This window comes from Suncus etruscus, chromosome 15 (assembly GCF_024139225.1).
Source record: "Suncus etruscus isolate mSunEtr1 chromosome 15, mSunEtr1.pri.cur, whole genome shotgun sequence".
Taxonomy (NCBI): Eukaryota; Metazoa; Chordata; class Mammalia; order Eulipotyphla; family Soricidae; genus Suncus; species Suncus etruscus.
The window spans coordinates 73,536,510-73,658,402 of record NC_064862.1 but is presented as its reverse complement, the minus strand read 5'-3'; the positions used below and the strand labels follow the sequence as shown (position 1 = coordinate 73,658,402).

General features: G+C 51.4%; 4 protein-coding genes across 6 annotated transcripts; 2 read left to right on the top strand and 2 right to left on the bottom strand.

Annotated features, from left to right (window-relative positions):
- Window positions 1–12,179: 12,179 nt before the first annotated feature.
- MDH2 (malate dehydrogenase 2) lies at window positions 12,180–22,569 on the bottom strand. 2 transcript variants are annotated; one of them, XM_049787868.1, is made up of 9 exons: window positions 22,370–22,569; window positions 16,554–16,722; window positions 15,601–15,684; window positions 15,291–15,400; window positions 14,605–14,730; window positions 13,743–13,820; window positions 13,052–13,151; window positions 12,674–12,825; window positions 12,180–12,430 (listed from the first exon to the last, which is right to left on the bottom strand). In XM_049787868.1, exons 1-9 carry the CDS (start codon window positions 22,433–22,435, stop codon window positions 12,299–12,301), a joined length of 1,017 nt encoding a protein of 338 aa, XP_049643825.1. In that variant the 5' UTR covers window positions 22,436–22,569; the 3' UTR covers window positions 12,180–12,298. The 2 variants fall into 2 exon arrangements, with proteins under 2 accessions (XP_049643825.1, XP_049643826.1); XM_049787869.1 differs by lacking the exon at window positions 22,370–22,569 and adding an exon at window positions 16,811–16,824.
- Window positions 22,570–30,980: 8,411 nt separating this feature from the next.
- Window positions 30,981–54,383, top strand: STYXL1 (serine/threonine/tyrosine interacting like 1). 2 transcript variants are annotated; one of them, XM_049787874.1, is made up of 9 exons: window positions 30,981–31,083; window positions 32,958–33,019; window positions 33,332–33,480; window positions 37,759–37,772; window positions 38,489–38,622; window positions 44,981–45,126; window positions 51,832–51,929; window positions 53,233–53,345; window positions 54,222–54,383. In XM_049787874.1, the coding sequence occupies exons 1-9, from the start codon at window positions 30,981–30,983 to the stop codon at window positions 54,351–54,353; spliced, it is 951 nt and encodes a 316-aa protein (XP_049643831.1). In that variant the 3' UTR covers window positions 54,354–54,383. The 2 variants fall into 2 exon arrangements, with proteins under 2 accessions (XP_049643831.1, XP_049643832.1); XM_049787875.1 differs by lacking the exons at window positions 33,332–33,480; window positions 37,759–37,772; window positions 38,489–38,622.
- Window positions 54,384–55,368: 985 nt separating this feature from the next.
- Window positions 55,369–59,747, top strand: TMEM120A (transmembrane protein 120A). Its single transcript, XM_049787867.1, has 12 exons — window positions 55,369–55,522; window positions 56,561–56,679; window positions 56,828–56,944; window positions 58,026–58,085; window positions 58,212–58,307; window positions 58,391–58,480; window positions 58,725–58,790; window positions 58,894–58,955; window positions 59,030–59,122; window positions 59,207–59,271; window positions 59,349–59,417; window positions 59,492–59,747. Exons 1-12 carry the CDS (start codon window positions 55,442–55,444, stop codon window positions 59,603–59,605), a joined length of 1,032 nt encoding a protein of 343 aa, XP_049643824.1. The 5' UTR covers window positions 55,369–55,441; the 3' UTR covers window positions 59,606–59,747.
- A 585-nt stretch (window positions 59,748–60,332) lies between these two features.
- Window positions 60,333–104,647, bottom strand: LOC126029565 (NADPH--cytochrome P450 reductase). Its single transcript, XM_049787854.1, has 16 exons — window positions 104,607–104,647; window positions 77,874–78,059; window positions 67,393–67,441; window positions 65,054–65,182; window positions 64,608–64,757; window positions 64,183–64,307; window positions 63,915–64,004; window positions 63,716–63,814; window positions 63,098–63,214; window positions 62,879–62,997; window positions 61,958–62,139; window positions 61,720–61,869; window positions 61,348–61,618; window positions 61,104–61,249; window positions 60,874–60,959; window positions 60,333–60,774 (listed from the first exon to the last, which is right to left on the bottom strand). The coding sequence occupies exons 2-16, from the start codon at window positions 78,044–78,046 to the stop codon at window positions 60,630–60,632; spliced, it is 2,031 nt and encodes a 676-aa protein (XP_049643811.1). The 5' UTR covers window positions 78,047–78,059; window positions 104,607–104,647; the 3' UTR covers window positions 60,333–60,629.
- Window positions 104,648–121,893: the final 17,246 nt, after the last annotated feature.

Below are 121,893 nucleotides of genomic sequence, written 5' to 3'. Positions count from 1 at the left end.
CCTTTCCTTCCTTCCTTCCTTCCTTCCTTCCTGTCTTCCTTCCTTCCATCCTTCCTTCCTCCTTCCCTCCTTCCTTCCTTCTTTCCTTCCTTCCTTCCTTCCTTCCTTCCTTCCTTCCTTCCTTCCTTCCTGTCTTCCTTCCTTCCATCCTTCCTTCCTCCTTCCTTCCTTCCTTCCTTCCCTCCCTTCCTCCCTCCTTCTCTCAGGCCCCTTGATGGTATGTTCTAAGCTTTCTCTGTACCTGGGCATTTTAAGAAAAGCATGTAATGCCCAGGTTCATGTAAAAAGAGGAATGGGTGAGTGGGTGGAAAAAAGGAGAGAAAATATAAAGGGATGTGAGCAGGGCAGAGAGCAGAAGGGAGCTGGCCTTTCAGCTGTCAAGTGACTAGTACATGTGTCCCTTGTCCAGCTATCACTCCTCATGCTTTGCCCTTCTGGTCCCACTGGGGATGGATGTCCTTGGTCTAGATCCCAGAAGCCTCCAAGCCATCCCACTGGGCAATGCTACCCTTGCACTCCCACCTTTGGGGGGTTGTGAGCAACTCTCTTTAGAGACCTGGATTTCTGTGGGGGGTGATCACAGGTCCAGCCAGGACAGGCTCATCCAGAAGACAGAGAGCCTCGGAGGTGACAGCAAGGCTGTGTAGCAGATGTGACCCAGTTTCACTGCAAGCAGCTTGGGCGTGGGACAGATTCTGGGCATTTAAATACACTGCACACACACACATACCAGATAAACACATACCAGATACATACTACAGACACGCACACCACTCTCACACACAAATGACACACACACCAGATTTACACCACACTTTCACACATATACTTCACAATCACCAGGCTTCTACACACACAGACACACACAAACACACACCAGACTCACATACAGCTCGAATCCTGCCACTAAATGCCTCCACATCATCCATTCCCACAGTCACCCCAGTGCCCCAAATGTGTGTCTGTGCCCAGAGCTCCACACCCCTAAGTCCAATAGTGTCCCTTTGGTCAAGTTAGAGTGATTGTGGGCAGCACCCCCAGACTCCTAGGTTTTTGAGGATCCTTCTGGGGATCCCTCTCTTGAGTCTTCTGCCAGGGTCCCATGGAAGCACAGATGACCCATGTCCTCCCCCTCTGGGGGAGCTTCCAGAAGCCTCCACTTCCTGAGCCCTGCCCAGCAGTGTGGACTGGGGGCATGAGGACCTCAGATTCGATCTGGCAGCCTCGTTTTTGAAGGTCAGGATGCAGAGAGGAACAGAGGCAGGTTTGAGCCCCCAGATCAGCCTACCTGATTAGCCACACAAGTCCTGTACAAGGGATGTAAGGGGTGTTTGAGGTACCTCCAGGAACCTCCCAGGACCCTAAATCCTCTGAAGATCCTATCCTGAGTTGGGCTTGCCTTCAGGGCAAAACGAACTCAGGTCTGAGCAGGCTCAACTCACTTCTGGCCAGGCCCTCCTCCCAGCAGCCTCTCACCCTCAGCCTCTGGGCCTCTGTCCCCAAACCCAGGAAAATTCTGACAGCCAAGTGAGGGAATCACCAGGAAGTCCACAGGCCTGTAACAGACATTCTCTTCCTGGCAGCCAGAGATGGCAGAGTCCCCCATGCTGAAGCAGCTCAGGGACTCCTAAGGATATAAGACCCCCCCAAGTTTTGCATTTGCAGCCTGGAGGTGGTGAGGAGGCCAGGACTGTTGTGAGAGAACCCCTCATTATAAAAATAATTTATTTATGTTTTGGGGCCATACCCAAAGTTCTCAGGGGTCACTCCTGGCTCTGTGCTCAGAAATCGCTCCTGGCAGGCTTGGGGGACCGTGTGGGATGCTGGGAATCAAACCCGGTCTGTCCTGGGTCTGCCACATGCAAGGCAAATGCCCCACCGCTGCACCATCGCTTCAGCCCAGAGAACACCTCACTGGCCTGAAACAGCCTCCTCTTTCAGACTGTCTTTCCAGACTCCTCGAGCGCTGTAGGCCAATTTCTTCTGGAACATTCCATGGCATTAGGAAACTGGGAGTCAGATTCCCAATGTGGCAGCAGGGAATTGAGATAGCTCCATCTCTACAGCTTCTTGCCCCCAGGACCTTCCTTGCTGGTGCTTCCTCAGTCACTTTCTTTCTAGAAACTTCTGCTGCTTCCCGCTTCCCATCTCAGCCTACCCAGCTGAGCTGCCAGCAGCCTGGCAGCCTCTTGAGAAGGCAGTTTTTGACATTTTGGCTCAGGTGTTGGTTAGGGAAACGTGCCTCCTGGGGAGTCCTGGTTGTGGCCCAGCCTGTATGTCAGGATTCTTCTGGGGTCAGGGTTCCCACAGAGGGCATGGGGGTCTCCCCTGCAAGTCTCAGTGGATGTACTATCCCCAAGTACCTCCGGACCTGGCACAGGGCAGCTATCAGCTCTACTGCTCTGCCTATCCCAAGTCAGACATGAGCGTGGCTGAGGGGCTGACGAAAGGTTCTGGAAGTTTCTGGTTTTGGGCCACATCCTTTCCCCCAATCTTCTCTGAAAACAACCAGGAGCATTGGAACCCAATATCCTTTTGAAAACTCTAAGATCTGCCCCTCAACACACACTACATGCACCCCCATACACAGCATAATATACTTCCAACACCCACATATGTATATATCATACCTTCAGGCTACACAGCACACAAATCACAATCCATACTAAACACACACCACACATGTTACACCACACAACCTTACTACCAATGAAGTAGCACAAGCCATACTAACACCATACACTAATGTTACATGCATTCAACGTCCAGACACATACATGCTATTCCCATTATGTGCACAATTCACATCTATATACCATTCACCATGCAGCTCACACACAGCACTTGCCACACACTGTACAGTCCTGCCACACAATACAACACACAAGCTCTGTACTGTTCATTCATGTTACAATCATGCAATCACCACATAGTGCTATACTGCACATGAGGGGCCGGAGAGATAGCACAGCAGTAGGGTGTTTGCCTTGCATGCAGCTGATCCAGGATGGACAGTGGTTTGAATGCCAACATCCCATATGGTCCCCCGTGCCTGCCAGGAGCAATTTCTGAGTGCAGAGTATGGGTGTGACCCAAACACACACACACACACACACACACACACACACACACAAAACTTCACATGAATTCTGCTTGCAGCATCTATAAACCTTTATAAACCTATAAACAGCCCCTATAAACATGGCACACACAGCACACAGATGCATGTATTGTATACACCATACACATATGCCTTAAGTGTGTAATAACCACCCCAAACAAATCTCACAGATACACAACTACATATCTTTTTTTTTTTTTTTTTTTTGGTTTTTGGGTCACACCCAGCGGTGCTCAGAGGTTACTCCTGGCTGTCTGCTCAGAAATAGCTCCTGGCAGGCAGGGGGACCATATGGGACACTGGGATTCGAACCAACCACCTTTGGTCCTGGATCGGCTGCTTGCAAGGCAAATGCTGCTGTGCTATCTCTCCAGGCCCACAACTACATATCTTACCCACACACCATGCAGGATCCCACACAATCATCACACACCACATACTGTATACCCCCATACCCCGCAAATACCACACACTGTACACTTCCAGATGCCACAAACATCACACCCCAAACACCCCCTACACCCCATACGTGCCTCCTGGCCCCTCGAAACACAGCACATACCAACACCATGCAGAGCCCCTTGACGCTTGTGCTGTGACAGGAGCATTTTCAGCCCCTCCTCTGCCCTCCCAGGGGTCCCCTCGGTTGCAGGAAGTTAACCTAATTACTGGCCTGGGTCTGCCTGGCACCCGGTGCCGTGAGAATATTAAACCAGCAGGAGCAGAGCGGGTGGAGGGAGTTATTTTTAGGCACAGAGGTGGGGCTGGGTTTGCAACTGAGGTGGCCACACTGGGGAGGAGGGGTGCGGAGGCCCAGTGAGAGGGTCTGGATACTGCAACTTGCAGGTGTTGCTCTTCAAGGGACCAGGCAGACCTGGGGCGACCAAAAATGGGGTGCAATGGGGAAAGGAAAATGGGAGCTGCAGGGATGTTCCACCAGGGTGCTCCCTAGGAAAGGAGAGCACAGAGGAGACCATTACCTGTGAGAGCTCGTGACACGCATGCGTAGACCCCCCCCATAAACACAACATGTAAAACACCTATGTACATACAAACACACGTGCATAATCACACATTATACAGATAAACAAGAGGCATAAAGGCACAATACACACCACACACTACACAATCACATGCACACATGTGTACAAACATGCATACACACAAACACAATTCAATGCTATATACATACATGCAACACACAGCACATACATAGTGTGCACAAATAAAAATGTACACGTATTTACATATAGATACTCGTGTTCATGTGCACACAGATGCACATGGTATGGTTCTCACAGGACTTGGTGACTAGCTAGCAGTAGCTGCCGTGACTTTCGGAGGCACCCCAAGAACCTGTGAAAGCTGATCCCTTTCACTCCAGATTTGGAGTTCACACCCCCATGCTCTCTAACTTCCAGGCTCAAGAGCATAGAACTGTTGGGCAGACAGACAGACAGAAGGACTCACACAGAATCTCTAGACAGAGAGAGAGAGAGAGAGAGAGAGAGAGAGAGAGAGAGAGAGAGACCCATTTGGAACCATTAGATAGACAGACAGAAGGACCAATGTGTGCTCTAAGCACTGCCCTGCATCAGGGTGTGGGGACCATCTGGAGCAGAAAACTACATGTAGTGCCCCTCCCTGGAGCATCAGGGAGCTGTGACCCCCAACCAAGTTAATCCTCATAGACTAAGGGAGGATGGTCGTGGCCCTTGGACCTGTCTGCTCTATGACCCCCACAATGGCTTGAGGCACACCATTTCCCTGGAGTCCTGTAGGCTGCAGCCTGGGACATTCCTTTTGGGTGGTCTGTTTCCTTGTCTGCCTCATTTTGGGGGTTAAGGGGGAGACACATCCAGAGGGCTCCTCTCAGCTTGGTCCTCCTAGCAATGCTCAGGGGACCCTGTGGTGTAGGGTGTAGGTGTCAAACTCTAGCTCCTGCCCACAAAGCCTGTGATCAATCCTTGGGGCTCCCCCTGGACCTGTCTTTCCAGAGGCCCTTGCGCCCTAGCCCTCTGTCATGGGTGAAGCCCTCTTGACTCCATCCATAGAATCTCCCAAATCTACCCAGGTTCTGGGATCCTTATTTTGCTCCTCTGGCCCCTCTTGCTGGAGACTTGGGAAGCAGCAGGTGCTTAACAGCATATTGAGGAAGGGGGACTGAGGTGGTTGGTGGCCTCAGACCCTTTGCTTAGTCACAAAAAAGGTCTCTGAGGGGCTGGGGAGGATGCTTGCTTTCAAGGAGCCAACCAGGGTTTGATCCTCAGCATTTCTTTTTGTTTGTTTGTTTGTTTTTGGACCACACCAGGTGGTGCTCAGGTGTTACTCCTGGCTATGCACTCAGAAATTGCTCCTGGCTTGGGGGACCATATGGGACGCTGGGGATCGAACCCAGGTCTGTCCTGGGTCAGTCGTGTGCAAGGCAAATGCTCTACCACTGTGCTATTGCTCTGGCCCCTGATCCTCAGCATTTCATATGATCCTGGAGTGATTCTGTGGAAGTAGAATTTGGAATTTATACTTATATATATGTGTAAAGTTAGGAAAAGCTTGCTTAGAATATATCAGTTAATGGAAAAGGCCTCTTAGCAATAACTTGTCAAACTTTTGCTGAATTCTTGTTCAAGTTAAACTTTTGCTGAACTCTTGCTAAAGTTCTGATATTTGTCCAACTCCCCTATCATAAGATGCGTGATATGCCAACAAAATATTCCTGACACACATACACCAATCAGCTGACCATCAAACATCTAGCAAAATGGGCAACCTACATCAGCAAAGTCAGAATGTGCGATAATGTCAGAATGTGCTTCACAGCCTCCCGGAACCCTGAGCCATATTAGGAGAAGAAAGTATAATTGAATTCTTGATTAGACATTTCCTACCCCCCCATTCCTATGAACCCCTACCCTATAAAAACCCTCTTACCTTGATGTTCGGGGCTCCGATCCTCTGTCTTTCGACAGATCGGAAGCCCTGACTAGTCAGTTCAATAAATCTGCTCTTGGGGGCCAGCGAGGTGGAGCTAAAGGTAAGGTGTTTGTCTTGCAAGCGCTAGCCAAGGAAGGACCGCAGTTTGATTCCCCCAGTGTCCCATATGATCCCCCAAGCCAAGGGCAATTTCTGAGCGCTTACCCAGGAGTAACCCCTGAGCATCAAACGGGTGTGGCCCGAAAAACCAATAAATAAATAAATAAATCTGCTCAAGAATTGCATTCTTGAAGTTGTTGTGGTCTCTAATTGAGTGAATGGATGGACCATCATGAACTCTTTCAATTCCTGAATACAAAGCCAGAGTAATCCTTGAGCACCACCAGATGTGGTAGAAAAAGAAAGAAAGAAAGAAAGAAAGAAAGAAAGAAAGAAAGAAAAAGAAAGAAAGAAGAAAGAAAGAAAGAAGAAAGAAAGAAAAAGAAAGAAAGAAAGAAAGAAAGAAAGAAAGAAAGAAAAAAGAAAGAGAAAGAAAGAAAGAAAGAAAGGAGGGAGGGAGGGAAGGGAGGGAGGAGGGAGGGAGGGAGGGAGGGAGGGAGGGAGGGAGGGAGGGAGGGAGGGAGGGAGGGAGGGAGGGAGGGAGGGAAGAAGCCACCAGGGAAGTTTCTCAGGCCCAAAGATCTTAGGAACCTGCCTTGCGTGCATGAGTCTTTGACTTCACAAAAACAAAATGAACCAGACACAAAACAAAGAGAAAAACAGTGACATCAGCATGAAGTGCCAGACATTCCCCAGATCCTGGCTGAAGGTCTGTACACGCCTCCTCACAGGGGAGGTGCCTGTCCTGGGGCTCCCAGTGCAGAGGAATAGAAGCCTGCTTGGTGGGGTCCTGCTCAGCTTACTGGAAGTGGATGCAGTACCCCAGGGTGGGAGAAGGGCCGGTTTCTTGGCTTCTTTCACACCCTGTGACTGTGGTAGATATAGGCCCTGAGTCATGAGTGGGGGGAGTGTAGGTGGATAGTGGGGCTGAGGGGGTTTCGCCCGATGATGGTGCTAGCACATCCCATAAAGACCACTAGGAGACAAACCAATAATGCAAAAAAGGCAAAGGAGTTTATTTTAAAATACCAGCATGGCTTTAGATTGCTTTGTGTACTGCTAAGACATGTTATAATGTATTACAACCTGAGTACTTGAGGGACAAAGTAATTGTGCGTGTGTCTTGTTTTATTAATTTTTTTTGGTTGAAAGCTCAAAATGAAGGTGTCAGCAAGGGGATTTCTTCTGAGAATTCTGTGATCGTCTTCCCACTGTAACTTCACCTTGTTCTCTTTCTTTGCATCTTTGTCTCCATAAAATAAAAGTAAAAAACAAAAACAAACAAACAAAACAAAAAAACCAGCATGCTGGATCCTCGCCTCTCTCAGGGGGTAATGAAGGCGCAATTTGCATTCTTACTTTTATACCCAATTTAGAGAATTTTAGCATGGGCTAAGTGACCATTGTGGGAATTGGCTACTCATTACATCATTGCTTATAGGGCACTAGATGATTGGTTGGATTTAATAAGGACTTTTATGGTGGTTGCAAACAGGAGGTAAACAGAATGTTGATCTAGGAGTAGGGGGTAGGCATTCAGAAGCCCTGCTAGATAGATTTATCGCCTGCATTCCATTTGGGTGCCCTCATGTTCCTGGATGCAATTAGATTAGTTCCTGCATTCTTTAGTTTATGACTATTGTAGTATGGGCTCATAAGGTTTCTGGAACTGGCTGTTTTTCTGGGCTTAGTCTCTGCCCTCTGCAGCTTAAGCCTGTCATGGCAGTCTTTATGTTTAAGAGAAACTGCAGTTAATTATAAACTTACATTCTAATATTCCTGTCTAACTGTGGTCAGTGGGGGGACCCGGGTGGGCTCCCTTGTTAGTTTCACCCTTAGCAGTTTATTTTGACCCGTTTGAGGGGGGTTTCATGGCTCCATATTCATCTACACAAAGTGTGTTCCGCTTGTGGGGGTCCCCGGAACAGAATCTAGCTTCAGCCAACAGGGCAACTGAAAGAAAAAAAATGGGACCCAAGAGGGGATGCCAGGGAGCTGTGGGGGGTCTGCGCACTTGTGGAGGGCTGGATTTGAGTGTCTAAGGCAGGGGTGTTGAACAGGATTTTTACCCTCATTCAAAATGGCAAAATGCAATATGTGTTTAATATATGATTGCTAAAATTAGATGCTTTTGTGTGAGTGTTTGTCTGTTTTGGCAGGTCACTGCGAGGTGTGGCTCTCTGACTCTCACAGTTTAAAATTTTGGCTCTTTGTGTCGAATTTGTTCGCCACCCCTAAGGTGTCTGGAGCTCTGCAGGTATGGCCTCAAATCTAAACAGAATAGTCCAACCCAGATCCAGGGCTGCACGACAGGAGGGTAGCAAGGGAGCTGCTTTCAGCCTCACAGGGGTTCTGTGGAACAGCACTGTGCCCTCCATCTATATTGCCATCTGTAGCCCCCATATGTGTGGTTGTGTCCAAACCCCCTTTTTATTTTTTATTGATTGATTTATTGATTTGGTTTTTGAGTCACACCCAGCAGCGCTCAGGGATTACTCCTGGCTCTACGCTCAGAAATCGCTCCTGGCAGACTCAGGGGACCGACCATATGGGATGCCGGGATTCGAACCACCGTCCTTCTACATGCAAGGCAAACACCCTACTTCCATGCTATCTCTCTGGCCCCAAATCCCCTTTTTAATTTTGTCTTTTTTGTACACATGGAGATGCTCAGGGGTTGCTCCTAGATCCACACTCAGGAGCCTCTCCTGGTGGGGTTCATGGGACCATTTGAGGTGCTGGGGATGGAACCTGGGCCAGCTACAGGACACTAGGCAAATGTCCTCCCTGCTGTTTCCCACGTACTGATGGCCTGATCAGCAGTGACTCTATTACCATATAAGGTCACATCCTGAGATGGAGGTGGTGGTGGTGGAGAGTGGAAGCGTCCTAGTTCCATCCCCACTTATCAAACATGACCAATTGTGGGGGACACCATTGGACCTCAACAGTATGAAGTAAATTACCTGCAAGCAGCCCCCTCTCAAGGAAATTTCTTTTTCCATTCTAGAAGGTATTGCCCACATCTTTTCACTCTGCTTGGAGTTTGCTCCTTTCACTTGACGTAGAATCTGAGGATCTGGGGCGGTGGAGGCAAGGTTGGGTCATCCCAGACCAGCTCTCCCCTCTGAAGTGTAATTAGACTATTTCACTATCATTGGGAGAGAGGCCATGCTGCCAGGTGTCACCCCTTTATAGGAGGAGGTGTGGGGCACTTGGGGTGCTGGGAGCAGCAGATGGGGGTACAACCCCTGTAGAGCCCTTTACGCCTTGAAAACTGTACCTACACTGTTGTCCCCCATACTCCCCACTTCCCCCCTCAACCTCGGTTCCAGTGACCCCATTCATATGGAGGGAACTGGAGGAAATGAAGGGGTGTGGGGAAGGGCAGGTTTCTGGCTTGGCTCTGTGCATGGGGGCCCCCGGGACACAGGCAGATGATGTGTTCATGGGAACACTCACCTCAAGTCTGAAGATTATGAATCTAAAATCTATTGATAATGAATCATTACAAAAATTTAGAATTGGGGTCGGCAAGGTGGCGCTAGAGGTAAGGTATCTGCCTTGCAAGCCCTAGCCAAGGAAAGGACCATGGTTCGATCCCCCGGCGTCCCATATGGTCCCCCCAAGCCAGGGGCAATTTCTGAGTGCGTAGCCAGGAATAACCCCTGAGCATCAAACGGGTGTGGCCCCCCCCAAAAAAAAATTTAGAATTTTGGGCCAGAGCAATAAGTACAACGGGTAGAGTGTTTGCCTCATTCCCTGACGACCTGGGTTCGACCCCGGCTTCCCATATGGGCCCCTGGACATGCCAGGAGTGATTCCTGAGCATAGAGCCAGGAGTAAACCCTGAGTATCACTGGATGTAGCCCAAATACCAAATAGTATTTTAGGAAGAAGTTAGGCACATGCACTGCCGGGGTCCGCTGTCCGAGTGAGTACATGTCGCTCTCCCCCCACTTTGTCTCCCTGACCCGCTTCCATAGTATGGAGTCACATCTCGCTTCTGCCTCGAGTCGAGTCCCAGGGCTGGGCCTGCGCCTTCTAGCCTGACCTGAACGTCCTCTTAGCAACAGCGGCCTCGAGCTCCTTCTCCTGGTGTCTGTGAGAAGTGCAGCGAGATTTCCGCCATGGCCGTACTCTGCCTCTGATTTAGCTGCAAGGACATTAGAGCGAGTCTCAGTTGCTGTCCCTAGGTCTTCCTTGTCTCTGCGGGACTCTCACCCTTTTGCCCTTTATTGACCTGATTGTAGGGACCTTGCTTCTGGCTTCTAGACTTCCTCCCTCTACAAGAGCCTCTACCAGCTCAGTCTTGTGTGTGGCCTTTGAAATAGAATAGTTGAGGGGCCAAAGATAGTACAATGGGGAAGCCCTTGCCTTACATGTGACCCACCTGGTTAGATCTCTGGCATCCCATATGGTCCCCTGAGCCTTCCAGGAGTGATTCCTGAGAGCAGAGGCAGAAGTAACCTGAGCCATGTGTAGCAAAAAATACAAAAAACAAACAAACAAAAACTAAATAAAAACAAAAAACCACCAAACCAAAGAATTGAGAAGCTGGAGAGTATTGTGATAAGGCTCTTGCCTATTTGTAGACCATCCTAGTTCGATACCCAGCATCCCTTATGTTCCCTTGAGCTTGCCAGGAATGATCCCTGAGCACAGAGCCAGGAGACCCCTGAGAACCACTAGGTATGTATGACCCAAGGGAAAGATTGCTAAGGAGGCCATGCATGCAATGAGATTTTTATTTCCCACTTTCTCTTGTTATGATAAATAACACTTATTTATATGTGGGGACTGAGCTTTACAGTCACTCAATCCCTCACGTTGCAAAACCAAAACCAAAATATAAAATAAAAAAGCAAGAAGCCAGATAGGACAGCAGGGAGGGCTGTACAGAGCCAACCCAGTTCAATCCCTTGCATTTCATATGGTCTCTCCAGCCTGCCCTGCATATGCCTTGGCAGAATTACCAATTTTTATTAACATTAAGAGGCACTACTACCAGGGATAACTTTTCTGCTTTACTTTTTGGTTATTATTATTATTATTATTATTATTATTATTTTGGTGGCCACACCTGGTGTTGCTCAGGAATCACTCTTTGATCTGCACTAGGAAATCACTTCTGATGGGGCCGGGGAACCATATGGGATATCGGGATAAAACCCAGTTTTGTGGGCCCGGAGAGATAGCACAGTGGCATTTGCCTTGCAAGCAGCCGATCTAGGACCAAAGGTGGTTGGTTTGAATCCCGGTGTCCCATATGGTCCCCCGTGCCTGCCAGGAGCTATTTCTGAGCAGACAGCCAGGAGTAACCCCTGAGCACCGAAGGGTGAGGCCCAAAACCAAAAAAAAACAAAAAAAACAAAAAAAAAACCCAGTTTTGTAGTATGCAAGGCAAGTGCCCCACTTGCTATACTCTCTCCTGCTTTTTTAGGTTTTGGACTGTATTATTTTGTAATGAAAACAATGGTATACTGAATATTTTTAGCAGTAAACAAAACATGTAAATGAGATCTTCTCTCCCCATCCTTCTTTCAATGGTTCCAGAATGTTCTTCATTAGATGGAGCTGCTTTCACTGCAGAGACCCTGATTCTTGTGGGGGACTCCCATTCATTTGAGATGAAGTGACCCCAAGCACATACACATACTCCCCACTGCTGATAGAACAAGAAGTCACCTATGCTGGGCCCTGGGCAGCCTGTATCATGGTCACTTCTTCCCAGGTCCAGCTTCTTACTCAGACTGAGATCGGCCCTACCCAGGATCGCTCTGATATGGAAGACAGCAGGGATAGAGCCAAGCACTTGGCCCTGTGGGTCAAAGGGCACTGCAGGTCACTGAGCTAGCGGATTTCCTGGTAAGATGGTAAAGACACCAGCCACTGGGGCATAGCTCCAGGCGGATCTGGAGCTTCAGACCAGTTCCAGTTCAGTTTAATAACACCCAGGTCTGCCTTGTGAAGGTCAGTGCTGAAGGGGAAGTGAGAACTAATGAAAGGCTGCTGGACACGGATATCAAAAAAAGGCCTTTATTGAAGCGCCCGAAAGCCCCGCCATGATCTGGAGGGAAAGGGAGCAACAGGAAGGGGGGCCTGAATAAATTAGGGGCCCGGAGTGCATGGACAGGCGCTGGCTCACTTCATGTTCTTCACAAAATCTTCTCCTTTCTTGATGGATGCCTTCAGCTCAGGGATGGCCTCGGCAATCATCTTCTCCTCGAATGGGGTCACCTTGCCAATGCCTAGGTTCTTCTCCAGGCCCTTTTTCTGCAGGGAAGAGAGGAAGGGTCATCGCCCTGCCCAGTCACTCTCACATCCGTGAAAGCTCCGCAACAGAGCAGGAACAAACACAAGCGACAGGGCACAGCATGATCGCAGCAGAAGTGACTCAGTCACCCTGTTCCCTCCCAAGGAGGACAGAGTCACAGTGCCCCAAGCCCAGTTCCACCACTGCCAACCCAGGTCCAGAGGAATTTAGCAGCCTCCCCCCCCCCCCCCCGCGGCACGTACCCCCAGAAGCAGTGGGGTGGAGAAGTAGGTGCAGTCCGTTTCCTGGGACTTGACATAGGAGCACTCGACCACTCCCGACTTCCCATTCATGGCTTCCACGAGGGAGAAGACGAAGCGGGCACCGGCATAGGCCATGGACAGGGTGGCAGAGCCTACGATACAGCGGGGGGAGGGGGGGGTGACAGCCCTGAGTAGGGCGGAGCTTGACCCCTAAAACTCAGAGAACCAGCTCTAAGGCGAGGTTTGGGGGTGGGGGGCAATGACCCCGAGGTACATTTACAAAGGCAACCCGGACACAGCCTCACAGGGAGGACATGGGAGCTCTGTACGGAGCAGACTTGGGATTGAGCCTGAACCTCGCAGACCCTGACCACCTACCAGCTCCAGCCTTCGCCTGCACCACCTCCGTGCCGGCCTCCTGGATGCGGCCTGTGAGGGCAGTCAGCTTGTCCTGGGGGAACTCCACCTTGGGGGTGCACTGCAAAGTCACAGTCACAGGGTCAGTGGGGTCACCTTCACCTAACTGAACTGGTCCCCTGGGCAGCACCAAGACACAAGAAAATAAGGCCCTTTTGCCAATAAACTCGGTCAGAGAAGCAGTAAATTTCCCTCTCATCTACATGAGACTCCATATATAGAACTAAGCCGAGATGAGGAAGGAAAACAGGAAACGGTAGGAAGAGACCCATCCCCCAAGCATCTTGTATAACCCAGGGCAGCAATCAGCAACAGAAAAGCCCCTGGCACCCCAACTATTGGCACCCCTACAGGAAGGTGCCCCAAGTGGGTTCCCTCAGCTCCCAACTCTGGCAGAGAACTGTAGACATGTGGGATTCCGCCTGAGATGCTGGGACAGGGGGATGGGTGGGTGCTTCTGAGAATGAAAGAAACTTTGGGGCGAGCCATGTTGCCTCAGTGGGGCACGCCCCTCTGCACACACCCCACACCCAACTCTGTCTCTCCACTTCTCAGAGGTCCTGCTGCTGGCTTGGGCCAGATCAAGACCCTTGCAATATTTCTCTGGCCCCACCATGCCGTGAGGTAGTGGTGGTGGCATTCAGCCATGTACCTGGGAGATGAGGGGGATGATGGTCTTCCCGGCATGGCCGCCGATGACGGGGACGTTGACTTGAGCTGGATCCAAGTTCTGGCCCCAAAATGTGACACGGTTAGTCTCTATTTGTCAAGTCCTTTGCATAAAACATGCTCAACTCCTCCAAAGGACCTGAATACAAGTGTCCCCCCAACACTAGCCCCACTCCCTCCCCTGGACTCCGGCTGATGGCAACTGTGCCCCAGGAAGCGGTCGGTGGGGGGAATAGTGAGGCCCACACCTCAAGGTCTCATGGAGGGGAACAGTCTTGTCTGTGCACTCAGAACCATGATTCGGACAGAGCAAAACTGAGGTGTAAGGGTGGTGGTGGTGGTTTGTTGGAGTTCTGACCAGGAAACTGAGCCCTGTGTTCACCAAGAGCCCCCGAGAAGCTGTGAACTGGGTGGTTTTGTTTTTTGGGGGGCCTTATAACTGGCAGAGGTCTCAGGTGTATGTCTGAGCAGCTGGGTCCTCAGCCGCCCCTCAGGAACCTGCTACCTTCACCTGTCACCCACTGCCTTACACCAAGAGGGCCTAGAGCTATGGGAAAGGGACTTTGCCCACGACATCCCAGGGATGCACGCAGGGAGGTCAGCTCTGAAGCCAGGATTTCTTTCTGGGACCAATGCATGTGGGGCTGTGTGTATGTTATGTGTGGTGTGTGCTATGCTGTCTGGAGCCCAATGACCACCATGAGCGAAAAGGCTTCATTCAGTAAGCAGGTCAGTGGGGGGACGCTCACATTCAGTGCCCCCCACCCCAGTGCTGGGACCGCTGCACCTCCAGAGGAGACTCAGTGCCCCAGGAAGGCCCATGCAGGCATCCCAGCTGTGCTCACCTTCAGCTCAGCAACGAAAGTGTTAGCCCTGACGATGTCCAGGGTGGTGACCCCAAAGATCTTGTTGGGGTTGTAGACGCCGTGTTTCTTGAACATTTCTGACGTGATGGGGATGGTGGAGTTTACCTGCAGGCAGACAGGCCTAAGCAGTGCTGCCTGGTGAACTGTAGCCACTCAGCACTTGTCAGGGGTGCCCTGCGCCCCAGCACCCATGGATGTGGGCCCCTCACTTTGACCCCTGAACACAGGCAAGCCTAGGACCCACATGCCAGAGACAACGTGTTTCCCGACAGTGCTCAAGGTTTTTCTGGAACTGAACAAGTGAGGAAGAGGGAACCCAAACCCCATAGCCACCAAGATGCGTCCAATCCAGACAACACCCTAAAATGTGAGCTGGGGGGGCCGTCGAGGTGGCGCTAGAGGTAAGGTGTCTGCCTTGCAAGCGCTAGCCAAGGAAGGACCAAGGTTCGATCCCCTGGCATCCCATATGGTCCCTCCAAGCCAGAGGCAATTTCTGAGCACTTAGCCAGGAGTAACCCGAGCATCAAACGGGAGTGGCCCGAAGAAAAAAAAGAAAGAATGTGAGCTGGGGGTGCAGGTTCCCGCCCTGGCTAGGCTGCATTGCAGCTCCCGGCAGAGCCAGTGACGCCCAGCAGGAATCCAGCCCCAAACCGCCAGGGCCTCACCGGGTTGGCGATGACACAGATCATGGCCTCAGGGCAGTTCTGGGCACAGGCAGCGGCCAGGGTGGCCACGATGGTGGCGTTGGTGTTGAACAGGTCATCCCGGGTCATGCCTGGCAGTGACAGAAATGAAAGGAAACAGGCTCAGGAGCAGGAAGGTCCCAGGTCCCCATTGCTCGGGGAGGATCCCATGCCCAGTGGTTGCACCAGGCTGATGGGAATGGGATGGGGTTTCGCAGCCCAGGGGAATGTTTTTAGGGAGGACCTGTTCCCCCTACCCCATGAAAGCTACCAGCAAGGCTGAGATATGTACCTGGTTTTCTGGGGACCCCAGCAGGGATGACTACCACGTCGCAGCCTTTCAAGCAGTCGGGGAGCTGTTCAGGGCCCAGGTAGCCTAGGAAAAGAACCCGAGAGTCACCAAGAAAGGTTGCCCATGTACCTTGCAGAGGCTGGAGTAGCCCTGCCAGGGCTCCATCCCCTCCAACCCATGACACCAACTCCCTGTCACCCCAACAGGCATCACTAGGTCTGAGGACATTCCTGGGGCCCATAGGAGGATGGTGTGCTCCCTGGAAATCTGCTGTGTTCACCCTGATCTGATCACAACAAAGATTTTCCTCATCACCAGGAGGACTCTTTAGTACTTCGCTACAGAAAAGGTGGGAGCAGAGGGGTGCAGGGATGCCTGGACAGCAGCCTCTCTTAAGGAGCGAAGCCAGTGTGGCCTGGCAGTAGATCCCTGTCAGCTTAGAGCAGAGAGACTAGCCTGGCTCCAGGGCCCCAAGAAACACGAGGCCAGAGATGTGCATGCCGGGTGGTGTGGTTCTGATGGCAGCAGAGCAAAGGGCAGATGGCTAGAGGTTCCCCAAGGGCCACAGTAATGAAGGAGCCGTGCAGGAAAGAAAGGTTATAGTGGGGCTCTCCAAATTGGTCCTGGCACCATCTGCATCCCTGGGGTGATGACTCCAGCACAGACAGGTAAGGACCCGCTTCTGGGGAACAAACCTGGGGAGATTTCAAGGCAGGCCCCTAACATAGCTACACTGGGAGGGAAAGGGATGCTGAGGGGTGGAGAGGCACCTGTGTACCTCCTTAGCAAGGCTCAGCATGTCTCACCAAATTGCTTCTAATCCTTAAGACACTTCTCAATCCTAAGTGTTGGGAGATGAGCCCCTTTTGGCCTCTGGGTTTTTTAGGGTCTGTTACTCTGGAGTGCCCATACACAATGCCCATGAACCCCTGTCCTCCCCCTGGCTCCAGCACCTTTCACGTGGGCCCTGGTCTCGATGTGGCTGAGGTCGGCGCCCACACCGGGCGTGTGCGCAATGTCGTAGAGGGTCAGGCGGCTCACCAGGGGGCTGTTCTTCAGGAGGAGTGATAGGGGCTGACCAATGCCCCCAGAAGCTCCCAGCACGGCGACCTTGGCATTGCTCTGGGGAGAGAGGCACAGACAGGGCGCGTGAGCTGAGACAGTGAGCACAGGGGAGAGCAGGTTCCTGTGTGGTTTGAAGTCCAGCCACCTTCCTGGAAAGCCTGGAATTGCGTCCTCAGACAGGGCGAGGGCCAGGCCTGCTTCAAACACGTCCGACCAGCTCTGATCATCCCTGCAGCTGGCCTAGTGCCAGCCGGCATCCTTCAAAGCAATCCGGGATGGCTATAAATGCTTCAGAGCAGTCGGCAATGTCCGGGTGCAGGGAGGAGCCTGGGCAGAGGGTGCAGATGCAGGAATCCCAAAACAAGATGGTTTTATATGCACAAATTTCCATTTTTGTGTCCCTCTGATGGCTTTTGAGCCACACTCTGGCTCTTGGTGGGACTTGGGGGACCCTATGGGACTTTAGAGATCGAACCCAGGTTGGCCATGTGTCGGGCCAGAGCCCTCCTGACTGTACTATTGCTCTGGGCTTCCACAGGGCAGTGAGGGGGTACAGAGCAGAGCCTAGGAATATTGGCACTGCAGGGACGGATGGGAAGAGGCAGGCATGGATGTGATGCCTAATAGGGAGAATAGGCCACCCGTCACTAAGGCCATTTAATGATGAACTTAGACAGTTCCCCGTGACTTTGCTAGGAGGATTAGACCCTGACCTTTGGGTCAGAAATACTGGAAACACTGGACCTACCCACCCCCATTTAAAGAACCAGCACACAGACCAGAGCCTGGCAGAGGATGACAAGTTCAGGGCTCTAAACCAGAGCAGCAGCTGAGGAAGCTGGCAAGAGCCTAACATCTGAAAACTCACTCCAGTCCCACAAGCATATCTTCTTTTTTGTTGTTGTTGTTGTTGTTTTTTATGGGTCACACTCGGCAGGCAGCGCTCAGGAGTTACTCCTGGCTCTATGTTCAGAAATCTCTCCTGGCAGGCTAGGGGGACCATATGGGATGCCGGGATTTGAACCAAAGTTTTTCTGCATGCAAGGCAAATGCTCTGCCTCCATGCTATCTCTCTGTCCCCACAAGCATATCTTCTAAGTCTGGGCCTCACTCCTTCCTTAAAACAAAAAACAAAACCCTCATGCAGCTCCCCCTCTTCCTAAGTGACAGCACAGCAGGGAGGAACCTTGCCTTGCACATGGCCAACTGGGGTTCGATTCCTGGCATCCCCCAAGGCCCCCAAAGCACTGCCAAAAGTTATCCCTGAGTACAAAGCCAGGAATAAGCCCCTGCACTGCAGGGTAGGTAGCCTCCAAACAAAAATCACCTTCCCCGGGGCTGGAGAGATAGCATGGAGGTAAGGCGTTTGCCTCTCATGCAAAAGGTCATCGATTCGAATCCCGGCGTCCCATATGGTCCCCCGTGCTCGCCAGGAGCGACTTCTGAGCGTGGAGCCAGGAGTAACTCCTGAGCACTGCCGGGTGAGACCCAAAAACCAAAAACAAAAAACAAAAAAAAAATCACCTTCCCCTAAAAAAAAAAATCAGCCACAACGAAAGTGTCTTGAACCTCAACTTCTTTTTTGTTGTTGTTTTTGGGCCACACCCAACAACGCTCAGGGGTTACTCTGGGGATTGAATCCAGGTCTTTCCTGGGTTAACTGCATGCAAGGCAAACACCCTAACACTGTGCTATTGCTCTGGCCCCTCAGACTTCAACTTCTAAGAAAAAGTGCTTCCTAAAAGGCAGCTGCTGGTGACAAGGAATCTCAGAGCACCCCAAGTCAATGCCCAACAGTCCCCCTGGGCTCTGCATGCCTGAAGCTCTGGGTTCAGTTCCTACCCTCACTCATCAAAACCAAGAGCTGGGAACAAGGCTCAGCAGTTGACATGGCTTTACATATACAAGAGCCCTCAATACTCGTAGCAAACTGTTTTCCCCATGTGATCTGCTTAGGAAGTTTTATTCTAAAAGCATCTACAACAACTAAGGTGTGTGTGTGTGTGTGTGTGTGTGTGTGTGTGTGTGAGTGAGTGTGTGTGTACGTGCGTGCGTGTGTTACATTGGGTGTTGTGGAGCCAAAATGAAAGGGCATTTGTCTTGCAAGCAGAAGACCTGGGTTCAATCCTCAGCATCCCATATGGTCTCCCGAGCTTGCCAGGAGTAGCACCAGGTATGCCCCCTTAAAAAAATAATAACAGAGCTGGTGCTATGGGTCAGGAGAGAGCCTGCAGGGGACAAAACAGGCTTTGCAAGCTGGGGCTCCAGGTTTGACCTGATACCACAGCACCCCCAAATACTAAGCCTAGAGTAGCCCCCAAACAAAACCATAAAATTGGGGGCTATAGAGATCGGGCTTGACTTTGCAGAAAATGACCTCAGCAACCCAGAACCCCACATGTCCTTCTCAAGCATGCCCAGATCTTCCACCATCACTGGCACCCCACATTCCCTTAAGTATATGGCTTCCCTGAGTCTGACTTACACCACCTGAGTGAGGCATTCCCCCAGGCCTCCCTTCTGCCTCTTCACTCACTAGAGATGCCTATTAAAATACAAGGGCCCCAGACATTCTACTGAAGTACAGTGCTGGCTTTGCAAGGGGCTGACCCAGGGTGCTCCCAGCACTGCTAGTAGTGATCCTAGTTCTGAGCCAGGAACAAGCCCTGAGTACTGACAGGCATGACTGCCAAACAAAATAAAAAACCAGAGGACTTATTGCCCCAAAGCTCCCTAGTTCCACCACCAAGCCTGCCTTTCTGAACCTCCAAGTTTTTTTTGTTTGTTTTTGGGTCACACCTGGCAGCGCTCAGGAGTTACTCCTGGCTCTGCGCTCAGAAGTTGCTCCTGGCAGGCATGGGGGACCACATGGGATGCCAGGATTCAAACCACCGTCATGGGTTGACCATGTGCAAGGCAAACGCCCTACCGATGTGCTATCTCTCTGTCCCAACCAAGTTTTCGTCATTTATGGCCTTGTTAAAAAAAAAAATCCCCTGAAATTTCCTTAGGCCGGAAACACAGCCTGGCTTCTGAAACGAACAATGGCTGCAGGTCCAGTGTATGGGGGGGCTGGGGTGCGATTCCATATTAACAGAGAACGAAAATGGCAAAATTCGAGTCTATAAAACTGCCAAGGAAGGGATACCCCCCACAGGGCTCGTGAGTGCTAAGCCCCATTCATGCCCAACATTTAACGGGGGGGCACCTGGCCTTCACCACTTTACTGTGCCCAGCATAAAGGGGATGTTTCCATCTGTGAGCACAAGATTTCACCACTCAGTGACCGTAACAGCACAGTCCGTGAAGTAGTAGAGATAGCTAGCCACCTTTCTAATTCCAGCAACCCTTTACTTACAAGTCTTCTGGGGGGCTAGAGCCATAGCACAGCGAGGGAGGGCGCTTGTCTTGCACCCCATCAACCCGGGTTCCATTCCCAGCACCCCTTGAGCACCATCAGGGGTGATCCCTGAGAGCAGAGACAGGAGGAAGCCCTGATGATCACTGCTGGGTATGGTTCCAAAACCGCCCAAAATAAGTAAGTCTACTAGGGTGTCTGTTTGAGAGCAACAGTACAGCAGGGAGGATGTTTACCTTGCTTCCTTGCATGAGGCCAACCTGGATTCAACCCCCACTATTCCCAAATGGTGTCCCAGCCCTAGGCTTCTAAATTTCCACTTGCATTAGGACATCTGAGCTAGTAACACCTGTAGCTGTGTGCTTGTTACCGGACCTGAGGCACGGAGTGAGACCAAGGTACCATTTGGCACCAAAGGTGAACCGTTTGTCGCTGTCCAGCAGGTATTTGAAACCCAGGGTCCAAATCTAGTTTATCCCATCCTGGCAAAGCTCAACTTCTGCTTCATCCCCGCTCCATCTCATTATCTATTAGCAAAGCATACTGTCTTCCCTTTGAACAGAAGGACACCCCCCCTTCATCACCCTAGCCTGCCCTAAACTTACTCAATTCGGGCCCATCTCCAGGACCATGTCAGGACCTCAGCTGGGCAGTGCCCCACTCTGACCAAAACTCAACATCTTCCTTATATGTCTATTTCCCCAATGAATGAGAAGTGTAGGGAACTGAAGGGCAGCAGAATGATCACACATCTGGAGTCTTCAACACCTCTTCTGAGGGAGGTACCGAAGGGCAAGTGGGCCTCCTTGAGTTCCCAGACTCCATAGCTGCACCTGGAGGGTGCTGTGTAATGTTAGTTAAGTGCCAGATGTGGAGGCCGAGGGATAATACAGTGGAAAGGGCACTTGACTTGTATGTCGCTGACCCAGGTTCAACCCCCAGCATCCTATATGCTCCCCGCCCCCCCCCCCCAAAAGCCAGGCATTCACTATTAGCTTTCAAGTCAATCTGATACAGCAGCATTGGAGAACCAAGGGCTGAGAAAATGGCTAAAAATAGCTTGGGCTAAGGAAAAGGAAGCCCAGGCCAAGCCCTGCAGAGTCCTAACACCTGGGGGCAGAAAGGTACCTTAAAAAAGACACGGGGGAGAGAAGAAAAATGTCTCCATAGAGGAAGGCCGTGGGCACGCAAGGCTGGGGACACTGATGGTCAGAACCTAGTATGACTGAAACTCATAAAACAACTTTGTAACTGCATCTCAAGGTGATTCAAATAAAATAAAACAGATTTTAAAAGACCTAGGAATAGAGCGCTTGCCTTGCATACATGAGGTCCTGGGTATGATCCATGGCATCAACAAAAAGTTACAATAAAAATATAAAAGGGAGTCAGCGAGATAGCAAAAACAGGGAAAGCATTTGCCTTGCATGCGGCCCTCCTGGGTTCCATCCCTGGCCCCACACAAGATCCCTTGGGCACAGCTGTGGGCATGGCCCAAAGGGGTGAAAAAAAAAAAATACAATTTAGGAAATATGTAAAAGGTCTGTCCGGGTTGGAGAATGCGTATAGGGGTTAAGGCGCTAGGTATGCATGGAGCTAAGCCCCCAACCACACAAAGGTCCCTGAGCACTGCCAGAAGAGTCACTCCTGAAAACAGAACCCGGAACAGTGCCCATCTCACCAACAAAAGGGTCTCTCTTTTTCTTTTTTGGTTTTTGAGTCATACCAGCGCTCAGGGGTTTCCTCCTGGCTCTACGCTCAGAAATCGCTTCTGGCAGGGTCCGGGGGACCATATGGGATGCCGGGATTCGAACCACCGTCCTTATGCATGCAAGGCAAAAAAAAAAGCCCTATCTCCGTGCTATCTCTCCGGCCCAAAAAGGGTCTCTTATTTAGAGGATAAAGTGGGGGCGGTGCAAATGCCACTCGTAGCGCTCAGAGGGCTGAGTTTTAAACCCTTGGTCCGAATGATGGGGCCTGGGTCCCGCTCTCTCTGCTCCGTAGACTCGGGCTCCACACCATCTCATTTTGCAGGGATGCAGCAAGAAGAATGAAGATAAGCTATGGGGAAATTGCAAAAAATAAAAATAATGATTGCAAATTCCTCTCCGGCCCCAGAGGCCCGCATTCTCCACCTTGAAGGAGTGCAAAGGAGAGCAGGGCTTGGAGGGAGGCCGGGGCGGGGGGGATCGGGGACCCCTCCACCGGAGTTCCCCAGTTGCACATCCCGCGAGCTGCAAATGCAAAGAACGGGGCCAGGAACGCACGTGGCGGGCCCGGGCCCGGGGAACGGGAAGGGGGATTCGATCACTGCACGCAGCGTCCCGACCAGACAGACAGCCTCACCCGGGCCGAGGTGCTGAAGCTGCGGCGAAGGGCGGCGCCGGCGGGCCGGGCGACGGCGGAGAGCATGGCTGCAGCGGCGCGGCGCGGCGGGAGAACTACCAGGACGAGCTGGCGGCGAGCAGGTGACTCCAACGACCTCCAAGCAGGAACACAGGGTCTCCGGCCGCCGGCGCAGCGCCTAGCCTCGCGAGAGTGATGCCACTTCCGGTCACGCCCACTTCCGGGAGCGCTTGCGATTGGTTCCACTTCCGGTCACGCCCACGGGTCTCGACAGAGTGGCGCCACTTCCGCGCTGTTGCCTGGGCGGGCGCGGCACCGGACGTCGCTGAGGACGCTCGCTCGCTCGCTCGCTCGATTCGGTGCCCTCTGGGTCCTAGCGCGCACCCGTCTCCGTGCAGTCCTAGCAGGAGGTGGAGGAGGCCTGGCGTAGAAGCCATTTATTTGATCCAGGTGGGGCCCAGTTACTGGCTCTGATTGCGACGCGCTGGGGTTCCCCTTCCCCCCCTCTATAATGGGCAGTTGGGAAGGAACCCCAAAGACTGGAAAGGGATGAGGGGAGGTTTGGGGGGGGCTATCTGTCCCCACCCTCTAATCAGCCATCCCTGTGCAAACACATCTCTCCCTCCAAACACACAGAAGATCCTCCCGCATTGCCTTCGACCCCTCACGGGGTGCACCCGAACCCCGCTAGATGTACAGAGGTTTAGAGTCCCCTTGGAGCGACCCTTTGAGCAGTCAGCCTCGATGAGTCCCTGCTTAGCAATTTGAGCATGGCTTGTAGGAGTTTGGTAGGAGAAGGGAGCTGGCACTCCAGGTGGGCATGGGTGCAAAGACACACACCACCCCCCCAGTTCTGTACACCCCCAACTGCTCTGTTTTGCCCAGCAACGCTCAGATGGGTCGGCCCATTTGTTTCTGCTTTAAGAACCCTGAAACTGTAGGCCCTGGGTGCAACGACTAGGTTCTGAGCTTCCCCAGACAAGATCAAAGCTAGGTCCCAGTCATGGCATAGTCAGTCATTAAGCCTGGTTTTCCCACAGGACCCTCAATGATGGCAGCAGCTAGTGGGGCTCTTTGAAGTCCTTAGAGGGGCTGAAGGCTGCAGCTTTAGTAGGTGGGTGTACAGAAGCAGTAGGAGGATTAGGGGGAGTCTGGGAACTGGTGAGGGAAGTAGGGATAACGATAATTCAGTACATCCTAGAGTTTTATAGCAGAGGCTAAATCCTAGATAATGCAGGTTCCCAAAACACCACCCAGGCCATCCCTGTGATATTTTATACTATTTCCTTCCTTTAGGGTCCTATCCTAATCCACTCTGTTTGTGCCCCTTTGTCCCTATCAAAAAGACATATGAATACCCACTGAGAAGACAGCTCCTGGGGCTGCAGTTGGATTCCTGGCATAGCCTGACCCCCAAGTACAGCAGGGAGTGAATGCACCCTGCCCTCCAAAAACCAACAGAGGGGACACATAGATAGATTGCACAGCGGGTAATGTTTGCTTTGCACACAGCCAACTCAGGTTCAATCCCCAACATCCCTATGATCCCCTGAGTACCAGCAGAAGTGATTGCTGAGTGAAGAGTCAGGAGTTAGCCCTGTGTATTACCAGTGACATTCCACCCTCCTAGCAAAAACAAAACAAAACACACAAAAACAAACAAACAAAAAATATTGAACCAAACAGCCAGAAAAATCACATAAATTAGTGCTCACTGACTCAGTTTCCTCCCTCCCTTCCTGATTACCAGACTTTGAAGCTTGGCCTTTGACTTTCAACTCCATTACGTTACCAGCCATTGAAGCTTGGCCTTTGACTTTCAACTCCATCATGTTTCCTGCCTTACAGCTGCTTAAAGACGGTGCTAGAGGCAAGGGAATTGCAAAAAGCATGTGGGAGCTGTGAGCTCACAGGAGATGCTGTTCAGCTAAAGTTGGGGTCATTCCCTGGGAAAGAGTCCTGGCTGATGTCAGCTACCAGAGCTGGGCCTTCCTTTAAGGTACAAAGTATTTTCTTTCTGTGGTGTTTGGGCCACACCCAGCATGCTCTGGGTTTACTCCTGACTCTATGCTCAGAGATCAATCTTGGTAGGGTTTGAGGGAACCATATGGAATATCAGGGATGGAACTTGAAAGGCAAAGACCCTACTCACTTTATGATTTACTGTTTCGCTGACCCATCAGTGTTAAGTGTTTAGAGGGAATGGAGAACTCCAAGAATAAACCCCAGTGGTAGATAAGTCCCCCATTTGTTCCAGGGACACTGACCCTTGGAACAGGACATAGGGATGATCCTTTCCTTATGCCTGTCTGTTCTCTGGTCAATGATTTACACCTTTATCTTTACATTACCTCTAAGACCATCTTGTTTTCTGCTCTGTCTTTCCTCTGAGTTTATTCTTTTTTTTGTTTGTTTGTTTTGTTTTTTTGGGTCACACCGGCAGCGCTTAGGGGCTACTCCTGGTTATCTGCTCAGAAATAGCTCCTGGCAGGCACGGGGGACCATATAGGATTCCAGGATTCGAACAAACCACTTTAGGTTCTGGGTCGACTGCTTGCAAGGCAAACTCCGCTGTGCTATATCTCCGGCCCCTGAGTTTATTCTTGTCCAGCATGTGACCAGCCTGAGAAGGGTCTCAAAATTTGGGGAGAGTTGAATGGTTATCAGTAAGGTTGGAGCAAAGAAAAACAAACAAGTTGGGAAAAAGCAGATTGTGTAAGAACCCAGGACTCATAGCTTAAAGGTTTATATTTCATTCCTTGGGCAGGGCATATTGATCTGAGACCCTGGAACTGTGTTTGAAGATTAAACTAACCTTGGCCTCCTAAGGCAGCTCCCTAGCACCCACACTTTCCTATTGGAACCCTTAACCATGTCCCTATCTGTTGCCTTCCAGTTGGAAACTGAGGCTTTAGACCCACAGACCAGCCCAAGGGGAGGTAGAAGAGAGAGCCTTGGGCACCTCTAGAACCTGGGACACCCAGGGAGCAGTAGGGGACAGAAGAGAGGAGGAGCATGCTGGAGGCAAGATGGGACAAATGATGCTGCCTTTGGGAGCCAGTAGGTGCCTGCTATCATGGGGACACTGAGGCACCTCACAGGATTGTGGGAGGCTGGTATGGGGGTTCTTTTTTTATTTTTATTATTTTTTTGGTTTTTGGGTCACACCCAGCAGTGCTCAGGGGTTACTTCTGGCTCTATGCTCAGAAATCACTCCTGGCAGGCTCAGGGGACCATATGGGATGCTGGAATTTTATCCATTGTTCTTCTGCATGGAAGGCAAACGTCCTACCTCCATGCTATCTCTTCAGCCCCCTGGTATAGGGGTTCTAAACAGTGCAGCATCCTCACAGCAGTTCCTGGAGGCCCCTCCAAACTCAGCAGTTTCAGAAGGAGCACATCTGCTGTTGTCTGAGTTGTGTCCCCCACTCTGTCAGTTGAGGAGCCAGAGTAATAGCACAGTGGAGAGAGCATTTGCCTTTCATGCAGCTGACCCAGGCTCAATCCCCAGCATCCTATATGGTCCCCAAAGCCTACCAGAAATGATTCCTGCATGCAGAGCTAGGAGTAACCCCTGAGCGCTGCCAGGTGTAACCCAAATAGTCAAAACCAAAAACAACTTGGTCAGTTGAGGCATCAGGCTGGTGTTCGGCAAAGAACAAAAGTGATTTATAAGCTCTTTGCAGATTCCTCGGGTTATTCATGTGGACAGCTTCTGTGGTGGTTTTGACCAAGACACTTATTGCACCAGAGACTCAGGCTTCTAAGTGGAGTGAGAAGAGTAGGTAGAAAGGAATAAAGGTGGACCCGGAGAGATAGCACAGTGGCATTTGCCTTGCAAGCAGCCGATCCAGGACCAAAGGTGGTTGTTTCGAATCTCAGTGTCCCATATGGTCCCCCGTGCCTGCCAGGAGCTATTTCTGAGCAGACAGCCAGGAGTAACCCCTGAGCACTGCCGGGTGTGGCCCAAAAACCAAAAAAACAAAAACAAACCGAAAGGAATAAAGGTTTCTTGTTCTTTGCCCAGCCAGGGCTTGGGAATTAGTTGAAACACACGCAGTGTTTACTCAGGTTTAACCCAGTCCAGCACTCCTGGCTGGAAGCCTCAGCCCAGAGTCTTGGCAGGACCTGCGTTTCCCATCGGGTCAGGCAGTGGGGGCCTTGGCTGTACATCTCAATTGTGCCTGTACTGTCCAGTAGCTCACAGGAGCACAGGGTCATGTTTGTGGCCTGGCTGCTCCAGGACCACAGAGGGATCCTCTCTGCCTGTGGCAAATTCCTGTCCTGATATCCCCCCAGAATGTCCTAGTCTGAACACAGAGGAAGCACTAGAAATTTCTGGAGCTCCTGGCAGGCACGGGGGACCATATGGGACACCGGGATTCGAACCAACCACCTTTGGTCCTGGATTGGCTGCTTGCAAGGCAAATGCCGCTGTGCTATCTCTCTGGGCCCATGGCCCAGTCTCTTTTTTTGTTTATTTTTGGTTTTGTTTTTTGGGTCACACTCGCAGTGCTTAGGGGCTACTCCTGGCTCTACACTCAGAAATCACTCCTCAAAAAAAAAAAAAAAAGAAGAAAAGAAATCATTCCTGGCATGGGATAGGGCATTTGCCTTGCATGCAGAAGGATGGTGGTTTGAATCCCGGCATCCCATATGATCCCCAGAGTCTGCCAGGAGCGATTTCTGAGCATAGAGCCAGGAGTAATTCCTGAGTGCTGCCGGGTGTGACCCAAAAACCAAACAAAAAAGGAAATCACTTCTGTCAGGCTCAGGGATGCCAGGGATAGAACCAAGGGTCCCTCTGGAGTTGGCAACTTGCAAAGCAAATGTCCTACCGCTGTACTATCCCTCTGGCTCCATGGCCCAGCCTCTTGACAGTTCTGAGTAGAAGACCCCAGACCCGAGTCAGGCATAGGGAGGGCCCAATCCCCACCTGGGTTCTGGCCATGATGATCCTGAAAAAATGTCCCTGCTGTTGGCTGTTCACCCAGACCTAGATGTGTTCTTGTTGGAATGGGGCTAGGCAGCCCCTCTGTGTCTTGCCAGCTCCACAGGACACCATAGGAGAGGCCCAGGGCATGGTGGAGAGGGTGAAAAATCATCTAATGTGACTGTCCAGAGCTCTGCTCCTTGCCCAGGAAACAGGAAGTGCCCAGGAGAGGCACATTTAGGATAGAACCAGCTCCCTGATCACTGGGCCACACCCTACAAGGTGCATCTACTCTGGACTCCTCTGGCCTCCCATCCCACCTCCCCACCCTGTTTTCTTGCAAGGACGATGTGGTGAGTGCCCCAAAATTCCTTCAGGGGGCTGCATCATGCTGAAAGAGTTCAATTTTTGAGCCTGCCCTCTGAACACACTCCCATATTTTTGATAAAAATAATAGAGGGGCCGGGCGGTGGCGCTAAAGGTAAGGTGCCTGCCTTGCCTGCGCTAGCCTTGGACGGACCGCGGTTCGATCCCCCCGTGTCCCATATGGTCCCCCAAGCCAGGAGCAACTTCTGAGCGCATAGCCAGGAGTAACCCCTGAGCGTTACCGGGTGTGGCCCAAAAAAAAAAAACCAAAAAAAAAAATAATAATAATAGAAATAAAACTCACAACAAAAGACATGAATCTGTGAAATGTGTTAGCAAAACTGGATCAGGAATCATGTTTTTATGGGAAAATTCACATGGAAAAGACCTTTGCAGAAATAACTCTTTGCAGAAATAAAGCAGAAGAGATAGTATAGCAGGTAAGGAGTATGCAAGGCAAGTTCTATCCCAGCATCCCATATGGCCCCTGAATTCTATCAGGAGTAACCCCTGAGTGTCACTGGTGTGACCCAAAACAAAAACAAAAACAAAACCATCTTTGGATAACCTAAACTGCAAGTAAAATGTAAAATATTAGTTTTAGTAAAAATAAACAAAAGAGGAGCCGGAGCAATAGCATAGTGTGTTTGCCTTGCATGTGGCTAACCCAGGTTTGATCCTCGACATCCCATGTGGTACCTTGGGTCTGCCAGGAGTGATTGATGAGCTTAAAGCCAGGAATAATTCTCGAGTACAGCCGAGAGTGATTTCTGAGAATAGAGCTAGGAGTAACTCCTGAGCTCCACCGGGTGTAGCCCACTCCCTCAAAATATATAGAAAAAGAAGAGGCAAAATTCACTAAGGAGAATGTGGGGATACGTCAATTTTAATTTAATATCATGTGAAAGCAAAATATCAAAGTATTCTCCCCTCCAACTTTATCAAAATATCCTTAGGCTTCAACAGTAAAGTCAAGCACGTTTTTAGGGAGGGGTGTTTGTTTTGGGGCCACACCAGGCAATGCTCAGGACTTACTCCTGGCTCTGCCTCAGGAATCACTCTTGGTGGTAGAGGGAACCTGTGGGATGTCAGGACTCAAACCCGGGTTGGCCATGTGCAAGGCAAGCGCCCTCCACGTTGTGCTGTTGCTCCAGCCTCCACTAGACTGTCTGCTCCCCACCCCACTCCCTGGTGGTATCACCCACTTTGGGCAACAAAGAGGTTTTCGCTGATTACGGACCTTATTGGTGGGCATGCTGCTGCCATCAGCCGACCGAAGGAGGAACTGCAAGACGGTATGCGTTCCACAGAGAAGAGTGGTCTCCAAACTCTGAAATTGAGAATAGGCCCAAGGGGAGGGAAAAGCCCTGAGAGGGTGACAATGTTTAAGAACACACTAATTTTTTAATTCTATTTTTTTTGTTTTTTTGGGCCACACTCGTTTGATTCTCAGGGGTTACTCCTGGATAAGCACTCAGAAATTGTCCCTGGCTTGGGGGGATCATATGGGACGAACGGAGGTCCTTCCTTGGCTAGCACTTGCAAGGCAGACACCTTACCTCTCGCGCCACCTCACCGGCCCCTAATTTTTTAATTCTGTTTTTAATTCTTTTGGGCCATATCCAGCGGTGCCAATGCCAAGGATTTAATCTAATGTGCAGAGCAGATCCTGGCCCTTTGAGCAATTTCTTTTTTTTTTTTTTTTTTTTTTTTTGGTTTTTTGGGTCACACTCGGCGGTGCTCAGGGGTTACTCCTGGCTGTCTGCTCAGAAATAGCTCCTGGCAGGCACGGGGGACCATATGGGACACCGGGATTCGAACCAACCACCTTTGGTTCTGGATCAGCTGCTTGCAAGGCAAACACCGCTGTGCTATCTCTCCGGGCCCTCTTTTTTTTTTTTTTTTTGAGCAATTTCTTTTTTGTTTGTTTGTTTTTGGGCCACACCCGGTGACACTCAGGGTTACTCCTGGCTTTGTGCTCAGAAATCACACCTGGCTTGGGACACGGGGGGATCGAACCGTGGTCCTTCCTAGGTCAGCTGCATGCAAGGCAAACGCCCTACTGCTGTGCTGAACTCTTGTTCAAGTTAAACTTTTGCTGAACTCTTGCTAAAGTTCTGATATTTGTCCAACCCCCCTATCATAAGATGCGTGATGTGCCAACAGAATGTTCCTGACACAAGATGGTCATACCCCAATCAGCCGACCATCAAATATCTGGCAGGATGGGCAACCTATGTCAGCAAAGTCAGAATGTGTGATAATGAAGTTGCTTCACAGCCCCCCTAAACCCTGAGCCATATTAGGAGAAGAAAGCTAAAATTGAACTTTTGATTAGACACTGCATACCCCCCTATCCCTATGATCCCTATGAGCCCAAACTCTATAAAAACCCTCTTGTTGGGCCCGGAGATAGCACAGTGGCATTTGCCTTGCAAGCAGCCGATCCAGGACCAAAGGTGGTTGGTTCGAATCCTGGTGTCCCATATGGTCCCCCGTGCCTGCCAGGAGCTATTTCTGAGCAGACAGCCAGGAGTAACCCCTGAGCACTGCCGGGTGTGGCCCAAAAACCAAAAAAAAAAAAAACCAAAAAAAAAAAAAACCTCTTGCTTTGCTGTTCGGGGCACTGGTTCTCTGTCTGCTGGCAGACCCATAGCCCTGACTAGTCAGTCAATAAACCTGCCCTTGCTAATTGCATTCTTGGGGTTGTCGTGGTCTCTAATTAGATGGTGGACCAGCATGGACTCTTTCATCATCACCGCCTTGAACAAACTGTAAGACCGGGGCCTTTGCTCATCACCCTGTGTGATCACAGCCAGCTCCCTGGAACTCTCCAGAACTCTCTGGTTTTTGCTTATTTTCCACCTCAGTGTGTAAGTCATGCAGGCAGGTGGAGTTCAGTGATGTTCACCAAGGGGCTACTGGTTCCATACAGCCTTCTTGGTTTCTGTGTATCTCATAGAGATACTTCTCTACTCTGCATGAATTTCACTATGTAGGGGATCTTGTTTATTTATTTTGTTTTGGCCCACATACTCTGATTCTGCACTCAGGAATCACTCCTGGTGGACTTGGGGGACCATATGGGATGCTGCTGATTGTTTCTAGATTAGCCATGTGTAAAGCAAATGTCCTACCTGTTGTGCTATTGTTCCGGCCCCTGTTTTTTGTTTGCTTGGTTTTTTTTAATTTTTTGTCTTCTTATATTATTTCACCTGGCTCAAGAGTATTTCAAAGAATCTTGTTCAAGTTCTTGAGGTCTTTTCTCAGAACCAGAGGGAAGCCTTTATGTCTTTGATTCTTCCCCTTAGGATGGCTGGTTTGGTTTTGTGTGAACCAAAAGAGCTTTACAACATCTTGAACCAGGGCACCAAGATGTCCAGATTAGCTGAACCCAACTATCTTTGCTTATTGGGTAAGTGTTTACAGAAACATAGGACATAACAGTGACCTTTCAGACCACAATGATGAGGAGGATGAAAATTATGTACTCACTGCCAGGGATCAAAGCCAGGACCTCACACAGGCAAGGCAAATGCTATACCACTGACCCACAATCCCTGGCCCACAAACACAATTTTTCTGGTAAAATGACAAACTTTTTTTGGTTTTGGTTTTGAGTCACACCCAGTGGGTCTCAGGCCTTACTTCTGACTTTATGCTCAGAGATCAGTCCTGGCAGACTCGGGGGACCATATGGGGTGCCAGAGATCAAATCCAGGTCAGCCTTGTACAAGGCAAACACCCTCCTGCTGTGCTATTGCTTGGGCCCCTACAAACTTTCTTGTTTGTTAGTTTTGGGTCCATACTCAGTGGTACTCAGGGCTTACTCAGGGCTTGGCTCTGCACTCAAGGATCATTCCTGGCAGGTTCAGGAGACCATCGGGGGCGACAGAGATGAAATCTAGGTCTGCTGCATGTGAGACAAGTGTTCTCTTGCTCAAGACCCCAAAATAACAACCTTCTGGGACCTGGAAAACTAATTTAAGAAAATTCAGGAGGCAACCTTCCAAATGCTGCAGCTAACTAGAATGAACTTGGAAATCATCCCAGAGTAAATCTGGAAATTCCTGGAACTTCACCATTAAGTCTTCTCAGTGAAAATATTTTGAATCACTAACATAGTAACACTAATAAATGCTGTGTATCCAATTCTTTAACACAATAAATACAATGTCACATAAACAGATCCTGAGACCTTTCCTCTGCCTCTATCTGCTTCTGAGTATTGACACTTTCACTACACAGAGCACTTTGGAAGGATACTTGGTTTAAACATTTACACTGAAGCTAGATCTATAAGACAGTGGGGTAAGACAGTGGGGTGAATGCTTTCTTTATACATGACTGACCTGGGTTTGATTCCTGACATCCATATGATCCCCTGAGCATATCACTCAGGAGTGATTCCTGAGTGCAGTCAGGAGTAAGTCCTGAGCATCACCTGGTGTGGGTCAAAAACCAAAAAACATTCACAGCCAGGGTATGAAGTAACATTACTTACATGCAGGTAGGGGGGGGGGGTGGCCTGGTACTCGTCTGACCCAGGTTCGATCCTTGGCATCCCATATGGTCCCCCGAGCATGGCCAGGAGTGATCTGGAGAGCAGAGTCAGGTGTAAGAGCTGAGCATTGTTGGCTGTGGCCACACAAATCAAAATAAATAGATAAACCTTCACACTAGATCCACACAGGTGGGGTTTGAGAGATCCATTTGGTGTTGGGGACTGAATGGAGGTTGGGTTGGCAGCTTGCAAGGCAGGTGCCTGACCCGCTGTCCTATCTCTCCAGCCCATTACCTGCCTGTTTTGTTTTTGTTTTGTTCTGTTTTTGTTTTTATTTTATTTTTTGGTTTTTGGGCCACACCTGGTGATGCTAAGGGGTTACTCCTGGCTATGTGCTCAGAAATCACTCCTGGCTTGGGGGATCATATGGGATGCTGGGGGATTGAACCGCTGTCAATCCTAGGCTAGCTCGGGCAAGGTAGATGCCTTCCCTCTTGCATCACCACACCGGCCCCTGTTTTTATTTTTAGACCATACATAGTAGTGCTCAGGAATCACTCCTGACAGGCTTGAGGGACCCTATGTATGGGAGGCTAGGTATCAAGCCCAGGTAGGCCTTGTGCAAAGTAAATGCCTTCTCTGCTGTGCTATTATCTCTCAGGCTCCTGGCCCCTGCCTTTTTGAATCTCAGAAAACTCCCCCAAATCAAAGGTCTCAACTCTGAACTGACAGTGTTTCTGTGCCTTTCCTGGCCAAGACTGGTCACCAAGCACTTTCCTTTGCAGATGTGCGCCCCAAAAAGGACTATGACGAAAGTCACTTAATCACCGCTCGCAGAGTAAAGAAGGTAAGAGTCAGTCTGCTGTGAGTCAGGCAAGCCCCTCCCCTTGCCCTGGGCACTCTAGTTTCCCTGCCTGTCCCCATCCTTCCACACCACCCCACAGCCAACAGCTGCAACTTCTGAAACATCAGCTGGGCTGGAGCCATAGTACAGTGGAATGGGTGCTTGCCTTACACACGCCTGACCTGAGGTTCAATCACCAGCATCCCTTTGGGTCCCTGAACTGTTTGAGACCCCAGTGCCTGTCCACATGGATATAGTGGGTGGAGGGGCTTCTTTCAGCTTCTGGCTCATGGGCCTTTCTTGTGGATTTTCTAGAAGGACAATGAATATGTCGTCCCAGAGCCTGTGGATCTGGAGTGTGTGCGCTACTGTGTCGTCTACGACAGCAACACTTTGATTCTGAAAACAGACTTTAAAAACCAGGATGGAAGCTATGAGGACATGGACAGTGATAGGAACGGTGGGTTTTCCTGGAGCAAGAAGCATGAGATGGGGGTCTTTTGTATATGAAAGGTTGGATGGAATAGGGTCCGAGCTGGCTGTTTCTGTGCAGGACGCTGATGTATGGGTGGGAAATGAAGTTTTTTCTTTTTTTGTTTTTCATTTTTGGGCCACACCTGGTGACGCTCAGGGATTACTCCTGGCTATACACTCAGAAATTGCTCCTGGCTTGGGGGACCATATGGGATGCCGGGGTATCAAACCGTGGTCAGTCCTAGGCTAGAGTGGACAAGGCAGATGCCTTACCTCTTGCGCCACCGCTCTGGCCCTGGAAATGAAGATTTAATTTCATGTAGCAGCTGAGGCACCAGCTGACATTTCTGATGGTTTGGCCCGGAGTCCCAGTTCTCAAAGGGATACTTGTGCAAGCCAAGCCTCTGCACATGCAGTTGGGTTTTGTCTTAGTTATTAAAATATTGGGGGGGGGCTAGAATGATAGCACAGTGGGGAGGGCATTTGCCTTGCACATGGCCAACCCAGGTTCGATTCCTGGCATCCCATATGGTCTCCCAAGCAATGCCAGGATGATTTCAGAGCACAGAGTCCGGAGTAACCCCTAGTGCCACTGGATGTAGCCCAAAAACCAGAAGAATGGGGAAGTAAAATAAGAATAATAGTGCAATGGGTAAGGCACTTATCTTGCATGCAGCAGGCCTTGCTTCACTCCCTGGCATCCCGGATAGTCCCTTGAACACCACCAGGATTCCTGAGCCATGAGTAACCCCTGAACCTTGCAGGGTGGCCCAAATCTACACCCTCCTTTTTTTGTTTTTGGGGCCACATGTGGTGGTGCTCTGGGCTTATTCCTGGCTCTACTCCCAGGAATCACTACTAGCAGGCTCAGGGGATCACATGGAATCCTGGGGATGAAAACTGAACCAACTAGATGTAAGGCAAGCACCCTACCTGCTGTAATTTCTCTCCGGCCCCTGGGTTTTGTTTTAGGGAAACTCTGAGTTCAGGACTCCTGAACTGTTCTCACTGGGCAGAAAGCCACTTGCCTTCTGCTCTGGGGTTTCTCTTTCTCACCCCGGTTTGTTCCATAAATATCCCAGAAAAACCAGTGCTGTTGTGCAAAAGATGCAAAATGACACCTTAGTGTTACCTCCTAATACACGACACCCCACTTTATAGACAGGGAAATTGGGACTGAGAAAGGTGGGATACCTGGTGAAGGCCCTATTAGATTCTCTATAAAATTCTGGTAAAAAGTCATCCTCACATTCAGTGGCCTGCCACAGCAGGTGTTACTCATCCCAGGGTTTAGAATTGAGGAGCTGTTTAACTGGGGCTTTTGGTACAGATACCCCCAAACAGCCAGCTGATGTCAAGACCTGAGCTAGGCATCAGCCGGGCAGCCGGGGAGGTCGGGCTAAGTGGGTGTGGCCTATACAAGCATGGGCATGGCCTACAACAGGAAGTGTGCAGTCTGTACTGGACTAGGCATTGTAGTGGGCCTTCACCACGGTGAACGTGGTTTCACTGGGAGGGCGTGGTCTGCACTGGTTGGGATGGCTTGCTCTGAGATGGTCATGGTGTGCATCCTGAAGACCTCCCTCTGGGCTCTGCTCTGGTGGGACCCTCTGTTTCCTGGCTGTGGCAGGAGACCCCATTTTGCCATCCCAGGGACCTCTCCTGTGGCAGCTGGATTTTCTCCAGAGCCAGTGATAGCAGAGACAGAGACAGAGAAAAGTTCCTATTTGTCTGGGGACTCAGTCGCACTCTACAAAAGTGCTAGAGTGTAGGGCCAGAGAGATAGCATGGAGGTAGGACGTTTGCCTTGCATGCAGAAGGACGGTGGTTTGAACCCCTGCATCCCATATGGTCCCCCGAGCCTGCCAGGAGCGATTTCTGAGCGTAGAGCCAGAAGGAACCTCTGCCAGGTGTGACCCAAAAACAAAAATCAAACTAAAATAAACAAAAGAAGTGTTAGAGTGTGGTCTACACTCAGCGTATGGTCTATACTCGGGGCTCCAACTTGGCAGGATTCGGGGTGGCAAGGGGTTGCCAGATTCCCACCCATACACTACAGTTATCCTGAGCCTTTTATATGTTTGTTTGTTTTTTCTTTTTGGGCCACACCAGGTGACGCTCAGGGATTACTCCTGACTATGCATCAGAAATCGGTCCTGGCTTGAGGGACCATATGGGATGCCAGGGGAGCCAACCATGGTCCGTCCTGGTTAGCTGCATGCAAAGCAAATGCCCTACCACTGTGCCACTGCTCCAGCCCTGGTCTTTTAAAATTTATTTACTGTTTTTGGCCACATCTGGTGGTACTCAGGGATCACTCCTGACAGGTTCAGGAATGTTGGAGAATAAAATCCAGGTTGGCTGCGTATAAGGTAAAGCCCCCACCCTGCTCTGTACTGCTCTAAGCAGAGATGAAGGAGAGCAAGTCAGTTCCTCCAGCCTCGAGGCAAGGGGTAAACTTTGGTTCATTCCTGTCCTCCTCACTGAGGCTCCACAGGGCTTTCTGCATTGCCCTTTAATTGTGAGGTGAAACAAGAGGATGCTCCACACTAGCCTGACTTTAATGTAGGATATGCAGATTCCAGGATCATTACTACAGAAACCTGATGCCAATAATAGAGACTGTGTGAAAAATAAAACTGTATTGGCACTACAGACAATGACTTGGATTGAACAAACTAGTTTGCCTGGAGCCTAGAGTTGGTCTTATGCCAGAAAATTTCAGGGGTAGAGTCTCCTGGTATTTAGGCCAACACTTTTCCTTTCCAAGTCCCCCATATTTTGGTGGGCCTATGCAAACAATATTTGCCACTCTAACACCGTTTTTACTGTGCTCCTTTGACTCTAAACCTTAAAAAAAAAAACCACTTAAACTTTTGATGTTAACTTAAACTAATATGCATGTGCATGAAAATGTAAAAAAATACTATGCCTTCAATGTTTAAGGAGTCACATAAATTTCATGGCTTTAGATTGCTTTGTGTACTGCTAAGAAATGTCATAATGTACTACAATCTGGGGACTTGTGGACAAAGTAATTGTACAAGGGTTCTGTTTTATTTTTCTTAATGTTCTTTGACTGTAAGTCCAAAATTTAGGCGTCAGCAAGGGGCTTTCTTCTGAGAACTCTGTTTATGGGTGATTGTCCTTCCACTGTAACTTTACCTTGTTCTCTTTCTTTGCATCATTGTTCTTTTTTTTTTTTTTGGTTTTTGGGCCACACCCTGTGCCGCTCAGGGGTTACTCCTGGCTATGCGCTCAGAAGTTGCTCCTGGCTTCTTGGGGGACCATATGGGACACCGGGGGATCGAACCGCGGTCCGTCCTAGGCTAGCGCAGGCAAGGCAGGCACCTTACCTCCAGCGCCACCGCCCGGCCCCTGCATCATTGTTCTTATAATTAAAAAAAAAAAAAAAAAAATTACGGGGCCGGGCGGTGGCGCTGGAGGTAAGGTGCCTGCCTTACCTGCACTAGCCTAGGAGACGGACCGTGGTTCGATCCCCCGGCGTCCCATATGGTCCCCCAAGCCAGGAGCGACTTCTGAGCGCATAGCCAGGAGTAACCCCTGAGCGTCACCGGGTGTGGCCCAAAAACCAAAAAAAAAAAAAAAAAAAATAAAATAAAAAAAAATAAATAAAAATTAAAAAATTAAAAAATATTGGGGCCGGGCGGTGGCGCTGGAGGTAAGGTGCCTGCCTTACCTGCGCTAGCCTAGGAGACGGACGGCGGTTCGATCCCCCGGCGTCCCATATGGTCCCCCAAGCCAGGAGCGACTTCTGAGCGTATAGCCAGGAGTAACCCCTGAGCGTTACCGGGTGTGGCCCAAAAAAAAAAACCGGGGCCGGGCGGTGGCGCTGGAGGTAAGGTGCCTGCCTTACCTGCGCTAGCCTAGGAGACGGACCGCGGTTCGATCCCCCGGCGTCCCATATGGTCCCCCAAGCCAGGAGCGACTTCTGAGCGCATAGCCAGGAGTAACCCCTGAGCGTCACCGGGTGTGGCCCAAAAACCAAAAAAAAAAAAAAAAAAAAATTAAAAAATATTAAAAAAAGATTAAAGTGACTTTAAGAGGGACCAGGACAATAGTACAGCAGGTATTGGGGTTTGATCTCTAGCACCCCATATGGTCCCAGAGCATCTCCAGGAGTAATCCCTGAGTATCACTAGGTGTGGCCCCAAAAGAAACAAAAGTGACTTAAGGAGCTCAAGTGATCAGTGTTCCTAGTAGTGTCCCCTGAGAAGGGTTGGGAACCCCATTTCAAGCCCCCTGAGCAACTTGGGCCCAAGCACTGGACTGTCCAGCTGGCACCAAACACAGTTCCCCTATCCTGGGGCGTCCCCTGCAAGAAGCTGTGTATTTCAGGAATGGGGAAGGGGGACATCCCAGTTCTGCTTGCAGCTTGCCCCTGAAAATATGCAGCTGAGGTGTATTGCTCTGACCCTCTAATTTATTGTTTTATTTTATTTTTTGTTTGTTTTGTTTTGATTTTTGGGCCACACCTGGCTATGCTCAGAGGTTACTCCTGACTCTAGACTCAAGGCAAATGCCCCCCTCCTCCGTACTATGGTGCTGACCCCTGCATTGCTTTTTTTTTTTTTTTTTGGGTCACACCCGGCAGTGCTCAGGGGTTACTCCTGGCTCCATGCTCAGAAATTGCTCCTGGCAGGCACGGGGGACCATATGGGACGCCGGGATTCGAACCGATGACCTTCTGCATGAAAGGCAAACGCCTTACCTCCATGCTATCTCTCCGGCCCCTAGGACATTTCTTTTTTTTTTTTTTTTGCATTGCTTTATAAATGTCACTGAAACACATTTTCTGCCTGCCTGCCTGCCTGTCTCTATGTCTCTGTCTGTCTGTTTGTCTCTCCCTCCCTCACTCCTCTTACTTTCTGCTCTTTAGATCATTGCTTTTCAGAATGAAAAGCCTGCCCCAGCTTTGCCCAGTGGCTAACTCAGGACACAGTCCTCCTTTTTCCTCCCGCCCAGTATCTTCAACAGGAGCTGCTGTGGAGTGTGGCCGGATGCTGAGCCGCTTCACCCGCGAGCCGGTTCTCATCCTGAGAGGGGGCTACGAGCGCTTCTCGGCCTCGTACCACTTCTTCCGGACGCAGAAAATCATATGGATGCCTCAGGTGAGACTCGGGGGTGCAGGGGAGTGGTGAAGCCCACCTGGAGTTGCCGATGGGGGTGGTTGAGGCTGAGCTAGGGACACCCCAGGAGTCCACCGTAGGGTGTGTTGCAGGCCTCAGCCGCTGGGTGGCAGTGATAAGCAGGCAGTGTCTGGTTCTGGCTTATTGTCTTTTTTTTTTTTTTTTTTTTTTTGGTTTTTGGGCCACACCCGGTGACGCTCAGGGGTTACTCCTGGCTATGCGCTCAGAAGTTGCTCCTGGCTTGGGGGACCATATGGGACACCGGGGGATCGAACCGCGGTCCATCCAAGGATAGCGCAGGCAAGGCAGGCACCTTACCTTTAGCGCCACCGCCCGGCCCCTCTGGCTTATTGTCTTATCAAAAAAATTTTTATTTGGTTTTTCGGTCACACCGGCAGCACTCTGGGGTTACTCCTTGGCTCTGCACTCAGAAATAGCTCCTGGCAGGCTTGGGGAACCATATGGGATGTCGGGAATCGAACTGGGGTCCGTCCTGGTTGGCCACGCTCAAGGCAAATGCCCTACAGCACTGCTATCGCTCAGATCCCTATTTATTACCTAATTTTTTTTGTTGTTGTTGTTGTTTGCTGCCACACTTGGAGGCGCTCAGGGGTTACTCCTGACTGCGCTCAGAAATTAACCCTGCAGGCTCGGGGAACTATATGGAATGCTGGGGATCAAACCCAGGTCGACCTCTTGCAAGGCAAATGTCCTACCTGCTATGCTATCACATGGCACCATATTTATTTATAAACTAAATAAATTGCCAGTCACACTCGGCAATGGTCAGGAGTTATTCCTGGCTCTGTACTCAGATATGACTCATGGTCATATCATGGTGGTGCTCAGGGGATCGTATGGGATGTTGGGGATTGAACACTAGTCAGTTGTGTGCAAGGCAAGCTCATTCCCTGCTGTACTGCTACTCCAGACCTGATGGAGCTCTTTAGACTCAAGTACTCTGGGGCCTTGTCCTAATCCAAGGTACAAATTAAAGCTCCTTCCACTCCTGTTGCCAGTTCCATCGCATAGTAAAAGTAAGGATATCCTCACTGCTCCCCAAGGAACTCTTAAGACAGGGTTGAGTCACAGAGTTTATGCCCAGGGATGGTTCCCAAGGCTCGCCCAGAATAACCTTGCGGTTTTCTCTGCTTCTTTGAGGCTACCCCTTAAATCATATTTCACTATGAGCAAAGGAAAGTTCTTGGCTTCAAGCTGGCCCAGACCCCAGCCTGGTGAGGCTGGTGGTGACCACAGATCATGGCAGGGGCAGGCTGGCAGGATGGGAGTGCGCATGGAAGGTTCAGTTTGGCTTCAGAGGAGCAGGACGGATCTGGGCAGACCCTTGGAGATGGAGGGATGGAATCGGGAACCTGCAGGAAGGTGAGCGCAGGGTAGAATTGGAATAGGTGCTTTGATTAGATACAAGGGAGACTCATTTCACTATGGTAACAGGAAAAGCACATTGGGGTGAGGGAAAAGGGCTTGGTCCAGGGACTCTGTTTGGATCTGTATGTGGCTCAGGAGCTTCCCCCCCCCCCATTTCTGAAGCCACACAACACATTTATGAACTTACTTGTTTGGTTGGTTGGTTGGTTTTGGGGTCATATATGGCAGTGCCCAGGGGTTACTCTTGGCTCTGCATCCAGAAATCACTCCTAGCAGCCTTAGGGGACTACATGGGATGCCGGGTCTGGAACCCAGATCAGTGGTGTGCAAGGCAAATGCCTGCCCTATCGCTCCAGCACTGATTACTTGTTGTTGTTTTTTTTGGGGGGAGCCACTCCCAGCGGTGCTCAGGGGTCACTCCTGGCTATCTGCTCAGAAATCGATCCTGGCAGGCATGGGGGACCATATGGGACACCGGGATTCGAACCAACCACCTTAGGTTCTGGAATCGGCTGCTTGCAAGGCAAACGCCGCTGTGCTATCTCTCTGGGCCCAGCGCTGATTACTTGTTTCTCAGCAGCCTGTTTCTTATTTGGGTTGAGTAACCCTGTTCCCTGAACCCACAAACACGGAAAAGGAAGTGGGTTTAAAAGGAGAAAGTTGGGCTGGTAGGTTTGAACTGAGGGTGTGGCAGAAGATACTAATAATGAAATACACAGGATTTCATTGGGCTCAGCAAGCTGGGATGTGCAATCAAAGGTGGGGGGGTGTCAGAACACAGAATTCTTTATAAACCTGGGGATCTGGAGCTGGGGAGGAATTAGCCTGTAGCAGTGGGTTAGTGGGTTTCCAGAGGAAAGCGATGCTGTAGGGGACAGAGTGAAACCTGCACAGTATTACCTGAGGAGCTTTCCAGAGTCAGGCCTGGAGACAGAGAAATTTAAATCCAGAATGGGGTTTGGCCTCTGCAGTCCCCCTGGGTCAGCAACCACAGAAACCAGGGTTCTGCCCAGACACTGCCTTGTGGCACGCTGATGGCTGTCTCTGGCACACAGTTTTGCCAAGGTCTGATGAGAATGACCATCACAGGGTGATCTGCAGCCTTGCCACTAAGAGGGGTGGCCACCCTGGCTGCTGGCTCCTCGGACCCCAGGGGAGAGTCTTGCCAGCTCCCTGCTCCTCGGGCACATGCTGAGGTTCTCAGACTGGCAGATTTTCCTGGGCTTCTGCCAATTAGTTTCAAAGCTCAGACTCCTCCAAGGATTGTCCTTCCCCAGCCACAGGCCCGGCACACTTTGTGCCTTTAATTGGAACAATCACATGTGTCCTCTTGGTGAGCAGCTTTATGGGCAAGTTGGAGACTTCCAGCCTGGCAGATTGGCACATGCAGATGCTTCCCAGGAGTTACCAGAGTGTGGTGAAGGAACATGTTCCTCACTGTGTGTGTGTGTGTGTGTGTGTTGAGAATACTCTTTGCCGCTTTCTCAGCATTACACAAAACAGTGACAGTTCCTAGGCTATAGATGACTGCCCTGAGCTCGGCTTCTCCAGGCCCCTTTGGCAAGCTCCTTTCTATTCTTCACTTCTTTTGTTGGTTTTTGTGTTGCTGTGGTGCCAGGGATGGAACCCGGGTTCTGGCATATGCAAGGCAAGTGCTCTGCTACTGATCTGCATTCCCACTTGTTCTGCTTCTGTTCAAGAGGGGCCGGAGTGGTGGTGCAGGGCGTAAGGCGTCTGTCTACCTTGCGAGCGCTAGCCTAGGACGGACCGTGGTTCAATCCCCCAGCATCTCATATGGTCCCCCAAGCCAGAAATGACTTCTGAGCACATAGCCAGAAGTAACCCCTGAGCGTCACTGGGTGTGGCCCAAAAACCAAAAAAAGAAAAAAAAAGAGTCCGTAGGGGTGAGCTGCTTGGTGTGAGGGTTTCTCCAGCTTATTGCACTGAGCAGAGTAAAGCTCTGAGGACCCTCCTGTCACAGCAAATAGCTGGTTTCCTCCTTCTCCTTCTCCTTCTCCTTTTTTTTTTTTTTTTTTTTTTTTTTGGTTTTTGAGCCACACCTGGTAACGCTCAGGGGTTACTCCTGGCTATGTGCTCAGAAGTTGCTCCTGCTCCTGGCTTGGGGGACCATATGGGACACCAGGGGATTGAACCGCGGTCTGTCCAAGGCTAGCGCAGGCAAGGCAGGCACCTTAGCTCTAGCGCCACCGCCCGGCCCACTCCTTCTCCTTTTTTATTTTTGTTTTGTTTGTTATTTTGGGGCCACACACACCAGGTGGTGCTCAGGAGTTGCTGGGGATCAAATCCAGGTCAGCTGTGTGTACTGACCTTATATATTATATGTTATAACTCAGGTCCCTTTCTTCTTTTATAGATCTTAACATTTTACTTTATTTATTTATTTATTTATTTATTTATTTATTTATTTATTTATTTATTTATTTAGGTTTTTGGGCCACACCCTGTGACGCTCAGGGGTTACTCCTTGGGGTTACTCCTGGCTATGCGCTCAGAAGTTGCTCCTGGCTTCTTGGGGGACCATATGGGACGCCGGGGGATCCAACCGCGGTCCGTCCTAGGCTAGCGCAGGCAAGGCAGGCACCTTACCTCCAGCGCCACCGCCCGGCCCCCATTTTACTTTATTTAAACACCATGATTCACAAGGTTGTTTATGATACAGTTGGTTCCTTTTTCACAGCTACAGAGTTGCTCTTGATTGAGTTTCAGTCACACAATGTCCAGCACCCTTCACCAGTGCATGTTTCCTGACACACCTAAGTTCCAGTTTCCTTCCCTCCCTCCCTTCTGCCCTCTCACCACTGCCTGCCTCTGTGGCAGTTTCTCTCTCTCTCTCTCTCTCTCTCTCTCTCTCTCTCTCTCTCTCTCTCTCTCTCTCTCTCTCTCTTTCTCTCTCTCTCTTTCTCTCTCTCTCACTTTCTCTTTCTCTCTTTTCCTCTTATTTTTTAGACACAGCTTTGCAATACTGTATCATACAAATCATTTTACCTTCCTTCTGCACCCAGTGTTTGTCCAGAGTGATCATTTCCAACTGTCATTACCACAGTGGTCCCTTCTCTGCCCTAACTACTCTCCCCTACTCTTTGTGACAAACACCTTCCCATAGACTGGTCCTCCTGGCCCTCATCCCTATTATCTCTGGATATTATTACCACACTGTCTTTTTTAAAAAATATATCCCACAAATGGGGGTGATCATTCTATGTCTATCCCTCTCCCTCTGACTCCTTTCATTCAGCATAATACTCTTCATGTCCATTTATGTATAATCACATTTTATGATTTACTTTGTTTACTTCTTTTTGTTTGTTTGTTTGTTTGTTTGTTTTTGGGCCATACCCGGTGGTGCTCAGGGGTTACTCCTGGCTATCTGCTCAGAAATAGCTCCTGGCAGGCACGGGGGACCATATGGGATGCCGGGATTTGAACCAACCACCTTGGGTCCTGGGTCGGCTGCTTGCAAGGCAAACACCACTGTGCTATCTCTCCAGCCCCCTTTGTTTCCTTCTTATGGCTGCAGATGATTCCATTGTCAGTGTGTATTTGAGTGTACATGTATGTATGTGTGTTATTGTATGTGATATCACATTTCCTTTGTCCATACATCTGCTGAGTATGGTGAGGATCATCTGACATCTCTGGTCAGAAATGATGCTGCAGAGAACATGAAAGGGGGTGCAGATGCTCCTTCAGGATTCTGCCTCTGCTTCCCTTTGCATGCACCCCTACATGCATGCGTCATAGACCCTGCAGTTTGAGGTATTCTAGTTTTTTGAAACTTTTTTTTGTTTCGGGGTCACACTTGGCCGTGCTCAGGGATCACCCTTGTGGGGGTTCAGGGGACCATATGGGATGCTGGGGAGCAAACCTTGGTTGGCCACATGCAAGGCTAGCACCCTCCCTGCTATACTGTCTCTCTGCTCTGGCCCTGGAAATTGTAGTTTTAATAAAAAAATTTGGGGGAGCACATCCAGCTATGCTCAGGGGTTACTTTCTGGTTCTGCACTCAGAAATTACTCTAGATAGGCTTGGATGACTTTATGAGATGCTGGGGATAGGATTCAGGTTGGTCGCATGTAAGGAAAACACCCTTCCTGCTGTCCTATCTCTTGGACTCTGAGCTATGGAGTAAGACAGGCTTTGTAGACTGGACCTAGTTCTACACAGGAGCTGTGGAGGCAGATGGGGGTCAGGGTTCACTTCAGGCTGTTAGAGGATGAAACTCAGCCCCCACCCCCACTCCTAGCTTCCCCTCCCTCTCTTCCTTCCCTCTCAGCCCCTCTTTCCCTGCTAGGGCTCTCTTGCCCATTTCTTTGCATATCCAGGTTCCAGTTTTACTTACTGTATTTTTGTTTGTTTGTTTGTTTGTTTGTTTTGGGGGGTCACACCTGGGAGCGCTCTGGGATTACTCCTGGCTCTACGCTCAGATATCGCTCTGGCAGGCTCAGGGACCATATGGGATGCTGGGATTCGAACCACCATCCTTCTGCATGCAAGGCAAAACGCCCTAACTCCGTGTTATCTCTCCAACCCCTTACTCACTGTTCTGAGTTGTCTTTCTAAGCTTATTTGCTGAGTCAAATTTATTTTTTGTGAGGGTTTCTTTGGGGGAATGGGTGGGGCGGGCATACCTTTTAGTGCTCAGGGCTGGTTCCTGGCTCTGAACTCAGGAATTATTCCTAGTGGTGCTCGGAGGACCATATAGGATGCGAGAGATTGAACCCTGGTGAGTTGCGTGTAAGGCAAATGTCCTACTGGCTGTTCTAGGGCTCCAACCCCTGCTGAATCAGATTTAAAAAGATAATGGCAACCCAAAACAAACAAAATAAAAATTAAAACCTACCTCCACCTAAATCAACTTTTCTGGGGAGTATCAGGCTTACAGGGAACACTCTGTCTCCCCAATGACAGTTCTTCACCCCCTCTCCTCCAGGAGCTGGATTCCTTTAAGCCATACCCTTTTGAGATCATGGAAGGCAAGATCTATCTGGGCAATTTTGCACAAGCCTGTGACCCTAAAATCCAGAAGGACTTAAAGATCCAAGCTCACATCAACATCTCCATGGAGACTGGGCCCTTGTGAGTACAGCTGGGTTTACTGGTGTTACAGGTGGGGTCCCCAGGGAGACTTGTATGAAGTGGAGAGGAGAGAGGCAGCAACCTGAAAAGGGAATTTCCCATTTTATTTCTCCCCATCTCGGGGTGTGCCTCTGGATAGCACTAACACCAAGTCCCACCAGCCCACTGGGCAGTCGTCAAGTTGCACCAGACATCCACTTGTTCTACTCAGCATGGGACTTAATCCCTGACACCTAAGATAATTTTCCTGGGGAGCCGTAGACTCATGCTGGAGCGAGGATTTGCTCTTTACAGGAAAAAGAAAAAGTTAGTTCTAGACCTTGCCCAGGCCTTTCAGGTCCCTTACCTTCCCTGATAGAAGAGAATTTCAGGAGGAGAAGAGCAGTGAAGTAAAACCAAGTTTTGGTTTTTATTTTTGTTTTTGGGCCACAGCTGGTGATGCTCAGGGGTTACTCATGGCTATGGGCTCAGAAATCACTCCTGGCTCAAGGGACCATATAGAATGCCTGGGATCGAACCCAGGTTCGTTTTGGGTCAGTGTGCACAAGGCAAGCGCCCTACCGATGTGCTATTGCTCCAGCCCCCAAACCAGGTTTTATTTAGAAATTCTGGGGCAGGGATTAGAGGGAAAGATTTATAGAGAGAGTAACACGCTCAAGAAAGATCAAAGGATTCTCTAAAGGCAGAGGGAGCCCCAGGACACATTCCAGCATAAAAATAGGAAAGTTGGGGGCCAGAGAAATAGCATGGAGGTAAGGTGTTTGCCTTGCGTGCAGAAGGTCGGTGGTTCGAATCCCGGCATCCCATATGGTCCCCTGAGCCTGCCAGGAGCGATTTCTGAGCGTAGAGCCAGGAATAACCCCTGAGCGCTGCTGGGTGTGACCCAAAAACAAAAACAAAAACAAAAAAAAGGGAAAGTTGGTACCTCAAAAGGGAGATGTGTATACATGTGCTTGCCACTGTTTGGGGGCCAGCAGCACACATATGCACAGCACAGACTCATGGATCCAAGAGCATATGTGTACCTCTCCTTTGTTTTGATATATTTGTTTGTTTGTTTTTGGGCCACACCTGTTAGCACTCAGGGCTTACTCCTATCTCTGCACTCAGAAATTAAACCTGGCAGGCTCAGACACCCTATGGGATGCCAAAGATCAATCCCAGGTCAGCTCTGTACAAGGCAAATGCCCTTTCTGCTGTACTATCATTCTGGCCCCCTAAGTTGGCCTTTATAGGGTTTTTCTCCCCATGTGGGGCTTTCTCCCCAGATAAGAGTCTGGTTGCTAAAGTGGTTGCTAGGGTGGTTGCCAGGTGCTAGTTGCTGGTCTTCTCAGATTTCTTTCCTGGTCTTGGTTCCTGCCACAGTCTCTCCCAGTAGGGGGTATTCCAACTTCTCTGGGCCTGCAGGAGCACCAGGTGAGCTTTTATCCATGAAAAAGTGACTCCTCCAAGGGCAGGAGTGATAGTACAGCGTTAGGATGTTTGCCTTGCACGTGGCCAACCCAGGATGGAGGATGGTTCAATTCCCGGCATCCTATATGGTCCTCCGAGCTTGCCAGGAGCAATTCTGAAGGCAGAACAAGGAATAACCCCTGAGCACTGCAGGGTGTGACCCCAAAACCAAAAACAAACAAACAAAAAAAAACACAAAGGGATACCTTCAGATCAATAAATCTATCTCATGGATTTATGACATCTCAAGAATTTTTTTTTTTTTTTTGGTTTTTGGGCCACACCCGCCGGTGCTCAGGGGTTACTCCTGGCTGTCTGCTCAGAAATAGCTCCTGGCAGGCATGGGGGACCATATGGGACACCGGGATTCGAACCAACCACCTTTCGTCCTGGATCAGCTGCTTGCAAGGCAAATGTCGCTGTGCTATCTCTCCGGGCCCCTAGAATTTTTAATACATCCCAGGATCCCAGGAATTCATGACTGTGGGGGGCCCTTGCCTGCCTAACTGGCTTTGAGTTTGTCTCCTTTATTTCTTGCCTGGTGGCATTCAGGAGTTACTCCTGGCTATCTCTCAGAAATTATTCCTGGTGGGCTCAGAGGACCATAAAGGATGCCTGGGATTAAACCCGGGTCAGTTGCGTGCAAGGCAAATGCCCTACTTGTTGTGTTATCACTCCAACAACTTTATATCACTTATTTTTTTTTTGTTTGTTTGTTTTTGGGCCACACCCGGCAATGCTCAGGGGTCACTCCTGGCTGTCTGCTCAGAAATAGCTCCTGGCAGGCACGGGGGACCATATGGGACACCGGGATTCAAACCAACCACCTTTCGTCCTGGATCAGCTGCTTGCAAGGCAAACGCCGCTGTGCTATCTCTCCGCTTTATGTCACTTTTTTTTTTTTTTGTTTTGTTTTTGGTTTTTGGGCCACACCCGGCGGTGCTCAGGGGTTACTCCTGGCTGTCTGCTCAGAAATAGCTCCTGGCAGGCACGGGGGACCATATGGGACACCGGGATTCGAACCAACCACCTTTGGTTCTGGATCGGCCGCCTGCAAGGCAAACACCGCTGTGCTATCTCTCCGGGCCCTTTATGTCACTTTTTAAAAATTGTTTTGGGGCCATACCTGTGGTGCTCAGGGCTGAGTTCTGTTTCTGCACTCAGGGATCACTCCTGGTGGGGCTTATAGGGATCGAACAAGGGCTGGCTGTGTATAAGACAAGAGCCCTCCTCGCTGGACTATGGCTCTGTTCCCACATCTCCCTGATTTTCTACAAGACTCCTTGTGTGCATGTTTTGAGTGGAGCAGATCCTGGGTACAGTGTGCCTTGGAGTTGGGGCTTTATCTACTTCACCCCCTCTTTGGCCCATCTCCTCTCTCCTGCCTTGTATCTTGTGTACTAGATACCCCCATTCTTGCCTTTATATGATCCCAGAAGCAAGGATTTTTTTGTTTGTTTGTTTTTTTTTTTTTGGGTCACACCCAGCAGTGCTCAGGAGTTACTCCTGGCTCTATGCTCATAAGTCGCTCCTGGCAGGTTCAGGGGACCATATGGGATGCTGGGATTCAAATCACCGATCTTCTGCATGCAAGGCAAATGCCTTACGTCCATGCTATCTCTCCAGCCCCCCCTTTTCATTTTATTTATTTATTTTTGGTTTTGGGTCATACCTGGCAGCGCTCAGGGGTTACTCCAGGCTCTATGCTCAGAAGTCGTTCCTGGCAGGCTCAGGGAACTATATGGGATGCAGGGATTCAAACCACCGACCTTCTGCATGCAAGGCAAACACCCTACCTCCATGCTATCTCTCCCGCCCTATGACACCCCATCTTAATCTTTTTAGGTGACATTAGACAACAACAACAACAACAATAATAATAATAACAGACTGTGGCTTTTTTTGTGTGTGTGTATGTGTGTGTGTGTGTGGTTTTTGGGTCACATCCAGCAGTGCTCAGGGTTACCCCTGGCTCCAACGCTCAGAAATTGCTCCTGGCAGGCACGAGGGACCATATGGGATGCCAGGATTTAAACCAATGACCTTCTTCTTTTTTTTTTTTGGTTTTTGGGCCACACCCGCCGGTGCTCAGGGGTTACTCCTGGCTGTCTGCTCAGAAATAGCTCCTGGCAGGCACGGGGGACCATATGGGACACCGGGATTCGAACCAACCACCTTTGGTCCTGGATCGGCTGCTTGCAAGGCAACCGCCGCTGTGCTATCTCTCCGGGCCCGAACCAATGACCTTCTGCATGAAAGGTCATTACCCTTCATGCTACCTCCATGCTATCTCTCTGGCCCAGACTGTGGCTTTTTTGAGGGGAGGAGGCATATCTGGTGGTGCTCAGGAGTTGATCCTTGTTCTGCCCTTAGAAATTACTCCCAGTGGGGCTGTTGCGATTACACAGTGATAGGGCATTTGCCTTATACACAGCCGACCCAGGACAGACCTGGGTTCAATCCCTGGCATCCCATGTGGTCTGATGAGCCAGCCTGCCAGGAGTGAATTCTGAGCATAGAAGTAGAAGTAACCTCTGAGCGCCACTGGGTGTGGCCCAGAAACCAAAAAGAAAAAAAAAAAAAGAAATTACTCCTGGTGGTGCTCAGAAAAACATATGGGATGGTAGAAATTGAATCAGGGTCAGTCACATGCCAGGCCAGCTTCCTCCTCACAGTCTGATGCTCATGGTGTAGAGGAGGGAAAGTGCACAGCCAGGGGCTGGCAGAGTATTTGCCGTGCAGTTTGGATTCCCCAGAGTCACTGAGGATTCACGAAACAAAACAAAACAACTGAAAATAAAGGTATAAAAAAGAGATTTAAGGAGCTGATAGCATAGCTGGGTAGAGCTTTTGCTTTGCACATGACTGACCCAGTCCGGTCTCTGGATCCTATCTGGTCCCCCAAGCACCACCAGGAATGACCCCTGAACACAGAGTCAGGTGTACCCAGGCTGAGCACTGCTGGGTGTGTCTCAGAAATAAAAAAAAATAATAATAAAAAAAAGAAAGAAAAAGAAAAAATGATTTCATGATAAATTGAAAAAAGATAAAAATGAAGAAAAGGCAACTCTGGAAGGACTCCTGACCAAATGAATCCGATTCATAGCAAAGATTAGTATGGTGACAGAGGTCTTCTTGGGGGGCAAGGACAGTTAAGCTGGACTCTGGGTTCCATCTCTGGCACCCCACTTAAGTTCCCTGAACACCGTGATCCCTGAGAGAAAAGCCAAGATTAAGCCCTGAGTACTTCTGGGATTGGCCCCAAACAAATAAAAAATAGAAAAAGGAGGAACAAGGAAGTGCTACTTAATAGAATGCATGAAGCAGAAAACAAAACACTCGAGAAAGATTTAATGAAACAAAAGGCTAGTTCTCTGTAAAGGTCAATAAAATGGACACATCTTTATCAAACTGATCATAAAAGAAAAGACAAAAATCATTAATGTTAGGGTTGGTGAGATAGTACTGAGCAAGTAGGGCACTTACCTTAACACAGCTGACCTGGGTTCAATCCCCAGCATCCTTTATAGTTCCCCGAGCACTACCAGAAGTAATTTCTAAGTGTAGAGTCCAAAGTAATCCCTGAGCATCATAGGCTGTGGCCCTCTAAAATTTACTAATATCGAAATTTAAAGAGGGGACTCATCATTGTAGACCTTATGGCTATTATAGGATATTCTGTGGACCTTGTCCCACAGAAGCTGAAAACTAGTCACCCAGTCATGAAAGCATTTGTGCAATTGGTAAGCCATTGGGCTAAAGGGAAAAGACTGTTGATATATGTAACCACTTGTTACCACATGGGAAATGCTAAGTCTAGAAAAGTAATTTCAGGGCCAGATCGATAGTACAGCAGCTAAGGTGTTGCCTCCTGTGTGGCTGATATGGGTTCATTCCCCAACATCCCATATGATCCTTGAGCCTGACAGACGTGATTTCGGAGCTCAGAGCCAGTAGTAACTCCTGAGCACTGCTGGGTGTGGCCCCTTTCATTTTTTGGGTGGGGGGTCACACCTGGTGACGCTCAGGGGTTACTCCTAGCTATGCACTCAGAAATCGCTCCTGGCTTGGGAGACGCTATGGGACAACGGTGTGTGTGTGTGTGTGTGTGTGTGTGTGTGTGTGTCAAACTGTGGACCGTCTTAGGTTAGCATGTGCAAGGCAAATGCCCTATTGCTTGCATCACCATTCCGGCTATTAATTAAAAGCCATTGCACACCAAACTGGTATGAAATGATTCTTTTTTGTTTTTCTCTCGTGGAAACTTTTTTTTTTTTGGTGGAGGGGGGCATCATACCTGGCAGTGCTCAGGGGCTGCTCCTGGCTTTACATTCAGAAATTGCTCCTGGCAGGCTTGGGGGACCATATGGGATGCCGTGATTTGAACCACTGTCCTTCTGCATGCAAGGCAAATGCCTTACCTCCATGCTATCTCTCCGGCCCCCTCGTGGCAACTTTTTTAGGAAGGAGGGCCCAGGCAGTACTCAAGGGTTACTCCTGACTCTCCACTGAGAACTTACTCCTGGCAGACTTGGTGACCAATATGGGATGCTGGGATCAAACCTGGGTCAGTGTGTGCAAGACAAAAGCCCTAACCCTCTGTGTTATCGCTCCAGCTCCAACTTGTAGCAACTTTTGTGTTGCACAACTTTGGTTTCCCAGACCTGATGTAGCTGTGAATTTGTGCCTTTTGGCCCCATCAACCCCTTCATTCTCCTCTCCTCTCCTCTACCCCAGCCTTTATTAGTAACACTTCCAAGCCCCTCTCACCTGCCTGTCGGCCACATGGCTCCTCTCCCATCCCTTCATCTGGTCTAGAGGCCCCATCTCTTGAGGCCCCACCCTCAGTTACTGCCTCTTGGGACTAATTCTAGGACTTTCACCCCCCCCTACCAAGAACAGGCTTCCCTCGGTGCCACCCTACTCTTCCCAGGGGCAGCTGTGCCCCAAGTTCACTACAGCACCAGCAAAGCCTCCCATGGCCCTCGCAGCAGTGCCAGCCTCTCTGCCCTCAGCCCTGCCTTGCCAGCTTCCTTCCCTGTAAGGTTGTTTGCTGTGTCTGCTGATCTACTGTGTATTCTAGGAGGGCACCAGCCGTGGGTAATAACAGTGCCACGTGTAGAGAGCTCTGACTCTGCCCAAAGCGATGGCTACACTTTGTGCCTGGTTTTCCTGGCATACTAGAGGTGCCACTCCTTGGAGGTGGGGCTTGCCCCCCAACCCCACCCCTTGCTGCTGTTCTTTTCTTTGCAGTTTTGTGGGCAATTCGGACAAGCTTCTGCACATCCAGCTGGAAGACTCCGTAGACTGCAGCCTCTTCCCCTTTCTCCGCCTCCTCTGTCACTTCATTGGTAAAGGCACTGTCAATCAGGCAGCCGCTGGCTTGGGTCCCCCAGGACTATCCTTGTGGCACCAAGATGTTCCCAAGAGCCCTACCTCAACGAGCAGGCTTGGGCCACCAGTGAATGCTTGGCAGTACTGGGAGTGTGTGAGGTCCCATGTTCGGGATGGAACCCAGGGCCTCACATCAGCTGAGTTCACATAGTGGAGTGTGGGTGGGGGCCTTCGGAGGCTTTTGTTTTTATTTCTGGACCTCACCCTGAGGTGCTCAGGACTGACTCCTGGCTCTATGCTCAGGGATCACTCCTAGGAGTACTCAGGGGACCATCTGGGGTGCTGGAGATGAACCCATGTTGGCCACATGCAAGACAATCCCTTTCCCTGCTGTGCTACCATTCTGGCCCTCTGCAGAGGCATTGTTAAGAATGAGGCCTTTATGATTTTTTTTTTTCATTTTTTTTGTTTGTTTTGGGGCCATACCCAGCAATGCTCAGAGGTTATACCTTGGCTCTGCACTCAGGGATTACTCCTTGTGGGGCTCAGGAGACCATTTGAGAAGACAGAGATTGAATCTAAATAAGCTGCATGCAAGGCAAACACCCTCCCTGCCATGCTATTGCTCTGGCCCTTACTTCTGTTTTTATTCCATCTCACTGTCCCCCTTTTGTTTCATTGTTAGAGGGGTGGGCCTGCACATGTGCCTGGCCCTGGGGGCCTGCTGCCCAAGAGGGTTGTTGGCAGACACAAGGTCCCCGGAGGCGGGTACACCAATTCTCCAGAGCTCCAGGCATTTAAAGAAGGCGCTTGGGTTTGGGGCCCATTCCAGTGCTCACTCCTTGCTGACTTCAGCAGCATCTAAACGGGCATCTCAGCAGCAGGCACTGGCTTGAGTGCAGAGGAGGGCATGTGTGTCCCAGGCTCACCAACAAGCCATGGGGTGGCTGAGCCCAGCCCCTCCATTCCTGCTCGCTCTGCCTCTTTGTTGGCACCCAGGGGTCCTGGCACTACCATCTTGTTTCTCTCTGGGGAGTAGTGGTTGACTCCCTTCTTAGGCTGCCAGGCTGGAGAAGCAAGGGAGCCTTTGGATAATGCTGAAGGCCTAGGTGTGATCTTAAGCACAGGCACGCTTGAAAATCACGCTTGAAGATTTGTGAATTTACATGCCCAGGAACACAGAGGGTCTGAAACCACAGCAGGGACAAGCCTGGGACTGGGGTTCTGAACCCTGCGTGTGTGCCAGGACACAGCAGCGTAGGGCAGCAGCACAGGGGCCCTGGGGAGCGTTCCGTGCCCACCTGGCTCTTCCTCCGGCAGAGCTTCACCTCGAGCTGGACTCGGTCATCCTCATCTTCTCCACGCTGGGCATCAACCGAGGCTGTGCGGCCACCATAGCCTTCCTCATGCATCACTACTCACAGACCCTGAAGGTAGGAATGGGATGGGGTGGGGCCTCAGCCTGGTAGGCACCGCCCACTGTCCCACCCACTAGGCCCCAGGGTCGGGCTGGAGGCTGGATGCCAGAGCAATCCTGGGGTTTCACTGTAGCATCCCCACCTGCTGTTTGATGACCCGTGTCTGGGGTGGGGGGTTCCTCAGAATAGGGGAGATGCAGTCTGGCTTAGTTCTGGGGTTATAGGGCTGCCAGGGTTCCCCAAGCTCCAAGCCAATTATCTCACTGCACTGCAGCAGGGTGTGTGTGTGTGTGTGTGAATCCACAGATCCCCAGCCTGCTATGCAGAGGCAGGATAAGCCCTAAGCACCACCAGATGTCGTCTCAAAATGAAATAACCCCCAAAATCTGAGTGTGGGGTTGTGGGACATTTGACAATAGTGTGAGGTGTCTGAACAGATGAGGGCCCAGTGCCAATAATACGACTGCAGTCTTGGCCAGAAGCCCTGGTGTTTCCAGGGCTGCACTCCCCTCTTTATCCCTGTATTCAGGAACAGGTGAGAGGGCCCCACGACAGGGTAGGGAAAGAGCCTCTTCTTCTTTTTTTTTTTTTTTTTTTTTTGGGTTTTTTTGGGCCACACCCGTTTGATGCTCAGGGGTTACTCCTGGCTATGTGCTCAGAAATCGCCCCTGGCTTGGGGGGACCATATGGGACGCCGGGGGATCGAACCGCGGTCCTTCCTTGGCTAGCGCTTGCAAGGCAGACACCTTACCTCCAGCGCCACCTACCCGGCCCCGAAAGAGCCTCTTCTAAGCTGCTGCAATCTCCTTTCACTCCTTCAGCCTCAATGGCTGACCCCCAGGCAGGTAGGGGTCTGATTCGGCCTAACTTCTGTCATCTCCCTGTTCCCAGAGGTCCTGTAACCATGTCAGGAAATGTCAGAATGGCATGATTCTGAGCCGGAACCTGGTGCTTCAGCTGTCCCAGTGGGAGAAGGTGGTCCTTGGAGACATCATCACGGATATTCAGGAACCATTTAACTGATCCCTTCATGCCATCTGTGGGTGCTTCAGAAGTGATTTGGGCATTTCTATGGGGGGGCCCTGGGCCGGGTTGTGTACAGGAGAAAAAAAGCCCTTTGCTTCCAGAAGTCTGTGTCAGGCTCCTTCTATTCTTCCCAGCGTCTCTTGCACACCCTGGATAACCCCACTCCAGAGGATGCCCCGAGAGGGAGGGATTCCCTACCCTGGGTGGCTGTAGCAGGGATGTCACAATGCCCAAAGGTAGGTAGGGAATTTCCCCATCCTTATTGTAGGCCTGGCTCCTGGCTGGGACACACACAAAGACCTGCCTCTTCCTGGTTGAATCCCCTCTGCTTCCACCCACATGAAGCTCCCCAGTTAACTCGGAGGGGGTGGTGGTGACCCAGGGCATGTCCTAAAGCTTGGGCCTCCCTTGCAGCTCAGAGCAGCTGCACTCAGCCAGCGCCAGCCGTGCTTGCTTGGGGGTCATCATCCTGGCAGCCACCTGATCTTGGAAAACTGCAAGGGGTGGTGAGCTAGCTGGCAGCAGAGGGGTGACCCCTGAGAGCACGCAGGCCTTTTCCCGGGGCTGGGCTGAACAGAGCGGTGTGGACAGGGCAGAGCCACTGCAAAGTTTCGCGTAGTGGAGGAAAACCGTGCAGGCCGAGGAGACAGATGGTGAGAGGGCAGGATCCTCCACGCGGACTAGACTCCACCGGCAGCTTCCCAAGGTCGAAAGCTAAGCCGGTGTCACGCCTGGAGTAAGCTTAGGCTTTTTCTCCCAGCCCGACTAGCAGGGCAGCTGCTATCAGGACACTTGACTCTTGGAGTCCAGGCCTAAGTGGCGCGTGGAGCGACCCCGGCGCCCCAAGCCCCGCCCACGCCGCAACAAGCCCCGCCCACGACCCACCCATGCTCCGGATTGGCTGGCGCGGGGGGCGTGGCCATCGTGCTCACCGCGCCAGGCCCGTTCCCATTGGCGGAGGCGGCGGCGCGAGCCCGGAAGCCAACGGGGGCGGCGGCGGCGGCGGCGGCGCAGGGGCCTGGGGCCGGCGGGGGTGGCCGAGCTGTCCGCGACTCGTGTGCCGTCCGGCGTGTGGCTCGGCAGCCATGCAGCCCCCGCCCCCGGGCCCGCTCGGCGAGTGCCTGCGGGACTGGGAGGAGCTGCAGCAGGACTTCCAGAGCATCCAGGTGAGCGGGGCGCCCGGTGGCCCCGTGGGGGCTCAAGATCGGGGCAGCCCCAGAGCCTGGGTTCAGGGCATCGGGGTCAGGATCTCCAGCATGGCTCCAGGGGCCGCGAGGTTTTGGGGTTCCCCGGCAGGATCTGACCCTCCTCCTCCCCAGACCCGCACCATGCGGTGACCGCTGCCTTCTGATCGGGACCTGGCTCGATCCCGCCTGACCCGGCCCGGCCCGGCCCATTCCCCTCCAGAGGCTCTGGGGCCGGGATCTGCTCGCAGACAACGCCTCGGGCAATCGCGCGCCCTGGACCGAGCTGGGAGGGCCGGGCTGGCCGCGGGCGACAGGAAAAGCCATGCCGGGAGGAAGGGAGGGAGGGTGGAGACCGGGCCCGGGAGGCCAATCTGAGACCAGCCCGGCCAGGGATCCAATGCCCGTTTGTGCACCTTGGCTTGGAGAAGCTGCGGTGTCATTTGGGGGCGGCGGCCCTGGGGGTGTGGACCAGGCGTGGTGGCCCGATCTAGGGCTCCTGCTGCCCATCTGTGACCCCTGCCCACAGCGGTGACATCCCCGCTGCCTTCTAGTCTGACCTGAGGCTTGCCCTCCTTCCCTCACTGCCCCTTGCCCGGGTCCCAGCCACTACCGCTGCCACTCTGGACTCACCCACCAGGGCAAAGTGCTCTGGAAGGTTTGGACCAAAGGTGCGAACGATCCAACGGCTGGGACCTGGAGACCTTTCACCCGGGAGGCCCATGTGGGTGTGGTAGTGCCCCCTCACACTCCCTTGGACCCGGTGCAGGGAACCCAGGAGTGTGGGAACTACTGGGAGTGTATGTGTGTGTGGAAATGTTTGGGCAGTTGTTATTCTGTTCTGGCAGGGGCTGAAAGGCTCCCAGGATCCCAAAACCTCAGGACCCTCATCTCCTTGCCACTCTGGGATAGAGCAGCTGCTGCAGGGACTCTGGGCCAGTGTGGCCAGTCCTGCTGTCAGGTCCACCCTGGGCCCTGCCAACGCCCCCCATGGCCCTACCTTCCTCCTTCCCACCCCAGGAGACCCACCGGTTGTACCGCCTGAAGCTGGAGGAATTGACCAAGCTGCAAAACAGCTGTACCGGCTCCATCGCTAGGCAGAAGAAGCGGCTACAGGATCTGGCCCTAGTCCTGAAGAAGTTAGGATCCCCACCCACCCGAGTCCTTCCTGAGCCCCTGCCTGCCCTGCCTGGGCCTGACCTGGAGGGCTGGAGCCCAGCCTGTCAAATCCCCCTCCTCCCCAATCTGGTCCCCCCCACTTGGCTTCATCGGCTATGTCTTCCACAGATGCAAGCCCACCCTCCGGTCCGGGGACGCGGTTACCGCGCAGGATCTAGAGAACCAGATCAAAGACCGCCAGGGGCTTTTCTTCGACATGGAAGCATATTTACCCAAGCAAAATGGGTAAGACTCCACTGCCTCCAAAGGAGCTTCCTCCTCACTTGCAAGATGGACCCCTTCAGGGTCAGGGACAGTGCTCTGACAGAGCAGCGATAGCTACCCCCTGCGGGTGCTTTGTAAGGGGTGCTGAGCCAGGCAGCCTGGAGGGCTTGAGCAGCATAGCTAGGGAAAGCGGATGATGTGCAAGATTGGAGCAGGGAGGCAAGAGCAAGGGAGCACCAGAGCAGAGGGGCAGATTACCTGCACTTGGAAGAAAGGCTGTTATGAAGGAAGACAGGCCGGGTCAGTGCTGGGGAGGTAAACGTCTCCCAAAGATTGGTCCAGAGTGGATGGGACCACCAGAGCGACCCAGCTTAGAGACCCCCTCACTGGGCCATTGGGGAAGGGGTTGGTGTTGGAGGACATGGGCTGGGAGACTCGCCACATTGTGCTGCAGCTCTCCTGAGCTGGGGCCATAAGTATAGAGATCCCAGGAACTTGAACTTGGCCTGAAGGGGCTCCTTCTGCAGTACCTGGGAAGCTCTGAGGAGGAAGAGGTGGCTGAGGGATGGACCATGGAATGGGAGTGATGGGCAGGGCTGTGGTGGGTTGAGGGGGGCACAGAGGGGTTGTTGGGACTGGCATGGTGGTGCGGAGAGGGCGCGGGCCATGGCTCAGGCTGAACAAGAAACCACATTGGCTCTATGACTTTTTGGGTCTTAGGGAATCTGTGGCAGAGAAGTGTTGGGGGACCTGAGCAGTGGTTGTGATGGCTGGCCATGATGATCTATGTATGGGGTGATAGGTGGCTGAGGTGTGAACAGGGCTGTGGACTCAGTGGGCTCAGAGGGGAAACTCAAGGAGGTCCCAGGCTGGTGAGAGCTGGTGTGGATCCTGTGTGCCCAGCTCTGCACAGTCCTGCACAAGACCTGCTGGAGGCTTGGGGCAGAATGGGGAGCTGGAGGAAGGGGAGGTTGGCTTACTCTAAAGCAGGCCCCTAGGGAGCAGGTGGGCTGGTGTTCTGAGAAACGCAGCACACCTGAGATGGGCTCTGAGCCCAGGGCCAGGTGGGGTGTCAACACTCAGGTCTGTTCTCCTGAACCAGATTGTACCTGAGCCTGGTTTTGGGCAATGTCAACGTGACACTGCTGAGCAAGCAAGCCAAGTAAGTGAGGATGCCCTCCTCTCAGCCTCCCACACGTTGGGGTGCAGGGCTGAAACCGATTCCAGGGTGGATCTTGGCAGGTTCCCCCAAACCTCCCCCAGCCTGCCCGAGTGTCTGTCCGTCCAGGTTTGCTTACAAAGATGAGTACGAGAAGTTCAAGCTCTACCTCACCATTATCCTCATCCTCATCTCCTTCACCTGCCGCTTCCTCCTCAACTCCAGGTGAGCCTCTCGAACTTGGGGCAGACCCTGGGGCAGGTCCCGACTCCCGAGCACCCACCCTCTGTGCCTCCCCTCGCCTCCAGGGTGACAGATGCTACCTTCAACTTCCTGTTAGTCTGGTACTACTGCACTCTCACCATCCGGGAAAGCATCCTCATCAACAACGGCTCCCGGTGCGTGAGGGGTGTCCTTGCTTGAGGGGTGCCAGCAGGGACAGAGTCACAGGGGTGGAGCTTCTAGGGGGCAGAGCAACAGGCAGAGCAGCCACTAGAGAAGCCCAGGAAAGTGGACTTGGCTTTAAGAAGCAGGAACTGGGCGAGGGCCTGGTTTCTTACCACCTCAGCCCCACTCCAGGGGTCCAAGGAACCCTGAGCACCACCCCAGGGGTTCAAGGAATGACAGTGCTTCCTGATGCAGGATCAAAGGCTGGTGGGTCTTTCATCATTACGTGTCCACTTTCTTGTCCGGAGTCATGTTGACATGGTGAGCAATTGGGCCTGCCAAGAAGGCCTTGGAAGGGGGAGTTGGTAGGGGAGGGTCTCTGTCTTGGGGCTGTGAGCCCACTTCCCTCTGCCTTCTGTCTCAGGCCTGATGGTCTCATGTACCAGAAGTTCCGGAACCAGTTTTTGTCCTTCTCCATGTACCAGAGTGAGCACCATTGGGCTGGAATGGAGGGGTGGGGAGGGCGGGACAGGGGCTGTGCAGACCTGACGCCCCTTTAGGTTTTGTGCAGTTCCTGCAGTACTACTACCAGAGTGGCTGTCTTTATCGTCTTCGGGCCCTGGGCCAGCGGCACACCATGGACCTTACAGTGGGTGAGTGAGCACTGTAGACAGAGCCCCAGGCTCACACCACCCTCCCATGTTCCCCAATGATCCACCCTACCTGTCTCCCCGCAGAGGGCTTCCAGTCGTGGATGTGGCGGGGCCTCACCTTCCTGCTGCCCTTCCTCTTCTTTGGACATGTAAGTTGGCCCTAGGGCCCTGACCCTCTGCACCCCCTGCTCCCCTCTTCTCCTATCTAATCTCCACTTCTTCCCAGTTTTGGCAGCTTTTTAACGCGCTGACTTTGTTCAACCTGGCCCGGGACCCCGAGTGCAAGGAGTGGCAGGTGAGAGAGGCCCTGGGGAAGGGATGGGGGTACTGGGACCTGCTTAGCCAATCCTCACCCTGCTTCTTCCCCAGGTGCTCATGTGCGGCTTCCCCTTCCTCCTCCTCTTCCTTGGCAACTTCTTCACCACACTTCGGGTTGTGCGGCAGAAGTTCCACAGTCAGCGGCAGGGCAGCAAGAAGGACTGAGCTCCGCCTGCATTCCTCTCTGAAGGGCAGGGTCCCCTTGACAAGATCTGCCCCACCCCCAGGGGTTGTAGAAGAACTGAGCTGCTCCCCAAACTACGGGGAGCTGAGGCTGGAGACTTCAATAAAGACTGAGACAGAGGTGGCTGGTGGTGGCTAGTGGTGTGTGTTCCCCTGGAGGTCAGGAGCACTAAACCCCATCCACCCAGCTATGGTCTTCCAGGTCTGTAACCAAACCCCCCACCACCAGGCTATGGGGCCCAGCTGATAGTACAGCTGTAAGCGTGCGCGCACACACACAAGAACCAGACACACACACACACACACACACACACACACACACACACACACACACACACACACACACACACACACACACACGGGCCTGGAGAGATAGCACAGCGGCGTTTGCCTTGCAAGCAGCGGATCCAGGACCAAAGGTGGTTGGTTCGAATCCCGGTGTCCCATATGGTCCCCCGTGCCTGCCAGGAGCTATTTCTGAGCAGACAGCCAGGAGTAACGCCGGAGCACTGCCAGGTGTGGCCCAAAAACCAAAAAAAAGAAAAGAAAAAAAGAACCAGACTATGATAGGGTCGCCTTGCATGTGGCTAACTCAGGACAGACCCAGGTTTGCTCCCCAGCATCTCATATAGTCCCCTGAACGTGGCCAGGTGTGGCGCCCCCCCCCAAACAAAACAGAAACAAAAACACTAAAGAATAACTAGACCAGTACAGAAAACAGAAGTTTATTCCAAGGGCCAAAGGTTATTTAAAATTATTTACACTCATTGAAAATCATCGAAGGGGCCATGCCCAACTCAGTGGAGAGAGGGGCCCGCCTGGACATCACAAAGTGAGGTAGCCCCCAAGAGAAACTACTCACTGAGGTCTCCTGCCCCGGCACCCCCCAGGGCACCTCTTGGCAGAGTCTCTGTCCGAGGGAGGGGTCCCCAGAAGCTGGCAGAAGGCGCAAAGAAAACAATTACACGGGCGGGCAAACACGTCTGTGGGCCGAGGCAGGGCGTGCCTAGCTCCACACGTCCAGGGAGTAGCGGCCCTTGGTCATCAGCTTCTTGATGTAGTCCACAGCCTGTGCATGGTCCATCGCACCCAGCTCGGCCACCATGTCATGGAAGGTACTCTGCACATCCTTGGCCATGTTCCGGGCATCCCTACATTAGGAGCAAGGTGGCACCATGGGCGATACACAGCATGGGCACCAACATACCACCCCTTCAACTGCACCCAGACGGGGCCCGTTGTCCACTCACCCGCACACATAAATGTGGGCGCCATCTTCGTTGATCAGCTTCCACAGGTGCTCCTTGTCCCTCTTGAGCAGATGTTGGACATAGACCTGGGTGGCAGGATGTGGCCATGAGCAAGGGGGGGGGGTCCCCCTAATCCCCTGGGATGGCAGTACCCAAGAGCAATGGGAGTTCCTTTAGTCCCCGGTGGAAGGCAGTGTCCATGAGCAAGGAGGGGTTCCCCAGCCCCTCACCTTCTCGGGCTGCTCCCGGGAGAAGGCCACGTTGAGTTGTGTGAGGCTGCCATCCTTGTGGAACTGGGCCAGCTCCTCTCGGTACAGGTAGTCCTCATCTGACCGGCGGCAGCCGTAGTATAGCAGCGTCTCCCCGACTTCTTTGCCTGGGGGCAGGGAAGAGACCATGGGCTGGGATGAGTGAAAAGCCGGCCAGGTAACTGGCATCCCTTGAACCCCTGCCCTGTGGTGCCCCCACACTCACCCTGCTGTTTCAGCCAGGCCCGCTCCTGGATGAAGCCCATGAAGGGGGCCACACCGGTGCCAGGGCCCACCATGATAACGGGTGTGATGGCCTTGAAGGGTAGCCGGAACTGGGACTTGCGCACAAACATGGGCACTAGCGCTCTACGCCCATTATCGCCTGCGGGCTCTTTGGTCCGAAGCCAGCTGGTGGCCACGCCCTTGTTCACACGGCCAGCCTTGGTCTCATATTCCACGGCCACGGCGCAGATGTGCACGGAGTTGGGGTGGACCTGGGGGGAACAAGAGACAGAACCCGTCACCTGGTGCCCACCCCCAACACGCTGGCTGTGCACCACCACGTTGGGCCCGAAGGGGAGGAGGGCATGCCCACCTTGGAGGAGGAAGCGATGGAGTAGTAGCGTGCTTGCAAGCGAGGCAGCAGCTCACACAGGTGGTCGATAGGTGGCCGCAGGGATGGATAGTCCTGCAGGATGGCCAGGATGTGGCGCCGGGACTCTACTACCCAGCTCAGGTACAGCTCCTGGGGAGACAGGCAGGCGGGGTAAGCGGAGCTGCACCCCTGAGTGCGGCCGGGGGTGCAGAGATTGGGGTGCTGGGGTAAGCCCCACCTTGCCCTCGCCCGAAGATGAAGCCATCTTGCGCAGCTGCTCCTGCTCATGCGGCGCGGTTGCGTATTGTGCCAGTTCATATAGCACGTTGGTGCGCGGCGGGTTGGTGATGTCCAGGTAGTAAGTGAGAGCCGTGCGGTAGGTGGTGGGGCAGGGGAATGGGTGCTTCTTGTTGGACTCCTCTGTGGGGATGGGGGCAGATTGAAGGGTGCACAGGTCTACTCTGCAGGGAATGTGGGGGCCCTGCTGCAGCCCCTCCCAATCCCCAGGGCCGGTGTGGCCAGGGCTTCCTGTGTCCTGCCATGGTAGGTGGTCAAGAACCCCAGGGCCCTGCTCCTGGGGTAGTGTCAGAAAACCTTCCTGCAGAGCCATGCCAGACCCGCTCCCTTGGCCCAGGGGTCCTGCGGTATGGTCTAGATGGTTTTTCCTGAGAGGACACAGGGATAGGCGGGCCTGCACTTCACACTGACATGCACACATCACAGTGCAGCCAGGCAGAGCATCCCAGGCCCGCCAGCACCCCAGATGCACACAACTGGACCCAGACTCGGGTTTTACTTGAACCATCCCAGCAGAGTTAAGGAGCTCCACACAGACCCAGCAAAGTTCTGTGTCCACGACATAAGAAGACTGCCAATGCCAGCAAACTGTGGTCACACACATACTCCCATTGTACCACCAAATGCGCTGTAGGGCTTGAAGCCAGGCTACCTGAGATTAAGCAGGGTGGGCAAAGGCAGACCCCAAACTGCAAGTGGGGTGCATGACCAAGGCGGAAGACCCCTTGGTCCCTAAGTACCTCGACTACTGTTAGCACGCGTGAGTGCAGACCCTGTTCCCTGCAGCTCGTAGGCATGAGGCCTAAGGGACTCGGGGAAACAATGCTGATGGGGGTGCTGGCTGATGGTGGGTAGGGCTCACCGTCCAGGTTGTTCAGGGACATGGTAACGTCCAGGTCAGCACCCAAGATCTCACCAAGCTGCTGGACCAGGGTAGAGTCGTTGGCCGGGTATACGGCCACGTGGTCCCCAGATTCATACCTGGAGGGGGAGACACAGGGTTCAGCAAGAGGAGGAGGGGGCATGGCCTGTTTAGCCCAAGAGCAGGACTTGGGGTGGGATGTGGGATGGGGGACAGCACCTGATCTTGGAGTCTGAGATGTCCAGTTCCAGGTGCATGAGATGGCGCTCCTTGCCCTGGTTCAACTTCCGGTTGGTGGTCACTGCGGCCAGGAATGGGTTCTTGGCATCGAAGGGACTGGAATGGGGGACACAGGGGACTAGGTCAGCAGTTGGGGGGCCCTGGGCTGGTCTCCCCACCCCAGCAGACTCTAGTCACATACAGTTGGGTATCCTAGGGCTGGCCTCAGAAGTGGCAGCCAGAAGGGGTCTCCTGGTTCGAGTCAAGGAGGGTCCCCCAAAGTGGGCATAGCTCGTACATACCCCTTGCAGACACAAGAGCTAAGTGTTTTGGAGGCCCTGGGTTCCCAGGGCATACCCCAACCAGTGTGAGGACAGAGCTGTTGGCACCTGCCCCCAAAGTTCACAGCCTAAGCAGGTTTGAAGGAGACTGTCAGAAATTCAGACCTGGAACCAGACTCAGGGGTGGGCTGGACCCACAGGGCACACACGGGACAGCAGCATCAACAGGGAAAATGCCCTCTTCCTGCCAGGGACTTGGCCCTCATGCAGTGCGGATGAGATGGGGTCCCCAACCCCCTCCTGACAAGGAGGGGTCCCAGGGCATGGCCACACTCACGGCTTCTGGTTCTCGTAGCTCTTCAGGCGGCCCATCTCGCCTGTGTACACCTTGGCCACATCAATGTCCTCATGGACCACCAGCTCGTACTGGCGGATGCTGCAAAGGGGAGATGAAGATGAGGGAGGGGCATCCCACCCGCCCTCATTTACCCCAATACACTCACCTGTCTGTTCCCCTCTTTCCTGCACACACTTACCTGGCCTCCTCTCCCGTGGCCTCCACCCCAAAGTGCTCGCACACAGCCGGCCAGAACTGCTCTCTCCATGTGATGAAGTCCTCCTCCAGGCTAGAGGGGAGAAGGGTGACAGTAAACTCAGCACTGAGAACCCCCTGTGGCAATGGCCAAGGTCAACCTGGCTACTAGGCCCAGTCAGACCCTCAACCCTCGCTCAGTGCCAGGAAACATCTAGCTGTAGGTGGAGGTTCCATGGTTGCTAGGGCGGGTGGGGGTCTCAGACACTCACTTGCCATCGTCGTCACCCATGCCCAACTCGAAGATGCGCTGGGCGCCGAGCTGCTCCAATCGCTTGTCCACGTACTTGCCCATGGCGTTGAAGTGCTCGTATGTCTTGTTCCCCAGGCCAAACACCTGTGGGTATGGGCAGCTCAGCTTTGGGGAATTCTCTAGGTAGGAATTCCCCCCTCCATACTTTCTGACCTTGTGCCCAAGATGGGTGAATAGCCGTGGCCCAATGGCCTAGGGCCATGAGGCAGGGCTAGCTGGGTGGTCTGAGTTGCCCCCTTCCAGAACATGGCAGTGCCAGGGTGAGAGGCGCTCCCTGCCAGGCTTCTCTGAAGCCCTAGCCAGACCCCTGTCCTGGTAGGTAAGGATGCCCAGAGCTGGACATGTTGCTCTGGCTCGAGGGTTTGGGGGAGAAGGGAGACTAACCGCGTACTTGACCCCCGACAGGTCCGCATCCGCCTCCTGGAGCCAGTCATAGAAGTCCTGAGCGTTGTCGGTGGGGTCACCCTCGCCATAGGTGGCCATGCAGAACACGACCAGGGCATTCTCGATCTCCGCTAGGCTGCTCAGGTCGGCCTGGGGGCAGTACGGGGCCCAGTGAATCAGCCATGTGCCCCACCAGGCAGCGCCATTCCCAACCCAGAGGTGCGGCCTGCTGTGACGACCACAAAGGGCAGCCTCAAGGGGCACAAGGGCCGGGTGTGGGCCAGGGTGGTGAGGGGCAGAAACACTCAGAGTCCTCAGCCCTGCTCCTCCCACAGCGTCCTGGGACACATAGGGGTGCCCTTGGGGTTAGGTTGCCTGCTGGGGTGTCCAGAGTTCAAAGACCAGGGCACAGAAGTGAGTGGCAGGGTTGGTGAGGGGGGGCTCACCAGGTCGTACTCCTCAGGATCGGCGGCCATGCCCCGCATCCCATAGCGGTGCGCATCCTTGGACAGTCGGTTGGCAAACTCCTCGGCAGTCCCCGTCTGGGATCCATAGAACACGATGATGTTCCTGCCCTAGGAGCCAGACATCAGCAAGGGTCAGTGGGGGCATCGAGAGCCAGTGAGATTCAGCAAGGGCCAATACCTCAGCTCCATTAAGGGTCAGGGATCCCTTGGTTCCATCTCTCCTGTCTGCCTTAGGGGACATATGGAATACTGGGGATGGAACCTGGGTAAACAGCGTACAAGGCAAACACCCTACCACTGTGCTATCACTCAGGCCCCATAAAGATGAATTTTTTTGAAAAGGAAAAGGTGTGGAAACAACAGGCCAAGTTTTGGATTAAGAAATGTAGAAGAGGGGCCGGAGAGATAGCATGGAGGTAAGGCGTTTGCCTTTCATGCAAGAGGTCATCGGTTCGAATCCCGGCGCCCCATATGGTCCCCTGTGCCTGCCAGGAGCAATTTCTGAGCCTGGAGCCAGGAATAACCCCTGAACACTGCCAGGTGTGACCCAAAAACCAAAAAAAAAAAAAAAAAAAAAAAAAAAAAAAAAAAAAAAGAAATGTAGAAGAGGGCCCGGAGACATAGCTCAGTGGCGTTTGCCTTGCAAACAGCCGATCCAGGACCAAAGGTGGTTGGTTCGAATCCTGGTGTCCCATATGGTCCCCCGTGCCTGCCAGGAGCTATTTCTGAGCAGACAGCCAGGAGTAACCCCTGAGCAACGCCGGGGTGGCCCAAAAACCAAAAAAAAAAAAAAAAAAAAAGAAATGTAGAAGAGCCAGAGAGAGCACAAGGGTTTGGGCGCATGCCCTGATGTGGCAGCTCTGGTGGCTCCTGGGGTACATAGGCCTCTGAGCATCTCCAGAGACAGCTCTGGAGGTCTCTGTGCCACTGGATGGCCTGAGCAGCAGCACCTCCTTGGGCCCCAGCTCACATCTCTGGGTCAGCGACTCAAGAATTGCCAGTCATGGGGTCAGAGCAATAGGGAAGCAGCAGGGAAGGTATTTGCCTTGCGTGAGGCCAACCTGGGTTCAATCCCTGGCATCTCATATTGTCCTCTGAGCCTACCAGAAGTGATTCCTGACTACAGAGCCAGGAGAAAGCCCTGAGCACCTCCAGGTATGGCCCAAATAACAACAACGAAAAAACAATTGCCATTAAGGTCCATTTCCCTCAAACACACCCAAACCAAGACTAACACAGAGTTGTAAAATCTTGGACCGGAGCAATAGTACAGCAGGTAGAGTGCTTGCCTTACAAGAGGTTAAATGGGGCTAAATTCCTGATACCCATATTTCCAGAGTAAATCCTGAGCACCGCTGAGGGAGACTCACAAAGCAAAGCAAACAAAAGAGTAAAATTAATAATCAACTTTTTTGAAGGGCCACACCCAGTGGCCCTCAGGGGTTACTCCTGGCTCTGTGCCCAAAAATTGTTACTGGTAGGCTTAGGGGACCATATGGGATGCCGGAAATTGAACCGGGTCCATCCTGGATTGGTCATGTGCAAGGCAAACGCCCTACCACTGTGTTATTGCTCTGGCCTCTCAATTATTTTTTTTTTTTTTGGGCCACACCCGTTTGACGCTCAGGGGTTACTCCTGGCTATGTGCTCAGAAGTCGCCCCTGGCTTGGGGGGACCATATGGGACGCCGGGGGATCGAACCGCGGTCCTTCCTTGGCTAGCGCTTGCAAGGCAGACACCTTACCTCCAGCGCCACCTACCCGGCCCCCTCAATTATTTTTTTGACCTGAGCATAAAGTGATATTAGAACAATCTATGAGGGGCCGGGCGGTGGCGCTAAAGGTAAGGTGCCTGCCTTGCCTGCGCTATCCTTGGACGAACCGCGGTTCGATCCCCCGGCATCCCATATGGTCCCCCAAGCCAGGAGCGACTTCTGAGCGCATAGCCAGGAGTAACCCCTGAGCGTCACTGGGTGTGGCCCAAAAACCAAAAAAAAAAAAAAAAAAAAAAAAAGAACAATCTATGCCTGGGATGAGCAGCAATAAAGGGAGCAACTTTCCCAGTGGAGATGAGCTGGGATCTAACCGTGACAACGCAACCCCTCAGCCAGCACTATGAAGAGCTGGTTCCAGATGTGCCACAATCCTGTTCCCTGCTTCAAAGGTCACCCCGTCACCCCTGAACGCAGCCAAGCCAGATGGGCTGTGGGGGGTGGGGCGGGCATCCTCTATTTCTGTCCTGAGTCCTGTTAAGGACTCGGCTTGGCTCGGGTCAGACAGGAAGGTCTGGCCCGCTGGGCAGAGCTGACCGCAACTCACCGTCTTCTTCATTTTCTCCACAAAGCTGCTGTCCTTGGCTGATGTGGTCCTGCAAAACAGAAGTGCTGAGGTGAGGGGCTGTGCAACTGCTGCTCCCATCCCCTGCGGCCAGGTCTGGTCCCCCAGATACTGTATGGGGGGATGGGGCCTCCGTCCAGGGTTCTTCTGTCCATGAGACATGGATAAGCCTGCAGAGCTGGATGGTTACCTGCCCCACTCCCCAACCTGTTTCACCTCCCCCTCACCTCTGTTTTGCTTCTGACAGCAGCTGGGAGGTCTCTCAATGACTGCCCATGCTTCCACCCCTGTATATGGCTCTCAGGACCCAGAAATAGGGTGCAAAAGTCCCATTAGAACCTGCCATACCCCCACGCCCCCATCCCAGCAGCTCCATACCAACACACTCCCTTCCGGTAGGTACCTGGGGTTCCATTCCTTCCTGTTAGCGCCACCTTAGCACCATCACTCACATGGCAGAACCGTTCCTCTATACTCCTAAAGCAGTGGTCCTCAAACTATGGCTTGTGGGCCACATATTGTATTTGCATCTGTTTTGTTTCTTCATTGCAAAATAAGATCTATGCAGTGTGCATAAGAATTCGTTCATAAGTTTTGTTTTTACTATAGTCAGACCCTCCAATGGTCTGAGGGACAGTGAACTGGCCCCCTGTTTAAAAAGTTTGAGGACCCTTGCAAAGCCTTGAGTATAGACCGCACTGTTGTCCTTCCTGGAGCCACTCCTGGCCCACCCTGGGTCATGCTGTAAGTGCCAGCTCTGAGCCCTGCACTGTCCAGAGCCCCTAGTGTGCAGCTCCACTTATTCCCCTTTCCATCTGGGTCCTGTGCATAGCCTGGAGGCTGTGCTCAGAAACAAGATTGGGAAGAAGCTTCCAATGCAGGCATCCAACCTGGGTTTGATCTCTGGCACCCCATACGATCCCTGGAGCCCCACCAAGACTGATGCCTGAGTGCAGAGCCAGAGTCAGCCCTTAGCACTGTTGGGTGTGGCCCCCAAACAAAACAAATGAGACAGTAAGTTCTATAGTGAACCTGGGAAGGAGCAGGAAGTCAGAGCAGGGGGAGACACATGCAGGTGCCTGGGTACGGGATGATGTGAGGAACCCCACCGTTCAGTGATACCACACAGAGGCTACCCAAAAGCCAGCGAGCACTTTGAGAACAGAAATAAAGCAGGGCCCAGAGTGGTCACCTTAAGGGGCAGCTGCCACGTAAGCTGGTTCCCACCCTCCTCCCCTCTCCATCCACAAGTCCTCCTCAGGGAGGCTCGGTAGGACTCCACATACACCAGATCCCACAGCCTGAGCCCTGCTCAGCTGTAGGCAGTGCCCACTGACAGTGCCTGTCTCCAGGGCATCCTGCCTGTCCAGGGGAACCCAGGGCTCATCCTCAGGAAGGCTAACCTTGGACAACTGAGGCAGAGAGCATCGAGGCCATGGCTATCTCTGTTTCCAAGTTATCTGGAGCTTGGAAAGGGCGATTTGCAGGAGGGCAGTAATACGAAGCGCTAAAGCTCTCAGGTGAAGCCATGAAAGGCCCCCAGTGATTGGGGCGCTGGGTTTAGGGCGAGGGATAAGTGGCTGTTGGAAGGTGTTCTGGACTTAGCCATGATCCTGTGTCTCCTGGCAAAAGGGAAGGAGCCAGGAGGAGTTGAGCCATTGGCGTGGGGGGGCTAGGGGGCGGACCCGGGACTGTTCATTGTTTCTTTTCCTCACAGCTGTCATGTCCACATCCCACTCCTTGTTCCTCTAGGGAACAGGAAACACTTTCAGTCAGAACACAGGTTCCTCAAAGAAATCCTTTTTTGTTTTGTTTTTTGAGTTACACCCAGCGGAGCTCAGGGGTTACTCCTGGCTCAGCACTCAAAAATTGTTCCTGGCAGGCTTGGGGGACCATGTGGGATACCAGGGATTGAACCTGGCCCTATCACTGTGCTATTGGTCCAACCCCAATAATCCATCTTACAGGTGCTCCATACAACTGTGCTTTGGGGGCTTGTACCTGCAGGAACTCAGTCTTGTGGTGCCAGGGCTCAAACTTGGTACCACATTCCTGCCAGGCTGATGCTCTAATGCTGGAGCCTCACCCCTCGGTATCACAAAACACACAAGGGGTCTGGGGGGACCCAGAGCCCAAGAATTGAGGTGTCTTGCTTTGCGCTTGGCAGACTCCAGTTTGCCAGGAGTGATCCTTGAGCAGACCTACTAGAAATATGCAGGGCTGAATAGTACAGTTTGTTGTGGTGGTGGTGATGCTCACCTTGTATGCGGACAACCCAGGTTTGATTCCCAGCATCCTATATAGTCCCCCAAACACCACCAGGAATGATTCCTGAGCAGAGTGAGGAGTAACTCCTGGACATGCAGGATGTGGCCCTCCTCCCAAAAAACAAAAAGAAAACAAGCACGAATGTGGCAACCCTCAAGAAGGACCGCTAAAGAAGAGAAGAAAGCAGGGCCATTAGCGCCCCACAGCCTGTGCTACACTAAGCCCAACATGTCCCAGCCTCCTCCAGAATGTCCGTCCTCTCTTCTCACGGATTCCTCACAACAGAGCACTGTCATTCCTCAATAGAGCACTGTCCCTTCCCGGGCATGTACACAGGGGAACTGTCTCTTCTCATTGGGAAAGGGTCTGGTCAATGGAAGGGACGCATGGGCATGCACGGGAGGTGAGCTCAGAGGGCAGTGGAGACACAGGTGGTCTCTCGCATCAGGGGGCACAAGCGGGGTGGGGGGATCCTGTCTAGGCTCAGCCCCAAACCAGCCTGAGATGGGAAAAAAGCACTTCCGGGCTCCTGACCCCATGCATGTTAGGTAGCCTAACATTCGAAGGAGAGAAGTGTCTCCCTGCCAGAGGGGCGTGGCTAGGCATGACAACTCGGTGGACAGTTCCTGGAGAGAAAGTGGGTGGGGGTCAGGCCCTGCTGGCTGGGGGAGGTCAGCCCCACTGGGGGACAAGAGGGGAGTCCCCGTTGGCCTTGAATGAGCAGAGAGTGACCCCTGTAGGCCTGCACATGGACATCTGTCCAGAGGATGTCTCCCTGCCATGCATGCAGTATCTCTGAAGACCTTTCACAACAGAGCTAGCTGGAAAAAGAGGGGGCCACTCCCCAGAGTCTCAGGGACCGTGTCTAAAGATCCAGGCAAATCAGGGTCCCAGAACTGGAAGGAAAACATGGGCAGATGAGTAGGGCCCTGAGTCTCCAGTTACACCCCTTCGAAAGCGGCTTCTGCAGCAGAGGCCCTGAGCCTAGTCTCCCCACCCTAATCCCAGCCAGAGGCACATGGGCTCCAAGCCTGGCTGCCAACTCTGCATGACACCCACCTCATGGCTTACATCCACTCGATGGGGGGCACCCAGGGGGTCAGCGCACCCACCCCAGGGTGCTGCCCAGCACTGACCTCAGGGGGAGCTCGTCCTGTGGGGAGGAGTATGTGCACCCCATGACTCCTTACCCCCACTCCAGCCCTTGGTGAGGGGGAGACGCAGCTTAGGGCTGGCTCCTGGACCTGGGCCAGGGGGCAGCAGCCAGGACGTGGGGGTCTTGATCCATCCTCTACGCAGTGCCCTGAGGCCCCTCACACGCTCCCGGGCAGGGCCTGCAGCCGAGACCCCATCCGGGAATGCAGCAACATTTGGCCGCTGGGCAGGAGAACTCGGGACTCCAGCTGGGCGCTCCCGTGATCCCCTGCGTGCGGGCACACCCCGCCCCCCAGTATGGACCGGGGGAAGCAGAGGCCTTCCCAGCCCCACAGGGTCTCCTTGGAAACTGCTGCTCTAGGCCCCTGGCCCTGCCCGCCCCCTTCCGGAGAAGAAGAGAGCGCTGACTTCGGTGCTCACCGAGGCCCTGAATAGATCAGGGCTGCTCCTCTCCCCCACCTCACTGGGGGACACCCCCACTCCCCAGGGCTGGAGCAGGGGCCACAGGGGTGGGGGAGATGCTTTCTGCTCAGGAACCCCCCTCAGAGGGGTCTGCAGACACAGCCCCATGGCAGCTGTCTGCCCAGGCTCCTGCAGGGAGCACAAAAGGTTCCAATTAAGGCCCAAAAGGCAGCTCAAGGGGGAGAAGGCGCAGGAGGGGCGAATCTAAGTTTCGCTGAGTCACGCTGAGTCACTTTGAGCAGCTGCCGCCTCCCAGCCAGGCCAGGCCAGACAGAATTTCTGAAGACGGAACCTCAACTTCCTTTTCTGCTTATGGCACTTCCTCTTGCTCCACTCCTGAGGATGTGTGTCCAGGCAATTACGCTTGAACCCCTGTACGTGTGACGGTGTTCCTCTGGGGCCATCAATCAGCGCTTGTGCGTCTGAGCAAGCTGATCTGCCATGCCTCGGCTTCTCTCCCCACCCAGGTCTACCACCAGGAGGCTCCGAGGCATGGGAAGCGCTGTCCTTCTGGGTCCCCCCCAAACCGCCTATGTGGCATCTTTCCCACCTGTATGTCAGGCCGCCAGCTGCAGTGACCTGGGTTCTCAACACAGCGGGAGAGTCAGGAGACTGGGGGATTCGGGGTCCCCTGTCTTGGGGAGATCCCTGTGTCTGAGTGGCTCCCAGCCTGTATCCTCTTGCCTCCAATATACCCCAAAGGCCTCAAGGGCACCACATGGGGTATCAGTGTCCTTCTGGGGCTAGAGACAAACTCCCGCAGGGCCACCAGGCTGAACTCCTGGATCCTCCTGTGCCCCAACAGTAAGAGAAACAAGTGCTGAGACCCACCCCTGGTCTCCTTCCTCCAGCCTCTATCAATCTGGGGCCCAACAGTCTCATGACCTTATGTGGCTTCCGGGGAGAGCTCCAGGGGGACCCTCAATGGCAGGGGGCCCTCTTCTGATCTCCCACTAAGGTGGGCTCTAGATTCCTCTGCCCACAGCCCACCTCTATACTTAGAGCTGCAATGAGCCCAGGAACAAACACAGGGGGTGGGATGGTGGGGAGGGGTGGGCGTTGGAGTCCAAGCCATCTGCCCTGGGCTGCTCCATACAGTATTTGGGAAAGGGGATGGGCCTTAAAGTTACAAATTATAAGCAAGGGACTCATTCAATGGCTCAAGGACAGACTGAGGCTGGCCGGGGGCAATTCCAACTCCACAAATAACTCCAAAGTCAGGTGGGCGCATGAGAGTTGGGGGCACCCAAACCTGGCTGTACCCAGCGTGGACACTGAGAAAGGATGGCGGGAAGTGGGGAGGGAGTGGGAGCTGGACAGTGATGGGGGCAGTATGGGGTGTGGGAGGGCCCAGAGTGGGGGCCAGGGCAGCTCTGGGAGTGAGGTGCTGCCCTGTGATCCACCTTTCTGTATCAGAAAGGGGGGTCAGCCCAGACCTGAATGAAAACAACTGTGTCAGGCCCCCCAACATTAGCTGTGCTGGAAGCCGGGAGGTCCCCAGAGGGCAGGGGCATGGATGTTTGAAAAGAGGCCCTTTGCTCTTTTGGATGTTGTTTCAAAGGCCCCCTTTTTTCCCAGGAAACGTCCCAAGTCTCCACACCATGGATTCTGAGAACCGCTTCCTGAGGTGCCAAAGCCAGGCCGGGCAGCAGCATCGGGTCACTCCAGGGCTGTTTGTTTGGGAAGTTGCATAAGAAGGTGCTGTTTTTCCTGAGGCCAGTGTGCGTGCTCAGGCCTGCAGGGGTATGTGTGTGTGTGTGGGTGGGTGCACCAGAGAAGTGAGAGGTGGGGACCGGGAAGGAGGACCAGACCAGGTTTCTAGGGAGGAAGTCACTGAATAGGGGGACAGGCCCCAGATCGACTCTGGATTTTCCTTCAGAACGCAGGCTGAGGGTGTGAGTGTGTGTGTGAGAGTGAGAATGTGAATATGTGTGTGAGTTGTGTGTGTGCGTGTTTGGGATGGACTCCACCAGTGCTGGCTGTGTGCATGTGAGCATGAGTGTGCAAAAGTGTGATTTCCAGCAGTGCTGGCTGTGTGTGGGCGTGTGAGTTGAGTAGAGTATGTGTAAATGTGTGTTTGTGGTGGGTGGGAGGCAATATGGTGCCGGCGATCCGGCGCCAGCCCGGCCTGCACCCTGGCCCTGTGTCTGGGTTTCCCTGTGAAATCCAGGCTCTTAATGGGTTGATCAAATATTTAACAACCATGTAAGCTGAACCTGCATCAGATTCAACGGTATCTGACCGTGACAGGCCGTGTGCCAAGCTGAGTGAAGTAGGGGCGCTCTCTGCACCCCAAGGCGAAAATAAACACACCCACCCACAGGCCCCGGGGGAAGGGCACTCGGGTCCTCTGTTGTCAGGAGCCCAAGCCGAGATCACGGTGTCCCAAATACAGTTGGGAGAGGGCATCCGATAGGCTGATGTCAGTGTGGCCCATCAGTGAATTGCACTGGACTGTGCTTTGATGGACAGACTATTCCTAATAAGTTTCCACTGCAGCTTTAGACAATTCCAAAGGGCTCAATGGGACAGCTTGTCTTCAGGTTGCACGGCTCCTGGGTCAAGGGCTCACTCACTCATAGATGCGATCCAATACCAATGGTGCAAGGTTTGGTTTGGGGGGTCCCAGGGGAAGACACTGATACATGGATACTGATGTTTCCAGGCAGGGTCAGGGCCCCCAAAGCCAAGAGACTCTGCCAAGAAAAGAAAGTCTGGAGACAGAGACCAGCTGCCAGAAGAGAGAGATAAGATCACAGGAGCTGAGTGAGCGAGTGAGCTGTCTGGGAGGAGAGAGAAGAGCCAATGCAGTGGGTCTAGAAACGGCCAGGCTGACTACAGCAGGGAACAGAGGTAAGCAGAACTGACCGTGAGGACAGCTCCCAGGCCCCTCACAACCACTGGGGGCCAGGAGCACTGGAACTCCCATAGGAAGCATCAAGAGAGGGCACAGTTGTGCTGGGAAGAACTTCTGGAAACTGAGCTCAGATGATCCCCCCACAATTGGCAATGGGGTGGCGACAGGTAATGAGAGAGAACAATCAACTAGGCCCAACTCGACAACCTGGGTCACTTGATTCAAGGTTTGGTGCTGGAAACATCAAAGATGTGGGGCAAGGGCACTCATGTCTGCACAAACTCACGAAGAGTCCATTACTGGGGAGGGAAGGTTGAGAAGCAGAAACAAAAAGGACGCCAGCGTGAGCCAATGGCTCAGTCCAAGGGATATAAAGGAGCAGAGCTGGGCAGGAAGGGGGCAAAAACCTGATGCTGGTGGAATGGTCACTGGAAGGGGGACATCTGACAGTACCTCAGAGCTGTGAACCCACCTCCCTCTGCCATGCACACCCACTTTCCTGTAGTGGGGGCCAAACCCAATCCCTACTGGCCCATGGGTTCTGACCCAGGCCTCCTGCAGGCAAAGTCTATCAGCCATCCCTCTGTACCATCTTCCTGGCCCCCCTAGACTAGTTTTTGTCCTTTCCATTCTAAATGGTTTGTTTGAGTGTTTTCTAACTCTTGGATTCTGCTCACGCTGCTAGATGCTCAACCTCTACGGTACTTTCTTTCAACACTGTGTCCATTTATGGGCCACCCCCAGCAGTGCTCAGGTTTATTCCTAGTTCTACACTCAAGCATCACACCTGGCTGGGCTTGAGGGACCATATGTGATGCCAGGGATGGAACCCAGGTTGACTGCATGTAAAGTAAGCGTGCCATCCACTGTCCAACCACTTCGGCCCTTATACTGTGCTTTCAACACAGCTATGGAGGCCAGTGGCTGTACTGCCTGTTCTGTCCTTGCTGGAAACACTCAATTTTGTTCATCAGTTGCTCTCCCTACTTTAACAAGGACTGTTTTCACACCCCTTCCAAGGCCTCTTCAGGTGGTGGCATTAGCTTGGTGGTGTTTCTATTTCCCCAGTTTGGTCTGACTCTGTCACCTGTAGTCTAGTTCTCTTTTCCTTAATTTTGTGGGGCTCGTTGGCCCCTGCCTCAGAGTGGTCCCAGAGGGGAAGAGATAATGGGGGTAGAAGCCTTATCTGCAGCAATAGTAGCAAAGACCTTCCATGATCTGCAGAGAAAGGTCTGAGGCCAGCAGCAGGACCTGGGACAAACACAGGTCCCAACAGAGTGGCTGGACACAGGCCACAGCCTGAGGGTGACAGGTAAGATGCACTTCCAGCTACAGACACAGGGATGAGCTGTCTGATCTAGGACTCATCTAGGACTCAGCAGGACTGATGTGTTCCAATATCCACTGATAAGGTCTCAAGCAATAGAGCAATAGCATTATGGGGTGGTCACGAGCAGAACCACAAGGACAGTTGTGGACAGAACCACAGGTCGGCCATGGACGAACCACAGGGCAACCATAGGACAAAACTGCAGGATGACCATGGAGTGAACCAGGGGATGACCATAGACAGAACCACTATATCTAAAGACAAGAGAGAGAGAGAGAGAGAGAGAGAGAGAGAGAGAGAGAGAGAGAGAAATGGAGAGAGAGAAATGGAGAGAGAGAAATGGAGAGAGAGAAATGGAGAGAGAGAGATAAGGGCCGGAGAGATAGCATGGAGATAGGGCATTTGCCTTGCATGCAGAAGGACGGTGGTTCAAATCCCAGCATCCCATATGGGCCCCCTAGCCTACCAGGAGCGATTTCTGAGCATAGAGCCAGGAGTAACCTCTGAGCGTTGCCGGGTATGATAGCCCCCCCCCCCAAAAGATAAAATGTCACACCCCGACACACTGGGAGGATTAGACCCTGTCCAGAGGGAGCCTGAGGTAGAGGACATGGGACAGCAAACACATGCAGTTCCTATGACACATGGCATCTTCAGGGGTGCATCTACAAAGTTTTTGTCTGCCCATTTAGGACAAGTACCCTAATACCGTGGGGCGGAAGAAATGCATTGCAGCATGAGGAAGACCACAGGCTACAGACCATTGGCTAATGACATCCAACTAAGGGTTTTCTCATCACAATTAGAAGCAAGGAGTTGGAGCACTTGTACAGTGTAGAAGGCACTTGCCTGGCAGGTGGCTGACTTGGGTTCGATCCCCGGCACCCTCTATGGTCCGCCGAGCACACTAGGAGTGAGCCCTGGGTGCAGCACCAGATTAAGCCCGGAGCACTGGCAGGTGTGGCCCAACTACCCTCCTGCCCACCCCCAATAAAAAGATCAAAAGCAAGACATAGCTATCAACTCTTCCTGCTTCTATTCATTTAGTTCTGAAGCACTCAGCCAACACAACAATGAGAAATACAAGGAATCTATAACGGTAAAGGGAAAAGTTCCTTGTCTTTGCTGCTGCTATGCTAATGTGACAGTACTGAACCCTAAAACCCCCAAAAGTGACTGAGAAAGTAACAGAGCAGAGTGGAGTGGCACCCTGCAGTATCAACTTGCTCATTCCTCGGGGAGTAAATGGAGAGTGCCCTAGCAGAACCGGAGCGAGAGCACAGTGGGAATGCTTGGCTTGCACGCAGCTGACCTGATTTCGATCCCTGGCATCCCATATGGTCCCCCAAGCCTGCCAGGAGTGATTTGTGAGTGCAGAGCCTCAGCAATGTCGGGTGTGGCTCAAAAACAAAACAAAAAAGCTCTAGCTAATGGGGCCGGAGCAGTGGCACAAACGGTAGGGCATTTGTCTTATAATTTGATTTCCTAGCGTCCCATATGGTCCCCCAAGCCAGGAGCAATTTCTGAGCGCATAGCCAGGAGTAACCCCCGAGCATCACCGGATATGGCCCAAAAAGCAAAAAAGAAAAAAGAAAAGAAAAAAGCCCTAGCATGGGCCCTAGTGAATACAGAAGGAACCCAAATGCCTAGCACTTGGACTCCAGACCCCAGGGAGCACCCAGCTCTCAGTCAGCTGCTCGGATGTGCAGAAACAGCTTGGGCATGTCATTGGCACCTGGGGTAGGGTGGTGCCGGGGACCTGAACTTTGATACCAAAGACTCCAGCTCAGCAGACAGGGCCAAGGCCCGCAGTATCCAGCGTGAGCACTGAGCAGTGGGTCTCCATCCTATGGTCAATCCCTGATCACCAACTAAGGAATCTCTGGACCTAAAACCATGCTCTTTATTAAAGAAGAAAAACAAGCAGGTACTGGGAGACAGACATCGGTGGCCCTTAAAGGAAAACTCTCCTGGTGGGGGGCCGGTGAGGTTGCACTAGAGTTAAGGTGTCTACCTTGCAAGCACTAGCCAAGGAAGGACTGCAGTTCGATCCCCCGGCGTCCCAAGTGGCCCCCCCCAAGCCAGGGGCAATTTCTGAGCGCTTAGCCAGGAGTAACCCCTGAGCATCAAACGGGTGTGGCCGGAAAAACCAAAAAACTGTCCTGGTGGGGTGAACCCCTGGGCGGGAGTACCCAGTCCTGACCCTTTCTTTCTTCTCCAGGGCCCCTGAGGTGGTCACAGGCGAGGTGATCACAGGCAAGGTGGCTTGGACCGGAGTGGAACCCAGGACAGTCCCAGCACTGCCAGGCCCTGCATTCATCTAGCCCTGCCTTGCCAGCTCCCCCTGGCAGCCAAGTGGGCAGTCAAGGCGACAATGGAATAGAGACTCACACTGGCTGGATTTTGGTAAACTCGGGCTCCTCCTCCTTCTTCTTCCTGAAGAGGAACCAGTAGGTGAGCAGGCCCACGATGAGGGAGAACAGGACCATGTCCGCCATGCTGAAGAGAGACACCTCCTCGCTCCCCACATCTGGCGTGCCGCTGTCCACACCGGACTCCCCCATCCTGATCACTCAACTGTGGGGGAGATAGAGAGAGAGAGAAAAAAAAAAAACGTCAGCAGGGAGAGGGAGAGGGAGAGACAGAGAGGTTGTGGCTGGGCCAGTAGCAGCCTAGACATGTGAGGAAGAAAGTCTCAGGTGCCCAGAACCATCCAGAATCTTCTAATAGTCCAGGGAAGATAAGTGGGAGTCCACCTTTCCCATACTAGGCGGCTAGCCAGCTAGCCCTCACCCTGCAAAGTCCAAAGGCCAGGAAGCTGCCTGGAGGCCTCTGCAAACCCAGGGCCAGAAGATGGTTTAGCACCAGGGAAGGAGCATTCATGAGGCCAGTGGTGGCAGGTGGCAGGTGGGCTAGGTATAGTAAGAGATTTGGTACCTGCAAGACCAACTCCACTCAAAACCCTAAGAACCTGGTCTTCCTTGAGGCCTCAGTGTGCAGGCTAGAAGAGAGGGATGGTGCCCCTGGGACTCTGGCAGGAGGGTCCCCTGGGCTCCACTCTCTCTTTCACGGGTTCCCGTCTATATAACTTGGCTAGAAAAACCGCAATCGGAAGTCAGCTGGCTGACGGAACCATTGAGTAGAGGGTGGGCTTGGGGAACCCCCAACATATCAGCTTCGTTTCCTGGACAGTGGCTCCCCTGATCCTTTCACCCAGGCCCTGGGTGGGCAGGGCGGGCTAGACACGTCCAGGCAGCCTGACGGGTTTCCGGGCCGGGTGGAAGCCACCTTCGTCACCTGATTCTGCAATCGAGGCAATTGCCACACCACACAGGGATCCCAGGCTGAGTCATGACTCTGCAGCTCTGCACTTCATGCTCAGGGCACTTCCCTCTCCTGCCACGGCCTTCAGGAGACCGCAGGATGGCCCCAGCAGCCAGGATTTGTGGGGTGTTCCTGAGAGTCGGGTCATTTCTACGGCCACTCACAGAATGGCCTAGAAGTCAAAGGAAGAGCCGCTGACTTGCTGGGAAAGGATCTCCATGAAGAACACCCCAAGAACTTTTCTCGGGGGGCCAGAGAGATAGCATGGAGGTGGGGTGTTTGTCTTGCATGCAGAAGGATGGTGGTTCGGATCCTGGCATCCCATATGGTCCCCGAGCCTGCCAGGAGCGATTTCTGAGTGTAGAGCCAGGAGGAACCCCTGAGCGCTGCTGGGTGTGACCCCAGCCCCCTCAAAAAAAGATTTTCTCTTGGGGGTGTGTGGGGGGGGCCTCCTGCTGGCAGCCCTTCGCATGAGGCTCAGTGAACAGAGGGTGAACATGGGCCGAGAGGGCTCTGGGGAAGGAGTGGAAGCAACCAGCCTCTGTAGTGAGTCCCTCTCAGGGTCCTCAACTGTACCATTGGACCCCAGAGAGGGTCACTGATGTGACCTTCCATCCAAGTCAGATCAGCAGCCACATTTCTTCATGAAAGACCATGGGATGGGAAGGTGGAGGGGGGGTGTAGAGCCACAGCTCAGTCAGGAGGGCGCTTGCTTTGCATGTGGCTGACTCGGGTTCCCACCCTGATCCCGACTGGGAATGACCCCTGAATGCAAAGCCAGGAGTCAAACCTGAGCATCACCAGGTGTGGCCTCAAAACAAAGAGCTACCAGAAAAGGCAGGAGAAGAGAGAAAACGAGAAATAGTCTGACATTACTCTCGTGGTGTCTGAGAGCCATCACAGGGCCTGCGGGCAGCCCAGAACAGGTGTAAAGCAGTGGCCACTAAGAACACAGCTCCTTACATCAGGAAGGGAAGAGGAGGCAGAGCTGTAGAGCAATTTCCACATCAACTGTTTACCACACATGAGAGCAGGAAGCCTCCTCCGGGAAGCCTCCGTGGGTTGCATTTACCTTCCACCCTTCCTTGACCTGAGCAAAGTTGGCCAAGGGACCCGGTGCTGAATCAGGGTGAGTCGGTCACCAGGAAGGAAGCCAGGGCCGAGGGTGCCGGCTCAGAAAACAAATCCTCATTTGAAAGCTTTAGAGCTCAAAACAGAGGAGGGGGCTGAGGCTCATGGGGAAGTGCCCTGACCCCCCAATAGTCGCCCCAGATGCAGGCCTGCATGGCTGGTAGCCAAACCCGTGCCTTTGGATTTGGTCCCCTGGGGGAACTGTAGGTTCATGAACTTTCCAGCCATATTCTAATGCTCTCTCCCAAAGGATGCCCAAACCTGCTGGGTGAGCCTGCAAGAAATCAGAGACCTCAGACCTCAGTTCTGCTTGTGTTGCAGTCAGCCAGCTCCCTGCTGCAGTGTAAACGGGCCATTCCAATGCACTGGCCCAGTCCTGTCTCCTCCCTCACGCTCGCTCCCACTGCCTGCTTCCCAGCTGGACTGGCTGCTCTTGGTCACAGGTTTGATCTAACATCCATGTCCCCTTGGTGGCCCTTGCCCGTTCTGAGTTGGGCCCATGAGCATAATCATGGACATTCACCCATGCTTGGAGCCAGATTCCAGGGCACTGGCCCAGCAGACCAGCATCCTGTGAATGGAGCCAAACCTGCAGGATCCCCAAAGGAGGCCAGGAGAGGGAGCATTGAGCTCTGAAGAGAGGCCCTATGGGCTGTAGTCATGTCGGCAGGATCTCCCCTGCACCCATCAGAGAGAGAAGGGCTCTGGGCAGGAGAGAGCAAGGAGGTCTGGGCTCAGGAATGCAGGCGGCTGAGAGCCGCTGCACAGTGGAGATGAGCCTTTTCACTGAGGGAGGGTCCCCACGTAGTGTTCAGGGTCCGGAACTGAGTGCTCCAGATGGTTTTCGGCTAGTTCTGCTGGTGGTTCCATGTGAGGGCCCAAGAACCTTTGGGTATGTGATATGCCCGAAATCTGTGCCATCTCCCAAAACAGAGACGAGTTTTTGGGTTTTTGTTTGTTGTTTCTTTTTAGCCACACCCAGCAGTACTCAGGGGTTACGACTGGCTTTGTACTCAGAAACTACTCCTGGCAGGCTTGGGGGACCAGATGGAATATTGGGGAATACCCAGGTCAGCCATGTGCAAGGCCAACACCTACCCTCTGTGCTATTGCTCTGAGCCTTCGGAGACTGAGTCTTACACAACCCTAAGAGCCATTTCATGTTTCAGGACCCTAGGCCTCAGAGGCGACCACAGATCGAGAAGCACACAGGAGGAACGGAGCCCACAAGGACCCACAATGAGCCCAGGTCATTGCACACACACAGCTGCCCCCAACCTCCTGGATACTGGGCTTGGTGGAACTCTGAGTCTAAGGAATGATGTGGATGAGAAAGAAGCAGGCACTGGTGGTGTGGGGGGGTGCTCAGCACCCACCATAGGCAGAGAGAGCCTGGTGGCTGTTTGTCATCTCAGTGGGACTGGCCCAGCTCCAAGTAGGGAGACCCCATTGCTCCCCTGAATGCTTGGCACAATGTTCAGGGCCAGTGGGGCTATAACTGTCACTCTAATAAAACCGAATTATTGGGGCCAGAGAGATAGCATGGAGGCAAGGCTTTTGCCTTGCATGCAGAAGGATGGTGGTTTGAATCCCAAGCATTCCATATGGTCCCCTGAGCCTGCCAGAAGTGATTTCTGAGCATAGAGCCTGGAGTAACTCCTGAGTGCTGCCGGGTGTGACCCAAAAACAAAAAACAAAAACAAAAAAACAAAAAATGAATTATTGCCGAGCTTGGGGTGCCTCATCTTCCCCTGCACCCCACTCCTCACTATGCGTCCATACAGGGGCCGGGAAGGTGGCGCTAGAGGTAAGGTGTCTGCCTTACAAGCGCTAGCGTAGGACGGACCGAGGTTCGATCCCCTGGCGTCCCATATGGTCTCCCCAAGCCAGTGGCGATTTCTGAGCGCATAGCCAGGAGTAACCCCTGAGCGTCAAACGGGTGTGGCCCAAAAACCAAAAAAAAAAAAAAAAAAAAAAAAGAAGAAAGTGAGACTTGTGCGCTAGCCTAGGACAGACCCAGATTCGATCTCCCGGCATCCCATATGGTCCCCCAAGCCAGGGGTGATTTCTGAGCGCATAGCCCCTGAGCATCACTAAGTGTGTCCCCCCAAAAAAACCCAAAATAAAAACAAAAAGAAGAGAGCGAGAAGGCAGAATGCCTACCTCAGATTCCTTCAGAGCAGACAGCTGTTGGCAGGAACTGAGAAGTGAAGCCTGGGAGCCACCAGAATGGTCCCCACTGCAGCCCCTGGTCCTGACAGGGCACATCTGGGCCTGGGAGATGGGTTCAGCCAACTGACTTCTTGGGGACTTGAGGGAAAGTTAAAGGGCCCCTTCATCTCAAAGCCTCCCAGCCTCCCAAAGCCAGTACAATGTCTCAAAAACCATCATGACCTCACCAAAGCCTTTCTGAGCTTCCCCAAACAGCATGAACCCTCCACAGCCATCAAAAGTTTCTCCGCCCCCCCCACCTGCCCGGGCCGGTGAGATAGCATGGAGGTAAGGCGTTTGCCTTCCATGCAGAAGGACAGTGGTTCGAATCCCGGTATCCCATATGGACCCCCGTGCCTGCCAGGGGCAATTTCTGAGCACAGAGCCAGGAGTAACCCCTGAGCATGCTGGGTGTGACCCAAAACAACAACAACAAAAAAAAGTTTCCCTCAAGGGGCTGGCCAGGTGGTGCTAGAGGTAAGGTGTCTGCCTTGCAAGAGCTAGCCAAGGAAGGACTGCGGTTTGATCCCCCTCCCGTCCCATATGGTCCCCAGGGGCAATTGCCAGGAGCAATTTCTGAGCGCTTAGCCAAACAAAAAAAAGCTTCCCCAAAACAAGCACTAAGCGCCACACTTGGCATCCATCAGGAGTACCCAGGGGAAGAGCTGCCCCCTTGATGAGGGCCAGGAGAAGCAGCTGGACCAGGTGCAGAGTCCTAAGCAGGGGTCCCATGCAGGGGGGAGTGGAGTTGTTACTGGGGAGAGGGAAGCCTGTGCACCGGCTATCCTGGGAGGTGCTGGCAGTGTGTGTACTGTGGGGAGATGCGGTCCCCACACAGAAGGCGGATCTGAACTCAATGACGGTGTGGGAGCCTGTCCCTTCTGTCCCACTGAGGTCTGAGCTAATTTACAGGACAGACATTGAACTCATGGCCCAGGAGCTCAAAGGAGCTTCAAAGCACAGATGTCTGAATGGCCCGATTTGCCCAGCCAGAGCAGAGAAACAGGGGTATGGTTGGCTCAACCCAAAGACACATGGTGAAAGACATCCTCAGACAAGAGTATCTCTCTCGGGCCCGGAGAGATAGCACAGCGGCGTTTGCCTTGCAAGCAGCCAATCCAGGACCAAAGGTGGTTGGTTCAAATCCTGGTGTCCCATATGGTCCCTCGTGCCTGCCAGGAGCTAAGCTATTTCTGAGCAGACAGCCAGGAGTAATCCCTGAGCACCGCTGGATGTGGCTCAAAAAAAAAAAAAAAAAAAGAGTCTCTCCTCTCTCTAAACATCCTGCACTTTGGGAGTGTAGGCTTTGGACTCAGAGGCTGGGGTCCCATCCGGGTACCATATGGTCCCTCTAAATCACATTCTTCCACAGGGCGAAACCCAAACACTGAGCTGGGAGCACCTCCACAGTACTGCCTGTTGTGGCCCCCAAACAACAAACATCCATCTAGAACTGGAGCAATAATATATGGAGGAGGTCATTTGCCTTGCAGGCGGCTGGCCTGGGTTCGATCCCCAGGAGTAATTCCTAAGCTCAGAGCAGAAGTAACCCCTGAGTGCTATTGAGTATGGTTCCCCAAAACAAAACAAAACATTCTAGTCACCTCTTAATTTGCATCTCTGAACTCCTAATCCAAATGCTGTCTTCAAATACCATCGCTCTAGGGCCAGACTGGTAAGGAGAAAAAGGAAAGAGGACAAGAATAAACCAACACAGGGCCTGGAAAAGTGCCTCATTTGATCCTTTAGACATTCTGATTGGCCAAGCCGCAGAGTTCCCTAAAAGAAGTTCAATCAGAAGTTAAAACCTTCACCACAATGAGGCCCAGGATCAAGACAGTAGCCAACATGGGGAGGAAGTGACACCAATTCCACATGGCTCCTTCAGAAACCTGACAAGGCTGCCCGTGCCATCCCCCGAGGTCTGTAGACTCTGGTCTCTGAACCTAATAATGCTGGGACTCCAACGCCCCACACCTCCTGAATGTAGATGCAAAAACAACACACACGGCCAGTGCACTCAATCCAGCAGTAGCTGAAAAGCAAACCATGAGGTCAGGTGGAGTTTGCTCAGGATTATCAGGCTGATTCAGTGCCCTGGCACCAAGGAGGTATGCGGTATTAACAGGCCCATATGGTCAGCGCAGTAGACTTAGGACATCAGTCAAAATTCAGCTTCCACTCACGGAGAACATACTTGGGAAACAGGAATCACAGGCCCTTTCTCATGCTGCCCATGCCCTAGACATTTCTCAGGCAGGAAAAGAATGCGCTGGGCTGGTCTCTGACAAGCTGGATTTGTCAAAGGGTTGGATAGTACCTGGCACAGCACACAAGGCTGTGAGAAATGGGAAATGGGTCCGTGATAGAAGGCTGGATGCTTGCCTCGTACATGCTGACCAGAGTTTGATCCCCAGCATCTCAAAGGATCTCCCGAGCACCATCAGGAATAATTCCTGAGCAAAGAGCCAAGAGCAAGCCCTGAGCATGGCTGGGTGTGGCCTCCACACTGGCCCTCAAAAAAACAACCAGTTATAAGAAATGAAGCTAATGCTAACATTTCTGAGTAAGAAATGAGCAGAAGGATTAATAAAGTAGCCACCACTACAAAAAGGTAAACCGCAGGAATGCAAAATCCACTGGCTCTCAGGCACAGAGTGGAGAGAAGCCAGCAGAGAGCACCGACCCCTTCAGTTAATTTCCACCATTGAAACAGTTGGCGGTGACAAATGTCAGAATGGGGTGAACTTCAGGGCCAGTGGCCCCAAAGAGGGGGCCAAGCAGGGAGGGAATCTGCCTTGCATGCGGCTGACTTGGGTTTAATCCCCAGCATCCCATATGATCCCCCAAGCCCTGGCAGGAGTGAGCCCTGAGCACAGAGACAGCAGTAAGCCCTGAGCACTACCAGGTATGTTCTTCCCACAAAAAGGAGGCTCAAGGAGGTGGCATGGGGCATCTTCTGGCATAAGGGGCTATGCAGTATCCTGACCTAAATTAGGCATTACAGACTAGCGGATGTCAAACCCACTCTTCCTTCCTTCTATTCCTCCTCCCTCTTCCCTTCCTTCCCATTTTCCTCCCTCCCTTCCATCCTTCCTCTTCTGTACTTGGGAATCAAGTTCTTATATCTTGTTCTTATATCTAGTTCTTATATCTTATAGTTCTTATATCTAGTGCTAAAAATCAAACTGCGGTCAGCTATGTGCAAATCACTTTACCCCTGTGTTCTCTCTCTCTCTAGTCAAAGTTATCTTTCTGGGGGAGAGTGCAGGGTGTACAGGGGTCATTCCTAACTCTGTGTTGCAGGGCGTGTACCTGGCAGTGGTGATAGAGACCACCAAAATTTGAACCAGGGCCACAGCTGCAGCCACCTACTAGGTCACACCGATAACCTCTGCTCTGTTTCTCTGGCCCTGGTCCAAGACTCTTAACTTTTATCCACTTTGCTTTTCATGGAGTATCTGTTTTTTTTTTTTTTTTTTTTTTAAATAAACAATGGACCAGAAATAGTATAGTGGGTAGGGTGCTTGCGTTGCACAAGGCAGGCCTGGGTTCAATTCTGGGCACCCTATATTGTCACCGGAGCCCTGCCAGAATGATCCCTGAGTGCAGAGCCAGGAATAAGTCCTGGCTAAAAAAAAAAAAACTAAAACAACAAACAAACAAAACAAATAAATAACAAGCATGTTATTTACCTAAGCGGAAAACCAGTATTTTAGGCCAATTTCAATTAGTTCCTTCTGCTACCTAGATTGATGGGGTCCAGTATGCTATTATTATTATTATTATTATCATTATTTTGGTTTTTGAGCCACATCTGGTGATACTCCGGAGTTACTCCTGGCTCTGCGCTCAGAAATCACTCCTGGCTTGGGATTCCGTATGGGACACTGGGGAATCAAACCACAGTCTATCCTAGGTTAGCATGTGCAAGACAAATGCCCTACCGCTTGTGCCACCACTCTGGCCCCTGCTATTATTATATATATTTTTTTTGGGGGGGGCCCCACACCCAGCATTGCTTAGGGGTTACTCCTGGCTGTCTGCTCAGAAATAGCTCCTGGCAGGCACGGGGGACCGTATGGGACACCGGGATTCGAACCAACCACCTTAGGTCCTGGATCAGCTGCTTGCAAGGCAAACGCCGCTGTGCTATCTCTCCGGGCCCTATTATTATATTTTTAATTATTTTTTTCTTTTGATTTGGGGAGCATACAAGGTTGTGCTCTGGGAGTTGATCCTAACCTCATCTGGGGAAACATGCAGTGCTGAGGGTCAAACCTGACTCTGGCTCGCACTCAGCCCTTTGAGCTCTCTCCAGCCATGTGAGCCTTATTTTCTCTGTGGCGCTGGGGGGTGGAGACCAAGCCTCCTATCTACGAAGTGCGTGCACTACCACTGACCCACGTCCCCAACCCAGAAATTTATTTCGCAAACTATTTTCTTTTGCCAAAACGTGCTTCGGCTCTCAGGATCACTAATTATTGACTTGGAATGTGCCCAGGGACCAGCACAACAAAACAAGTTGTACCAGCCCCAAACTCGATGTTGATGCTTCAATTCCGACCAACGGAATGTTGGGAGCACTTCAGAAATCTTTGGATGCATATGATAGTACTCTTACCGAAAAGCTGCCAGCACATATTACATAAACAAAGAGTTTAGGGCGTGATCAGAATGCTAGAACAGCAGGGAAGGCATCTGCCTTGAATGCACTGACCTGGGTTCAATCCCCAGCATCTCATATAGTTGCCCAAGCCTGCCACAAGACTAGTTTCTGAGTGCAGAGCCAGGAGTAACCACTGGGTGCCATGAGGTGTGGCCCAAAAAAACAAAAACCAAACAAAAAAGTTTCTTTCTGTGGCTTGGAGATCACAGCCTGCTGAGGACAAGGCCTGCTGAGGACATTAGCTTATCCTCCCCTGAATACACACACCCCAAATAAAATAATCTGATCTCAAATATAAAAAAGGGGGGGCAGCGAGATAGTATGGAGGTAAGGTGTTTGCCTTCCATGCAGAAGGTTGGTGGTTCGAATTCCGGCATCCCATATGGTCCCCCGTGCCTGCCAGGGGCGATTTCTGAGCATAGAGCCAGGAGGAACCCCTGAGTGCTGCCGGGTGTGACCCAAACCCCCCCCCCCCAATAAATAAAATAAAAAAAGAGAGAGAAAGGGAAGTTTATACAGACATTAGAAATACATATATGGGAGCAATAGCACAGTGGACAAGGCACTAGCCTGGCTCGTGGCCAACCTAGGTTGGATCCCCAGTATCTCATGTAGTTCCCGAACCTGCTAGGAGTGATTCCTGAGTGCAGAGTCAGGGAGTGACCTTTAAGCACTTCTGGGTGTGGCCCCCAACAAAACAAAACAAACAAAAAAATATTCAGGAAGCCAAAGAATCCTGTATTTCTCCAGAAAACGAACACAGGAGACACAGGAATAACCAGCATGAGGCTTCTAGGGAGCAACTTTCCCAAGGGGCCTGTTTTGCTTTGTCCTTTCAGGATGAAGTAACTCCTCTTTATTGGGGATAAAGAGGAGTGTTTGGGGCCATGCCTGGCAATGCTTCAGGGCTGACTCCTAGCTCTGACAGGAGTGAAGAAATCACTTCTGGTGGGCTTGGGGGACCATATGGGATTCGGAGGACTGAATCCAGATAGGCCGTGTGCAAGACAAATGCCCTCCCTACTGTACTCTAGCTTTGGCCCTGTCTGTCGTAGCTTCCTCACTGCTGAAAGAAGGCATTATGGACACAGAGTGTGCAGAGAACAAGAGCTATATTTGTTGCGCAGAAACCAGGACCTATGTTTCTACGCACTATGACTCTGCAGGGACGTGGAATAGAGCCCGTGTGTGCGTGCGTGTACGCACATGTGTCTTGGCCACATCAGACAGTGTTCAGGAACTACTCTACCTACAAGGCCTAGACACCAGGAGACCCCTAGCAGCAAGAAGCCAGCCTGCACCCAGATCCAGAGTTACCCAAATTTCAGCTTTGGAGCCCCATGGGCAGTGTTCCAGAACTGTGGGCTCAGGGACCATGCAGAGCTGGGGTCCAACCCAAGACTTCATGTAGTGCCGGTATCTGCTGTTCCGTCGAAACTCGTCACAGCCTCTGGTCTGGGTTTCCAAACTCCCTTTTCCATCAGAAGGGATAGGGTCCTTGGAGAAATTACTCCAGAACTGCAAACACGGTGAACAAGGGGATAAGGGTTGGAGAAAGGGGCCAGGCTGAATTGAAGAGTGACTAGGACTCCAAGAAACAATGGGGGACATGTCTATGGACAAAGGAGTAAATTAGAGGGGCTCTTCAGGGGTTCCAGGACTCTGGAGCAATCCAAGCATCAAAATAAACACATTTAGGGGCAAGAGCTATAATACAGTAGAAAATGTGTTTGCCTTGCACACGGTTATCCTGGGTTTGAACCTTTGCATCCCATATGGTCCCTCAGGTATGCCAAAAATGATTTCTGAGCACAGAGCCAGGAGTAATCCCTGAGCATTGAAAAAATAAATGACACAGATACAAACACTGCAGGTAGAAGGGTCAGTTTTCCCAGAGTACAGCCAGCTGCAAAAGGGAGGAAGTGAAGTCTTTGAGAAGCACCAATTGGCTGACGACAATAGGACAAGGGTATCTTACAGCACCCCAGTCCTGCAGGCAGGGAGATAGCACAGCAGGGTGGGTGTGCTTGCCCTGCACGCAATCGACCTGGGATCTATTTCCAGTACTTGGACACACAGGTTTTGCTTGAAGGAGGCCCAGTTTCAATGCCCAGAAGAACTTGTGGAGGGAAAGAGGCAAACACCAAGCAGCTCCAGGCACAACACGTAATTATAGAGCAGGAGCAGTCCCAAAGCAAAGCAAACAAAAATGCATATCCAATATCCACTGAAGAAAATCTGCAAAAAAAATCAACAAACACACACACACAAAACAGAATCTAAGTACAGACACCTCATTTTTGTCCTAACCACTCTAGAAAATACATCCAATGTCACTGGCTTCATCAGAGGAATAGTATGATTTGCTGTGGCCGCCAGGCTAGTCTCCTAACCCAAAGGACCAGGAACATGAGGCCAGACCCAGATGCCCGAGTCCAACCACTTGGTACCAGAGGGTCATACTGGCCCTGCCTTTGCATGTTGCCCTCCCTCAAAAGAAAAATATGGGCATCTTTGCTCAAACTCAGCTCTGTAGCAAAATAACCCCAACTGGTCTAACTGGGCAAGAAAGCCAAACTCTACAAGAAAAGCAATTCTTTCTCCTCTCTGCCACAGGGGTAGTATAATGTCAAATTTTCTTTTTTCTTTTTTTTTTTGGTTTTTGGATCACACCCAGCAGTGCTTAGGGGTTACTCCTATCTCTACACTCAGAAATCGCTCCTGGCAGGCTCGGGGGACCATATGGGATGCCGGGATTCGAGCCACCGTCCTTCTGCAAGCAAGGCAAACGCCCTACCTCCATGCTATCTCTCTGGCCCCTAATGTCAAATTTTCAAATGCCACCAACCTCATCTGTCCCCCTAAAGAGAGGAAGCTACTACTTTTCTGCTGACTCTGGAATTACTATGTGTTCTCAATGGGATCCCAAGGGACAGGACCATGTGTCAACAGGTGTGCAAAGTAAACCCCAGTTTTAAATGTTCTCTGCAGCCCACTAGATTGTAAAATATTAGCTCAGCATTATTCCTGGCTCTGTCCCCAAGAATCACTCTTTAGCAGTGCTCAGGGGATGTATGGGATGCCGGAGATCAAACTGGGATAGGTCACATACAAGGCAAGTGTCCTACCCACTGTGCTATCTCTCTGGCCCCAGAATCAAGGTATCTTAAAGAGTGGGGGGGTGCGAAGAGATAGTATGGAGGCAAGGCATTTGCCTTGCATGCAGAAGGATGGTGGTTCAAATTCCGGCATCCCATATGGTCCCTCAAGCCTGCCAGGAGCGATTTCTGAGTGTAGAGTCAGGAGTAACCCCTGAGTGCTGCCGGGTGTGATCCAAAAACAAACAAACAAACAAACAAAAGAGTCATCGGATTGGGGCCTGGAACATGGAAAGCAAAGAAAGAGTAAAGGAAAAATTCCCATTCTTTCTCCATCTGTCCAACTCCTGAGGACCAGAGACTCAATTCCCTCTGTCTAGGATGGTCAGGTTCCACCAGGGCTAACATTAGGGAAACACTGGACTATAGTGGCACTTCCATACACTGCAGAATGTGATCAAGATTCATTTGTTGGGGACCAGAGAAATAATACAGTGGGTAAGGTATTTGTTTGCCTTGCATGCAGCTGACCCGGGTTCAGACCCAGGCACCCCATCTGGTCCCCCCCCCAAGCATCATCAGGAGTAATTCCTGAGTGTAGAGCTAGGAGTAACTCCTGACCAGCTGAATGTGGCCAAAACAAACAACAACAACAACAACAAAAGAATTATTTGTGGGGCAAGAGTTATAGCACAGAAATAGGGCATTTGCCTTGTACGCAGCCAACATAGGACAGACCCCGATTCAATTCCTAGAATCCCATATGGTACCCCGGGCCTGCCAGGAGTGATTTCTGGGTGCAGAGCCAGGAGTAACCAAGCCCTGAGCACTGCTGGGTGTGACCCAAAAACCAAAAAATAAAAACCAAAAACAAAAGATTTATTTGTTTTGCTTCTTTAAGCTGAACCCAGGTCTCCTCCAGTATGTTTAGTCTGTTCTTAGCCCTCTGAGCTCTCTCCAATGGTCAAACAATACTTGGCTTCCAGAACACACTTTTTACCTTTTACGTGTCCATTTGCCCTGTAGCAACATCAGTGTGGTTTGGTAGAACAATATTCGGCTTCCAGAACACACCTTTTACCCCTTACATGTCCTTGTGCCCTGCAGTGCATCAGTGTGGTTTCCATGCTGGACCCAGTATCAATCATGCTATTGCATTTACATGTCAATCACTTAAGTACTTGTTTGATGTTCTCTTGGGTCGCTAACTACGGGTCATTCTTTGCTTCGTGAGAGTGGAAAGGCAAACTTTTCCATGGCTAGCACACCAGATTGTTTACTTATTTTTGGCTTTGTGGGGGGCATACTCGGCAGTGCTCAGGGGACTGAGCCATGCCAGGGACAGCAGCCAGGCCTCCTGCAAGCAAACCACACGCTCTAGCCCAACTGAGTTTCTCTCTCCGGCCCCAAAGGCACTCTGCTGGTTCATCAGTCATGCCTGCTCAGTGGTCCCAACTTCTCCACACCCTTCCTCATACAAGTTATAGGCTGTTTTTATTTCAAATATCCATCCAAGAGGGAAAGAATTGGTAGCTGTCTAGTTGTAGTTTAGGCTTAGGGTTTGATTTTGCATTTTCCTAACAACTAATGATGTAGACTCTACATCATTGTAGAGCATGTTTTCCTGTGCTTGGTCATTTAAATACTTTCTTTGTCCTTAGTTTATTGTTTGTTTGGGTTTTCTTGGTGGTGCCTAAATTGAACTCAGAGACTCACCCACATAAGGCCTCAGTTTACCACCCATATTCCCCAGTTCATCTTTGTTCAACTTTGGTTTTTTTGTTTTGGGGCCACATCTATTTTTTTTTCCGGCCACACCCATTTGATGCTCAGGGGTTACTCCTGGCTAAGTGCTCAGAAATTGCCCCTGGCTTGGGTGGACCATATGGGACGCTGGGGGATCAAACCGAGGTCCTTCCTTGGCTAGCGCTTGCAAAGCAGACACCTTACCTCTAGCGCCACCTCACTGGCCCCATGTTTTGGGGCCACATCTGGTGGCACTCAGGGGTTACTCCTGGCTCTGCTCAGTAATCGCTCCTGGTAAGTATGGAATGCCAAGGAACAAAACCAGATCTGACCCAGGTCAGCTGTGTGCAAGGCAAATGCCCTACCACTGTGCTATCTCTCCAACCCTGGTTTTGTTATTTTTTACTGAGTTATGTGAATTCTTTTTTTTTTGGTTTTGGGGCCACACCCGGCAATGCTCAGGGGTTACTCCTGGCTGTCTGCTCAGAAATAGCTCCTGGCAGGCACAGGGATTTGAACCAACCACCTTTGGTCCTGGATCGGCTGCTTGCAAGGCAAACGCCGCTGTGCTATCTCTCCAGGTCCGTGAATTCTTTTTGTATCCTAGACACCAGCTCTTACAAGACCCACAAACATTTGAAAGTATTCCCCACCTTCTATTACATGGGCTCTTTGGTACTTTTCTTTGGGGGCATGAGAGCTTTAATAAGAGTTTGATGGCATATGTATATTAGCTCAGGTTACTGTAACAAATTACAGAGACTACCTGGCTGAGGTCAGAAACGTTCCTTTCTCAAAGTCGGGAGGCCACGAGAAAAGGCAAGATGAAGGCACCAGCAGCCCAGTGCCAGAGCCACAGGCAGCCAGACAGCTATGCCCTCCATGTAGGCTTCACAGGGCTGAAGCAGAGACAGAAACAAGTTTGTCCCTCTTTCCTTTGGTTTTTGGGCCAGACAGCATTGCTCAGGGCTTATCCTGGCTCTGAGTTCAGGAAACACTCATGGTGGGCTTAGGGGGACTCAGACCTGGGTTCATGAGTTGGCTGCATGCAAGGCCAATGCCCTACCGTTGTGTTATCTTTCTAGGTTACTGATCTTAACATGAGCTCTACCCTCATGACCTAATCACATCCCAGAGCCCTGCCTAAGACCCTTGATGCCTGTATCATCCCAGAGGTTTATAATTCAAATTCTATTTTTTGGGGGGTGGGGGAAACTGGGCCACACCAGGCAGTGCTCAGGGCTTATTCCTGGTTCTGAGCTCAAAGGTCAGTTCTAATTAACTCAGGCGACCACCTGGGGTGCCAGGATTGAACCTGGGTTGGCTGGTGTAAGGCAAGAGCCTTCCCTACTGTACTATAATTCTAGCCCTAATATATTCTAACGCTTACACTTGGGGGTTGTATATTTTTGGGGGAGTACCACACCCGAAAGTGCTCAGAGGATACTCCTGGCTCTGCACTCATCACTCTTGGAGGTGCTTGGTGGACCAAATGGGATGCCAGGAATTGAACCTAGGTTGGCCGCATGCAAGGCAACTGCCTTGTTATGCTATCGCTCAGCCCACTTACATTTGTTTTTCCCCCCTGTCCTTTGATTTGCTCTTTCTATACAGAGTAAGGTAGGGGTATGCAGCCATCTAGCTGTCCCAGTGCTAATTACTGAATTATCCCTTCCCTAGTGAATGGACGGGCCTGGGAGCAAACTCAGTGGTAAGGCCGGATAAATGAGTCCTAAGTGTCTCTAGTCCTATCTCTGGCGGCTGCTGAGCACTGCTGGGTGTGGTGCTGGTGACCCTTGAGCGCTGGGCACGGTCAGCTGGCACTAGGCCCAGCTCTGCCCTGGAGTGGCCCCATGTCCCCAAGCACCACCAGATGTGGTCCCTATTAAAAAAAAACAACCCTAAGGAGTTTATCGAGGGCTCAGGATCTGGCCCACTGGCCTCTCAGACCTACCCCAAGATCGTCATCACTTAGCTCTGCAGGAAGTTTCACAACTAGGAAGCATGAGTCTGCCAGGCCCCACCCGTACTTCCTTTTCAAGACTGCTTTTGGCTATCTGGGGATTCTAGCAATTTCACGGGAATGTTAACATCTTTTCCCTCTAGGCCCACAATGCCCAGCGATTTTTACAGGGACTGCAGAGATTCTGGCTATTGCTTCAGGAGATAACGCCATCGTAACATCAAGTTTCCCCATCCACTTTAAAATCCATATTTCCCATCATTTCCTCCTAGCAGCTTGGTTTTGTTTTGTTTTGCTGTTAGGTAGCACCAAAGTTCTACACCTGCTTGTTTATTCTGAAGTATTTTCCTCCTTTGATGAGATCTAAACGGAATTGTTTCCTTAGTGCTTCTTAGAGACTATTCACTAGCCAAATAATGCCGCAGTTAGCCACAGAATAAACAACCATCTACTTAATGACATAATCAAATAAATTCAAATGGAGGAGGAAGGAGCAGCTCTTACTCAAGTGTAAAATCCCAACTCGTAAATGTGGGAAAGTGAGTTATGTAAGGCACAGACATAGTAATAAAAAGATTAACAGGTTACTTCTGGATGCCTTGTTCCAAACTGGTGAAGCCTGCATTCTCCTCGAAGGGAAAATTTACTGAGCACACGCTACAATTAGTGATCAAAAATCCCAGGAGAAATCTCAGGCTTTGCATGGCCTTAAGGTTCTGCCACAAAGAGAAAAATAGTCACTTTCTAGGGGAAAACCCGGAGGACACAGGCTAAACAGGAACCCCATAGATACCTTACTAGCAACAACCTGAGATAAAAATCTGTTTGAGGGATGGGGTTTGGCTAAACAGGAACCCCACAGATACCTTACTAGCAACAACTTGAGATAAAAATCTGTTTGGGCGATGGGGTTTCTGCCATGGCTACAGACTTGCACCCTAATCCTGAAAACATGTTCACAGGAGGCAATGGAGGAGACATGAACACTAAATGTGAGTGTGGACTTGGAGCAGAGCCCAGCTAAGAAAAAAGACATGTGAAGACCAGAGCCATAGCACGCTGGGAAGGGCGCTTGCCTTGCATTCAGCTGACCCAGGTTCGATCTCCTACATCCCATATGGTCCCCCTCAAGCACTGCCAGGAGTGATTCCTGAGTGCTGAGCCAGGAGTAACCCATGAGCATCACCAGATGAGGTGCCCTCAAAAAAGAATAAAGCATAAACTCAATGAATGGCCCCAAAACAAGCAAATACACACAAGACATTCATGGAAAACTCAACAAAGGAAAGGAGTTTCCAGGTCTATACCCAGCGATGCTAGAAGAGCCATGTGGTTACTGAGATCAGGCTCATGCTTATGTAACAACCGCTGTGCTGTCTCCAGCCCCGATTTGGTGTTTTGTGTGTGTGTGTGTGTGTGTGTGTGTGTGTGTGTGTGTGTGTGTGTGTGTGTGTGTGTGTGTGTGTGTATTTCTGCCACATCTGGCAATGCTCAGAGCTTATTCCTGTCTCTGCGCTCAAGAATCACTCCTGTAGGGCATGGAGGACCATATGGGATGTCGGAGCTCGAACTTGGATCAGCTGCATGTATGGCAAATGCTCTCCCCACTGTGCTACCATCTGCACAGCCCCTTACATCTCTCCAACATTCAGGAACTAACGCCTTGTGGACCTTGTGCAGTTGTCCTGCTCTGCATTCTCTACTTGTCTCCTCCTTTTTGTTGCTATGGTTTTGGGAGTTTGGGGGCCACACCTGGCTGTGTTCAGGGACCAGTTCTTAGGGGCCCCCTTCTGGCCAGGCCAGCGAGCGCAGTATCTGCTGTACTTTATGTTGGCCTTGTTCTGTGACAATAAACACCAACAGTAAAGGGTGGGCGGAAGCAGAGCCTGAACCCTGAGTCACTGTGGACTCACCTAAGTCACCCCGGAGCCCCAAGCTCATGAGATGACAGATCCTTGTCTGGAATCTGGGAACTCACAGGGCAGAACCAAAGTTCACCTTCCATGAGCCAGTGCAAGGTTGAGATCCAACCCCTCCACGTGCCAGTGCTCCCAGCCCAGGCAAAGTTCCAGAGACAAGTAGGTCCGTGGAGTCACCCCAAGGTCTATTCTAGTCACTTTCCTGCAATATCTATTCCCACCCATCCCCAGTCACACTCCAACAGCCCCCTAACCCCACCCACTCAGACTATGATGGCCTAACCTTCACCTCTACCCCCGTCCCTCTCTTAACATGCTGATGCCTGTGAGTGCCACTGGTGGCTCACTGGTGGCTAAGTGAATACAAAATAAACCCCTGGAGCCAGAACAATAGCGCAGCAGTAGGGCATTTGCCTTGCACATGGCTGACCCAGAATGAACCACAGTTCGATCCCTCGGAGTCCCACAGAGTCCCCCAAGTAAGGAGTGATTCCTGAGAATATTGCCAGGAATAACACTGGAGCATCACCAGGTGTGGCCCAAAATCACAGAAAAAAAACATAGACCCCTGCTGAGTACTAAATAACAGGCACCTCGGAAGTAGTGAGACCTTGGTTCCCGGCCCAGATAAGGTAGGATCTTATCCCGGCTTCTGGGATCCGGATCCTAAACTCATCCCTCAAGTCTCAGTACTTCATGGCCAGCATCCAAGTTCCGGTGATCAAAGGACACAAATGCTACCAGGGCCCTGACACATGACAGCTCACAAGGTTGGCTCAGTGCCTAACTTTTAATATTTAATTCCCTTTCTTTAATCATTTTTTCTTTTTTTGTTTGTTTGTTTTTGTTTTTGGGCCACAGCCATTGACACTCAGGGGTTACTCCCGGTTATGCTGGCTTGGGGGGACCATATGAAATGCTGGGGGATCGAACCTCGGTTCGTCATAGGCTAGCGCATGCAAGGCAGACAACTTACCTCTAGTGCCACCACTCTGGCCCCCCCTTTAATCTTTTAATCTATTTTCTTATAATTTTTTGGCTTGGGGGGGGTCCTCATGAGCACTAGGCAGTGCTCAATTGCTCTTCCCTCCACCCCATGTGGCCAGAGCCTCTGGAGCTACTCTCCACACTTGATCAGCAAATGAGCTCTTGTCCTGGGCTTCCAGGTCATTGCCATAGACAAATCTAAAAAGACCTAGAACTAGCATGGAGGGTGGAAAGACCTGAGTTCTTCAATTATAAAGTGATTTTTTTTTTTTTTTGGTTTTGGGGACACACCTGGAGGCACTTGGGGATTACTCCTGGCTCTGGACTCAGAAATTACTCCTGGATTGGGCTCGGAGAGATAGCACAACGGCGTTTGCCATGCAAGCAGCCGATCCAGGACCAAAGGTGTCCCATATGGTCCCTCATGCCTGCCAGGAGCTATTTCTGAGCAGACAGCCAGGAGTAACCCCTGAGCACCGCCGGGTGTGGCCCAAAAACCAAAAAAAAAAAAAAAAAATTACTCCTGGCAGTGACGGAGATAGCATGGAGGTAAGGCATTTGCCTTGCATGTAGAAGGACGGTTGCTAGAATACAGGCATCCCATATGGTCCCATGTACCTGCCAGGGGCGATTTCTGAGTGTAAAGCCAGGAATAACCTCTGAGCGCTGCCGGGTGTGACCCAAACCCCCCCCCCCAAAAAAAAAGAAAAAGAAATTACTCCTGGCAGACTCAGGGAATCATATGGAATGCTGGGGATCAAACCTAGGTTAGCCATGTGCAACACAAATGTTCTCCCCACCGTGCTATTACTCCAGCCCCTGATTACTGAATAAATGACCCACGATCAGAGGAATTGGAGACATGTAAAGTTTCCTGTGGAGAAGGAAAATAAAAATCCTACCGGAAGCCCCTAATTTGGCCTCCTATTTGTGTCACTGGGAGTGAACCCAGGACTTCCACACACAGGGCCTGTGTTCCAAGACACCTTTTGCCACAAGCCACTTCCCTGTCCTTTGTACAAGTAGAGGGAGAAAGGGGAAGAAAAATAAAATACCAACACACAACTGCAGGAGGCTTCTAGATCAATCTAAGAGTGAATGGTACCATGGACAGAGCTGAGAAGGGTGTGCAGGGCGGAAACAATAAGAGGAAGAGGTTCTGGGCCTGGAGGAGCAGGCCACAAGCAGGGCAAGGCCTGGCAGGGGAGTTTTGGAGGAGAGTAGAGGAAGGTTGAGGGGGGCCAGTCTTTCGTGATCTCTGAGAACCTGCAAACCGCGTTACACAAGGGCCCGGGAAGCAGGTCCAAGAAGCGGTCAAAAGCCTGTGGCCCAGCCAAACCCCACCCCAGCGCAGCCCCGCTCCATTGGCTGATGCCTCTCCCAGGTTCCAGAGCCGCCATCCCTGTTTGCGGTGTTGAAAACTGACCCCAGTGTATCCCCAATACAGAATCAACACGTCCGGGGTCAGAGGTGAGAGCAGATTCGCACATCCTGGCCAGCCCTCCAACCTTTGCACGGCTTGGCCAAGGCCCGCAGCAGTGGCTGGTGAGCGCTCCAAGCCTGCTGAGCACTTACATAAGTGCACCAAAACCCATGTGGAGGGCCAAGCCCACAGATGGGGTGGGGAACAAGGGCCACAGATCAAGCCCAAGGAGATTAAAACCCGGTGACTAACCCAAACAAGTTTCACCTATGATCACTTCCCCCATATCTGCAGGCACACCCCATCCAGAAGAAACCCCGGGGTACAGAGGCCAACTTTCCTGGGCCTATCTGATACTGCTGGAGGTCTCAGGGATCCCCTTGGCCCCTCTTCGGGTCCTGTTCAGCCTTGGGGGATGCCAGGAGCTGTAGGGCCAATACCCCAGCAGGGTTGGCGCTGCCTCCACCTGGTCCCCCAGTGCCAGGCAAACCCCCCTTCCCCTGACACCCATCAACAGTATTTTTCTGTCCAGACTACCCAGGAAGGGAGCCAGGTACCCCACAGGTTTGATTCCCAACACCCACAACTGTTGCCCCAATGCGCATCACCCCAAAAGGGCCACACCTGGGCTCCCTGAAAGCAGCCAGCCCTAAGAATCTTCTCTACAACATTCCCCCAAGCATACACACTGCCAAGAACATCCACTGGGTGGGGGCACTCTAAGGATGGAGCATTTATTTTATTATTTGGAGAAAGGGGGATTGGGGCATATAGTACTCAGAGCTGAGTCCTGGCTCTGAGCTCAAGTTGGGGGACCCTATGGGATGCTAGGAATCGAACCTGTCAGTGTCAGGTATGGCAAAACACCTCCCATTACCCTATTATTGATTCCTGGAGATAGGGCGCTGAAACCATGTGCTTAGATAGACAGGAGTACAGAAGTGCCCGCCTGAGAGCATGCCCCAGGGAGGAAATGCACCTCTCAGCCCCTGTAACTCCACCTGCCAGGTGAGTTTGAGCCTTGGTGAGGTCTATTAGGTCCTTGAGCCAACTCAGAAGTCACCTTTACTATGGGCGGCTAGAGCTGAGAGAGTTCTGCCTCTCACTAGAGACTCTGAGGGGATTACGAGTCCCAGGAACCTGGATGCACCAGCCACGGACACTGAGGTCCAGAGACCTAGAAACAGCAACATCACAGGGAACAGGGCATGTGCTGGGCTGAGAGCACCATGCTCCCCACCGCCCCAGGAGGCAGGTGGGGCTGGGTTTCTTTCCCCCACTTCATAGATGCAGGAAACAAGGGTCAGGCCCAGCACCTCACATGGGGCAGCCCTGAGTCACCATCAAAGCGGCAGAGCAACAACACAGGGCAGCACCTTGCGTTCTCAGCAGGATCCCAACGAAGGTTGCTTTTTAGCTGTGAAGAAATGCCCAGTGTGACCCACAGGCCACTGCAGAAACTCTGGAGGGCTGCACTGCAGGCCACTGCAAGGAATGTGAAAGGATGGGAGGAATAAAATATTTTGTCCATTAGGACTTTTCTTTTCTTTTCTTTTTTTTTCCCGTTTTTTGTTTTTGGGCTACACCTGGTGACGCTCAGGGGTTACTCCTGGCTATGCGCTCAGCTATGCGCTCAGAAATTGCTCCTGGCTTGGGGTACCATATGGGATGCTGGGGGATCGAACCATGGTCTGTCCTAGGCTAGCACGAGCAAGGCAGACGCCTTACCATTTGTGCCACGGCTTCGGCCCCCACATAGGACTTTTCTGCACAATCCTCTCCATTCAGAAAGCTGAAGCAGCACAGCCTTGGGAGAAAGAAGGGAGAAGGGTCCTGGACCTGTCAAAGGGGCATGAAAGACTAGCCTTCTGGGGACATGAGAAGAACTTGGAGACACAGTAGAGTAGACTATGGGGACCGAGGATAGCACAACAGGGAAGGAGCTGGCCTTGCATTCAGCCCACCCAGGTTCGATCCCCGGCATCCCATCAGGTCCCCAGAGCACCACTAGGAGTGATCCCTGAGTAAAGAGCCATGAGTAAGCCCTGAGCACCGCTGGTGTGACCCCAAGCAACAACAGCACAAGACCTAGCATGCATTGCCCTGACATAAAAGGCATTTTCACTGCAATAGATTTCTTTTCAGCACAGGCCTTAGAATTCTGAATTCACGATGATAATTCGGGGGGTGGGGGCTGGAGGTGTATGGGGGTGATGGCATTTGCCTTACACACCGCTGATCCTGGTTGGAATCCTCAACACCATGTATGATCCCCCTGAGTACTAACTCAAACCTCTACCACGAAATAATTCTGGGGTCAAGGAAGTGGTTCAAAGAACAGGCACATATATGCTGCACATGCAGGAACTCTGGGTTCAATCCCTTGCAAAACTGTGCCTCCTAAACACAATCAGGTCTGACTCAGAAACTAAAACAAAACAAAACAAAACCAATAAAAACAATAACAAGATGATTCTGTGGGTGAGCATTTAACAAAATGATCCTTTTTAGGGTTTTGTTTTTGTTTTTGTTGTTGTTGTTGTTGTGGAGCCATACCCAGCTATGATCAAGACTTACTCCTGGCTCTGCACTCCAGAATCACTCTTGACAGACTTGGGGAACCATATAGGGTGCCAGAGATTTAACCTGAATTGGCCACATGGCAAGTGCCGTACCTACTGTATTATTCATTGCTCTTGACCCCAAATACCCTTTTTAGATAATCTGGTTTATCTACTGTCATTTAATCACACCACTTCTGCTCTCCCTCCCTCCCTCTTTTTTCCCTCTCCCTCTCCTTCTCCTGGTTTTCCTTCACGCAAAGAATTCAATGTAAGGTTAGGGAGGGATATCCCCTGTCTAGTTCATATATTTCAGCAGAATTAAAAAAAAAAAAAACCAGCAAAAACCATAGGATCTTTTCCCCCAATAATACTGGTTACTAAAAATAATTCTGTCCTTTTCTTTTCAGCCTTCTTTTTTATATTATAAAGGGGGTGGATCTTTCCTTCATGGTGTAGGAAGACATCATGTGAGGTAATCAAAAAGCAGCCCCAGGGCAGAAGACAACTGTTGTTTTTCTTGAGTTTGTTTGCTTAAAGTTTACTGAGATTCAGCCATAAGAAAAGATAAAGTCATGCAATTTGCCTCTTTGTGGAGGGACCGGACAGTCTCCTGCTAAGTGAAGCTTGTCAGAGTGAGACGGACTCAGACTGATCTTCGTCATAGGCGGGATAGAAAGAAACATATGGTGGAATCATGAATGACCAAAGACAGTAAAAAACAAAGGGCATGAAACAAATATTCAGTGGGAAACGTGCCACTGGGGGAGGTGTGTGAAAGGTAGGATGAGGCGGAGGTGGGTGGGAAATGCCTGCGGTAGAGAAAAGTGTTCAATCAGGAGGAAGAGATGGTGCTGAAAGGGGGTCAAGTGTTATGCATGAAACTCTGTTGGCAACAGTACTGAAAGTAAACCACAGTGAACAAATTTATATTATAAAAGAGGGGGTGGAGAGATAGCACAGCAGTAGGGAGTTTGACTTGCATGTAGCGACATCCTATGTGGTCCCTGAGCCAGCCAGGAGCGATTTCTGGCTGCAGAGACAGGAGTGACCCCTGAGCGCCACCGGATGTGACCCAAACCTGCCCCCTCCCTCCAAAAAAAGCCGAGGCCAAAGCAATAGCACAGCAGGTAGGGTGTTTGCCTTGCATGCGGTCCACCCAGATAGGATCCTCAGCATAGTTTACTCCAGGAGTAAACTCTGAGCACAGCTGGGTGTGGCCCAAAATCCAAACAACAACATAAAAACCCAACAACATCACCCCTCTTGTAGAAGTCTGGTGGAGGGGGACAAATAGGAGTGGGGGGAAACTAGTGGAGAGAAGTGGAAACTGGTGAAGGGATTGGTGTCGAAACATTACATGCCCCAAACCCAATCATGAATAACTTCATAACTTTGCAGTGGCTAATTAAAAAAATTAAGTAAAAGAATAAAATACTTTACCTGCACTATTCAATCAATCAATCAATAAAATGTACTTAGTTAAAAATTATGTTGTGTTAGGGGCCAGCGAGATAGTATAGCAGGGAAAAACACTTGCCTGGCAAGTAACTAAATCTCAGAAGACTAGGATTCAAAATCCCATCCCTAGCACAGCATATGATCCCCTCCAAACACCACCAGGGGTCACTCCTGAGCACAGAGCCCGACACAACCCTAGAGCACCACCTGTCCACGATGTTTGTTCATAGGGAAAAGAAAAAAGAAAAAAAAATTATATATATATATATATATGTAAAGAAAATAGTTAAGAAATATCCTCATGGGCCCGGAAAGATAGCACAGCAGCGTTTGCCTTGTAAGCAGCCGATCCAGGACCAGGTTGGTTTGAATCCTGGTGTCCCATATGGTCCCCCGTGCCTGCCAAGAGCTGTTTCTGAGCAGAGAGCCAGGAGTAACCCCTGAGCACCGCCGGGTGTGACCCAAAAACCAAAAAAAAAAAAAAAGAAAAAGAAACATCCTCACCACCAGCAAGGATTTTTTGGTATCACTGTATGGAGCTATGTAGGATGTTCATGTTCTATTTGTGCATTTTTGTAATTCCAAAGCCTTGTTGAGCACTGGAGGGCCAGAGAGATAGTACAGAGTGGAGGGCACTTGACTTGTACATAGCTGATCCAGGTTTGCTCCCTGGCACCCTAAGCAATCTCCTGAACCTTCCAGGAATGACCCCCTGAGCATAGAGCCAGGAGTAAGCCCTGAGCACCACCAGGTGTGGCTCAAAAACATACAAAACAGATATACACATATATGAATATATATATTATTAATGAGAACATAAGTTTTATAAACAGAAAAAATGCAATTACATAAATCCAGTCACTTTTCCATTTCCCTTTTTTCTGATCTTTTGTTTGGGGGCCATACCTGGAGGTACCCTGGGTCAACTAGCCTGGGTCAGATCCATTGCCAGGCAAAGCCTTAACAACCTGTCCTCTGTCTTCAGGCCCTGATCTTAGATTTGGGGGGGGGGGGGGGGTTGAGGTTTAGTTTTTAAATGAAAAGACACCAGATCTGGCTGGCAGGTGGTGTGGGGAAAGGCAGAGCCAAAGCTGCAGGGACTTGCCACCCTGCAGAGCTTCAGAAGCATGAAAGGTACCTCCAGGATTCCAGAAGCTTCCATGGCAAGGGAGGGGGAGGACAAAACTAAAATTGCCAAAGAGCTAACGTCTTAGATCGTCCAGACACAGTCCTACCTCCTGAGAACACGGGAGGCTTCCCTAACTCAAAGACTGATTTTCAGAGACTGATTTTCCAAGGAGACAAGGATTAACCACCTGTTGCCTCACAAACTGCCCTCTCAGACCAATGGCAGCAGGGGTAGAAGGGCACTTCCAGGCGCTGAAAGATGCCCCTAGGGCTCCTCTTCATCTCAGCCTTCCAAATGCTCAAAAGGAAGGGAGAATTACGGGGACACCCATAGGGAGCTGTGACCACAGAAAGCTGGGGGGTTGTTATTCCTGGCACCTTCTCCGGTATGTGAATCCTGCTCTGGGGACACTTGAGCAGAGGAAGCTGATGGCCTATTTCTCACCTAGGGAAGCATGAACCTTAAAGGGAGCCCTGGCCTTTCCCTCCAAGAGCGAAGTGTGGTTGCCTGAGAGAGGCCCCAAGAAGGGGTGATGGGGAGGAGCACTTCGCCATGGATCACTGGAACCCCCCCAGACACTTGGATAGGCAGAACTGGGGAGAGATTCCTACAGGAGGGTCTAGGAAAGGCTGTGGCTCATGAGAGGCACTGGAATGGAAACAGGGAAGCTAGTCATCTGCACCCTAAAAAGGAGCCTTCTCACTCAGCTTTTGGGGGAGCACAGCTGGGATTCTCTGTTCCTGGCAAGAGGAGACTTAAATCACCAACCCCTCACTCCAACACCCCCCAAAAAACCTAAAGGGCACTACTGATGGGCCTAAAAGGAGGCGACCTCCTTCCCAGCCAGGAAGGACCCCCCAGGCAGAGGCAGAGGGGAGCTTGGCAGGGAGGGAGAGAGAAAAGGCCCAAACGTCAAGTTCCCAAAAGACACCCCGCGCCTCCCCCACGGGGAACAGCGACCTCTGACCCAGTTAGCTCTTAGGGACCTAAGGGTGTCGTCTCTGGGCGGGCAGAAAGTCCAGTCTGTCGGTCTCAGCGGCCACCAACGCAACTGCCCGCCGAGGACAATGTCGCCCACCCAGGGCGCCCGGACCACGCAGGGCCGAGTCCCAGACTTGGTCGGATTGGGGATCCTGCTAGAGGGCGTCCTAGATCTGGGGGTCGGGGGGTCGATCCCGGTCACCGGCAGCTTCCTGCGGGGAAACTGAGGCACGTGGACAGCTCCCTGAGGGGAAACTGAGGCAAAGAGGCAGAATTCGGGAGTGGTACAGCCGCCCCAGGAGCCGGTTGGCAAGGCAGGGCCGCCCCGAGAAGGGCCGACGAGGTTGGGTGGCGCCTTTCAGCGCGAGCATCGTCGAGGAGACTCCAGGCCCACCCCACAGCACCCCCGATCCCCAGCGGCGACCAGCCAAGCAGACCGCGGGCCCCGGGACTCCGCCACCCCGAGCCCAGAGCCACGCCAGCCATCCCCGGCAGCGGACGAAACGATTACACTCACTCACCGCGGGCGGCCCCGGCTGCTCTCCCCGGCCCGGGAGCAGGACGCAGGCCCAGACCCACGGGGCGCTACCACCGCGCGCGCGCCGGTCGGGGGTGCAGGCGGGGCCGCCCGAGGCTCCGCCCCGTTACCCGCAGGCGGCGCGCGCCTCCCTAGAGCTCGGCGGTCCCCGCGGCTCGCGTTCTTGGTACGACCCGGTAGGCCACGCCCTCACAGGCCACCTAGGCCATGCCCAGGAAGGTCCAATCACGCCCCCTCGGCAGCCCAGGCCACGCCCCTGTATCTCAAGCCACGCCCACACCGGCGCCCCCGCCCATTGAGGTGCCTTTGGGAGCCCCACAGTCTTCCTCCTGCTCCCGAGCTGCACGCACCCTTGGTCCCCTGCCCTGAAAATGAACGGGCTGCAGGCAATGACTGATCGCCGAGCTCCTTCCTGCAGCTTGAGCTTGCAGGAAGGCTCGGAATGGAATGCGGGCGGGACAGAACCGCCTTGGTGGGCGGGAAAGAGCTGCAGGGATAGGGTTTGTCACGTCAGCAGAAGGGCTCAAGACAGACAGGGCTTCAGGGGCTCGCCCAAAATGCGCTTGACAAGGCTTCTATTTCTCTCTCTTTTTGGTTTGTGGGCCACACCCGGTGACGCTCAGGGGTTACTTCTGGCTATGCGCTCAGAAATCGCTCCTGGCTCAGAGGGGACCCTATGGGACGCCAGGGATCGAATCCAGGTCCGTCCTGGGTCAGCCGCGTGCAAGGCAAACGCCCTATCGCTCTGCTATCGCCCCGGCCCCAAGACTTCTATTTCTTGGTAGTACTTGGCTCTGGGATATTAGCGGGTGCAGCTCTGAAGCGCCCTCATTCCCAGCCTCCAGCACCTCCGGGCTGATGTAGGTTTCCCTGGCCCTGTATGGATTGAGCAGCACCCCATCCTTTGGCCCTTACATGGAACAGTGCCCACAAATCCCGGACTTTCCTGGAAATACACTGCTCTCGGAAAGGGAGGGAGGGAGGGAGGGAGGGAGGGAGGGAGGGAGGGAGGAAGGAAGGAAGGAAGGAAGGAAGGAAGGAAGGAAGGAAGGAAGGAAGGAAGGAAGGAAGAAGGAAGGAAGGAAGGAAGGAAGAAGGGAGGGTGGGAGGGAGGAAGGAAGGAAGGAAGGAAAAAAGGAAGAAAGATAGAAGGAAGGAAGGAAAGAAAGAGGGAGGGAGGGAGGAAGGAAGGAAGAAGGAAGGGAGGGAAGGAAGGAAGGAAGAAGGAAGGAAGGAAAGAAAGGGAGGAAGGAAGGAAGGAAGGAAGGAAGGAGAAAGTGAGATAACACAGCAGGTGACTCTTATCTTGCTCATGGCTGACCTCAGTTCCATTGGAGGCATCCTATATGGTCCCGGAGCTCCACCTGGAGCGACCAGTCCCTGAGTGCAGTGCCAGAAGTAAGCCCCCAAACACTGCCAGATGTGGCCTGGAAAAATAAAAGGAAGAATAGAAGGAGGGAGACAATTAGGTGTCCCAACCTGATTTTCTGAAGTTTTTTTGTTTGTTTTGGGTCACACTCAGTGACACTCAGAGGTTACTCCTGGCTCTGTGCTAGAAATCTCTCCTGGTAGGTTTGAGGGACTATATGGGGTACTGGGAATCGAACCCAGGTCTGTCCCGTGTCAGCCGCGTGCAAGGCAAATGCCCTACCACTGTGCTATCTCTCCAGCCCTGTGTGTTCCTGAAGTTTATATTGCAATACGTGTTCTTGGATTGCAAGCATTGCCATTACTATTTTGTTTTGTTTTGGGTATTTTTTTATTGGTTTTTGGGCCACCCCTGGCTGCACTTAGGGGTTACTTCTGGCTCTGAACTCAGAAATCACTCCTGCCAGGCTCAGGGGTCCATAGGAGATGCCGGGGATTGAACCCAGGTTGGCTGTATGCAAAGCAAATGCTTCCCTACTGTGCTATCACTCCAGCCCCTGTCATTACTATTATTATCACAGTAAGTAACTCTTTTTTCCTACCAATCCATTCTCCATCCTCAAAGAAATGTGACACAAAATAATTTGGAAAGTGGCCAAGGCCTCTCCTGGACAGGTCACTGTTGTACCTCAGACTGACGCTTCTTGTGCCCAGAAGCTAGTGGGATCCACCCAGTGAAACCATTCGCTGAAACAGGTTTGATGAATGTCATACTATGGGTGTGGGCACACTTCATCCTCCTGAGCCTGAACCTATCACCTCTCCACGGTGCTTCAAGAGCTGATGAAGAAATCCATCATCCAGATTTCTGATGCTCCTTCTCCCTTCTCAGCACTCTGGAAAGGAGCCTCATCCTCAAGGTGCCCTGGAGGCTTCAAACCTTAGTTCTCCCTGCCAATAATAGACCAGAGAAACAGGGAGCTTCTGAGTGTTTCTCTGGAACCTATGCCTAGGACTGAAGAAACAGGAACACTACAGTCATCTCATTCCTTCTCCTCCTCCTCCCCTTCCTCCTCCTCCCTTTCCTCCTCCTCCTCCTCCTCCTTCTTCTTTTCTCTTTTTTGGGTTTTTGGGTCACACCCAGCAGTGCTCAGGGATTATTCCTGGCTCTATGCTCAGAAATCGCCCCTGGCAGGCACAGGGGACCATATGAGATGCCGGGATTCGAACCACCATCCTTCCACATGCAAGGCAACGCCTTTATGTCCATGCTATATCTCTGGCCCCTATTCTTCATTTTTCTACTTCTACTCCTCTTCCTCCTCATCCTCTTCAGTTTTTGTTGTTGTTGTTGTTTTTGTTTTTGGGTTTTTTTTTTTTTTTTTTTGGTTATTGGGCCACACCTGGCGGTGCTCAGGGATTACTTCTGACTCTGCTCAGAAATCGCTCCTGGCAGGCTGGAGGGGGGGGGGCATATGGGATGCCAGGTCCTGGGTCGGCCACTTGCAAGGCAAATGCCCTACCGCTGTGCTATCTCTATGGCCCCCTCTTTCTTCTTTTGTTGGCCACATCTAGGGCTGTTCTGGAGCTACTCCTACATCGTTTCTTTGGGGTTCCTTTTGGTGGCTTCTCAGGGTACCTTGTGCCAAGGACTAAATTCTTTTTTTTTTCTTTTTGGGTTACATCTGGTGATATTCAGCGGTCACTCCTGGTTATGCACTCAGAAATCACCCCTGGTTAGGGGGACCATATGGGACACCGGGGGATAGAACCGTTGTCCATCCTAGGTTAGCGCATGCAAAGCAAACACCCTACCTCTTGTGCCATCACTCCGGCCCCAAGATCTAAATTCATGTGAAACATGCTCTCAACCCTCCGAGCTTCTTGCTGACTCCACCAGTATTTTTTTTATTGCCCATCCCCATTAAACCAGGAGCTGAGGACCCTGAGAGATAGTGCAGCAGAGATGGCACTTGCCTTGCATGTGGCCAACCCAGGTTTGATCCCCAGCATCCTATATGGCTCCCCTGAGCATTGTTAGGAATAATTCCTCAGTGCAGAGCCAGGAGTAACCCTTGAGCATTGCTGGATGTGGGTCTTCCTTCCCAAATAGTAATAAACCAGGAGCTGGAGAGCTAGCAAGGAGGTAAGGTGTTTGCCTTGCATGCAGAAGGTCAGTGGTTCAAATCCCGGCATTCCATATGGTCCCCTGTGCCTGCCAGGGGCAATTTCTGAGCATAGAGCCAGGAGTAATCCCTGAGCGCTGCTGGGTGTGACCCAAAAAACAAAAGAAGAAGAAGAAGAAGAAGAAGAAGAAGAAGAAGAAGAAGAAGAAGAAGAAGAAGAAGAAGAGAAGGAGGAGGAGGAGGAGGAGGAGGAAGAGGAAGAAGGAGGAGGAAGGGGGCCCGGAGAGATAGCACAGCGGTGTTTGCCCTGCAAGCAGCCAATCCAGGACCAAAGGTGGTTGGTTCGAATCCCGGTGTCCCCTATGGTCCGCTGTGCCTGCCAGGAGCTCTTTCTGAGCAGATAGCCAGGAGTAACCCCTGAGTGCCGCCGGGTGTGGCCCAAAAACCAAAAACCAAACAAACAAACAAAGAAAAAAAAAAGATTTGGGCCCGGAGAGATAGCACAGTGGCGTTTGCCTTGCAAGCAGCCAATCCAGGACCAAAGGTGGTTGGTTCGAATCCCGGTGTCCCATATGGTCCCCTGTGCCTGCCAGGAGCTATTTCTGAGCAGATAGCCAGGAGTAACCCCTGAGCACCGGGTGTGATCCAAAAACAAAAACAAAAACAAAAAAACAAAAAAAAAAGGAGGAGGAAGAGGAGGAGGATGAGGAAGGGGAAGAGGAGGAGAAGGAATGAGATGATTGTAGTGTTCGTGTTTCTTTAGTCCTAGGCGTAGGTTCCAGAAAAACACTCAGAAGCTCCCTGCTTCTCTGGTCTATTATTGGCAGGGAGAACTGTGGTTTGAAGCCTCCAGGGCCCCTTGAGGATGAGGCTCCTTTCCAGAGTGCTGAGAAGGGAGAAGGAGCATCAGAAATCTGGATGATGGCTTTCTTTACCAGCCTGCCAGGAGCGATCTGAGCACAGAGCTAGGAGTAACCCCTGAGCGCTGCTGGGTGTGACCCAAAAACCAAACAGAAAAAATTAGTAATAAACCAGTAACTAATCCTATAAATTGTCGGTCTTCAGACCGACACCCAGCTCAGATGCATCATCTTTTGGAGTTTGTTTGGGGGGGGGGGGCACACCCACTGTTACTCAAGGGGTTGTGTGGGCAGGGAGTTGAACTGGGGACTCCTGGATTTCAGACAAACACTCGGGCCTGTCCACCATCTATCAAGCCCTTCCCATCTCGGCCCTGCCCTAGTTTGGGGCACATCTGGGTCACACGTGCTACTTGCAGCTGCCCTTACACCCACTGGCCAGGATAAGCTACCTTGTGCCTGACTCAGATAGGTCAGCGCCCCACCTTTCTGAGCCTTTCCCCTGTACCCCCAGTGTGGGGTGAATTATGTTAGAGGGTTCAAGACCTGGCACCTGGCTTAAGGTACTTACTTGCCTTACATGTGGTCAACCCCAGTGCTATTCTGGCACTGACTATGGCCTCCCCAAGAGCACCCCCAAGAGTGATCCCTGCGCACAGAGTTCCACCAGGTGTGGTTCCTCCCAGCTACCCTAAAATAGGTGAGATACACACTGTGCACTCATATAAAATCCTGAGAGAGAAGAGTTTAGTATTTTGTTTGTTTGGTGTTTGAGGCCACACCTGGATGGTGCTCAAGGTTTATTCCTGGCTCAGGGAACCACATGGGATGCTGACATTGAACCCAGGTCAACTATGGCAAATGCCCTACCTACTATACTATTGCTCCAGAACTGACTTAAATGTTTTTGTTTTAGGGCCACACCTGGTGGCACCAGGGCTTACTACTGGCTCTGAACTCAGACATTAGTCCTGGCAGGCTTGCAATGCCCTACCTACTGTGTTATTGCTCCAGCCCTTGAATTAAATGTATTTAATTAAAAAAAAAAAAAAAAACCTTGAATTGTACAAGAACTTATATGTTGAAATAACCGGTTCTCATTCTATTCAGGATAATTCTTTGCTGGTGTTTGGGTTGAAGCACCTTTTGGATTAGTCTCTTACCCTACCTGTTCTCTACCTTAAGGTGTAGTCTTTTGCTCCCCAATAAAGACCCCAGGTCTCGGGGAGAAACCGCTTGTGGTTTAGGTTTTCCACAACTGAGCTATCTGCCTGCTGGCAGATAAGAGCAAAAAGCTTGTGATGTGATTTTCCTGAAACTGTACTATCCCCTTGCCATTTTGTGTGGATTATTTTCTGTGTTGGTGTTTGCTGTTAGACCCAAGCACCCATTTTCCCAGTGCCTTGTGTTGGGTTACACCTTATTTTACCTGAAAAAAAAAATGTATTCCTAATTTCTTTGTATCTGTTTGTTTACAACTTAGTTTCATCCAAAACAAAGATTGTGTAATATTGTAAATTTGGGTGGGACAGGCTCAGGATAACTGCCCCCCCAGGTGGTCTCTATACTCATTTAAAAAAAGGTAGTTCTGGGCCCGGAGAGATAGCACAGTGGCATTTGCCTTGCAAGCAGCCAATCCAGGACCAAAAGTGGTTGGTTCAAATCCCGGTGTCCCATGTGGTCCCCCGTGCCTGCCAGGAGCTATTTCTGAGCAGACAGCCAGGAGTAACCCCTGAGCACCGCCAGGTGTGGCCCAAAAATCCAAAAAAAAGAGAAAAAAAAAAAGGTAGTTCTGGCAGGCAGCAGGCTCTCCATACGAGGTAGAAGACTGCCACTACAAGTGTTTCATCCTCAGCCTGCTTTGGATTATTTCATGCGCAACCCTGATTCAGACTCTTTCACCTGGACTTGGAGATATGGTGTGTGGAGTGATTTTACACTTGGAATAGGGGAGGCTTGCACTTTACCTATGAGAGAATTCGCATTAATCATAGCCAGAATGCCTTTCTGAGTCTTGACACCAAACCCCAGAAGTCAGAGCTACTCCGTCAAAATCTGAACTAGAGGGGCACTAGAGCAATAGTACAGTGGGGAGGGCATTTGCCTTGCATGCTGTTGACCTAGGTTCAATCTACAGCATATCACATGATCCCCCAAGTCTGCCAGGAGTAATTTCTGAGCACAGAGCCAGGAGTAATGCCTGCGTGCCACCAGTGTGGCAAATAAAAGGAAAAAAAAAATTAAACTAGAGGCTGGAGCAATAGTACACATAGCTGACCTGGATTTGATCCCTGGTACCCCATAGGGCTCCCCAAGCATCACTAGTAGTGATCCCTGAGTGCAGATCCAGGAGTTAGTTTTAAGCATAATCAGGCATGGCCTCAAAACAAACATTAAAATTCAAACTTGATGTGTGACAACAAATGGCAAAGTAGAGGGAAATGTTTATACTTATTTAATATTTTAAGCATTACTTTTCCTGACAGAGAGCTTAGTGTCTAAGCCTTAGACTAATTAATTGTTGAGAAAACCACTAGCACAATGGGCAAAAGAAAGGACCTCTTACTTCCCTGAAAAAGGAAACCCATTAACAAAACAGCTAATGACTCTTCTGTTTGTTTTGATTTGGGTTTTTGAGTCACACCCAGCAGCTCTCAGGGGTTGCTCCTGGGTCTTCGCTCAGGATACCCTATGGGATACCAGGAATCAATTCAGGTTGGCCATGTGCAAGGCAAATGCCCTCCCTGCTGTGCCATCACACTCTGGCCCAGCTAAAGACTCCTACCCACATGGGAAATAGTCCAAACTCAGGATTTAAAGCAAAGCACATAAACTTGGCTCAGACGCTGTCAAGTCAGAATCAGGTGTAAGACACTTGCCTTGTACACAGCTGATGACCTGGTTTCCATCCCCGGCCTCCCTAAGCACTTCCAGGGATAAACCCAGAGCATAGAGCCAAGAATAGCCCCTGAACACCACCAGGTATAATCCAATCCCTCTATCACATCAAAACAAAACAAAACAACCACTTGTCAGAGGTGCCCTTTATTTATTTGTTGTTGTTGTCTCGGCTGACACAATCCGAAACTGGATGACACATGTCCGGGAAATGTGGAAACAGTTACATCCATGTGTGCATCGCAAGAAGGAGAGAAATGACACATGAAGAAAAGACACTTGCGACCAAAGTGAGACACAGGGAGATGCAGGTGGAGAGCTGCAGGGAGTGTCCCATATGCTGCAGGTACATTCAAAGGTCACTTGGGCCCAGGTATACATCTGGGCCTGGAGGTATAGCACTTGCAGACTGGAGGCTGGAGGCACCAGCACCCCACTTCCTGCGAGGGTGCTCCTGGCACGATCCTGTGCTCCCAGAATGAGTACCACCGTGAGCGCAGAGCACTCACACACAAGGGAGGCATAATAGTGAAAACCACCACAGTGATAGGAGAGAGCACAGGAGGGCAGAGCTAAGTAAGGGAGAGAGGGGGAGAGCAAAGGAGGAAGAGAGCAGAGAAAGCATATCTGGAATGAGGATGCATGTCTGTCTACTTGTGTTTATAGCTCTGGAAAGGAAAAAGGCACAGCATTCACATCCCTGATGTGGAGGGAGCCCCCTTCCAGGCCCCCTACATCTTCCACATTCTCTTGGTGCGTATTTTACTTAATATAAGTCTCATGCAAACATACTTATTTTTTTCTTTTCTTTTTTGGTTTTTGGGTCACACCCAGCACCGCTCAGGGGTTACTCCTGGCTCTATGCTCAGAAATTGCTCCTGGCAGGCTCCAGGGACTATATGGGGTGCTGGGATTCAAACCACCATCCTTCTGCATGCAAGGCAAACCTCCTTACCTCCGTGCTATCTCTCCAGCCCCAAACATACTCATTTTTTAAATATCCAAACAATTCACACTGGCCAATAACCAACACTTGTTCTTTGCTCTGTGTGCCAGTCTCTGCGGTGTAAGATGGTACCTCATTACTGTTTTGATTTGCATCTCCCTGATGATTAATGATGTGGATCATTTTTTCATGTGCCTTTTGGCCATTTGTATTTCTTCTTTGACAAAGTGTTCATTTTTTTTTTTTAGGTCACACCCGGCAGTGCTCAGGGGTTACTCCTGGCTCTACACTCAGAAATCGCTCATGACAGGCACAGGGGACCATATGGGACGCCAGGATTCGAACCACTGACCTTCTGCATGAGAGGCAAACACCTTACCTCCATGCTATATCTCCGGCCCCAAAGTGTTCATTTCTTCTCCCCATTTTTTGATGGGGTTAGAGGTTTATTTCTTGTTAAGTTCTGTTAGTACCTTGTATACCTTCGATATTAGCCCCTTATATGATGAGCTTTGGGTGAATAGTTTCTCCCATTCTCTGGGTGGCTTTTGTATTCTTGGCACTATTTCCTTTGAGGTGCAGTAGCTTCTCAGCTTAATATAAATTACCACAGAGACTGGCACACATATCAAAGAATAAGAACAATCAGTGCTGGCGGGGATGTAGAGAGAAAGGAACTCTCATTCACTGCTGGTGGGAATGCCATCTAGTCTAGCCTTTATGGAAAACAATATGGAGATTCCTCAAAAAACTGGAAATTGAGCTCCCCTATAATCCATCTATACCACTCCTTGGGACATACCCTAGGAATATAAAAACACAATACAAAAATGCCTTCCTCTTGGGGCCAGAGAGATAGCATGGAGGTAGGGCATTTGCCTTACATGTAGAAGGATGGTGGTTCAAATACCAGTGTCCCATAATGATGTGATTTCTGAGCATAGAGCCAGGAGTAACCCCTGAGCACTGTCGGGTGTGACCACCCCCAAAAAATGCCTTCCTCACACCTATATTCATTGCAGCACTATTTACAATAGCCAGAATCTGGAAACAACCAAGATGCCTTTCAACAGATGTATGGCTAAAGAAACTGTGGTATGTACACACAATGCAGCTGTCAGGAGAGATGAAGTCATACATTTTTTCTATATGTAGATCAGGGGTCTTAAACTCAATTTACCTGTGGGCCACAGGAGGCAAAGTCAGAGTGATCCTTGAGTGCAAAGTCAGTAGTAAGCCTTGAACATTGGGTGTGTGTGTGTGTGACCCAAACAACTAAAACAAAACAAAACAAAAAAGATTCCTCTAGGGCAGGGCCACAAAATGTTGTATGGAGGGCCATTTGCAGCCCGCGGGCCGCAAGTTTGAGACCCCTGAAGATGAACATGGGAACCATTATGCTAAGTGAAATAAGTCAGAAGGAGAGAGATAGACACAGAATAATCTCACTCATCTATGGGTTTTAAGACAAACAAAAGACATTATTGTAATAATGCCCAGAGACAATATATATGAGGGCTGGAAGGACCGGCTTTAGATGTGAAAGAGTGGTGAGTGTAATTAGAGAGATGACTATCATGACAATGTTAATAAGTGAGAGAAGTAGAATGTCTTGAATATAGGCAGAGGGTGGGGAAGAAGAAAGATGGGGGGGCATTAATAGTGGGAACATTGCACTGGTGAAGGGGGGTATTCTTTTTATGACTGAAACCCAACTACAATCATGTATTTAATTATGGTGTTTAAATTAAAAAAATTAAAATTAAAAACAAATAACAGCCATTTGTTGAATTAAAATGGTAATTTTGGATAAAGGCATTGTTACCTTTGACCATTTCAACAAAGCATAAAATTGATTACCCAATTATTTTTGCTTGTTTGGTTTTTTGTTTTTGAGTCACATCCGGTAATGCTCAGGGGTTACTCCTGGCAATGTGCTCAGAAATCGCTCCTGGCTTGGGGGACCATATGGGACACCGGGGCATCAAATCACGGTCCACCCTAGGTATAGCACATGCAAGGCAAATGCCCTACCACTTTTGCTACTGCTCCGGCCCCCATTTATATTTTTTTAATTTACTTTATTAAAAGAGTATGTATCGGGCCTGAAAGATAGCATGGAAGTAGATTGTTTGCCTTGCATGCAGAAGGACCATGGTTCGAATCCCGGCATCCCATATGGTCCCCTGATTTCTGAGCATAGAGCCAGGAGGAACCCCTGAGCACTACTGGGTGTGACCCAAAACCAAACAAACAAAAAAGCATGTATCTGTTACCACACCCCCATTTCTCCTGCGTAATCTTACCTGCTAATAGACCTCCCATTTCTGGGAGGGGTTTTGGGAAGTAATAAAAGGTTTGGTCGGAAGGACAAAAAGAGAATTTGCATGGATGGAGGTTGGAAGAGAGATGGCTGAAAGAAGCTAGACGCAGGGCAAGCTGATAAGACCATGCTTAAATAGGTTTAAGATTATAGGCCACACATGTTGGCCAGAGCAAATAAAGCTGTTCTTTCTTGAAGCCTGTCTGTGGATGAGCTTTCTACCCGCCGTGATCACCTGAACTTGCAGAACCGCCAGCTGATGGAGAAGGTGGAGCCACGTGGTCCTGAGCTGGAGGAGAAAGGCCTCCATCACCATCCATCTCCATCCAAGCCCATCCAAAGGGCTCTGCTGCAACATGTATCAAATAGTTGACATAGTTGATCATGATACATTTGTTTCCAATTAATTGAGATCAAACTTATTTATTTATTTATTTTTGGTTTTTGGGCCACACCCGGTAACGCTCAGGGGTTACTCCTGGCTATGCGCTCAGAAGTTGCTCCTGGCTTGGGGGACCATCTGGGACACCGGGGGATCGAACCACGGTCCATCCAAGGTTAGCGCAGGCAAGGCAGGCACCTTACCTCTAGCGCCACTGCCCGGCTCCGAGATCAAACTTATTTTAAAAAGAGTAGAAAGAGAAAAAATAAGAGAAAGAGAAGTGAAGGGGAAAATGTATATTGGTAAGCAAATTTATGAAATTATTGTATCTCCAATGAGGTCATTAATGATTTGTCAGAAGATTTAGTAAACTCTTCTTGATAACTATATATATATATAAAAAAAAAAAGAACCAACACTTTACTAGCTTCCAAGAAGTTGTAGGACTGTCCCATCCATTGGTTTGTTTCTGTTTCTGGTTTTATTTAGGGGCCATATCTAATGATGCTCAGGGATCCCTTTTGTTGGTGTTCAGGGACCGTTTGGGGTGTTGGGGATCAAACCTTTGTCAGTTAACTTCAAGGCAAGCATCTCCCTGCTGTACTATTATTGTTCCTTTCTTCCTTTATCCTGATTAGAAGAAAATGGCTCTGGAGTCTCTTGGTTTCCCCACGGACCTGGTGTTCCCCAGGGCTTGCCAGACACCCTTGCATGTCTGCAGCATAGCTGGTTGCTGTCAGGGATAAATTCCTCTGTGTCTAATTCGCAGAGCAGAAGGGGTCAAGAGCACTGTTGGGTGTGTCTCCCTGGCCTGAAGCACCAGGGCATCTGCCAGCTGGCCCTGGCTTAGCTTTGCATTTAACCTTGAGCTTGTCTCTACACTGTCTCGGCTGTGGGGGTAACTAGGGACACCAGCCATTCATGTCAGGGGCAGTCTCACTGCACGATCCTCAGAAAATTGTCTGTACTTTTAGGCAGCCCCTAAAACTGGCCCCCTCTGCAGTCTATCTGTGCCAGCCACCAGGAGGGACTTGCTGGACAAACCAAAAACAATCAGAAAATGGGTTGGGGGTGACAGGAACTTGAAGGGTGGACCATGGCCACTGCAAGACATTACCCCAGTTCCTGCAGCTCAACATACTGCCTTGTGTCTAGTGGTCAGATGGTGTTCAACTGGCATAGTGGAAGACTGGTCTGGTATGAGTATCAGGCAGTTGCTTTAAGGAACATTCCAGAAACTTACTGGCCTAGGGGATGTGGCCAGAACCAAACTGACAGCACACACACCCCCCAATTCTCCCTGTGTGAAACCACCTGAAATTTCACAGCACACAGAATAAACAGAAAGAGTAATTTGGTGCAGGAGGGTAGAGATGATGCTTCTTTTGTTGTGTTATTTTGTTTTGGGGCCATATCCAGCAGTGCTCAAGGGTTACTCCTGGCTCTGGGCTCAGAAATTACTCCTGGCAGGCTTGGGGTACCGTATGGGATGTCAGGGATCGAATCCAGGTCGACCATGTGTAAGGCAAACACGCTATCCATTGTACTATCACTGCAACCCCTAGATGATGCCTTTTTATTTATTTATTTATTTATTTATTTATTTATTTATTTATTTATTTATTTATTTATTTATTTTTGGTTTTTGGGCCACACCCGGCGGTGCTCAGGGGTTACTTCTGGCTGTCTGCTCAGAAATAGCTCCTGGCAGGCACGGGGGACCATATGGGACACCGGGATTCGAACCAACCACCTTTGGTCCTGGATCGGCTGTTTGCAAGTCAAACGCCACTGTGCTATCTCTCTGGGCCCCTTTTTATTTATTTTATTTTGTTTTGTTTTGAATCACACTACACCCAATACCACCTGGTCTCTCAGAGAAGGAAAAGATGGCTGAGTGCCAACCTGGTGCCAGAGAGAAGGCAGCGCAGAGTGGTGTGGTGAACAGAAGTTCTCATCACTCCAGAAATGAGATCTCCAAGGTATCAAACCCTGTTCATGAAGGTTGCCTTGGGGAAGCTTCCAGAAGCTGGAGGAGGAGCAAATTTGTAGATTTCTTCACCCCAAGAGCTGCTATGGTTATAATGCGACTGGAAGGGTCAGGAGTGAAGCAGCAAAAGAACAAAATGTTCTCTTGGAGGACAGGGAGCAAATTCCTCATCCACCTCTCCCCAGAAAAATAACCTTAGCTAAACTGTCAGATGAAGAAATCAGAGATACTACAGCATGGGTGAGTCATTTGGGTTGCACACAGCCAACCCAGCTTCCATCTCCTGCATCCCCTATGGTCCCCTGAACATCGCCAGGAGTGATTCCAGAGCACAGAACCAGGAATAAGCCCTGAGCACCTCCAGGTATGATCCAAAACCAAAACCAAAACCAAACAAAAAATCAGTTTGCAGCATTTGGAGCAAGAGTACAGCAGGCAGAGTGCTTGTTCTTGCACGTGGCCTCCCTGGCACCTCTAAGAGGGATTCCTGAGCAGAGTCACAGCTGGATGTTGGTCTGTTCCAAAAGTCTGCCAAAGCTCCTAGATGTGCTCATTTCACTTCCTATCTTGGGGCAGTTGTGAGATGGGGTACTGCTGTCTAGAGATAAGGCACCCTGTTCCCAGACTGGGAAGCAGGAAGGAAGGAGGAGGAGAGGAGAAGAAGAGGAGGAAGAGGAGGATCTACCTACCCCCAGGGATAAGTAAGGGGAGGAGGAGGAAGAAGATGAAGAAAAAGAGAAGGAGGAAGAAAAGGAGGAGAAGGAGGAGGAGGAAGAGGAGATCTACCTACCCCCAGGGATATTGTAAGGGTTAGTACCTGCATGTTCCAAAGTGCAGTCAGGGGATGCTGCTGATATTAGTCAAGGGGGAAAGGGCACCTCAACCCAGAGCCCCAGATCAGAACCCCGAATCCAGGCTACCATATGGAAAGAAGCTTCAATGCTCAGCTGCTTTATAGTTCAGAACCACCACACCCCTGATCCTAGGGGTGAGTGTGGGCAGAAGTGGGGAAGTGGGCAGTGCCCCAAAAGTCTAGCTCAGAGGCATCCATCGGCACATGAAAGCAGACAAGAGGAGGTCTGAGCCCAGAGGGACTGCCACCCACAGCCCAACTCTCCCCCAGATGTCCTCGCCGCCTCCCTGCCCGGTCACACCTCCACCCTCCTAGTCTTTAACCACGTCCAGAGTTCAGCCCTCAGAGCTGAGATGGCAGAACAAACAAGTTCTTTGGTAACAGCAACAACTTGCATTTCCAATCTGAGCTCTGCCAAGCTCTGCCACTGTTACTTGGGGGTGGGGGGGGTGTCCTTGTAACATGACCCCCCCACCCCCTTGTACCTGAGGTGGGGAGGGAATGGGGTTCATGCAAGTGCTGTGGTGGGCAGGAGGGGGTGACCTGGGGCAGGTTCTGGGACCTGATTATTTGTTCTTTCCTGCCCCCCCATGACTGGGACCTCCCCCCAACCCCCCTTCTTTGTTCCTCTCTCTGTTATGCAACCAAGGTTTCAATCCTTTCAATCCTTTCTGGTTCTGCCAGAGCAAATAGGAGTGTGTTCCAGAGAAAAACTGGGGACAGATGCTGGCCCCTTCCCTGACACACTCACTCTGTATGCCAAGAGACGCCTTTGCCCCCCTCAATATTACAAAGTACCCCCATACACACACTAACAAATCACTCTGTTCCTGCAATGCCAGGTCACTGCGCTGTTGCCATAACAACTCAAATCACTCTCCCCAACCCTATGGAAGGAATTGGCTGGAGGGAGCCCCCTTTGGCTGGCCCTGTTGCTCAGTTCCAGCTTTCCTGTGTCCTTCTACAGCAGAGTAGAAGAGGAGCAGCAGCAGCAGCGGGACCGTGGGCACTGCCTTCTGGCCTGGGGGTACACCATGGTCTCCCAAACCCAGTTGGCCTAGTTCAGTGAGTCTCTGAGTGTGGTTTCAGGGCCAGGAGGCTCCTTGTCCTCATAAGCTATGTGAGCCATGACCCAAGTTCATGTCCCTTCCCAAATCTTCTTTGGTTTATTTTGGGGCTCTGCCAGCTGTGCTCAAGGCTCCCACCTGTTTCTGTGCTCAGGAATCACTCTTGGGGAAACTATCAGGGGCCCTCCGGGGTGCTGAGATTAGAGCCTGGTTTGGCTGCATAAAAGGCAAAGATCTTACTCCCCAACTTATCTATCCGACCTCCCAAATCTGCTTTACCAGAAACTCCCTGAAATATGAAAAGACCCAATGTTGGTCATTGGCCAGGGTTCCCTTTTGGGCTACACAGACACCCTAAGGGATAATGTTGTTCCATGCTGCAGATGGATACTTGGGGCTCTGCCCTGCTTGGGTGGGGACTATCTGGCTACGGGGGGGGGGGGGGGGGGGAAACTGGACCTACAGATCCCTCCTGGGGTCTAAGTATCTGCATGGTGATACTGTGCTAAGCAGATTGACATTCTTGGGGTCCCACTGGTAGAGCCCCAGCCCCTGGAAGCATTTCACAGTGCACCCTGAGGGGTCTCTGGCTACGTTGGGCTGAAAAAGGAGACATTCCCAACTTCTTCTGTAGCCCCAAGATAGAAGCAGGAGGTGGGCCGAAGCTATAGCACAGCAGAGAAGGCATCTGTATGTGTGCAACTGAGCTGGGTTCAATTCCTGGCATCCCATATGGTCTCCCGAGCCTGCCAGGAATGACACCTGAATGCAGAGTCAAAACACAAATTCAGACCTCCCAGCCTCCTCCCAAGCCCTCCACTTCTTTCTTTCCCACAGATTCTCAGGTCCCATCTTCAGCTGCTGCCTGACTACCCCCTGGCCCCCAATTATTTTCCTTTGTATGTTTGTGGTTGAGGGATGAAATCTGGGGCCTTGCACACACAAGGCAAGCAAGTGTTCTTGCCTTTGGGCTACATCCCAATCCACAAAAAATTCTTGTTTTTTGTTTTTGTTTTTGTTTTTGGGCCACACCCGACGGTGCTCAGGGGTTACTCCTGGCTGTCTGCTCAGAAATAGCTCCTGGCAGGCATGGGGGACCCTATGGGACACCGGGATTCGAACCAACCACCTTTGGTCCTGGATCGGCTGCTTGCAAGGCAAACGCCGCTGTGCTATCTCTCCGGGCCCCACAAAAAATTCTTTAGGGGTGTTACTTGGGGGTGGGTGGAAGAAGGCAGCTGGGCTACAAGGAGGTGCTCAGGATTTACTTCCAGCTCTGTGCTCAGGGGTCAAGTTTAGGGGCTCAGAAAACATTGTGCAGTGTCAGGGAAAGAACCTGGGTGTGTACCACATGCAAAGTGAGTGCCTTATCCTCTGTGTTACCCTTCCTGTTGCCCACACCCTAACTTTGTCAGCCCGCCCGAGAGCTTCCACCTCATCCTGTACACACCCCTGCTGTTTTCAGGGGACTGACATAGGTGAGATCTCTGCCCCCTGGGCTTTTTCTTTGAATGGCTGACACCTGCCCAATGCGATGTGACTGTGTCTAACCCCTTTGCAGAAAGATGTGCCAGGTTTGTGCCTGAACAACTTTGTCAACCACTTCCCCACATGGTCCATTTTGCAGGTAAGGAAAGCTGGTGAGCCCTCAACCCCTCTGCTCTAGTGGTGGAAGAACAAGGCTGAGTGGGAGCAGACAGATAGACAGACAGAGACAGGGAGAGGGTCTTGTTTTGTTTTGTTTTGTTTTTTTTTTTTTGGGTTTTGGGCGACACCCGGTGTTGCTCAGGGGTTACTCCTGGCTGTCTGCTCAGAAATAGCTCCTGGCAGGCACGGGGGACTATATGGGACACCGGGATTCGAACCAACCACCTTTGGTCCTGGATCGGCTGCTTGCAAGGCAAACGCCGCTGTGCTATCTCTCCGGGCCCAGGGAGAGGGTCTTAACAGGAGCATGAAGTAAAGTGATTTCCCCAACATCCCTGCAAAGGTGCTTCCTCTCCCACAAGGCCCCAGGCCAGACCCCAAAAGGGCTTTTCAGGGTCAATGGATCTTTGGGGGGGGGGAAGCTTAGAGGAAAAGAATCTTATATGACTAATCTGATTATCTAGAAAAGGGAGGTGGCGGTAGTATCATGTTTCACTGGATAATGTCCCAGATAGCTCACAGTGACCAGAAAGTCATGTTGTTTGACTGGAGCATGCAACCACACATTATCACACATATGCTGGCGACTACGGGCAGCCAATGGGGATCTTGGAGTGCTCGATGCCTCATTTCATAGAATTTGACTGCTTGACCTGACCACAAGAAATACCTTCTCTGGGTCTCAAATTTTTATCTGTGAAATGGGGGAGTCTAGCCCCCTTCCAGGGTAGGCTGAGGATTGAACAAATGAGAGAGAGAGAGAGAGAGAGAGAGAGAGAGAGAGAGAGAGAGAGAGAGAGAGAGAGAGAG

What these genes read in the sequence shown, in the direction of transcription:
- MDH2 (XM_049787868.1), bottom strand. Translation starts at nt 22,435, where the DNA reads ATGCTCTCCGCCGTCGCCCGGCCCGCCGGCGCCGCCCTTCGCCGCAGC. An exon ending in GCAGGCGAAGGCTGGAGCTG is followed by an intron (nt 12,826 to 13,051) that starts GTAGGTGGTCAG and finishes GCTGTATCGTAG; the next exon opens with GCTCTGCCACCCTGTCCATG. An exon ending in CCACCCCACTGCTTCTGGGG is followed by an intron (nt 12,431 to 12,673) that starts GTACGTGCCGCG and finishes TCTTCCCTGCAG; the next exon opens with AAAAAGGGCCTGGAGAAGAA.
- STYXL1 (XM_049787874.1), top strand. Translation starts at nt 30,981, where the DNA reads ATGGCTGGTTTGGTTTTGTGTGAACCAAAAGAGCTTTACAACATCTTG. An exon ending in TCCATGGAGACTGGGCCCTT is followed by an intron (nt 45,127 to 51,831) that starts GTGAGTACAGCT and finishes TTTTCTTTGCAG; the next exon opens with TTTTGTGGGCAATTCGGACA. An exon ending in ACTACTCACAGACCCTGAAG is followed by an intron (nt 53,346 to 54,221) that starts GTAGGAATGGGA and finishes CCCTGTTCCCAG; the next exon opens with AGGTCCTGTAACCATGTCAG.
- TMEM120A (XM_049787867.1), top strand. Translation starts at nt 55,442, where the DNA reads ATGCAGCCCCCGCCCCCGGGCCCGCTCGGCGAGTGCCTGCGGGACTGG. An exon ending in TATTTACCCAAGCAAAATGG is followed by an intron (nt 56,945 to 58,025) that starts GTAAGACTCCAC and finishes CTCCTGAACCAG; the next exon opens with ATTGTACCTGAGCCTGGTTT. An exon ending in CTGCTGAGCAAGCAAGCCAA is followed by an intron (nt 58,086 to 58,211) that starts GTAAGTGAGGAT and finishes CTGTCCGTCCAG; the next exon opens with GTTTGCTTACAAAGATGAGT.
- LOC126029565 (XM_049787854.1), bottom strand. Translation starts at nt 78,046, where the DNA reads ATGGGGGAGTCCGGTGTGGACAGCGGCACGCCAGATGTGGGGAGCGAG. An exon ending in TTTACCAAAATCCAGCCAGT is followed by an intron (nt 67,442 to 77,873) that starts GTGAGTCTCTAT and finishes TCTGTTTTGCAG; the next exon opens with GACCACATCAGCCAAGGACA. An exon ending in GCCACGGGAGAGGAGGCCAG is followed by an intron (nt 63,815 to 63,914) that starts GTAAGTGTGTGC and finishes TCCCCTTTGCAG; the next exon opens with CATCCGCCAGTACGAGCTGG.